Here is a 121,989-nt window from a genome sequence, read left to right as displayed (position 1 = left end):
TAAATTTGCATTCTTCATAAAAAATTTATTTTTTGACATTTTAATAATTAAATTAAAATGAGTTTTTGTTAAAAATTAAATTTTTTTCTAGAAAATATTTTTTGATATTTAAAAAAAAATTCATTAAAAATTACTATTTAAATAATTTTATAAATTAAATAACTTAATTATGAGTTAAATAAGTTGATTGAATATAGTAATTATTTAATTATTTAAAAATTAGCAAAACTAAAAATTATTCTCAATAAAATTTATTTATTTAGTTTATTTATGTCATAAAAATGATAATACTAAATATTAAGGAGTAGATAATTTACTTTTTTTTTCAGTTTATAATCATAAATAAAATATTATAGTTTTAAATTAATTTTTTATATTAAATATTAAAAATTAAAATTTTATTCTTCATAACAAATTTAATTTAAATTTTTTTTAAAAAAAAATTCATTAAAAATTACAGTTTAAATAATTTTATAAGTTAAATGAATTTTTTTTCCTTATACATTTTCATTTAATATTACATACAATAAGATAGAAACAAATTGATAATTTCACTGAATATACAACCATATCATCTTATTAATCTAAATAAAACAGCAGTCATTACTATATATTAATACATAATTTTCACAAATATAATATAACTTAGTAATTACCATCCTTTGTAATTAACAAACCTTACTGTACATTAATTATCCATAAAAAAAAAATCAACTAAACACAGCATAAGAGGGTTATGGAAAGTTTGAAGTATTTATGTTGGGGAAGCTAGGATTTTGTTGAATTGTGATGTAAGATGAGGTTGTCGATTCATTGCGTACAAACAACGCCATTTGATAAACAAATATCTGCACGTGCATAGAAATCAAATCATCTTTGCACATAAGAAAAATGATGCTATCATTTTATTGGCATAAATTTTTTTACAAATTTTCATCATTAATTTAGAAAAACAATCATACTTCTTAAAGTTAAAAAATAAAATAAAATATTTTCTTTAATTTTCTTATGCAAAATCCAATATCAACCAACATGATCAGGAACTCACACAATTTTATTTAAAACATTAAAAGAATTTGATGATATAAAAACTCTTCTTACTTAACCATTTATAAAAAATAATAGAAACTAAGATCATTAGCTAACAGAGGATGGTCATAAAAAATGATAACAAAAAATAATGTGAACCGTATCAAACAAATTTTAGTAGAAGTGGTGGGTCTGAACCAATTAAGTTTTGTTCCTGCAAGATATATTACAAATAATATAGTCCTTGCTCATGAAATTATTTATACTATGAAGAGGAAGACTGGAATGAAGGGAATGATGGTTGTTAAAATTAACTTAGAAAAAACATATGATAAATTGAATTTGGAACTTTTTAAAGGAGACTCTAATCCTTGCTAGAATTTCAAATGAGATGGTCGGTCTTGGTAATCATAATTTGCATTTCTTTAGTGTCTATGCCGGTATAGTAGAACGAGGTGCTCTCTCATGAGTTCAAGCCAACAAGGAGGATGAGACAATGTGATTCTCTATTCCCTTACATCTTTGTTCTATGTATAGAATAACTTTCTCATAAAATTGCTGCAGCTGTTGAAAAAGGAGATTGAAAACCTATAAAACTAAGTAGACATGGGCCAAACATTTCTCATTTGCTTTTCACGGATGATATCTTGTTGTTTGCAGAAGCTTTCGCTCGTTAAGTCTTGATAATGGGATGAGTGCTTGCTGAATTTTCAATAGCTTTGGACAGAGGGTGAATCTTGAAAACAAAAGTTTATTTTTCTAAAAATATCTCCAAGACAATCAGCAGACAATTGAGTCAAGATCTTGGTGTGCATATGAGTTATGATCTTGGAATTTACCTTGGGATGCCACTATTACATAAAGGAGTTATTATGGAGACTTATTGCAAGATTTTAGCGCATGTACAACATAAGTTTGACAGCTGGACTACCAAACACTTGGTTTTGGGAGGGAGAATAACTCTAGCTAAGCATGTTATCGCCTTTATACCTATGTATGTCATGTAAAACGACCCCCCCTTCCTTCCAATTTGTTGGGCAAGATTGAAAAAAAAAATGTAGGAATTTTTTTTGGGGAGGGGACAACACAAAGAAAAGTATCAGTTTAATTAAGTAAAAATCTCTTTACCAGCCTTTTGATAGAGGACGAATAGACCTTTGTAATATAAGAGGAGTTAATGATATGTTTCATATGAAGTTAAATTGAGAGCTCATTTTTAATCTAAAGAGCTTCTGGGTTCTAGTTCTAATGAGCAAATATGAAGTGACCGAGACAATTCCTCATATGATTAAAGGTAGGAATGGTTCTCGTTCATGGAAGGCAATGGTAAAGATTTGGATTAATATGCTACAAGGTATCCAATGGACAATCAACAAAGGCGTTTATATCAGGTTTTGGCTTGATAAATGGGTAGATGGATTAGATGAGTTGATTAAATACTCATATTAAGAAGTTTTAGATAGCCATTAGAATAGAAATAATGAATCTTTTGTTCTTCAAAATGGTAGCTGGAATTGGGAAGAATTCAATGTTCTTCTCCCATACTATGTGCTGTGTAAGATAACTGCAATGGTTTCATTGACAATTAATGGTGGCGATGATGATTTTTGTTAAGCATTTATGCCTACATGGAGATTTTAATATTAGTTTGACTTATGAGGCCTTACATGTTCAGAATTAGAGCGATTGGAGCCTAGACTGGAGACAAGTATGGAAGTGAAAGGGTCCTTCTCGCATATGCATGTTTCTACGACTGGTTATGAGTGATCGTTTGATGACCAATCATGAAAGATTAAGATGACACTTAACTTCCAGTGATGCTTGCATTGTTTGAGGTATGTATTCAGAAACTATCTTACATGTTCTTAGAGATTGTATTGTTGCTAGACATGTGTCATGTAACGATCCCGAAAATTTAAAAAGGAAATGTATATAAAAATTTTGAGTGCGGAAGCAAAATAAAAAGTTCTGATTAATATCCCTTACACAATAACCGAAACATACTAACAATATGAAAGAATAAGTTAACTAAAGAAAATACTAGAAATGAAATAGTATAAGGAAAACTATAAAATATTTAGGCATCTACTCGCTGTCTTCCTGCGAAATGGGCTCGGGAACCAAGTCCTCCTGATCTGAAATAGTTAAGTAAGGAATGAGCTACACTAGCCCAGTAAAGACGTCACACTATATCACTGTCACAGAAGTAAAGGTTGGTAGAAAAACAAAAACGACCAATGAAGTACAATTTTTAACAAATTCATTAATCAATAATAAAACCCTTTACTGTCCACTTATCTCAGTGAGATTTATGAAAACGACCCATAGAAATAACAACATCAAAGATATCATGAATTCATACATATTCTGTAACATAGGACATGTCATACTTTTTTATTTCAATCATCAAACAACAATTACCCCCTTTTTATCAGCCTACCAGTATCCATGGGGATCCATAGGGGTCCCCGCTATACGTGAACCATTAACTTTAACAACTTGATTCCAGGGCCGTCCCCATACCCCGTCTAGTATGGGCACCAAAATAATAAACCTCAATATCTCGTCCGGTATGAGAGTGAAGCGGGCCGTCCCCATACCCCATCCGGTATGAGACAACATTCCCGGTAGGGTTCCTTATGAACCCAGTCCGTCCACCATTTCCCAGGATATCTAGTGAGGCTGTCAATTTATCCATTTATCAATTCACATACTGTAACATCCAAAATAATTTTTTCTATTTTATTTTCTTTTTTTATTTAATTTAATTTAAATTATTTTTTGTGAATATAAAAATATTAATAATGATAAAATTGGGTAAAAATATTATTTGAATTTAATTGAAATTGATTTTGGAAAAAAAAGGGTGAAAATTTGGATTCTGAGGGTATTTTTGAAAAGAAATTGGAAACCGGAGGTCAAAACGCAATTTAGAAAAATTGTGCCCCGTTAGCGCCACGTCAGCAGCCACGTCAGCGGCCCAGTCAGCAGCTCTGGCCAACCAGGACCTGCCGCATGGCAAGGCCACGCCGACCCGGGAACGGGCCACGTGGGCAATCTGCGTGCGCGCGATCGGACGGCCCAGATGCGTCCCCGCGCGCACGGACGACCCAGATCAAGCGTGCGCACGGACGGCCCAGATGCACGCACACGGATGGCCCAGATGCACGCGCACGGACGACCCAGATTTAATCCAAATTAAATCGCGATCGAACGGCCCAGATTTAATCCAAATTAAATTGCGATCGAACGGCCCATATTAAATCAAGATGGACGGCTGTGATTAAAAGGCAAAGGGTATAAATAAACCCCCCACACCTGACCACAAAAACCCTAGCCGCCAGCCCTCGCCAGAGAAGACGAACCAGACGCCGGAGGAGCCGGCCGCCGCCACCCGCCGCCGCATCGGGGAGTTTTCTGATCGCCGATCGAGGTAAATTTCATAGCCCCGGCTCGTTTTTCAATGTTGAGTTCCCCTGTGGCCAAATCGGAGCCAAACTCCCGGCCAAACGGCCGGAAAACACGGCCGAAACCCAGCGGCGCCGCCGCGCCCCTCCTCGGTTTTTGCCTCCGATGAGGCCCTTCCCGGCCTCTGTTTGATACAATTTTTATATCACCGTGATCACCATTCTTTTTTCTACAGGTTGATCGGAGCCAAATCACCAAAACACGAACCACGCCGGAGAGCCGCCGCACCCGAGAGCACCGTCACCTGTAAGCTTCAGTTTTTCGTAATTTTTTGGCCCCCCGAGGGCATTAGGGTTGTTTTATCACAGGGACCGATGTAAGTGTGGCCGAATTCGACCGAAAATGACCAACCCGAGGCGAATCGCCGCCGCTTGCGGCGGCACCGTCGCCGGAGTACGACGGAGCCGCCGTGCCGGAATTGCGATATTGGCCGAAGGGGGCCCTAGGTCTGATTCTGAGATTTTTAGGACACGTGCAGGTACCGGTAGCGTGTTTCAGTTTTTCAGAAAGAAAATTCAGGAAATTTAGGGATAACCCGCAGGCGCTCGGAAAAGCCTATTTCGAGTCCCAAAAATAAGTAAGGATTCCTCACCCTATTTTCTATCACGGTATTAAAGTGCAATAAATGATAAAATGGTATTTCATGAATCAATAACTGTGTGAAATTGTTTAAGGTTGCTAATGGAGCCCGAGTCTAGTGTATTTGTCGGTCAGTTGTTGTTTGTTCTATTTTACAGTTTTAAATGCAATATGATGTCTGATGTTTTTATTTCATAGTTTCGTGTGCATGTATCACTGTTTCATTGATTATGGACTGAATGACTGAGAACCCGATGTTGTGTGTTGTCTTGTTGGCGTGAACTACCGGTTTGCATGTTTGTGTGTGACTTGATGATGGTGACTAAAGAAAAAGGAATAAAAATTTATGTCAATTGGCAAACGGATAATGTGGACAGCCTGACTAGGTATCCTGGGAGATGGTGGACGGACCGGGTCCGTAGGGAACCCTACCGGGAACGTGGTCTCTCATACCGAACGGGGTATGAAGACCTTATGTGTTTTGACACCCATACCGGACGGGGTATGGGGACGGCCCGTTTCACCCTCATACCGGACGGGGTATTGAGGTTCATGGTTTTGGCGCCCATACCGGATGGGGTATGGGGACGGCCCTGGAATCAGGTTATAAATGTTAAGGGTTTACGGGTAGCGAGACCCCTATGGATCCCCATGGATACTAGTAGGCTGGTAAAGAGGAATTATACTGTTTAATGATTTAAATGCAAACGCGTGATAAATGTTGTATTATAAAGTCTATGTGATAACGTAATGATGATAATGTGTTGCTTGTGTATTGTTTTATGGATCTCACCCAGGTAAATGGAAAGTAAACGTTTTTATGAACAAATGGGTTTATTACAAATTATGCTCCATTGGTCGTTTTTGTTTTCTACCCACCCTTACTCCTGTGGCAGTGAGGTAGAGTGATGTCTTTACTGGGCTAGTGTAGCTCACTCCTTACTTAACCATTTCAGATCAGGAAGACGTGGTTCCCGAGCCTGTTCCGCAGGAAGACGGCGAAGGGGACGCTTAAAGATCCCATAGTTATAATTGTAGTTCTTACTTTCGAGCATTTATTTTAATTAGTTTATTCCCTCATTTGTTGAACACGTTTTGGTATTGCGTAAGGGATGTTAATTGCAATGTTTAATACGCTTCCGCAAATTCAGATTATTTATCTATATATATGCCTTTCCAATATTAAATTTTTCCGGGGTTGTTACACATACCTTTTCTATTTTTCCTTAGCTTTCTGTTTCTCACATAATCATGAATGCTTAAACAAGTAATGAGCATCCAGCAAGACAAGCATATCATCGGGTTCACAAAATCAAGCCGTAGTGAAGTAAACAGTTATTCATGCATTTAAAATCGTAGAATAAATAAATCAGATACCATACTGCATTTAGACTATAAAATAAATCAAACAGGAACTGATAGAGAAATATGTTTGGTTCGGGCTCTATTAGCAACCGTAATAATTATGTATATTTATTTAATTCATACGAATATAGTTTTATCATTTATTAGACTTTAACCCCGTGATAGGAAATAGGGTGAGGGGTCCTTACTTGATTCGATGCCGAAAACAGGATTTTCACTGCGCCTACGGGCAGTCCCTAGGTTCCCTGAATTTTTTTTCGGGAACTGAAACGCGCTTACGGTACCTACACATGTCCCAAATAACTCAAAAATCAGACCCAAGGCCTATTTGGCCAATTTCAGAATTCCGGCATGGCGGCTCCGCCGTGCTCCGACGGTGCCGCTTGCGGTGGCGATCTGCCTCGGGTTGGTCATTTTCGGCCAAACTTGCATTGGTTCCTGTGAGAAAACATCCCTAGGGCCCTCAGTGGGTCGAAAAAATACCGAAAGCCGAAACTTACCGGCGGCGGGGCTCTCCTATGCGGCGGCTCCCCCGGCTCAAGTCACGATTTGGTGTTTTGCTCCAGTCAACCTGTAGAGGAAGGAATGATGGTCATAATGGTGGAAAAATTACATCGAATGGAAATCAGAAAGGGCCTCATCGGAGGCAAAAATCGAGAAAATCAGCGGCGGCACCACTGGGCATTGACGGCATTTTTCAGCTAATTGGCCGGTGTTTTGGTTTCGATTTGGCCATATGTGGGTTTAGAATCGAATTCAGAGCCAAAGAGATTTTTTTTACCTCATTTGGCGGCCGAAAAGTGCTCTGGTGCGGCGGCGGGTGGCGGCGGTCGGTTCTCGGGTGGCTGGGCTGTCTTCTTCGGTGAGGGCTCTGGCGGCTAGGGTTAGGGTTTGGGTGTGGGTGAGATTATTTATAACCTTCTACTTTTAATCTGAGCTGTCCATCGCGATTTAATCTGAACCGTTCGATCGCGATTAAATAAAAAATAAATCTGGAACGTTCATCGCGATGCAATCTGAGCCGTCCGTGCGCGATTCAATCTGGACCATTCATACGCGTGCAATCTAGGCCGTCCGTACGTGCTTTTAATTTGGGCTGTCCGTGCGCGCGGGAACGGATCTCAACCATTCGATCGCGCGCACGCGGATCGCCCACGTGGCTCTATTCCGCGTGGCCTCCCGCGTCAGTGTCTCTGCCACGCGGCGTGTCCTGGTTGGCCGGGGCTGCTGATGTGGCACAAGTTTTTTAAATTACATTTTGACCCCCGATTTTTGATTTTCTTTTTAAAAAACACCAACAGAACCTAAATTTTTACCCATTTTTCTCAAAATTATTTTCAATTAAATTCCAAAAATAATTTTATCCCTTATTATTATTATTATTATTTTTATTTCTATTTAATTAAATTAAACTAAATTAAAACCATATATTATTACATAATAAATCATTATATTCATCTAAAAATTACAAAATAAAAATAAAAAAAATAAAATAATATTAATAAAAATAATAATAATTTGGGGTGTTACATGTCATATCATATGCTCCATTCTATTATTATGTTGATTTCTTTCTTAGTAATCTTAAACCCTAGTTAAGTAATAACATACTCTCTAAGCAAGTTATCGAATCAAATTAGGAATGGAGAGATGTTTTTGCCGTCACTTGTCGACATATGTGGTATGCAAGAAATGCTTATATTTCATATAGAATAACCTAGATGTTATGAGGATTTGTTCAGATATCATGGCCCATGTTATGTCAATTATTTTTGCTATATAGAAAAAAATTACTGCTATAAATCTTATTAACAGAAAAGAAATTGTTCACATTGGTTGGATTCCTCCTCCTAAAGGGTGGTCCAAATTAAACACAGATGGAGCTTGTAAGGGACTTGATAATCGTGCCTTTGCTGGGAGTGTGATTAAAGATGCTAGAGGTAACTGGATCAAGGGTTTGACTATAAATATGAGAAGATGTACTACCACTAAAATAGAGCTTAGAGGTATTTTCGAAGGTCTTGCCCTTGCATGGAGCCTGGGCATCATAAATTTAATAGTTGAGGTAAACTGTAACGACCCCGAAAATTCATAAGGAAATACATATAATAATCTGAGTGCGGAAACGAAATAAAAGATTAAGGTTAACATCCCTTACACAATAATTTAAAAGTACTAAATAATATCACGGAATAAGTTCTCTAAAAGAAATACGAGAAAGTGAGAAAAATAAAAAAAACTATAAAGCATCTAGCATCTACTCGCTGTCTTCTTGTGGATCGGGCTCGGGAACCAGGTCCTCCTGATATGAAATGGTTAAATAAGGAATGAGCTACACTACCCCAGTAGGGACATCACACTATATCATCGTCACAGAAACAAAGGTTGGTAGAAAACCAAAAACATCCAATGGAGTACAAATTTTAAACCAATACATTTATTTAAAATAAAAGCACTTACCCTTTTTCTTACCCTTGGAGAACCTGTGAAAACAACCTATAAAGATAATAACATCATACAGATCACAATTTTATGCATATTCAGTAACATAAAACATATCATAAATCCGTATTCATTAACAATAATTGATTATCACCGTTTTTTTGTTTTCACTAGGCTACTGATATCCATAGGGATCCATAAGGGTGTCTCTGCTACACGTGAACCTTTCTTCTTAATAGTCTTAATTCCAGGACCGTCCCCATACCCCGTCCGGTATGAGCACCAAGACATTAAACCTCAATACCCCGTCCGGTATGAGGGTGAAGCAGGTCGTCCCCATACCCTGTCCGGTATGAGCGCCAAATGATCAAGTCTCCATACCTCGTCCGGTATGAGATGACGTTCACGGTAGGGTTCCCTATGAACCCGGTCCGTCCACCATCTCATAGGATATCTAGTGAGACTATCATCTTATCCATTTATCATATCACATCCCATTCCTGTTTGTCCTTAGTCTTCGTCCCAAATCAAACATAAATACATAAACAAGTAACATGCATCCAAAAATGCAATCATCTCTTAGATTCCCAAAACCAAACAGTAGTCAAGTAAGACAGTAATACATGCATTTAAATCATACAATATATAAACTAGATATCATCATGCTTTTAGACTGTACAATAAATCAACAGTAATCGACAAAAAATAATATCCGATTTGGGCTCCATTAGCAATCCGTAATTAATCAAGTACATCCATTCAATTTGTACAAAGGACCGTATTATTATTTATTTGAACTTTAATTCCATGATAGGAAATAGAGTGAGGGGTCCTTACTTGATTTGACGCTGAAAACAAGATTGTTACTGCGCCTACGTGCGGTCCCTAGGTTCCTTGAATTTTTTTTCGAAAACTAAAACGCGCTTACGGTACCTACACATGTCCCAAATAACCAAAAAATAAAACCCAGGGCCTACTCGGCCAATTTCAGAATTCCGGCACGGTAGCTCTGCCATGTTCCTGCAACGGTGATCCGCCTCAGGTTGGCTGTTTTCGGCTGAATTCAGCCAAACTTGCATCGGTTCCTGTGAGAAAACACACTTAGGGCTCTCGGTGGGCCGAAAAAATGTAGAAAATCGAAACTCACAGGTGGTGGGGCTCTTCGGTGCGGCGGCTCCTCCAGCTCACTTTGCAGTTGGGTGTTTTGCTCTGGTCAACTTGTAGAGGAGGAAATGGTGATCATAACGGTGAAAAAATCACATCAAACGGGAATCGAGAAGGGCCTCATCGAAGGCGAAAATCGAAACACCCCGTGGCGGCGCTGCTGAGCTTCGGCGACATTTTCTGGCTAATTGGCCGGTGCTTTCACTTTGATTTAGCCATAGGTGGGTTTGGAATCAAATTTTGAGCAAAGAGTGGAATTTTTACCTCGTTTAGCAGTCAAAAATTGCTCCGGTGCGGCGGCGGATAGCGACGGTCGGCTCCCCGACGGCTGGGCTGTCTTCTCCGGCGAGGGGCTCTGGCGGCTAGGGTTAGGGTTGGGGTGCGGATGGGGTTATTTATATCCACCCATTTTTGATCTGAGCCGTCCATCCCTTTCAATCAAGGCTGTCCGTGCGCGATTCAATCTGGATCGTCCGTGCGCGATGCAATCTGGGCCATCCGTGCGCATTTTTGATCTGGGCCGTCCGTGCGAGCGGAAACGGATCTCAGTCGTTCGATCGCGCGCACGCGGATCGCCCACGTGGCTCCCTCCCGCGTGGCCTTCCGCATCAGCGTCTCTGCCACTTGGCGCGTCCTGATTGGTCTAGGCTGCTAACCGGGCAGGTGACGTGGTACAACTTTTCTAAATTGTGTTTTGACCCCCCAGTTTCTGATTTTTCTTTCAAAAATACCCAAAGAACCCAAATTTTTATCCATTTTCTCCAAAATTATTTTTAATTAAATCCCTAAATAATTTTTATCTATTATTATTATTTTCATCAAAATAAAATAAAATAAATTAAATTCAATTAATACATATTTATATTTATATAAAATTAATAAATATAAAATAAAATAAAATAAAAATAATAAAAATAGTTGGGTGTTACATAAACAATTTATACATCATTCAAATGATTAAGGGTGATAGTGGTAGAAACAAAAGTTGTTCTCTCCTTATCAAGAAAATCAAACAGCTCTTGTCTCTTAATTGGCAAGTGCACCTTAACTATGTTTATCGAGAAACGAGCTATGTAGTAGATAATCTTGCAGTTTATGGTCAACATATTGAATTCAGAGTTCATATTTTGGATGATCTGACTTATAATCTAGCTTTTTATTCAACATGACATGGTGAAGATAACATATTCTCGGATGATCTGCAGAATGGATTACACTTTTGTAATCTTTTTTTACATTCAAAATATATTTGAACCTCATCAACTATAAATATAAATGAATTTTCTAGAATTATAAAAGAATGATAAAAGTGACTCTTACTGCTTAAAAGAAGAAAGCCCAATACTAATTAATTTGCCAATACTATAAGACCATTTCTAGGATATGACTTATAATTAGTTAAACTCAAGATTTTCAAGCTCAAAAGTGACAACTAAATATGAGAATTACTGTTATTTTTAGGATTTAATATGACATATTAATAGATGAACTAATATAGTTAAGGTGATTTATACGACTATGTACTTCTTTTTTTAAAAAAAAAATTGATTGCATACGTATTAAAAAGAGGATCATTAAAATAAGTAAGGTGATTGAATATATATACTTATTAATTATTTAAAAATCAGCAAACCTGAAAATTATTCTCAATAAAATTTATTCATTTAATTTATTTATATCATAAAAATAATAATAATAACTATTATATAATAGATAATTTGTTAGATTTGTTTTTCAACTTATACTCATAGATAAAAAATTTTAGTTTTAAATTAAGTTGTTATATTAAATATAAAAAATTTAAATAGTTTTATAAGTTAAATGATATAATTGCAAGTTAAATGAGTTTTTGTTAGATTTTTTACAAGTTAAATGACTTAAATACAAGTTAAATAAATTTTTGTTAAAAGTTAAATTTGTATTCTTCATAACAAATTTATTTTTTGATATTTTAATAATTAAGCTAAATGAGTTTTTGTTAAAAATTAAATTTTTATTCTTCATAGAAAATATTTTTTGATATTTTAAGAAAAAAATTCATTAAAAATTACTGTTTAAATAATTATATAACCTAAATGACTTAATTACGAGGTAAATGAGTTAATCGAATGTACGTAATTATTTAATTATTTAAAAATTAGCAAAACTGAAAGTTGTTCTCAATAAAATTTATTTATTTAGTTTATTTATATCATAAAAATGATAATACTAAATATATATTGTTATTTTTTAGTTATAATTATTAATAAAAAATTATAGTTTTAAATTAATTTTTTATATTAAATAATAAAAATGAAAATTTTATTCTTCATAGCAAATTTAATTTATAATTTTTTAAGAAAAAAATCATTAAAATTACAATTTAAAGAATTTTACAAGTTAAATGATTTAATTACAAGTTAAATGAGTTTTTTTTCTTATACATTTTTATTTAATATTACATATAATAAGATAAAAACAAATTAATAATTTGACTGAATATACAACCATACCATATTATTAATTCAAATTGAATAGTTGTCATTGTCATATATTAATACACATTTTTTTTTTTCAAATATGATATAACTTGGTAATTACCATTCTCTGCAATTACCAAACCTTACCGTATATTAATTACCCATAAAAAAAATTAACCAAACACAGCATAAGAGGGTTGTGGAAGGTTTGAAGGATTTATGTTGGGGAAGATAGGGTTTTGTTGAATTGTGACATAAGACGAGGTTATCAATTCATTGCGTACAAACAACACCATTTGATAAATAAATATCCACACGTGCGTAGAAATCAAATCACCTTTGCACATAAGAAAAATGGTGCTATCATTTTTTTGGCATAATTTTTTCTTTACTAATTTTTACCATTAAATTAGAAAAATAATTATACTTCTCAAAGTTAAAAAATAAAATATTTTATTTTTTTTAATTTTCTGATGTAACGGCCCCGGAATTTTAAAATGAAATATATGTATTAAAAAGGTCAAATGCGGAAGCGTAATAAAAATTTTGATTAACATCCCTTACACTAAAACCAAAAACATGCTCAAAGTATAAAAGAACAAACTAACTAAAAGAGAAACTCGAAAATAAAAGCTATAAATATAACTACGGAGTCTTCAGGCGTCCCCTTCGCCGTCTTCCTACGGAACGGGCTCGGAACCACGTCTTCCTGATCTAAAATGGTTAAGTAAGGAGTGAGCTACACTAACTCAGTAAAGACATCACTCTACCTCACTGCCACAAGAGTAATGGTGGGTAGAAAACAAAAACGACCAATGGAGCATAATTTGTAATAAACTCATTTGTTCATAAAAACGTTTACTTTCCATTTACCTGGTGAGATCCATAAAACAATACACAAGCAACACATTATCATCATCACGTTATCACATAGACTTTATAATACAACATTTATCACGCATTTGCATTTCAATCTTTAAACAACATAATTCCTCTTTACCAGCCTACTAGTATCCATGGGGATCCATAGGGGTCCCGCTACCCGTGAACCATTAACATTTATAACCTGATTCCAGGGCCATCCCCATACCCCGTCCGGTATGGGCGCTAAAACCATGAACCTCAATACCCCGTCCGGTATGAGGGTGAAACGGGCCGTCCCCATACCCCGTCCGGTATGGGTGCCAAAACACATAAGGTCTCCATACCCCGTCCGGTATGAGAGACCACGTTCCCGGTAGGGTTCCCTACGGACTCGGTCCGTCCACCATCTCCCAGGATACCTAGTCAGGCTGTCTACATTATTCGTTTGCCAATTCACATAACTTTTTATCCCTTTTTCTTTAGTCACCATCATCAAGTCACACACAAACATGCAAACTGGTAGTTCACGCCAACAAGACAACACACAACATCGGGTTCTCAGTCATTCAGTCCATAATCAATGAAATTGTGATACATGCACACGAAACTATGAAATAAAAACATCATACATCATACTGCATTTAAAACTGTAAAATAGAACAAACAATAACTGACCGACAAATACACTAGACTCGAGCTCCATTAGCAACCTTAAACAATTTCACACAGCTATTGATTCATGAAATACCATTTTATCATTTATTGCACTTTAATACCGTGATAGGAAATAGGGTGAGGAATCCTTACTTGTTTCGGGGTCTGAATACGGCTCTACAGTGTGCCTACAGGCTATCCCTAATTTTTCTTGAATTTTTTTCGGGGAACTGAAACACACTACTGGTACCTGCACGTGTCCCAAAAATCCCAAATTAGACCCAGAGCTCCTTTCGGCCAATATCGCAATTCCAGCACGGCGGCGATTCACCTCGGGTTGGCCGTTTTCGACCGTTTCCAGCCGAATTCGGCCACACTTGCATCGGTCCCTGCGATAAAACAGCCCTCGGGGGGCCAAAAAATTATGAAAAACCGAAGCTTACCGGCGGCGGTGCTCTCGGGTACGGCGACTCTCCGACGAGGTTCGTGTTTTGGTGATTTGGCTCCGATCAACCTGTATAGAAAAGAATGGTGATCACAGTGATATAAAAATTGTATCAAACGGAGGCCGGGAAGGGCCTCATCGGAGGCCAAAACCGAGGAGGGGCGTGACGGCGTCGCTGAGTTTCGGCCGTATTTTCCGGCTGTTTGGCCGGGAGTTTGGCTCCGATTTGGCAACAGGGGAACTCAGCATTGAAAAACGAGTCGGGGTATGAAATTTACCTCGATCGGTGATTGAAAAACTCCCCGGTGCGGCGGCGGCCGGCTCCTCCGGCGTTTGGTTCGTCTTCTCCAACGAGGGCAGGTGGCTAGGGTTTTTGTGGTCAGGTGTGAGGGTTTTATTTATACCTTTTTGCCTTTTAATCACAGCCGTCCATCTTGATTGAATCTGGACCATTTGTACTTGATTGCATCTGGGCCGTCCGTGCGCACGCTTGATATGGACCATCCGTGCGCGCGGGGACGCATTTGGGTCGTCCGATCGCGCGCACGCGGATCGCCCACGTGGTCCGTTCCCGGGTCGATGTGGTCTTGCCACGCGGTAGGTCCTGGTTGGCCAGGGCTGCTGACTAGGCCGCTGACGTGGCTGCTGACGTGGCGCTGACGGGGCACAATTTTTCTAAATTGCGTTTTGACCCCCGATTTTCGATTTTCTTTTCAAAAATACCCCCATAATCTAAATTTTCACCCTTTTTTTTCCAAAATCAATTTCAATTAAATCCAAATAATATTATTACCCAATTTTATCATTATTATTATTTTATTTTTATTAAATTAAATTAAATTAAATTAAATTAAATTAATCAATTAAAATTCAAAAATTATAAAATAAACTGAATAAAATAAATTAAAAAATCAAAATAATAATAATAAAAATTATAAAATTAGTTGGTGTTACATCTGATGCGAACCTAGTATCAACCAATATGATCAGGAACACACAATTTCATTCAAAACATTAAAAGAATTTAATGATATAAAAACTCTTCTTACTTAACCATCTATCAATAATGATAGAAACTAAGATCATTAGGTAACGGAGGATGGTCATAAAAATGATAACCAAAACTACTGTGAATCGTATCAAATAAATTTTAATAGAAGCGGTGGATTCGAATCAATTAAGTTTTGTTCTTGCAAGACATATTATAAATAATATAATCGTCGCTCAAAAAATTATTCATACTATAAAGAGGAAGACTGGAGTGCAGGGAATGATGGTTGTTAAAATTGACTTAGAAAAAACATATGATAAACTCAATTTAGGGCTTTGTAAAGAGACTCTAATCCTTGCTGGAATTTCAAATGAGATGGTTGGTCTTGGTAATCATGGATTGCATTTCTTCAGTGTCTCTACAGGTTTGTTGGAACGAAGAGCTCTCTCATGAGTTCAAACTGACTAGGGAGTGTGAGGCAATGTGACCCTTTATGCCCTTACATCTTTGTTCTATGTATAGAACAACTTTCTCATAAAATTGTTGCAGCTGTTGAAAAAGGATATTGGAAACCTATAAAACTTAGTAGATATGGGCTAAACATTTTTCATTTGCTTTTCGCGGATGACATCTTGTTGTTTGCAAAAGCTTCGCTAGTTAAGTCTTGATGATGAGATGAGTGTTTGCTGAATTTTTAATAGCTTTGGGCAATGGGTGAATCTGCTGAAAACAAAAATTCATTTTTCTAAAAATATCCCCCAGACAATCATTAGACAACTGAGTCAAGATCTTGGTGTGCATATGAGTTATGATCTTGGAATTTACCTTGGGATCCCATTATTACATAAACGAGTCATTAGAGAGACTTATTGCAAGATTTTAGAGAATGTACAACATAAGTTTGATAGCTGGACTACCAAACACTTGGTTTTGGCAAGGAGATCTACTCTAGCTAAGCATGTTATTGCCTTCATGCCCATGTATGCCATGCAAACAACCCCCCTTCCTTCCGGTTTATTGTTCAAGATTTAACAAAAATGTAGGAATTTCATCTGGGGAGGGGACAACACAAAGAAAAGTATCAGTTTAATTAAGTGAAAATCTCTTTGCCAGCCTTTTGATAGAGGGTGAATAGACCTTTGTAATATGAGAAGAGTTAATGATATGTTTCATATGAAGCTGAATTGGGAGCTCATTTCTAATCTAAAAAACTTTTGGGTTCAAGTTCTAAGGACCAAATAAGGAGTGACTGAAACCATCCCTCATATGATTAATAGTAGGAATGGTTCTCGTTTGTGGAAGGCAATGGTCAAGACTTGGACTAATATGCTGCAAGGTATCCAATGGACAGTCAATTAGGGCCTTTATGTCAGGTTTTGGCTTGATAAATGGGTAGATGGATTAGATGAGTTTATTAAATACTCATATCAAGAAGTTCTAGAGAGCTATTTGTATAAAAAGGTTGCATCTTTTGTTCTTCATAATGATAGCTGGAATTGGGAAGAATTCATTGTTCTTCTCCCATACTATGTGCTGTGTAAGATAGCTGCAATGGTTTCATCGGCAATTAATGGTGGAGATGATGATTTTTATTGGGTGTTTATGCCTACATGGAGAATTTAATATTAGTTCAACTTATGAGGCCTTACATATTGAGAATTAGAGCGATAGGAGCCTTGACTGGAGACAAGTATGGAAGTGAAAGGGTCCTTCTAGCATATGCACGTTTCTACAGCTAGCTATGAGTGATTGTTTGATGACCAATCATGAAAGAATAAGAAGACACTTAACTTCCAGTGATGCTTGCATTGTTTGACGTATGTATTCAAAAACTGTCTTATATGTTCTTAGAAATTGTATTGTTGCTAGACAAGTATGGTATCATATGCTCCCTTCAATTACTGTGTTGATTTCTTTCTTAGCGATCTTAGACCCTGGTTAAGTAATAACATGCTCTCTGAGTAAGTTGTCGAATCAAATTATAGTTGTTATTAGGATTTAATCTGGCATATTAATTAATAGATGAACTAACAACCACCATGTATACCACTTTACGTCCAAGTTCCCCAAGGCACCTGTCTCAAACTATCACTTTCTTTTATTGAACTCAATTTCTAACTATATTGAATGCATTTCTGATGAGCTTAATTGGTCATCATCTCACCGGTGGAATCTTTTTAGAGTCCATCATTGAAGCATAGATAATAATGGTTCCATTATTTCCTCTGCATTTCAATATACTTTTTACATGTGTTTCAAGTTACACCAATAAACAATACAAAATAAAAAACTTTAAAATTTTGATTAGTTCTAAAAATATTGTGTTATGAATAGAAAAACTCTAGGACTCATGAGTTTAATAAAAATATTGCCACCTCTCATTCATGCTAATTTTTTTCCAAGTATATTTGTGTTCCAACACCAACTTTTGATGATTTAGATCATAATTTCCTCAATTTTATCCTAAATATATAGAGTACAGAGATATCTTTTACTGTCTTTTCCTATCTTCATTAGATTTCTCATCAATATATTGCACGTACTGAAAAAGTTTGAAAACTAATCTTAAAATAATGTTGCCACCCCACCAGAATTTTTGTATCTTTATATATATATATATATATGTATATGTAGGCTATCAAAAGCATCTTTCCCCAATAAGCTTCACAAGCTATCTAAATGCTGGAAGTCAACATTAACATTTTTTTAAGTAAAAATCAATTTATAATACGACAAAACATAATCTTCAAACAACAAAGACATGAAAGTACAGCTACAATCAATATAGACCTTTCAACTAAGTAATAATTGAAACAAAATCAAAGTTTTTTAAGCTTATATCTTTAAAAATAAATCTTTACCTTCCAAAATAATTTTAAAAAATCTATTTAAAATGACAAAAATTAAACTACAAAAATTCCATATAATTTACAGCAACATATCCTAAATTCTTATCTTTCATAAAATTTTGGTTATCCTGATACAATTTAAACTAATAAAATTCAACATGAATTTACAATTTAATATTTTTATTTTTTTTAAATTGTTCCTAACATAACCAATTAGATCCCAGACAAGAAGAAGAAACGAGAAAACGCTCCAGAACCATTCATTGCCACAAATCAATTGATCCAATCCCAGCTTACCCACGAACATTCTGTGGCCAATGAGTTCTAAAAAATCACCCAAAGGGCAAAGGATGATGGGGTTTTTTTAAAATAGGAAAAGGAGAAAAGGAGTGCATGTACAGTCATGTAACTTATGGTGAATACACCACGATGGGGGAAAATGTAACAAAAAATATGGATTATGACGGCTAGTTAATAATTGCAAAGTCATATATAGAGGGAAACCACATCTCATACACACTGTCCCAGAAACAGTGGCCTCCGCTTGGCAAACCAACATTTAAAAAGAGAAAAAAAAAAAAAAAAAAAAAAAACCTCTCAATAAAACTAATATCTGCCTCACTTCAGACTTCAAGGCCCTTAAAACGAAAGAAGAATCTATTTGGGGCCAATGTCCTTCAGGGCACAGATCTGCTCCTCTCCCATTGATGACATGACAGTCACAACCAGATCTTTCCCCTCAGCGAATCCATCCTTGATCTGCATAGGAAATTACATTATATTTTGAAGTCCACCAAAAAAAAAAAAAAAGAAACCAACATATAGAAGTCCACCAAAACTCAACAACAGACCATCATCTGGTATTTGAAGTATGCAAACAAACCCCCCCACCCTCAACTGTAACAATAACAGACACTAAACATAATTTATCAGACCTTTTCATAGCTCGATACCCTACTGGCAAGGGAAATGAAGTCAACTAACCTGTGTGAGCAGATTTTCATCGGTTGGAAGCCTCAGGTCATCCTTAGTGTTTCCATTCTCAGTCAGCAGGCTCACCTAAAACTCAGCAGATCATTATATCTTTTTAGAGAGAGAGCAGAAATATATATTTGGCTTGCCTGAGCCAAGAAAGGGGTAACAGATTCATACAAATCCATCCTCAGAGATATCAATCAGCTGGTAGTCAGTACGAGTCACATGAGGAACCTGTAATATAATGAGAAACATAGATCATCTTACCACAACTGAAGTAACTCATTCAGAGAACTTGGTAAAAATATCTGCTGTAAGAAACTGCAAGTACATATATTAAGAAAAATTATAATAACTTACATCACAGTTGTGGGAAGAGGGAACAATATCTTCAAATTTCTTAGCAGTGAAGATGTCAATCCCAACAAAATGACATTTAGCATGACCATGCTTTCCAGTCTTAGAAGTTGAAACCTCAACAACCTGTAGGAAAGAAGGGATTGTTCAGAATCAGCATAGAGAAGCAACTCTCTCCACAGTTAATCAGAAGAGCCAAGTAAAATGAAGGAAACCCAGAAAGAGGCTCACTTTTGAAGAAGCCAGAATGACCTCTTTGTATGTTAACAGACCAACAGTGGACAACAAAAAAGCCTAACTTCTCACAACAAAGAACGCAAAACATGAAATGAAAATTAACAGGATCCTCAGATTAAAACTATAAAACAACTTTCCCCAATATAATTGCTTTGCCTTCAGCATCCAAGGGCCTACACTATAGTTCCGTATTTGTGACAAGTCAAATACTTGCGCTTCTATTTTTTGATGTATCTCTTCATACATATTTGATCAGACCAATTCATAGCATGCTACATCTACAAGCTTTCCAGAAATTTTTTTATCCAATTATGCTAATGTTACTACGCAAATCTAGATTTTGTTTTATGCAGACCAAGCAGGTCCTCATACATCATCGAAACTATTAACCCATGATAAAACCACTAATTTAGCACAGTAACATAAAATACCATGTCTTGGGTGTTTTTGGAGATTAAAAACAGAACAACTCTCTCAGCATCTAAAAGTTGAATTCCATAAAGCCCTCAAATTAAACAAACAGAAATCAACAAGTAAATATAGCCGATCGTTACGGGGAAATGTATTCCAGAAATGTTAAACAGGATATCAGCGACACAAAAAGAAACAGCTGGTTATAACTGCAACCGATAAATACCATCAGAACTTATGAAATCTCACAACAAAGCAGCCCAAAACCCACATCACATAAAAGGAACAATAAACACGAAATCATAAGCAATTCAGATCAAAAGAGAAACAACAAAACCAAAAAAACAAACAAAATCAGAATCCAGAAACAGCAGCGAATGACCAAAATAAATCAAATTAAACGCCAGATACAACGACGGACAGACACAGATCCGGAAAAACCCTAATAAAAAAGATCCAAGGAGTACTAAAGCACAGGAATCGGAGCACACCTTGCACGGACGATTTTTGATGACAATGTAACCGTTCTTGCGGATGGTACCTGCTTGCTGCGGATACGTTTTCGAAGCTCCAGCGTCGGCCTTCGACTCAAAGTGGTGCTCTTCGTCCGACATGGCCGTAGAGAGAGAGAGAGAGAGAGAGAGAGAGAGAGCTTCGAAAAGAAATGCAGAGGGAGAGAATTAAAGGAGAGAGAGAGAGAGAAGAGAGAGAGAGAGAGAGAGAGAGAGAGGATGAAACAATTTAAAGTATTTATTTTAGGGAAGCTAGGGTTTTGTTAAGCTGTCATGTAAGACCTTTTTTCCACCGTTGGATGAGGAATGTAGACGATGCCGATTCATTTCTGTCCCCAAAAATATCTTCGTAATTGCGTACGAAAGACGCCGATTATAAATAGATATTCGCACGTGCTGGGACGTGCATAGTTTTTGTTCTTCATCTTCATCTATTTACCTGCACATCAAATATTAAGGGATAATTTGAGTTTTAAAGTTTTGTATCTCACATAAAACACATATTTACTTTAATTTTTTTTTTTATTGAAATAAATTATATATATATATATTTTTTTATTTTATATTACTACTTATTATTGACGGGTATCATAATTTCATTAATTTGATACTCACGTGAATATATATTTATTTTTATCGTAAATTATTTTTAATTTTTCAAAACCTCAAAATTTTTTCAATCAAATCCTAAAATTTACAACTTTAATATTCTCTTTACAACTTTCATATTCTCTAAAAAAAAATCCTATCATCTCAAGTACAATTAGCTACTCATAAACAAACATAAAATATAAATGTACATTATATGCAGCTTGTCGTCGTGTTTTTTTGTTGTTCTCGTTGGTCAAATGTAAAAGAAAAAAAAGTTTAATGTATTAAACATAGTAACAAAAATAATGATTTATAAATAGTTTAATCTAAGTTATCAATTTTTATTATATGAAAGTTACATAATTCCTATTTATCAATAAAATATAAAAGATTAAATATTATTTTGTGAGATAAATTAAAAGATAAATAAAATTAAAATTAATTAGTTGATATCTTCGCTCAAAGTTTGACTAAGAGTATATAGACTTAAAATTTAAAGGTAAAAACTTGACTTTCAGAACAAATATGCTGAGGAGTATTTGAGCTTAACATTACTTACAGATTTTTCTCTTAATGTTATTTAATATTTTTAATGGATATTTAGGTGCATACTCTTTTTTCGTGTGTCTTATGTTTTCTACATATGTTAGAGGTTGGGGGATGTATTTCATTTTTAGTTTGTCTTCTTCTTCACGGATCAAAGACAGAGGGGAAGGAGGGGATACCTTCTTCATGAACCAGTGTCAGTGGCTCGTGGAAGACAATAGAGCCTGCCGTCAATGCTACCCGGAAGAAGATGTTGATGAAACGCTCGCCTGCATCTTTTTCAGTGAAAAAGAAGAAGATTAAGTTAATTGTTTAACTTGTAACGACCCCGAAAACTTAAAATGAAATATGTGTATTAAAAAGGTCAAATGCGGAAGCGTAATAAAAATTTCGATTAACATCCCTTACACTAAAACCAAAAACGTGCTCAAAGTATAAAAAAACAAAATAACTAAAAGAGAAACTCGAAAGTAAAAGCTATAAATATAACTACGGAGTCTTTAGACGTCCCCTTCGCCGTCTTCCTGCAGAACGGGCTCGGGAACAATGTCTTCATGATCTGAAATGATTAAATAAGGAATGAGCTACACCAGCCCTGTAAAGACATCACACTATCTCACCGTCACGGAGTTAAAGGTGGGTAGAAAACACAAAAAGACCAATGAAGCATAATTTACAACAAATTCTTTTATCAATAATAAAATCCTTTACTATCCACTTACCTCGGTGAAATTCATAAAACAATATACGAAAGCAATAACATTATCATCATCATGAAATCATATGAGCTGTATAACATAATACATATCACGCATTTTCACAATTCAATCATTTCACAACATATTTTTCCTCGTTTACCAGCCTACTAGTATCCATGGGGATCCATAGGGGTCCCGCTACCCGTGAACCCTTAACACTTGTAAGCAGATTCCAGGACCGTCCCCATACCCCGTCCGGTATGGGCGCCCAAACACATAAGGTCTCCATACCCCGTCCGGTATGAGAGACCAAAATCCCAGTAGGGTTCCCTACGGACCTGGTCCGTCCACCATCTCCCAGGATATCCAGTCAGGCTGTCCACATCATTCGTTTGCCAATTCACATAACTTTTTATCTCTTTTTCTTTAGCCACCATCACCAAATCACACACAAACATGCAAACTGGTAGTTCACGCCAACAAGACAATACACAACATCGGGTTCTCAGACATTCAGTCCATAATCAATGAAACAGTAATACATGCACACGAAACTATGAAATAAAAACATCAGACATCATACTGCATTTGAATCTGTAAAATAGAACAAACAACAACTGACCGACAAATGCACTAGACTCGAGCTCCATTAGCAACCTTAAACAATTTCACACAGCTATTGATTCATGAAATCCCGTTTTATCATTTATTGCACTTTAATACCGTGATAGGAAATAGGGTGAGGAATCCTTACTTGTTTCGGGGTCCGAATACGGCTCTACAGTACGCCTGTAGGCTGTTCCTAATTTTTCCTGAATTTTTTCTGGGGAACTGAAACGCACTACTGGTACCTGCACGTGTCCCAAAAAATTCCAAATTAGACACAGGACCCCTTTCGGCCAATATCACCTCGGGTTGGCCGTTTTCGACCGAATTCGGCCACACTTGCATCGGTCCCTGCGATAAAACAACCCTAGGGCCCTCGGGGGGCCAAAAAATTACGAAAAACCGAAGCTTACCGACGGCGGTGCTCTCGGGTGCGGCGGCTCTCCGGCGAGGTTCGTGTTTTAGTGCTTTGGCTCTAATCAACCTGTAGAGAAAAGAATAGTGATCACGGTGATATAAAAATTGTATCAAATGGAGGCCGGGAAGGGACTCATCGGAGGCAAAAATCGAGGAGGGGCGCGGTGGCGCCGCTGGGTTTCGGTCGTATTTTCCGGCCGTTTGTCCGGGATTTTGGCTCTGATTTGGCCACAGGGGAACTCAGCGTGGAAAAACGAGTTGGGGGTATGAAATTTACCTCGATCGGCGGTCGGAAAACTCCCCGGTGCGGCGGCGGCCGGCTCCTCCGGCGTCTGGTTCGTCTTCTCCGGCGAGGGTAGGCGGCTAGGGTTTTTGTGGTCAGGTGTGGGGGTTTTATTTATACCCTTTTGCCTTTTGATCACAGTCGTCCATTTTGATTAAATCTGGCCGTCCGTTCTTGATTGAATCTGGACCGTCCGTGAGCGTGCATCTGGGTCGTCCGTGCGATTGCATCTGGGCCGTCCGTGCACACGCTTGATCTGGGCCGTCCGTGCGCGCGTGAACGCATCTGGGCCGTCCGATCGCGCACACGCGGATCGCCCACGTGGCCCGTTCCCGGGTCGACGTGGTCTTACCACGTGGCAGGTCCTGGTTGGCCAGGGCTGGTGACTGGGCCGCTGACGTGGCCGCTGACGTGGCGCTAACGGGGCACAATTTTTTTAAATTGCGTTTTGACCCCCGATTTTCGATTTTCTTTTCAAAAATACCCCAAGAATCCTAATTTTCACTCCTTTTTCCCAAAATCAATTTCAATTAAATCCAAATAATATTTTTACCCCATTTTATCATTATTATTATTTTTATTTTTATTAAGAAAATTTTAAATTAAATTAAATAAATCAATTAAAATAATAAAATTATAAATAAACTAAATAAAATTAATAATAATAATAAAAATAAAATCAAGAAATTATTGGGTGTTACAACTCTCCCCCCTTAAAGAAATTTGGTCCCCCAAATTTGCCTCTTACTCTTGGTCGAATAAATGGGGATACTGGGCTCTAAATTCTGATTCCAGTTCCCAAGTAGCCTCCCTGGGCGTGTGGTTCTGCCACAGGACCTTTACAAATGATATTTCCCGGTTGCGGAGTATTCTGTTCTCTCGGTCCGTGATACCGACTGGTACTTCTTCATAAGACAAGTCCTCTTGGAGTGGAAGCGGTTCATGAGCCAAGACATGAGAAAGGTCCGGGTTGTACTTACGTAGCATAGATATGTGAAACACGTTGTGAACTCGGGAGAGCTCGGGAGGCAGTACTAGTTTGTAAGCAGGGGTACCAATCTTGTCTAAGATTTCAAAGGGTCCAATATATCGGGGGTTTAATTTTCCCCTCCTGCCGAACCTACTAATTCCCTTGAAATGAGTGACCTTAAGAAACACTCGGTCACCTTTTTCAAACGCTAGATCCCTCCTCCGGGTGTCTGCATAACTCTTTTGTCTACTCTAGGCCATCTGAATGTTCTTTCTGATTTTAGCTATCTTCGAAGTGGTCTCTTCTATCAACTCCGGACTGAACAATCTTCTGTCGTCCACTTCCTCTCAACAAATCAGTGATCTGCACGCGCGTCCATATAACGCCTCATACGGAGCCATGCCAATGCTCTCTTGATAGCTGTTGTTGTAGGAAAACTCTATCAGGGGTAAATGGTCGTCCCAATGGCCCCCAGAGTCAAGGGCACAAGCTCGGAGCATATCTTCCAGTGTACGAATTGTTCTTTCTGATTGTCCATCAGTCTGAGGATGGAAAGCAGTGCTGAGGGACAGCTTTGTTCCCATGGCTTGCTGGAAACTATTCCAAAACCGAGAAGTGAATCTGGGGTCCCTGTCGGATACCACTGTCACTGGGACTCCATGCAATCTGACTATCTCCCGGATATACATTCTTGCCAACTTGTCCAAAGAATCAGTCATTCTGATGGCCAGGAAGTGGAAAAACTTAGTGAGTCGGTCAACAATTACCCATATAGTATCATGTCCTGATCGTGCCTTGGGTAGTCCCAATACGAAGTCCATGGTGATATGTTCCCACTTCCACTCTGGAATCGGTAAAGGCTGAAGTAACCCACCTGGGCGTTGATGTTCTGTTTTGACCTGCTAACATACCAAGCACTTAGATACAAAGTCAGCTATATCTCTCTTCATCCCATTCCACCAGAACCGAGGTCGCATAGTTTGGTACATTTTTATACTTCCTGGATGCATGACAAACCTTGAACTATGGGACTCCATCATGATGTCTCTTTTTAACTCACTGTCGTCTAGGACAACACTCTGTCCTTGAAACGAATCAATCCGTCGGCAGAGATCTGAAATTCTGAACTCACTCCCTGTTCTGCATCCTTCTTGCGGGTTACTAGGGCGGGGTCGACTGACTGGACTTCCTTTATTCTTTGGATTAACTCGGGTTGGACTGCTAGGTGGCCCAAACATGTGGCCCTCTTCAGATCTCGCAGTCGAACCTGCTGCGTGGCCCCAATTGACCTACATTCTAAAACCATCAAATGGGCTAGGCTGCCTGCACTTTTCCTGCTGAGGGCATCGGCTACCACGTTGCCCTTACCTGGATGGTATAGGATATCACAATCATAGTCCTTGAGGAGTTCCATCCACCTTCTCTGACGCATGTTGAGATCCTTCTGAGTGAAGATGTGCTTCAAACTCTTATGATCGGTATAGATCTGAAAGGTCTCTCCATACAAATAATGGCGCCAGGTTTTCAAGGCGTGTATGATTGCGGCAAGCTCCAAGTCATGGGTAGGATAGTTCTTCTCATGATTCTTTAGCTGTCTGGACCCATATGCTATAACCTTTCTATGCTGCATCAGGACACAACCCAAGCCCAGATATGAGGCATCACTATAAACTGTATACCCTCCTGATCCACTCGGTAGAGCCAGCACGGGTGCAGTAGTCAGTCGCTTCTTCAATTCTGAAAAACTCCTTTCGCAGTCCTCATTCCATTCAAACTTTGCATTCTTATTTGTGAGTCGGGTTAGAGGAGCTGCTAGGCTAGAGAACCCTTCGACGAACCGACGGTAATAACCTGCCATCCCCAGAAAGCTGCGAATTTCCTTAACTGTTGTCAGCCTTTCCCAACCAAGTACCGCTTCAACCTTTTCGGGGTTCACTGATACCCCTTCCTTCGATATAACATGTCCCAGGAAGGCGGTTTGCTCGAGTTAGAATCCACACTTGCTCAACTTTGCATACAACTTCTTTTCCCTGAGGACCTGTAGGACTTGGGCAAGATGATGAGCATGTTCTTCTCTACTTTTTGAGTAGACTAAGATATCATCGATGAACACGATGACAAATTGATTCAAGAACTCTCTGAAGATCCTGTTCATTAGATCCATAAAGATGGCCGGGGCGTTGGTTAGCCCAAATGGCATGACCAGGAACTCATAGTGTCCGTACCTGGTTTGGAATGTCGTCTTGGGGATGTCTTCTGTTCTTACCTTTACCTGATGGTAACCTGATCGTAGATCTATTTTAGAAAAGACCCGTGCACCCTGCAACTGATCGAAAAGGTCATCAATCCGGGGAAGATGATATTTGTTCTTAATTGTTACCTTGTTTATCCCTCTGTAATCAATGCATAGTCTCAACATTCCATCTCCCTTCCTTGCAAAAATAACCCCGGCACCCCAAGGGAAAACGTTGTGTCTAATGAAACCACTGTCTTGTAACTCAGTGATCTGTTTCTTTAGTTCTTCCATCTCAATGCGGCTCATTCGGTAAGGAGCAACCGAGATGGGCTGGGTACCTGGCTATAAATCTATTGTGAACTCGACCTCTCTGTCCACTGGTAGACCGGGCAGTTCATCCAAAAATACATCTGAAAAGTCTCGGACTACTGGAATCTCTTGTATACAAACTTCTTTCTTGGGCTTACCTAGTTAGAGAAAATACAAGATTAAGGCACTGGGAATTAAGAAAACTTGCCATCAAGAAAAAATCAGTACTGAATGATTTTATTAACTTGTAAATGGCTCCTCGTTGGGAGGATTAAATACAACTTTTTTGTTAAAGCAGTCTATGGTGGCGTGATACGCCGCTAGCCAATCCATTCCTAGGATTACATCAAAATCCTCTGTGTCTAACCCTATCAGGTCTACCCTCAGTTTCCTATCTGCTATCTCCACGGCATATGCCCTGTAGATAACCTCTCCTAGCAATGTCTCCCCTCCAGCGGTAGATACAAGCAACAATGAATCAAGTCTATCAGGTGATACACAAATTTTGGAAGCAAGAACATGTGAAACAAAAGAATATGATGCACCAGTGTCAAACAAAATATGAGCAATGTGACCAGAGATAGTATACATATCATGTACCACGTCCGGGTCTGCGTCGGCATCCTTCTGGGTAAGGTTGTAAACTCTGCCCTGGATTGGAGACCTTCTTTAATTCTGGTTCCTCGGGCATTCCCTTGCATAGTGCCGGGCACTGCCGCATATGCGACAGGGGTTTTGCTGAGGCGGTAGCAGGGTCGGTCCCCGTGATCCCTGCCGCAGTGCTGGCAGATCTTCCCATGTGCTGCCCCCGTAGCCTAAGGAGGGGCCTGGATGGCGGGTCTGGGCCTCTTACTAGGTTGGACAGGCGCGGTAGGTGCTGGCCTGCGGAGCGGGGCTAAGGGTCGGGAACTCCCCGCTAGCTGAGGGTGGGTGTCGAAGCTCCTTTCTATGATTTGCGCCTTTGCTAGGACTGTTGAATATGTCTCGAGCTCCATTACCAGTAAGTGTTGTCTGATCTCCGGGCGGAGACCCCACTGGAATTTCCTGGCCTTTCGGCCCTCATCCATCAATGTCTCCAGGGCATATCGGCCTAGCTCCAGGAACTTACAGGCATACTCCGACACTGTCATGTTTCCCTGGACCAATTGAGCAAACTTCATTTCCTTCAGGTGTTGAATGTGTTTAGGGAGATACTCCGCGTGGAAGGCCGCTAAGAACTGCTCCCAAGTAGTTGATGTGGGCAGGGTGGTCCGCTTGAGCTCCCACCAGCGTACTGCTTCCCCTGCCAGCATGTAGGAGGCAATGACAGCCCTCTGCTCAGGAACTACTCCCAAGGTCTCGAAAGCTCTCTCGGTCTTTGCTAGCCAGTATTGGGCCTCTTCAAAAGAGGACCCCCCTGCAAAAGTAGAAGGGTTCAGTCTTCTGTATCTCTCTATGAAACCGGGGTCGATCAAGGAAGGAGCAGAATCCTGGGGTAGAGGGATTGGGGCCGGCTGAGGGTGAACTGGGGGGCCCTGTGGTGGCACTTGCTGATGTGGTGGGGGTACTGGAATGTGTTGTGGCGGTGCCTGGTGGTACCGTGGTTGTGGTACCGGGTCGTACCGCGGCTGTGGTGCCGGGTGGTACTGTGGAGGAGCAGGCTCTTGCCGGGGTGGCTCGGGATCAGCCTGCTGTAGCGGGGCCTTAACTTGCGATAGCGGAGGAGGTCCGGGTAACTCCCTTCTCTCTTCTCGCCTTTGCTGGGCAACTAGGAGAGCTTCCACCATCTCAAATAGTCTGTCTAAATCCTCCCGAAGTGAATTATCTTGGGCAGCTCGGTTTAGTGGGGGCCTTTCTCTCCTCATTTCCGTGAACCTGCATTCACAAGAAATGGTTGAGTAACGATCTATCGGTGAGTATTTCTCTAAGGCACTATTGTGTAAGGGATGGGTCCGAGGAAATGCGGCTCTGATACCAACTGTAACGATCCCGAAAACTTAAAATGAAACATGTATATTAAAAAGGTCAAATACGGAAGCGTAATAAAAATTTCGATTAACATCCCTTACACTAAAACCAAAAACGTGCTCAAAATATAAAAGAACAAACTAACTAAAAGAGAAACTCGAAAGTAAAAGCTATAAATATAACTACGGAGTCTTTAGGCGTCCCCTTCACCGTCTTCCTGCGGAACGGGCTCGGGAACAATGTCTTCCTGATCTGAAATGATTAAATAAGGAATGAGCTACACCAGCCCTGTAAAGACATCACACTATCTCACCGTCACGGAGTTAAAGGTGGATAGAAAACACAAAAAGACCAATGGAGCATAATTTACAACAAATTCTTTTATCAATAATAAAATCCTTTACTATCCACTTACCTCGGTGAAATTCATAAAACAATATACGAAAGCAATAACATTATCATCATCATGAAATCATATGAGCTGTATAACATAATACTTATCACGCCTTTTCGCAATTCAATTATTTCACAATATATTTTTCCTCGTTTACCAGCCTACTAGTATCTATGGGGATCCATAGGGGTCCCGCTACCCGTGAACCCTTAACACTTGTAATCAGATTCCAGGACCGTCCCCATACCTCGTCCGGTATGGGCGCAAAAACTATAAACCTCAATACCCCGTCCGGTATGAGGGTGAAACGGGCCGTCCCCATACCCCGTCCGGTATGGGCGCCCAAACACATAAGGTCTCCATACACCGTCCGGTATGAGAGACCAAAATCCCAGTAGGGTTCCCTACGGACCCGGTCCGTCCACCATCTCTCAGGATATCTAGTCAGGCTGTCCACATCATTCGTTTGCCAATTCACATAACTTTTTATCTCTTTTTCTTTAGCCACCATCACCAAATCACACACAAACATGCAAACCGGTAGTTCACACCAACAAAACAACACACAACATCGGGTTCTCAGACATTCAGTCCATAATCAATGAAACAGTGATACATGCACACGAAACTATGAAATAAAAACATCAGACATCATACTGCATTTGAATCTGTAAAATAGAACAAACAACAACTAACCGACAAATGCACTAGACTCGAGCTCCATTAGCAACCTTAAACAATTTCACACAGCTATTGATTCATGAAATCCCGTTTTATCATTTATTGCACTTTAATACCGTGATAGGAAATAGGGTGAGGAATCCTTACTTGTTTCGGGGTCCGAATACGGTTCTAAAGTGCACCTGTAGGCTGTCCCTAATTTTCCTTGAATTTTTTTTGGGGAACTGAAACGCACTACTGGTACCTGCACGTGTCCCAAAAAATTCCAAATTAGACCTAGGACCCCTTTCGGCCACACTTGCATCGGTCCCTGCGATAAAACAACCCTAGGGCCCTCGGGGGGCCAAAAAATTACGAAAAATCGAAGCTTACCAGCAGCGGTGCTCTCGGGTGCGGCGGCTCTCGGCGAGGTTCGTGTTTTGGTGCTTTGGCTCCGATCAACCTGTAGAGAAAAGAATGGTGATCACGGTGATATAAAAATTGTATCAAATGGAGGCCGGGAAGGGCCTCATCGGAGGCAAAAACCGAGGAGGGGCGCGGCGGCATCGCTGGGTTTCGGCCGTGTTTTCCGGCCGTTTGTTCGGGATTTTGGCTCCGATTTGGCCACAGGGGAACTCAGCGTGGAAAAACGAGCTGGGGGTATGAAATTTACCTTGATCGGCGGTCGAAAAACTCCCCGGTGCGGTGGCGGGTGGCGGCGGCCGGCTCCTCCGGCGTCTGGTTCGTCTTCTCCGGCGAGGGCAGGCGGCTAGGGTTTTTGTGGTCAGGTGTGGGGATTTTATTTATACCCTTTTTCATTTTGATCACAGCCGTCCATTTTGATTAAATGTAGGCCGTCCGTGCGATTGCATCTGGGCTGTTCGTGCGCACGCTTGATCTGGACCGTCCGTGCGTGCGGGAACGCATCTGGGCCGTCCGATCGCGGGCACGCGGATCGCACACGTGACCCGTTCCCGGGTCGACTTGGTCTTGCAACGCAGCAGGTCCTGGTTGGCCAGGGCTGCTGACTGGACCGCTGACGTGGCGCTGACGGAGCATAATTTTTCTAACTTGTGTTTTGACCCCCGATTTCCGATTTTCTTTTCAAAAATACCATCAGAATCCTAATTTTCATCCCTTTTTTCCAAAATCAATTTTAATTAAATCCAAATAATATTTTTACTCCATTTTATCATTATTATTATTTTTATTTTTATTAAAAAAATTTAAATTAAATTAAATAAATCAATTAAAATAATAAAATTATAAATAAACTAAATAAAATTAATAATAATAATAAAAATAAAATCAAGAAATTATTGGGTGTTACATAACTAAATCTATTAAATAAAAAAAGAAAAGGGAGAGAAAGAGAGATGCTGTTGGCCCTTTTTATATATTAGGCAGTAAATGTGTGTGTGTTTTTTTTTTGGGGCATCGATTAAGCACTACTGTTGTCTTCATATATGATTGATTGAATGAATTTGTATTGATGTTTCTTTAATTTAAGGTAGTATCTTAGCCAGTATCTTGCACATACATTAGGTGACATGCACATGAACATAAATGCTTCTCTCTCTTCCCTCTCACTTCTGTCATTTGGTTTTTTTTCTTCTTTTCCTATATACAATATATTATGTTGTAACATATATGTCGTGTGTATATAACATACCATATATATTTTATATAATATGTTTGCTGTTTTTAGTTGAAGATTTGCACTGGTGGAAGAAAGAGTGTAATATTTATATTATATATAATTTTGTTTAAATAAGACATTTTTTTTTAAAAAAAAAAAAGAGGTTCCAATCTAGTCCCCATTTGGACTAAGACCAAATCAGGATCAAACGAAGAATGGTCCAGTATTCAGTTTAACTTTTTTTTTTTTCAGTTCAATCTAATTCAAGATTAATAAATATTTTTATTAAAAATGTTTGTTATGAGTTTAATTATGTACTTTATGTTTTTTTAAAAAAAATTGTGATATTATGCAATTATTAAAATATATAAATTTCTACTCAAATTTTTTAAAAAATTTATCATTTATAAAAGATTTTATACTCTCAATAGCAAATTGACTCTGATCGGTAAGTTATCTGCTCTACTAATAAGAATACAACAGTATGCTACATTTGATAACTGGCAGAAAAACTTATCAGGTATGGTAGTACATTGAGCACTGAATCTATTGTTGTTCGCAAACAATGTTTAGCGTCAATCTTTGGGTTGGCCAATTTGACGCAAAATTGAGCACAACAGGAGGGCGAAAAGATGCTTATGAGCTGAAGCTGAAAAACAACATGCATTTAAGTGGTATCCCTTCAAAGTAGAAGGATCAATGAACCTAAAACTAATACAGGCACAGTTCTACAGTTATAAGCTTAATACAATATCTTCATCTCCACGAAGATAATTCTCTTGTTCTCTATAAAACATGCTGTCAACAAACTTTTCATGTGTCAGGCAAATTAGTGGTACAAGCTGAGGGTACTTTTGTGAGCCCAAAGGCCAGAGCCAGGATGACAAGATTCAGAAAGCTAGCTTTGTCCATTTCGTTAATTAAATAGCGAAATGCACATTAAGCCTCAATTAATATGTTGGTTACCCACCAATGCAGGGTCTCTACTTCCTGTTTTGAATCAAAGAAATGGTACATCAAGCACATGTTGCTATTTAGTAGTTCTAAAACATAATCACCCAAAAACTGAGTCAAACATGTTCTTTTATGAAATAAACATAGACTGCAGATCCTGGTGTCAGATACGATTGAATATTTTGTTATGGTTTCATAGTAAGGTAACCTGCAAACTCTTCAGGATGAGGAACAATGATACTAAAAAGTAAAAACGTAAGTTCTGGATCCTTACCTTTTCATTGCCAAGCACATTCTTATGTCCTACTTGAGCTTCCACCAGAAATTGAACCATCCACCTTATGCATGAATAGTTGAGGAGGCTCTTCTCTGTAACAAGTACGATTAAAATTTTTCAATAACCATCAGTTGGAGCAGAACCACTATGTTTTTGTGCTTGCTATATTTAAGTCCTGAATGTTTCACTTTCGATTCAAATCCCAATACATCCTTAGTTCTAATTTTCATATTATTATTAATCAACATACCTATAACATTTTTTTTGTTCATCCCACCTTGAATTCTTTAGTGTATGATGGAGTTGAAAGAAAGATTTTGGTGTATATGCAATAGAAATGCAAGTAGAAATCTTTAAAAAAGTAGGAAAGTCAAAACATAAGCTAACAAGTAATGGACAAAGGAAATGGTAGGATCCCAATAAGTGTTGCTAGTATCACATTGTTGGCAAAAAGGGCATATTCAGTTAAACAATATTAAAATGAGAACATGATACATGCAGACGGCAAAACTAGGTAAAAGAAAAAGGTAAGTAAGCATTGCCACAACATGTTCTCATCACATCAAATATGCTCAGACTTCTCTATTCTCCTTTCTCACATACTTCCTCTCCAATCCCACATGAACTCTATAATCCTTTTAAGTGTCATATTCATTTTTTTAACTTGACATAATTTCATAAATAAAGACAGAACCCAACAATCATAGTTTAAAGCAAGAAAAGAGACAACTACCTAAAAGTAGTAGAAAGATATCTTCCAGTTAAATACTTCGTCCAAATGGTAACAAAATTTGTGTGCAGCAAATTTCAAGCTGAGAAGAACAATGAAGCTGAAAGGAAGCAGAAAATGATAGAAACTAACATTTCATTAGCGCCCTGGTAAGTGCGGCTTGATGCAACAGCCAAAAGTTGTCCCCCATGGTTGTAAGATATGGATGCAACACTATTTGGGAATTTAGGCAACTGAAACCAGTAGAAATTAAAAGAGTATTATAGAACAGACAAAAAAAAAAGAAAACTAAGAGAAGTACGAGAGAAAATGACATTTTTACTCATTTGATAATCTTTTGAAATCTCCCTTACACCAGTAGAAATTAAATATAAGAGCGATATGTTTAGTTCAAGGATCATTCACTCACCAGTTTAGAAGATTTAGGAGACCATATAGATATTGTCTCATACTTTCTTGTAAATCATTCCTTTGTATATGCATGCTCTTGCTGTCTATAGTAAATTATACTTTCATGCTGAAGTTTTATATTTTTTAATAATCCTTAGAAATCAAAAGGAAAAAATGAGTATATATCTCAGGGTCCCAGATATATAGTGTTTTTCAACTTATGAGAAGGAATTTGGCATGAAAATTGTTCGAGGTTCTAATAGTAAACATTTTTAAGTCAGAGAAATAAGACAAGAAAAATAGTAAAACAAACATGTCATAGAAACACAGCTGCTTCCGGTCAAAACAGGGTTATATCTGCATAGCAGAATATAAAAGTGAAAACTAAGAGAGGTGTACGATAATATATTGACAACTTTCTTTCGAACATTTTCCAAGCAAATTGAGAACTATTTATATTGTATAGTAGACAATAGAGTACATCTTCTGGTCTTAGCCTGATAACTAGCTCAAAAGCATATTATCCCAAAATTGATAATTGCTTCAATTGATTAAGGATCATGCTAGCAAATGTGGCTGTTTTGAAGAACAAAGAAATCAATTCAGAAAAATATAAGGATCTGGTTCAACTGATAAACCTACTTCCACCAAAGAGTGTTTGGATTGCATTTTCCCAATGCTTTAAGCTTATATAACACTGAAGGACTTCAAACTCATAATGCCTTAACTTAGAAAATTATTTCAATACTTGACTTATTTTTCTTGACTTTTGCACCATATTAAGTTGTCAAGTGTATAGTAAATTAAAAGCTTATCAGTAAAAATTGATAAAATGATGAAGGAAAGATTAACTTATTGGTCTTTCTTTTAGTTAAAAAGACAATAGAACGTGATTGTCAAAATTATTGGAGCATATTTGGTCTAAAACCATGAAACTCACTTTTTAATTTAAAATTTTTAGCCTTATGATTTTTTATCATTTTTTATTGCATCCCCAAGTATTTTTGAGCTTTATTAAAATAAGCTTAAAACTAGTTTGACCATAGTCGTGATTAACACTTTGTATTGGGTTTGGGCTCTTCGAAGAGCAGCTCAATTCATTCATCAACTACTTTTACTTTTCCTTTCAACATAGAATGATCTTTCTCCCTTCATGGATGATCACAGTTCTTGTCCTCTTCATACATGCACAAGAATCCAAAAGTTGTTGAAATAGGCTGAAATCACCATGGCCTCCCAGCCCGATACAAATTTGTTACGGTCCCATAACCAAGGATCAAGTTATGGGTTGAGATATGTGAAACTTAGGGTTTAGGACTCACTAGAGAGAATCCACCATTCTCTAGAGTTAAAGGTACTCTACGACTTATTGTAATTAATTACTCTCTTATTGATTTTAGTCATGTGAAATGTTTACATATTTATAGGTAAACCATGACAAAAACTTTCCTTTCGAACATATGCTAATAAATTTTTAGTCTACTCATAATGATAATTATGATACATACTAAATTCCCAATTTTAAAGAACCACATTCCTAATTTTAAGGATTTATAGTTGATTGTCTTTCCTATAAGATAAAATAATTCCTACTTTACTGTATTCCAAACTCCTAATCTGGATAACCTCTTTTTCTCCTAATTAAATCCATTAATTGAGAACAATTAAGAGGATCACCCCAGATTTCCTTTCTCTTGGGACGCCCACTGACTGCCACTTTCATCTTCTAACAATTCTTTTTCTAGTTCTTCTTTTTCTTATTATTGAGGCATACCAGAATTTCACTTAAATAATAAACCCTTGGATTTTTCTTCACACTTATATCTCTTACTATTGCAAGAGAGGCATAGTTATAAGGCAAGACTTAAGAGCTATGAGCAGACATAAATAAGTAAAAGTTCTGATGTAATATTATAGCTTGTTAATCTATTTGATGACATAGATTCAAAGGTATTAATCAGTTCAATCTTACAAAAGCAGGATAAATGATACCTCAAATAGTCGTCTTTTACTTTGAGCATCCCAACCAATAACATATCCCTCGTTATCACCAGTGACAAAAGCACCGTTGATGCTAAATTGGAAACAAAAGGCCAATTTGAGTTTCCATAGCTAATAAGACCAAGTTGTTAAAATGATACACATACACTGGATTGAATCTGATGTCATTCACTGATACCAGATGAAATCTTCCATCCCTTGACTTTGGATGACATCGGAAAATGTATCTGTAAAGATGATATAATGATATAAGGCCACCTTCACATGTTTGTCTAGGTTCAAAAGCAAACATGAGAAGCAATTGAAGTATTCAACAAATTAAGCATGTCTTTTTTTTCCCCCTCTACCATTTCATTTTGACTTGAGGCAAGAAAATTGATCAAGAGAATCAAAAGTTTAAATATATAAACTCTAGGTCTAATGCTAACCAATAATTATCAGGTGTACAAAGCACATCAACCATAGGAATTATTGAAGCCAGGCCCAGTTTAACTGCATTACTGCATTAAAATATGACAAAATGTAGCTTCAGATCACATACGGAGGTTGAAAAAGTCATCATATAAACATACTGCAATCAATAAAAGAACTAACAGTATTCATTTAAAATTCAGTACGGATAAGTCTATAAACTGCATATAAAACTTAAAGTAGTCTCAGTAAGGCATTAAAAGCAAAAAAAAAAAGAAAAAACAGAACCAACTGCACTTGCTAAATTCTGGCTATATCTGCTAAATTACCTTAGTAACTCATGCATCACAAACATGATACTTAATTCACCACGTCTTTATATGAGTAGCTGCAGTAAAGTTCTTTCAGAATGGAAATATAACTTGCAAACACAAAGGAAAATAAGTACCACAAGAAATAATAAACGAAAGCAAACTGTGGCATAGATTTCAAACCTTCGGCAAGAAAACATTTGCTAGGGTATTATAATCACAAACTAACCCTGTCTTATTTAAACTGGATCTAGAGGAGGTTTCCAGTGCTACCCGTCCATCTACTGATCCTGCTGCATATTCTGCATAGAAAATAAAGCACCATAAAAAATTCCAGAAATTCATGCTATTCTGAATTTAAAATTTCTTGGTGATCAAGAAAATTAAGGCTTTGTTGTTATAGGAATTCATTTTCAATTTTTATTTCCAACATCCATTGATGTTTTTACCTTAAGCATGAGTGATAATTGAAAAACATTGTTTAGTACAATATAGTGAAATTATGGAATGAGTTGAAAAAAATGTTCTATTTCGTTTATACTGGAGCACGAGACGAATATATCTCACAGTACATGTATAGACATACTTAAATTTAGGAAATACAAACTAGAAGATACTTTCATGTAGAAACCAGAGCCTAATTTTCTTGACACTTCCTCGTTTAGCAGACATTGTGCCTGAAATCTATATATTACATTGCACATAGTGGTTATGGTGTTCTCTAACTACAGTTTCCTTCTGATGAGACGGGGCAGTATTATGGTGAATGCATGTTATCTCTGTAAAAAGGCTGAGGAGGCTTATAAGCATGTACTTCTCTAGTGTCTGGTAATGTACAAGCTTTGAACTATGATTTATGGATTTTTAGGAATCAATTGGGTGACAGCTAACTCAGTAAGTGATGAAATCCAGGCGTAGAATGGTATCAATGGACAGAAGAAACAAGTGGACCTCATTCCACTCTCCATCTTTTGGTCGGCCTGGAAGGAGATGAGTGAAAGAGCTTTTGAAGGACTAGATATTATTAATAATTTTAACTTGATTAGGAATAGGTGATTTCAGATTTTTGGAATTTTTTTATTGGATCATCCTCTTTACTCTATGAAAGATGTAGGGGACCTTTTGATATTTTGTTGGATATGTAAATACTTTATATAGGGGTTGACATCCCTTTGGTGTTAGTTATTAATGATACTTCTCACACATTGTATTTAAAAAAAAAAACAGTTTTCTTGCCTTCAAGTGGGACATGCTCGAGCCATACCATCTGCATGGTGTACATGTAAATATGAAATTGCATCGAGTACCTTTAGTATAAGGACTTGAGCTGACACATCTTATTTGAACTTCCACTTGTGATTCATTGGATTGAACTGGTTGGTCTAAGTTGCGCAAGTCAAATAAATACACTAATGCCCCAAGTGAAACAACCAAGTCAAACCCTGATAGAGCCATGGAGCTCACATCTGAATGCAAGTTTCTTGCGCATATAAGAGTTTGGGGCTGCCGTACGTCCCAGAACATTATCCTCTTGTCCAAACTGGTAGAAACTACTTGATCTATAGCAATAAAACAGAAATAAAAAGGAAATATTACAAGCTAAGAGAGGAAAAAGTTGTTGTCCAACAAAAAGATAAAAACACAAGCAAAGAGGATGTATCAAAATAAAAATAACATTCCAATCACTTAATAACGTGGATGGAGAAAACCCCGAAAGAATTTGAGGGCCTTAGAGCAAAGATAAGTAAAAAACACCACCCATTCCAAAAGAGCAATATACACTTGAGATTATTGCTTCAAAATCCCCCCATTTTGTTAAAGGACTTAAAACGTGATAAAGATAGCCTTTTCTACAGCACCACTCCACCCAAAACAACTCAGGTGGAGATAAATGTCTCTAGGTCAGGAGGACAAACCTAGGAACCACTAAATGATGAAAATAATTTAGTTCAAACCTTTCAAGCTGCCCCACAGTGAAGAAACAAATGGCTATTGTACTCCAAACTCAAGAAGCAAATAAAATATGTCCATGCTAATAGTTCTACAATGTCTAGGATCCTAACGCAAATTGTTAGTGTTAACCCTATTTAAGATTGCAGTCCAAATAAAGACTCTTATCTCAGGAGGAGCTTTTGCTTTCCAGGAAGAGCAAGAAAAAACCAGAAGTGCCGCCAATAGAGCTACACATGAGAAACTCAAGAAACGATTTGTCTAGTGTAGATCTCTATCAAGACCTGATTAGAGTTTGTAGGAAATAATGAGTGAGTTGTTGGGATTACTAAAAGTTATATAAGAATTAGTTTGATTCAGCTATAAATAGTTGAGTTGAGAATTGATTTATATCCAGAAAATATGAATGAAATTTTAAGTTTCTCTCCACAGTTTCTTTTCTCTTCGTCTTCCTTACTCTTCCTTCTCCCTAAAATCTAATTCTGCTCTCATGTTCTTTCCTCTTTTTTTTCTGTTTCTCCAACGATCCTTCTTCTCCCTTTATTTCTTCACAAATCAGGACAGGTTCTTGACACATTGGTACCAGAGCAGCTTGATTCCAAGAAAATGCAAGCCACCGTGATAATGATGACTAGGAACAAAGGAAAAGCTACAGTAGTCGATCAGCAATGCATTCAACAGATCAATAAGTTTGTAAAAGAGCTCGAGCAGAGGCCATCAGAGTTTAAGTTGGAAATGTACGAACCGCAAAGGCAAACAAGCCAAAAATTTGATTAGATTGTGGAGCTTCTGTGCAGTAATACGTGATTATCTGATGTAACCGCACCAAGAGAAGCTTCACAGAAAAACAGAGAGTGTGAGTCCAAGGAAGTGATGGCAGCGCTCCAATCATGGAGGCAGAAAATTTCCTTTTTGTCAGCATCTGCTTCATCAAACAGAAATCTTCAGTTGGCTTGTTCTGGTAATACTTCTTCAAACTTTATTTCCACAGTAGGTTCTCATTCATCTTCCACAACAAGAGAAAGTGTTGTGAAATTAAATTGGAGAATAGTGTATACCATACTTTTGAGGAAAGTCTAATACCAATGGCCTACTTTTGGAATATGCAGATTACATAACCCTTGACAAGGTTAGGATGTTAATAGAGGATGACTTGCAATTAGAGAGATATTTATTGAATTTGCATAAGAGATTCATGAAAGAATGTGTTATAGAATACATTGTTGATGAATATGATTCCATATATGAAGAAAACTCCAAATCTGATTTCAGGGTGGTAGTGTAGATTGTTGTAGACTACGGGAATTTGAGAAATTAGATGGAACTGAAGTAGAAAAAGGGTTTCATCATGTTAAACTGGTTGGCCATAAAGGTGACTGGATAGATGGACCACCAGTTGTCTGTTAAAATTCCACAAATGAAAAGGTTGGGATCATTTTAAGATGAAACTTGATGAACAAAAAGAGAGTCATCTCAAATGGTTGGGAGAGCTTCGACTTCAGCAAGAAGCTGCCATGCAGGAGAGTCAATGTTGGATTGACCAGAATTTTTTTATAAATAAAAAATATGAAAAGTATTAATTCACAAAGGTACCAAGAGGATACCACCTATATACAAAATTTACAATGTAATTAATATTTGTATAATATTCCCAAAATCTTCCACCTTGTAAATATCATGCCTCAATATCAAGAACCTAAAAAGATTAAAGAGTTCAAGATGGAACTACAGTCATGGAGCAGCAGAACTTTTCTTCCATCTGAGAAAAATGCAACCAAAATTTTTGTGAGAAGTCCACAAAGAGTTGATAAGTTTGAGAACTACGTAGAAATGAACTTTGTTGGTTCCTCTGAAGGTGCATTTTCTTTTTTTATAATAATGTAAACTTTAGCAATTGATGTTTGGATGCATGTTAAATATTGTTATGATAAGCGAAGGATGCTCGACTTTGGTCTAAGTGAATCATCTATGAGACGCAAATGGGAAGGTTCCCAGCTGTTAAACATAGAGGGGAAGAAGTTAAGACTTTTATTCGGAAATAGATATTTGATTGTTGATGAAAGTTGTGGGAGGGGAATTTGATATAACTAGCTTAAACTTTTGTAATAGCTATTTGGAACGGCAAATTTACACAAAATAGTAAAATGATATTAGTCTATGTGTGGTTGTATGTTAAACTTTACCCCTATAAGCATCAGAGCTTCTTACCACAAAAGCCTGTGCTAGCCAAGAGAAACATCCACATGAGCAAGAATTGAGGAAACAGAAACAGCAAAACATCTACTTGGCACCAACTCAGGTGAGAATTAAAGGAGGTAATAGGCAGAACTTTATTTTTCATTTGAACTACTCAATTTCCATTTTCTGTTTTTCAGTTCATTACTGATTTTATGTTTTCAGTTTAAACATCCTTGAGGACAAGGATGCTTTTACAGGGAGGGTAATGTCAAGACATAATTAATACTCAGAGTTTGTTGGAAATAATTAGTTGAGTCGTTGGGTTATCACTGAAAATTAAGAATTAGTTTTAGTTTGTTTGTTTCAGTTATAAAAAGTGGAGTTGAGAATTGATTTGTACCCAGAAATTATAAGTGAAATTTCAAACTTCTCACTACAGTAATTCCTCTCTTCTCTTTGTCTTCCTTACTCTTTCTTCTTCCTAAATTCTAATTCTGCTATCATCTTTTATATTCCTTTCTGTTTCTGCTGCAATTCTTCTTCTTCCTTTATTTCTTCATAAATCAGGACAGGCTTCTTGACAATCTCAAAACAAAAGTCCACACTTTACGATACCTTAACATACCCAAAAACTAGTTCTCACAATGCACAACAATAGGAGCTGAAAAAGCGTAATAGGTCACCAACTACTAAGAGGATATGCATAGCATATTGCCACATTTGTATGTTTTCTGATAAACGGTTAAAACTTCAAAGCTTGTAAACAGCTGAAACTATCACTTTATTAAATAGCTTGTTTTTATTTATACAAATATGGTTTAAAATGAAAGCCTCATAAAGGCATCCAAACCCATTCACCCAAATTATGTCAAAATCACGTAATACTGGATTAGAGAGTATTTAGGATGCTGAAAAAATGAGCTTAGAGCATCTAGGTACTAATTTAGAAAATAAATGATAAAGATGGTTACTGTTAAAAAATTTATTGTTAAAAAATAACTATGTTTTATACATCTATTAAAAAAACAAACATACAAAGGGGAAATAAGTAAATAATCATGTTAAGAAATAAGCATTGTAAGCAACACACAAAAAGTTCAAAAAAAAAAGGTGCTTTTTTAAAGCTACTTATAAGCAACTATGAAGCAGTTTACTCATTATGTATTGAGTACCATATTTTTTTAAGCTACTTACAAGCCTTATATAGAGTCCCAAACACCATTTTAAACACCAAGCATCCACACACTATAATAGCAAGCAGAAAGTGTGGAGAATTAAGAATGCTTTTCAAAAGCATTGCACAGGATTTCAATCATTTTATATGAGAAAACATTTAGTAGGTAACAAAAATGTGGGTCAACTGAAAACTTTTTGCTTTTCAATAAAACCTATAGTTATATAGAAAATCCTCCTATGTTTAGAATTTAATACATATCCAGAAAACTCTCTGGAAGAAACAATATTCGTAAGCTTTCCAACTTCTAAAATGGACGCAATAAAACATATTTTTAAAACAAAGTTATCGACTTATATCACTGGATTTGAAAGCCAAAATGCAGAAAGCTGTATGTGAAGCTGAAGACCTTACTCCGAAAGTCAACTCATACTGAATAATAAAGCAAGGTGGCACCTCACCCAAAAAGAAAAAACTAAGGTGGCATCAACAACTTACGTGTTTCCCCAGAATATCCAATGCATGTCGCTAAATCATCATGATTTCCAATAGTATAACGCACTCCTTCATGCAAATCATACCTAGAAAAGATTTGTCCAAAAGGAATCAACGCATGTTCCTTATCAAAACATATAAATTTATACAAATTTTGCAAACCCAACATATTAAAACTCGATGATGTGTTGAATCATAAATAAGAAAAGGTTACATGGCCTATCATGTCCAATTCAAACCGGAAACATGATAAAATATGCAAAGGATATTGAACGCAACATCCAGAATATGGATATTATAAGCAGACACATCTTAGCGTTCAATTCTTGAGCAAAGCAGATAAAAAAACAAATCCAAGTGGACATTTGAATTTTCAAGATTGAAAAACAACAAACCTTGTAATTAAACCATCTGAGCCAGCGCTAAAAGCAGTGAAATCGTTCTCGAAGCAGCAATCGAGAAGCGCAGCCTCGTTGGGTGATTCAAATCTTAGCAGAGAGCTATCGACGTCGTACAATCGAATGCACTACGAGAAATTGACAAGTAAATTTTTTTATAACTAAATTCAGGCTTACAGGCCTACAGTAAACTGCAAAAGAAAAAAAAATACCAGTAAGAGAAATCAAGAAGAAAATGAACACCCACGGAGTCCCAAGAAGAAATTAGGAGATTATTAGATTGGGGAGCGAATTGGACCCTGGAAATCGCGTCTCCGATGGGATTTTCCAAGTTTACACAAGAACCATTCATTATTGCCGAACTCAGTAGATTGACAGAGGTAGTAGAAGTTAAGTCATGAAGACGAGCCCTAACTTGGCTGCAGAGGAAACTAGTGAAGGGAGCCGAGTGGAGAGTCTAGAGATTCAACACCTGAAAAAGTTCCCGCTCAAGTGGAGCTCTTTAGATCAAAATTTAAAAAGCTTCTTTATTAAAAAAAAAAAAAAAAAAGCTAAAATAAAATTTGATCACTATATTATTTATTTTTATTCAAATTAATTCATACATATATTTCATTCCAAATTAGTCCGTGTACTTGTAAAAAAAATTTATTTAATCATTTTTTATTACTATTTAACAATATCGATATTAATATATGATATATTTTATTTTATTTTATTATAAATTAAATATTAAATCTAACATTAAAAATTATATATTAATAAATATAAAACGGTTTACAGATTAAAATATATTTCATTAAAATCTCTAAAACACATTGATAGCTTTTCTTTTTCTTCTTTGTCTTCTTACTCTCACTTTTTTTTTTTTGAGTCAATATAATATAAAAAGACGATAATAAAATAAATTAGATATAGATAAGATTGATTGATAAGCAATTAAATTGTAATAAGATCTGTAAATTATTTTAAAATAAGGATTCATTTAATATCGTAGGCTCAATTTGTGACTTATATTAAATAAAAAAACTCATTTAAAAAAGCAAACACTAACTTTTGAAAATTTATTGATTAGCTCAAAACCTTTTTATATTTTTTTTAAATATTAAGAATCTCTACCTCTTTTGTTCTTAACTTTCATACACTTAATATTATCATCTCAAATAACACATGTGATATATCCAACTGATTTATAAATTTTAGTACCATAAAATACATTATATTGTTCTGTATTCATAATAATATTATAAAAATTCTCTGTACATAAAATAAATAAGATAAAAATGATCTCCCTTATCGTAATATCCTATCTAATAAGAAATTTTTCGGTCGGATTATTATTAACTAAAATTAAATTTGAAACAATTCGAGCATGTTTTCATAAATAAATAAAAAATAAAAAGAAAACTGTGAAATCCCATTTTTGCCATGATACTACTAAGAAACAATCACGTTACTTGGTTAATGTTATAATTAATTATAATTATGTAATTTATTCTGCAAATTAGATCATTAATCTTTTTTATAAGGCCAATGTTAACAAGTTCTCCCAGTACTCATTAACATTTAATACAATTAGTAAAGGCAGTCGTAGAAAGGACTTTTTGGACTAAGCAAGTAAGAATAAGAATGGGATAAAGGGCCTTTGTGCGTTAAAAAGAAAACTAAATTCGGGAAGACAACCATAAAATCACCATAATTTATAATACTGAAACACAGGAACACCGGTGTCAATTGCATTGAGCAACGCTTGGAAGAAACAAAAGTAGCAGGGAGAGATTGGCCTACACTGAACAAGTACTAAATCAATATTCAGTACTTGGAAAATAAAAGCACATAAAGAACAACCACCTTCACTCTGTTGAGGAGAATAAAAGCACAAGGGTCTATGGAGTGTCAATGAAAAATAATAAGACACAGAGCCAAGAGCTCACTCATCCTACAGGAAATTTTATATTTACAAACAAATTATTGGCTGTCTTACTTCCTAATGCTTCTAGTAGCCAAACAGCAACTTTTGATGCCGGTCCAACTGCAACTTTATCTTTTCAGTACATAAAACAACATTTAGTTATCTGGAATGAAGAAATCAAATGTCACATCAACTGAACCAGATGATTCCCCAGTATCCTTGTATTCAATATTTGTTATTGCTCCAACCTCATCCAAGTCTTGATATTCTGGCTTTACTCGACGTACTGGCACTGTGACGGAGTAAATGGTCCCGAGATCTGAGTCAGCAGAGACATTCAGCTGAACTTTATCCTGTGATTCTATCTCCACGAAATCTGACAAAGCACGGATGATGTTGTTCACTATCTTCCTTTTTGCCTCGTCACTAACTGCACACCGATCAGAGAAGAGGATCATCTTTAGTCGCTGCTTGGCAATTCTTGCATTAGAGCTCCTTCTCGTAGTAGGAGAGGGGAATACAATCTTCCAAGCCAAATTTAAACGGTCCAAGAAGCTCATATTAATGGTGTTTAGGAGAAAGTTTTCAATCTCTTGACTGACAGTATTTGGAGGAAGGTCGTAATCTCCTGTGATCCCAGAAAGTCGTTTAGACTGACAAAGCATGAATCGATTATTAGCCGTTATGCTGGGCCACTTGGTGCAGATTTCAGAGGCATTATTTGTGAAAGCTGTGAAATCTACCTGTAAGAAGAACACCGTCAAAACTTACTTTGAAAATGCATTTATGTTTATGAAATTCCAGTTATACTTGTCAATGCAGCATCAATATAGGATAATTTTTCTTGAAATAGCACCAGCATGACCACCAGCCCAGGTCACTAGACTAAAGCTACCTATCATTTCTTCATGCTGAGAACCGCCAACTTATAAAATTAGAAGAATCATCATGGTAACAGTTGCGATCCTGCCTGAATGAAAGAAAGTTCCTACTAGCCCGGCAGTAACCTATTTGCAGCAATGCTTCCTTACTTCCAGGATATTATAAGACCAATAGTTCTCAAAAGAAAAGATGCAGTCCAAGAACAACCAACTATGGATGATGCACCAGAATAAGAATTGCCCATAATGTTATCTTAAAATTGTATAAACTAAAGGAGAGTATGTATATAACAAACGGTTGATATTGTTAATTGTAAAATTAAAGGAACCTCTACATATAGCTAAAAGTTGATACATTTGATATATATACACATTGATGCAGAATGGTTTACCACCAGATTTATTAAAGAAATAAAAAATTATAATTATATTAAATATAAAATAACTATATTATTTAAAAGTCTATTATTATATTATTTAAGAATCTTATTATAGTTTTAATAATTTAAAATTTTATTCTTATTAAAATTAAGAATTTATTTTTATAAGTATTATTTTTTATTTGTATTAAAATTAATATTTTTAATTCTACTAAATTATAATTTTTTAATACAATTATAGCTACAAAGAATTCTTTAGAAATTATTATAAATAATTTTGTAATTTTATTCATTAATTATTCAAATATTCACTAATATTTTTTAGAATTTCTCATAAATGATTGTGTGATTCAATTAACCCTTAGGTGTTATATCTAATAACTTTAGGTGTGATACCTAGGCCCTTCCCCAATTTCTTAGTAGATAAATTAACTCTAATTTTTCTTACATTAATTTGGTATCAGGGCTAATAGAATCATTTTTTTAAATAACCAGAGCTAATAGCATCATATACCCAAATTCTCAAAACCTACACCCAAACAGTCCCCAAACCCATCTGAAAAAAGAAAAAAAACCCTAAAACAGCCACCAACACCGTTCACCAGCAAAGTGCCACCAACACCAGCTCCAGAAGATCCTGACCAGCCGAACCCCTAAGCCCCACTGCAAAACTCCACCAGAAATCTCCATAGTCACCGGCGCAAGCTCCCACAACCGCTGCCTCTCGTGAATATGGACTTTTGCATTGTCGTTCTACACCGTCTCCAATATGAGATTAGTACCTTTAGTTGAGCTGCCTACCAGACGGCCACCGTTGTCCGGTAACTGGAAGCTAGCATATGAAGCCCAAGCATGGCCAGCTGCGAATAAACCTTGTGCAATCTATTATGTTTTGGCTTCTCCAATGAGTCTCTTGTTCAATTAGACTTTTTTAAAGAGAAATTAAGCTTCAATAATGGTGACTAACGCTAAATTAAATGTTAAATTTGAGATATATGAGGCAATCACTAATACCAGATTCAAAAATTGCAATAAACTATCAAAGCAAGCTTAGAAGAAGGGAGACACTTAACGCACAGCAGAAGTACGTCTACCAGTTCAAAATGTACAAGTTGAACAAGATGCTAATAGAAGATACATTAAAGATAATGTCAGAGATATCACCAAGAAAGTAAAGGTCGAAGCTCCTAATTTTGATGGAAGAAGAGACCCCGATTTCTTTCTTGATTGACTTAATTCAATAGAAGAGTACTTCAACTAGTATGACACATTAGATGCACGAAGAATTCAATTTGTCAAGATGAAGTAGGTTGGACTTGCAAAAATATAGTAGTACACTCTTAGTGGAAACAAAAAAAAAGGACAACCAACAATTGCAACATGGGATGAGATGAAAACTATTTTTCATGAAAAATATCTATCTCCCAACTACTTTGAGAAACTTCATAACCAAACTTACATTTTAGTCCATGGCAACATGTCCGTAACTGAGTACATACAGAAGTTCAAAGAATTAAAAATCTAAAGCCAACAAGTCGAAGTAGATAGTCAAACAGAATCCCAAGTCAAGGCAGGAATGAGAGTTGACATTAAAAGAGAGCTAATTCGACGACCTTCTGCCACTATAGCACAAATTGACCAAGCGACCACCCTTGATGTGGAAGAATATTTTAATCAAAGTGGAATTCGCTCCTAATGATACATTTAAATCAAAGGTGACCTGAAAAATGGATCAAGATCAAATTTTAAAACTCCTAAAGGTAAGGAAGTTGTGTGCTTTAGATGTGGACAAAGTGGGCACATGGATTACGAATACCCCCAATGAAGAATAATTTGCATATTGGACTAAAAGAAAAGGAAGAGCAAGAAAGAAATGATAGTTATGTATCCTACGAGGATGACGATTAAGTTCCTAGTGAACAGGTAAGTACCTCTCTTTTGTTAAGTTGCACATTGTCAAACTCCAAAATGAGCAAGAAGAATCACTATATTTACTTATTGCTCAAGATTTTTTCCTAAGAGTCAACTCTATATATGGGCAAGAAGAAACACTATGTATTCCTATTGTGCCATGAAAGTTCCATGCAACAAGAGATTTGACATACCAAGTGGTCAACATGTTGATTTCATGAATCCCACAAAGATTTAACACTCCTAAACAATTGTACTCTGAAGAGTATGATGCGTCAGTATGCATGGTTTTTTTTTTGTAATTTTGTTTCAGGTTGTTAGGTAGTTTTCTGTGCTGGCATTTTTTCTATTATTCCTTTTGCCAACTGTGTTTTTCTGTTTTCTCCGTACACTGCTGCATATATTTGTAAACTTCTTCAGCACTCATTTTAGAGAGAAAAAATATGAGAATGTTTGTTCCTCTCAATTGGTTTATTTTTTTTATATTTTGAAACTGCTCATGGTATCAGAGCAGATAAGATCCAAAACAGAAATAGATTTCTTGCTGTAAACCAATAGATCTGTGAGAGACAGAAATATGGAAGAAACAACCAGGATCGTTCAGAGTTCCGCTGGAGATCCATGGGGTGCGTGATCTTCCACTGCTGATAACAACGATGATCCACTGTTTCTTCAATTTGCTGATCATCTAGGTATGGTTCTTGTTTCTACACCTTTGAATGGAAACAATTATCTTGCATGGAGTCCTTCAATGAAAATAGCACTCTGTGCTAAGGTCAAACTGGGTTTGATTGATGGGAGATGTCAGAAACCAATGTTGGGATCTGACATGATAGATGGACTAGAGCTGATTGCATGGTACGTTCTTGAATTTTAACCTCCATCTCTAAAGATATTGTAGATGCATTTTTTTATACTGCTTCAGCCAAGGAACTTTGGGAGGAATTGGGGGAAAGATTTGGGGAGTGTAATGATCCTCTTTTGTACCAATTACAACGTCAGATTAGCTCTATATCTCAGGGAAATCAAACTGTAGTTCAGTATTTTACAAAAGTTAAGATATTGTGGGATGAACTTCAATGTTTACAGCCATTACCTGAGTGTAGTTGTGGTGCTGCAAAACTGATGACAGATTATAACTGTTCTAGTAAACTGATACAATTTTTTATGGGATTGAGTGAAGAGTATGATCATACCAGGAATCAGATTCTTGTTATGGAACCTCTACCAACTGTAAATAAGGCTTATTTGATGATTTTAAGGGTAGAGAAACAGAGGGAGGTCCATATAGCTTACACAGACAGCAGTGACAATGTAGCAACGTTAGCAAATAATCAAGGTAACAAGAAACTCTTTACTGATTCACGCAATGCTAATAAGGGAAAACACGAGCATAAAAAAATTGACAAGTCTACTTTACGATGTGCACACTGCAATTTCACTGGCCATACTAAGGAAACATGTTTCAAGCTTCATGGGACACTGGACTAGTACAAAGATCTTGTGAAGGATAGAGGGAAATCGGGTATTAAACAAATTGCTACTTGTGCAGAGGCAACATTGGATACAGAAAAGGGCAGAGATGGTTCATTTTCTATGGAGCTGAACAATAAAATTCAAGAAATAATTCAGAATGAGATGAGCAGATTGTTGAAAGGGAAGAACACTACTGATGGAGCAATGGTATATCTGGCACACTTCCATGACTTTGAAGGTATAAGTATTCACAATTTTGCTTTTAATACACTTAGTTTATTAGAGCATGGAAGTTGAATTGTAGATACGGGAGCTTCAAGTCACATGTGTTGTGATCTGAAACTCACTGAACAACCAGAACCCACAAAAGCCATAACACCAGTACATTTACCAGATGGATCAATCAAAACTGTTCAGCATACAGGCAAATGTGCAATTCTCAGATAACATTGTTTTAACTGAAGTGTTGCATATCCAGCATTCCATTATAATCTATTATCAGTAAACAAACTTTCAGAAACATCCCTGATTAAATTTGTTTTTTGTCCCAAATATTGTATACTGCAGGACCTACAGAATGAAGAAATCTTGGCAGTTGGAAAGGTGATTGGAAGACTTTACATCTTGGATTCCAGTAGTCTAAACCCAGAATTGATATCTTATCACAAAAAATTATTACCCTAAAATAGTATTCTAAGTTCCTTTCAAGTTTCATGTAATAACAATACTGAATCAGTTTCTAATGAAAACTCTTTACAAGCTGCCTCACTTTTGCACAAGAGAATTAGGCATATTTCACCCACAATCATGTCATACTTGAATTTCATTAATCAAAAAGATTGTTCATTACTCCCTCCTTGTGATGTTTGTCCATTAGCCAAGCAACACAGATTACCTTTTCCAATTAGTAAAACCAAGTCCACAAGACTTTTTCAACTACTTCACCTTGATGTTTGGAGACCCTACCACCAAAAATCTTTAACAGAAGGACAATATTTCCTTACTATTGTTGATGACTTCAGTAGAAGTGTTTGGACTTTCTTATTAGCACATAAGTCTCAAGTCACCCATACATCAACAAATTTCTTTAAATTCATTGAGATCCAATTTGATTCTGTATCCAAAGTGTGAGATCTGATAATGGGACAGAATTCACTAACCAAGAGTGCCATAACCTTTCTTCTTCAAAAGGCATTTTACACCAGAAAACTTCTCCTTATATTTCCCAACAAAATGGGGTTGTAGAAAGGAAACATAAACATCTTCTTCAAATTGCAAGAGCCTTAATCTTTCAGTCTCATTTGCCTAAAAATTTTTTGGGGGAGTCAGTTTTATTTGCTACCTACATTATTAACAGATTGCCTACTGCTTCACTGAATTGGAGAACCCCATTTGAACTTCTTTTTGGCTATCCTCCTTCATATACTTCATTATGGTGCTTTGGTTGCTTGTGCTATGCGACAACCATCATCCCACACAAGGATAAATTGGATCATAGGGCTATAAAGTGTGTGTTTCTTGGTTTTAATGTAGGACAGAAAGCATATAAATTATATGACATTCAGTCTAAGAAAATCATTGTTTCCAGGAATGTTACTTTTCATGAAAATATTTTTCCATATTATTCTATCCATGAGTCTACACCATTACCTCTTGTCTCTAGCGCAGATGATTTCCTAGAACCAGATATTTATCCATCTTCTACACATGATATTCCAACCACATCTTCACCCAGTCAACATGAAAGTGTATCTCCAGTTACCACTGATTCTTATCATGCCCCTTTAATTCAATCACTTCGAAGAAGCACTAGGACCAGACTTATGCCAACTTGGTTGTCTAACTTCGTTTCGTCTGCTATTCAATCACCATCTGCTGCCATAGATGACAATTCATTTTTTGTAGTTTCTGCAGGTCACCCTTATCCCATCAACACTTACCCTTACGCCATTAATGCATGTTTCAGTTATCAGAACATAAAACTTCTAGCAAACATATCTAAATGTTCAGAACCATGCTCTTATGAACAAGTCTGTGTAAATTCAAAATGGGTGGATGCTATGCAAAGTGAATTGGATGCTCTTGAAAAGAACAACACTTGGGTTCTAACTACTTTACCTGCTGGTAAAAAGACTATCTGTTGTAAGTGGATTTACAAAATTAAGTACCTAGCAGATGGCACAATTGATAGGTTCAAGGCTAGAGTTGTTGCAAAGGGATACAACCAAGTAGTAGGGGTTGATTATTTTGATTCTTTTTCTCCAGTAGCCAAGGCTGTAGCAGTCAGAATTTTCTTCGCATTAGTAAGTGCAAAAGGCTGGCCTATTTATCAATTAGATGTTAAAAATACGTTTCTTCATGGTCAATTGCATGAAGAAGTGTATATGATTCCTTCAGATGGTTACACTAAACCGAAAAATGGTCAAGTTTGCATGCTAATTAAATCCTTGTACGGATTGAAGCAAGCTTCTCGGGAATGAAACCATGAATTCTCCTCACAGTTGCAACAATTTGGATTCTTCCAATCTGAAAATGATCATTGTTTATTTGTTAAGAACACTGAGCACTCCTTTACTGCTTTAACTGTATATGTTGATGATGTTTTGGTTACAGGCAATAGTGAGCAGGAGATCGATGTTGTCAAGGCATTTCTTGATACTAAATTCACAATTAAGGACCTTGGCCTTGCCAAATACTTTCTGGGTCTAGAAATAGCTCGTTCAGAGGCTGGTACCTACTTGAATCAAAATATATTATGGACATTCTTGCAGATGTTGGTCTACTTGGTGCAAGACCAGCACGTACTCCCTTGCCCAAAGGTCAATCCTTAGTTGCAGATACAGAGAATCTATTTTCAGATCCAGAACAATACAGAAGATTAATTGGACGACTTCTATACTTGAACTTCACAAGACCTGATCTCACTTATGCTGTTCAACAACTCAGCCAGTATGTTAATGCCCCATCTCAGTCTCATTGGAAAGCAGCACTGCATGCCTTGAAGTATTTAAAGAATTCACCTTCCAAAAGTCTTTTCCTACCAGTAGAAAATAACTTTCAATTGCAGGCTTTCTGTGATGCAGATTGGGCTGCATGTCATGATACAAGGAAGTCCTTGACTGGCTATTGTATTTTCCTTGGATCATCCTTAATATCTTGGAAAAGTAAGAAGCAGATCACCATCTCTCGCTCATCTGCAGAAGCTGAGTATCGCAGCATGACTGACAGTTTGTGAGCTCAAATGGATCACATACTTGCTTCATGATTTTGGCATAGCTGTCTCTTGTCCCATTCCATTTTTCTGTGATAATAAGGCAGCTCTTCGTATTGCTGCTAATCCCATTTTTCACGAACGCACAAAGCACTTGGAAATTGATTGTCATATGGTGGGCCATGAACTTAAGCAGGGCTTCATTCTCCCCCAGCATGTTTCCAATCAGCAGCAGCCAGCGGATATCTTCACCAAATCTCTTCCTTCTCCTCAGTTTCATTATCTCCTCTCCGAGTTGGGATTGGTAGACTTTCACCAACCTCCAACTTGAGGGGGGGATGTAGAATATGATGCATCAGTATGCATTTTTTTTTTCTGTAATTTTGTTTCAGGTTGTTAGGTAGTTTCCTGTGCTGGCATTTTTTCTGTTATTCCTTTTGCCAGCTGTTTTTTTTCGTTTTCTTCCTACACTGCTGCATATATTTGTAAACTTCTTCAGCACTCATTTTAGAGAGAACAAATATGAGAATGTTTGTTCCTCTCAATTGAGTTTCTTTATTTTGAAACTGCTCATACTCTCTATTATTTTAGGTATTGGGGAGAAGAACCAAACACAAAGGTTATTAAATTTTCTAGGAAAGCTTGAGTATCAAGATTTTACATCAGTTGCCACTTCAAAACTCGTGAACAAATTTTCTCCAATTAGGGAGAATGAAGCAGAGTGGGTTAACACTAGAGTTCTTAAATAAATTAGATATTGTAATTATATTAAATGTAAAACAACTATACCATTTAAAAGCCTATTATTATATTGTTTAGAAGTGTTACTAAAGTTTCAGTAACTTAGAATCTCATTCTTATTAGAGTTAGATCGTTATTCTTATTAGTATTATTTTTTATTATATTAGGATTAGTATTCTTAATTCTACTGCATTACTATTTCCTAATTTAATTTCAGTTCAGAAAAATTATTTAGAGATTATTATAAATACACTTGTAATTTCACTTATTAGTCATTCAAATATTTAATAATATTTTTGAGAATTTCTCATAAGTGATTGAGTGACTTAATTAACCCTTAGATGTTATGCCTGAGAACTCTAAGTGTAATATTTAGGTCTTTTTCTAATTTCTTAGTAGTCAAAGTAACCCTAATTTGTCCTATATTATATATACATATTTTGAGAAAGATGTAACTGAATAAATAAGTTGGAATTTTTCCAGTGAGGTTAAGATTTTAGAGTAATTGGTTGCCCAACTTAATTATTTCATGCATTATGAAAGTCAAATGTCAAACAGTTCAAACTCTGTCTGCTCAGTTCATACTTTAAAATATATAAACTCGGTACAAGACAAGCATGAGAGAGTGTATGAAGTACATAAATAACTACGTTTTTTTTTCTTATCAGCATAAACTTCTAAAATAGTTACAAGCATTTTAAATTATTTCATATATATATTATATATATAAATTTACTCATGTTAAAAGAGAATAAAAGGCAGGCAGTTTCAGAAGGGAGGACTTTCTTGCCGTTGAAGTTCTGTTAGGGCTTACATTAGACTTGCATAGACAAACTAGAAATTACTGCGAAGGCGAGGGGTAAGCAATTCAAGAACAACAACCTAGGTCAACCACCAAACTAAACAAGCCAAATGATAAGATGGATAATGGGGCCATATGATTATATTTCCAATCCTTAATCATACGGCAATTTAACAATAAAAACAACAAAAAAAGGGGCTAGTCTAAATTAGAGATCAAACCATTGACATACCTTAATGGTCTAAGGAAGTAACTGCTTTATAAACTTTGGTTATATAACCCATAGAATGCAAAGAGCAGGGAGGCTTATCACTGAGCCAAGAGGCCAGAGATCAAACTATTAGTATATGATACTTCCATAATCAAGTAGGAAGTGTCACACGGTCCTAACAAAGAATAAACATGAGGCAAAGACATAGTGATTTCAAAATTTGAGCCAATATAATTAAAATTATTCAATCTGAAAGAAGTCGAAAAAGCCACCAACTTTTGCTTGCCACCTAATTTAGTGCTTGAGTATTGGAAGAATTGGCCATCTATAGACTTAATCAAGCATCCATTGCAAGCAGGGATCTTGACCTTACGACATGTCCTTAATTTAATAATTCCGTTCAATTTATCTGGAGAAACAAGCAGTTAAGCTAAGCAATGATAGAACAACGCTTATTCAATCCCAGCACCAATTATGAGGAAGCAGTGTAACTCAGCAATTACTAAACAAAAAATTTGAAACGAGCTTGAAGTCTAAAAGTGTCAGGTTAGCAAATAGACCTATAACATCTATGAAAATTTACCAATAACAAGGCAGCCGTAAAGCAAACTATGAGCATATTGAATCTTACAGGCCCAAAATAGCAATCAAAGATCAGCAAATGAAATGTGAATGGCATAACTAACATACATATTTTTATATAGGAAAAAAAGGAAAATAAACCAATATTTACGTATTAGCATAAACAGCTAATATAAGGTGCTATAAGCTAAAAACCCAATCAAGACATGCTTAGTTTCTATAACAAAAATCTACGTATGGAAAAGCAACAGAAATCCCGAAATAGCAGGAATTTCAAACACCACCCTCATCCTGATTTCGGGAATTCCAAAGACACCCCCATCCTGATATCGGGAATCCCAAGCACCTACTTCATTTATCTCGCGTTTTCTTGGCAAAGCCAACAGAAAATAGGGCAATAAATCACAATTAGACAAAACCGAGGACTAAAACTGGAATCAATATAAAATATCGAGCACAAAAAAAAGGTGAAAGAAAGAACCTTCGATGAGGGCAAGGTGCTACGAGTGGGATGCTGGTGATAAGATGCCAATGTTGCAGAAATTCTCAGATCCCCCGATATCGCCATTTCCGGTCTCTTTTCTTTTTCGCTAACTCACTTGTTCAGTGGATTCTGCTGCCGATTGGCGCTGTTTCTTTCGGTCGTTGAGCAACACCAGTACGCTGAAGCTCTAAGTTTAGGACTCACCTTAAACCGGGTCGTTACTGGAATTATGTTCGGATTATAGCTGGTATAATTTTTTCATATATTTTCTTTTTGTTTGTTTGCCCTTCTAAATAGATAGTATACTTTTTTTTATCGGTTAACTCATAGTTTTTAAAATTATAATTTTATTTATTTTTTAAACCATTAATTCGATAATTTTAAAATATTTTATTATTTTCATTATTTATACAAATTATTATTTATTTTAAATAATTTTATCTAATATTTTTTACTATTTTTCTTCTTCTTCTTATTTAGGGTTTTTTTTTCTTCCACTCAGACACTAATTCAAGAAAAGCCTCACCCATTTTTTTCTTCTTATTTTATTGTATATGTATATATATATATATTTAATTATATATAAATATATTTAATTAAATTCATATATTTATATTTTTAATTATATATATTATATATCTGTATATTTAATATTATATATCTTTTTAATTTTTTCTCTTTATATTTTTCATTTATTATTATATATAATAAAAAATATATAAAATAAATAATTTATTCAAATATACAATTATATCATACTGTTTATATAAACCAAAACAATCGTCACTATCAGACATTAATAAACTATCATGTAAATATGATCAAATTTAAACATTAATAAATTTTACATGTACCATATCATACCCAATATAAATGAACCATTATGTAAATTATCCAATCAAGCTCTTAATCACTCCATTGGAGCTTTTTTTGGGTTTGATGGTGCTCACTGCTAAGGGAATTATTTTGTTTTTTACTGGACAAAGCACATCAAATTATGTATTTTTCTAATAAAAAATTAAGTAAATTTTTTTAACTAATAACTACTCTAATTAAATAAAATTAACAACCACTTAATGTATTTTTTATTCAAAGACGTAAATTTAATTCAATCACCTACCAATATTGTAATACCCGGGTCTGAAAAGCGACCCGGGATAAATTTTTCTTATGAAATTATTTAATTAAAATAATTGATTAATTTATTTAGGTTTTATTTTATTTAATTTTTGAAAAAAAATAAATTGGAAACGATATTGAAAATAATTTTAAAAAAAAATAGGTGAATATTTGAGTTTGGGTAATATTTTTGAAAGAAAAATTAGAAATAGGGAGTCAAAGTGCAAAAATAGAAAATTCGGCTACATGAGATGGCTCAGTTAGCAACCTCAACAAAGCGGAGCACGCCGCATGTCAAAACACACTAACGTCGGCGCTACGCGAGAGACTACACGGGCAATCTGCGTGCCTAACAATCCAACGGCTCAGGTTTAATCCTGCGCGTGTGAACGACTCAGATTCGTTCTCTTTTTAGGCGCAATCAGACGGACAATATCAATTATGATAAATGGTTCATATTCATTTCTTTCTTAAGAGCGATCGGACGAACGAGACCAATTGCGATGAATGGCTCATATCGACGTGAGATGGGTATAAATATCTCGCATTGTAGGGGAACCCAAACCCTAACCGTCAGCCCCTGTCGGATAAGAAGAACTAGGCGCTGGAGAAGAAGGTTGGCTGCCGACCGCTGCCGTACTAGAGCCACCGCCGACTGCCAAAAACGTAAATTCCGAGCATCCCTGTGGCCATATCGGAGCAAAAGGGACGGTGGGTGAACTGCAAAATCGCGGACAAAACCTGTCGGAGTTGCTACGGCTAAAACTAAAAAAATATCTTCAATGAGCCCCTTCTCGCTTCCCGTTTCACACGATTTTTTGATCATTGTGTTCACCGTTCTTTTCTGTGCGGGTTAACTAAAAAAGTTTTTCAAAATAGACTTACGTTAGGTTTACCATCAGGTAAAGATTATGCCAGATGACATTCCTAAGACAACCTTCAGAACAAGGTACAGACACTATGAATTCTTGGTCAAGTCATTTGAACTAACCAACGCACCAGCCATTTTTACGAACTTAATTAACAAAGTTTTCAGATAATTCCTAAATCAGTTTGTCATTGTGTTTATCGATGATATCCTCGTCTATTCAAAAAGCAGAGAGGAATACGCTTACCACCTAACTCAGATTTTGCAGGTTCTCAATGAGAAAAAATTGTATGTAAAATTGAGTAAGTGTGGGTTCTGGCTCTAACAGACTACCTTCCTATGGTATATTATATTAAGGGATGGAGTATCAGTGAATCTCAAAAAAATTGAGGCAGTGCTTGGTTGGAAGAAATTAACATCGGTTAAGGATATTTGTAACTTTATGAGAATTGCAGGTTATGACCGTAGGTTTGTAGAAGGATTTTCTAGTCTAACTGCTCTTTTGACCCATCTCACAAAGAAAAACGTCAAGTTTGAATAGGACGAGAACTGCGAAAAGAATTTTATAAAACTCAAGAAGCAGTTGACTACAGCACCCACATTGGCCTTGCCGACTAAGACATGTGGATATATAGTTTATAGTGATGTCATCTATCTAGGGTTGGCAGTTGAAGAGTCATGAAAAAAACTACCCCACCCACGACTTAGAACTTACCGTCATTATCCACGCTTTGAAGACTTGGTGTCACTACCTGTATGAGGAGATTTTTGAAATTTATACCGACCATAAGAGTTTGAAGCACATATTCACTCTGAATGATCTCAACATACATCAAAGGCATTTGATAGAGCTTCTCAAGAATTACGATTGTAACATTTTATATCACTCGAATAAAGGCAATGTGGTAACCGATGTGCTCAATAGAAAAAGTGCAGATATGTTAACTCACTTAATGGTTTTTGAATACAGAATAATAAGAGCCGCACAATAGATACGACTTTAGAACTTAAAAAGAGTTACATGTTTGACCCACCTGACTGTTCAATTTGAATTGATTCAGATAATAAAGGAAGTTCAATCCACCAATTCCACCCTAGCCACTCTCAGAAAGGATGCAGAACAGGGAGTAAATTTAAAATTTTGAGTCTCTGCCGATAGATTACTCAAATTTCAGGACAAAGTGTGTATTTCAGATAATAGTAAATTGAAAAGGGACATCATGACAAAGGCTTATAGCTCAAAATTCACCATGTATCCCGAAAGTGCTAAAATATATCAAAGTATGTAACCTCAATTTTGGTAAAGCGGGATAAAAAGAGAGATAGTCGACTTTATTTCCAAGTGTCTAGTATATCAACAGGTTAAAGTAAAACATCAATGGTCAGGTAGGCTACTTTAGCCATTACCGATCCTGGAGTGAAGTAGGAACATATCACAACGGATTTCTTGACATGGTTGCCTAAGGCACGCTCAAGATATGATGCTATTTGGGTAATTATCGACCGACTCACCAAGTTTTCTCACTTCTTAGCTATTAAGATGACCGACCCCTTAGACAAGTTAGTAAGAATATATATCTGAAAAATAGTCAGATTACATGAAGTTCGAATGACAGTGGTATCCGGCAGAGACTTCATGTTCATTTCTTGGTTTTGGTCTAATTTTCAGCAAGCCATGGTAACAAAACAGTCTCTTAGTACCGCATTTCACCCTCAAACTGATAGACAATCAGAAAAAATGATTCGCATACTGGAGGATATACTCCGAGCTTGTATTCTAGACTTCGGGGACTATTGAGATGATCATCTACCTTTGATAGAGTTCACCTACAATAACAGTTATGAAGAAAATACTGGCATGACTCCGTACGAGGTATTATATAGTCGTCCCTGCATGTCAACGATTTGTTGGGAATAGGTAGGTGATAGAAAATTATTCAGCCTAGATCTTAAAGAAGAGACTACAATGAAGATAGTTAAGATCAAGAAGAACATCGAAATAGTTCAGAACAGATAGAAGAGTTACGTAGACACTTGGATGAGGGATTTAAAATTTAAAAAAGGTGATCGAGTGTTTCTTAAGGTTACTCATTTCAAGGAGATCAGTAGCTTTGGCAATAGGGGAAAATTAAATTCTCAATTCATCAGGGCATCTGAGATCTTATACCAAATTGATATAATCGTCTTCAGACTGGTACTACCTCCAGAGCTATCTAGGGTTCATAATGTGTTCCATGTATCCATGCTACCAAAGTACAATTTGAACCCCTCACACATCATGTCCCATGAGCCCCTTTCACTTTCGGAGAATCTATCCTATGTGAAGGTGCCAGTAGGCATTGTAAACCAGAAGAGTAGAATACTTCGCAACTGAGAAATTCCCTTCGTCAATGTCCTATGGCAAAATCATAAGCAGGAAGAGGCTGCCTGGGAACTGGAATCAAGCTTCAAGACCCAGTATCCTCCAGTTGTTCGACTGAGTGAGAGAGCGACTAATTTGAGGTACTAAATTTTTTTAAGGGGAGGAGAATTATAATACTCGGACCTTAAAAGCGACTTGGGATAAATTTTTTTTTTATGAAATTATTTAATTAAAATAATTTATTTATTTATTTAGGTTTTATTTTATTAAATTTTTTAGAAAAAATAAATTGGGGACGATATTGAAATTTTTTTTGGGAAAACGAGGTGAAAATTTGAGTTTGGATGGTATTTTTAAAAGAAAAATTAGAAATAGGAGGTCAAAATACAAAAAAAAAAATTCGACCACGTGGGGATGGCTCAGTCAGCAGCCTTGACAAACCAGAGCATGTCGCGTGTCAAAACACGTTGATGTTGGTGCCACGTGGAGGGCCACGTGGACGATCTGTGTGCCCAGCGATCTGATGGCCTAGGTTTGATCTCACACGCGTGAACGACTTAGATTAGTTTCCTCCTTAGGTGCGATCAGACGGACGAGATCAATCGCAATGAACATCTCATATTTATTTTTTTCTTAGGCACGATCTAACAAACGAAATCAATCGCGATAAATGGTCCATATCGACGCAGGATGGGTATAAATATCTCATGTCACAGGGGAACTCAAACCCTAGCAGCTAACCTCCACCGGAGAAGAAGAACCAGGTACCGAAAAAGAAGGCTAATCGCTGACTGTCACGCACCGGCCACCGCAGACCGCCAAAAAGGTAAAATTTTTCTCTACTCGCTTGAAATTCAATTCCAAACACCTCTGTGGTTATATCGAAGTAAGAGAGACGGTGGGTGAGTCAAAAATCACGGGCAAAGCCCAACAGAGCCACCGCAACCAAAATAAAAAAAATCCCTCTGATGAGTCCATTTTCGTTTCCCATTTCATGCAATTTTTTAATCATTATGTTCACTGTCCTTTTCTACGCACGTTAGTCGAAGAACGAGCCCCAGCCGCAAAGGAGAACCAGCAAAGCCCCTGTACCCGAAGACCCTTCCACCAGTAAGTTAGATTTTTTGTGATTTTTCAGCCAACCAATGCCCCCTAACGTGTTTTCTTGCAATGATACATGTAAAACTGGTCAAAACCGGTCAGGTCGAGACAAACAACTACCATGGGGCGGAGGAGCTGGCATTGGAGCATGGAGGCGCCACCGTGCCGGAACTCCAAAATTGGCCAAAAAGAGTTTTGGACATTGATTTTAAATTTTTAAGGTATTTTTATGTACGTGACAAGTGTTTTAGATTTCGCAAAAAAAAATTCAATAAATTCAATACCTGTTAAGAGGCGTAGTAGACACCGCGACGTCTCAAAATACCGATCCGGGTAAAAATCTCTTACTATATTCTCCATTACGGTAAATTGAGACTTAAACGATGTATAATTTTATATTTTGTAAAAATTTAAAAAACTTTAAAAATAATTACATATCACTAATGGAGACAGAACGGTTAATTCACAATTGTCCTGATTTTCTATTTACTTTTCTATAATGTTGTACTTACTTGTTATCGTATTGTGTATGTTCTTAATTTATAATTTTGATGATCTTATCGGTTATCTGGTTTATTCGGTTATCTGGTTACTCGATCCCTTATTATGATAAAGTACATCGTCTGCATAAATGTAATCTAATTTATTTATAAATATAATATGAGATATTAGTATGATTTTGTTGGTTGTTTTATTTGACGAGAATCTTTATGTGAAGACTTACTGGGTACTCAAGAAAAGGGAGGACGGGCTCGGTACATAAAAAACTCTACCATGAACGTCACATCAGTCGAACAGGGTTGGAAAGTCTCATATCGGAAAAGTTTGGAAGATATAGTTCACTCTCATACTGGATAAGGTATCAAGGTGATATAATATTTAGTACTCATTACTAGATGGAGTATGTGAAAGGCCGGTCAATTGTTAAAATTAGATAGTGAGTTCAGGAGTAGGGGGACATCCCTATAAACCCCAAGAGGTGTCAGTAAGCAAGTAAAAAAAAAAAAGAAAATAGTCATTTTTTATTCTCTTATACATGAAAATGTCTAGTGGTATGAATATAGGTCTTTATAGGTTGTTTTCGAAAAACTCGTAACGGTATATATCAAACAAACGTCTTTATATTAAATGTATTTAATTAAAGTAAAAGGTACATTAGTTATTTTTATAATTTTACCAATTTTCAGTTTTCTTTATTTGTAATTAGTGTGATATTCTTACTATACTAGTGTAGCTTACCCTTTTATTAATTATTTCAGATCAAGAAGACCAAAAATGTAGATCTCGATCAGTAAGAGTTTTGTGAGTAGTTCACCATCCGAACTCCCTTCAAATACTAGTGAATGTTATCATAAGATACTTATTTATTCGTTTTTTCTTTAATTACCATTTGTCTTTTAAAATAAATATTCTCGTATCGCTATTGGGCATTCTAAATTATTGTGTAAGTAATATAAATTCTAACTCTATTATTCATTTTCACATTTAAATTATAAATTTATTTTATTTAAGGTTTTGGGGGTCTTTACAAATATATTAGTGAACAAATTTTTTAGTTCCATTGCCTACTTTATTTTAATTAGTCCATACTTTTTCTTCTAATTTAACATTATTTATTATTTTATATAATATAGGTAGTTTGATTTTTTAATTTTTTACACAATTTAATTAGTTGTTAGATAAAATTTGCACTTTCCTTTGCTTTAAATCAATAATGTTTAGAAATTTAAAATTAAATACACAAAAATTAGAGAAAAAAATTTATAGGCTTTCTTATTTGGATAACTAAAATTGAAAAGATAAATAAAAAAAAATAATTGTTCAAACAATTTTTTAAATTTTTTTATACAAAGGAAAAGAAATGGTTGTTAAAAGAAATAGTCAATGGTACTCCTTATTAACATCAAAAACACTAAACTATCAAAATATTCCTTGAACTATACAAAAATATTCAAATATTTTTCTTGAACTATTTCTTTTGTTTAAAATTCTTTATGTACTTTAAAAAATACAAAAAAGTTTTTTCTCTCTGTTAAGTTTCTTTAACAATACTCGATTACATTAATATAGTATATAACATTTATATCTTACGTCACATCTATTTTAAAATTGTAAATGTGGACGAACGTGGATGGCATGTTAAAGCTTTTTGAACCCTCCCCTCTCCTATGTATCCATCATCTTTTTCACGCAATAGTAAAGAGTCCTAATCATGGATTTGTACTCAGCACTAATTATATTGGAGTGCTCATGTCACATGTTATATTAGCATGGCCAACTTCTCTTTATTTCCTTGGACACCTCTTTTCCTTATCAACTTCTTCATTTTAGATAACTTGTTTAAATTTTCCACCAACACCACCCATCCTAATCCTATTCTTGTAAAAAAAATGGCTTCGTCCAAACTTCTATATCTTATAAACTCGAATTAAGTAACCATACCAAGCCATCTTTTTCTTAATAAAAGGGATATTTACCACCTAATCATAATTCATGAAGAACTCTTTCATATATGAAACTAACTCATGATTTTTTTTCACAAACATTGAGATAAGATCTTTCTTCTTCCCATTTCGATATCTACTATTTTGTTGCTTATATTTGTTACCAAATCCCAATTTTACTCTATCCTTGTTGAGCAAAACATAAGGCCCCTACCTTTGTAATACCTTTCCCTTTCCCTTTATGGTTATTATTAGATGTCGGTGTGAGAAATCATAACAAGCTTAATTTATCCTTTGATAATGAAATGTTTTTATTCAATATGGCATGTTAATGTGTTGTAAATTTGTGCCGAAAAATAAAATAAAAAAAATTTAGTGTAAGTGTGTAATACAATACTATAATATATTATAGATACTAAAATCATTTAAATAAAAATTTAACTAAATTGTGATAACTCATAAGCTTAATGTAACGGCTCCAGAAATTTAAATGAAATGTATGTATTAAAAATCTCAAATGCGGAAGCGTAATAAAAATTTTGATTAATATCCCTTACACAATAACCAAAACGTACTCAAAACATGAAGGAACAAACTAACTAAAAGAGATACTCGAAATAAGAACTATAAATATAATTATGAAGTCTTTATGCGTCCCCTTCGCCGTCTTCTTGCGGAACGGGCTCGGGAACAATATCTTCCTGATCTAAAATGGTTAAATAAGGAATGAGCTACACCAGCCCAGTAAAGACATCACACTATCTCACTGCCACGGAAGTAAAGGTGGAGCATAATTTATAACAAACTCGTTTATTAACATAAAAACCCTTACTGTCCACTTACCTCAGTGAGATCCATGAAAACAACATATGAAGGCAATAACATTATCATCATCATGAAATCATATAAACTTTATAACATAACACTTACCACGCCTTTGCATTTCAATCATTAAACAACATATTTTCCTCTTTTACCAACCTACTAGTATCCATGGGAATCCATAGGGGGTCCCCGCTACCCGTGAACCATTAACATTACAACCTGATTCTAGGGCCGTCCCCATACCCCGTCCGGTATGGGCGCCAAAACACATAAGGTCTCCATACCCCGTCCGGTATGAGAGACCACATTCCTGGCAGGGTTTCCTACGGATCCGGTCCACCCACCATCTCCCAGGATATCTAGTCAGAATGTCCAATTTTCCACTTATCAATTCACATAACCTTTTTACCTTTTTTCTTAATCTCAATCATCCAATCATATACAACATGTAAACCAGTAATTGACACCAAACAAGACAACACAGTATCGAATTCACCATAATACAAACCATAATAAAAGAAACCATGATTCATGCAGACGAGACCATAACATAATTACATCAAACATCATGCTGCATTTAATGCTGAAAATTAGATCAAACAATAACATACCAACACTGTATCAGACTCGGGCTACATTGGCAACCTCAATCAATTATACATCTATAAAGTCTCAAAATACCTTTTAATTATTTATTAAGCTTTAATCCCGTGATAAAAAATAGGGTGAGGAGTCCTTACTTGTTTCGGGGTCTGAAATCGACTCTACAGTGCGGCTACGGGCTGTCCCTAATTTTTTTAAATTTTTTTCAAAAAATTAAAATGCACTACCGGTACCTGCATGTGTCCCAAAAATCCCAAATCAGACCTAGGGCTCCTTTCGACCAATATCGAAATTTCGGCACAGCAGCTCCACCGTGCTCCAGCGACGGCGCCGCCGCCTGCGGCAACGATTCGCCTCGGGTTGGCCTTTTTCGGCCGAATTCGGCCAAACTTGCATCGGTCCCTGCGATAAAACAACCCTAAGGCCCTCAGGGGGCCAAAAAATCACGAAAAATCGAGACTTACAGGCGGTGCTCTCGGGTGCAATGGCTCCTCTGGTGTGAGTCGCATTTTGATGTTTAACTCCGATCAACTTGTAGAGAAAAAGAACAGTGATCACAGTGGTATAAAATTTGCATCGAACGGAGGCCGGGAAGGGCCTCATCGGAGGCAAAAATAGAGGGGAGTCGCGGCAGTGCCGCCGGACTTCGGCTGGGTTTTTCGACCGTTTGGCCGGTGGTTTGGCTCCGGTTTGGCCATAGGCGGACTCAGCATCGAAAAACGAGCCAATAGGAGAAAATTTACCTCGATTGGCGGTCGAAAACCTCTCCGGTGCGGCGGCGGGTGGCGGCGGCCGGCTCCTCTGGTGTCTGGTTCTTCTTCTCCGGCGAGGCACTGGCGGCTAGGGTTTTGTAGTCAAGTGTGGGTGGGGTTATTTATACCCTTTGCATTTTAATCTCAACCGTCTATCAAGATTAAATCTGAACCGTCCGATCGCGATTTAATTGGGATTAAATCTGAGCCGTCCATCGCGATGCAATCTGGGCCATCCGTGCCTGATTGAATCTGGGCCGTCCGTGCGTGCGTTTAATCTGGGCCGTCCGTGCGCGCGGGAACGGATTTGGGCAGTCCGTGCGCGCGGGAACGGATCTGGGCCGTCTGATCACGCACACGCGGATCGCCCACGTGGCCCGTCTTGTGTCAGTGTTTCCTTGCCACGCGGCATGTCCTGGTTGGCCGGGACTGTTGACCGAGCTGCTGACGTGGCTGCTGATGTGGCACAACTTTTCTAAATTGCGTTTTGACCCCCGGTTTTCGATTTTCTTTTCAAAAACACCCCCATAATCCAAATTTTCACCCATTTTTTCCAAAATCAATTTCAATTAAATCCAAATAATATTTTTACCCAATTTTATCATTATTATTATTTTTATTTTCATTAAATTAAATTAAATTAAATTAAATAAAAATCTAAAAAATTCAAATACAAAAAAAAAAAGAAAAAAAAAATAATAAGAATAAAATTAAAAATACTTGGGTGTTACACTTAATGTTAAATTGACCCAAATCAAAAGCAATTCTTTTTTATTACTCAAGTTTCTTCTTTTTTTAAGATTTTTTGTTTTTTATTTTTTTATTATTTTTACATATTTTTCAAAATTAAACATGAAAATAGTTTGTAGTATAATTATTTCTGTCTTTACTTGAATTTTTGTAAAAAAATGAAGAACCAATAATATTCTAATTTTGTTCTAATAAGAAAAAAAAGAGGAAATTTCATTAAGTTATATTATTCTCTTGGTTGTGAATTTTTAGTTTTCTTTTTCCCAATCAACTTTCCTTGTTCTTTCTTTTTGATTGTATAATTATGCACATTTCATTCATACTTCTCACTTACATATACAATATTACATTTTTTTATTCACAATCCACACTTGCAATGTGATGTATTAAAGAATGTAAAATGCTTTATTTTTCTTTCATAGTCAATATTTACAATAACATATTTTATAATGTAAAATAGTGTTCTTCCATCATATTAAACTATTACAATGTGATGTGTTGGAGGATGTAAAATATTATACATTTTCTTAACAATCAATCCTTACAATATAGTATTATAGGGAATATATAGTACTGTGTATTTTCTTTATCTTTAAATCCTTCGAAATGTAATACCAAAAAATGTGATTTAGTGGTTACAATCTCGTATTTATTTAAAAATTATGAATTTAAATTTTATTGAAAATATAAATTTGTGATGTATTGTAAATTAATAGTGAACGATTTATAATATTTAATATAACAGAATAAAAAATTTAAGTCAGTAATGTATTGGTGAAGATGTGATGACCAAGTTTAGATAATCATAATGGGTTAAAATATAATTTCACTTCTTTCTTTCTTAAAAAAAGATCCTTGTAATGCAATGTACCTCGACTATAAAGTACTACACTTTTCTAAACCCTTATAATGTAATAAGTTGAAGACTATGTAACAAGGTGTCTTTCCTTCATAATCAACTCCTTCAATTCAATATCCTATAAGATATATAAAACAAAAAGATATTGAGTGTAATTAAGTTCACACTCTCTATAATTATAACATATGTTTTATTGATTTAATTAATAATATGAAATTGGTATTCATTTCCATCATTGTATTCGACAATTATTAGTGTGAAATGCATATAATTAAATTAAGATAATTTTATTAGGGGAATATAGAACTAATTATTTAGTAGATACGATACTTCAAATATTTTTTCCTTATAAAATATAATGTAAGTTAGCATGTACACTTGTTAGACATAATAACAAAATGATGACTCAATGATAATGCACCATTGAGGTGTGCCAATCTTCTATATATATGATTATTTATTTCATTTTTTTATAGACTCTTTTATATATATGTTTATCTATTTTATTTTCTTTGTAGATATTTATGATTGATATATTGCTTAAGTAAGACGTCTTAACAGGGAGGAGTTGCCACTATTTATAAGAATGTTTTTTTGATAGAGGTTTACCTACACATAAAAATCGATGTTGCTTGTTACAATTTAAACTTTTAATTCATCTTTTAATTTCATGTAGCAAAGAAGAGGCGAATTTTTTTTAATTATAAATGATAGTGTCTTAATAAATTTATAAAGATTGCTATCGTTCTTGGTGACTTTAAGCTTATTTTTAATCTACTGTTGGTTACAACTTATTTATGAATTATAACAAATTTATTCTTTTATTAAATTTTGTTTTATATTCTTTGATGAGATATTATACTAAAAATAATGTTCTCTCCAACTGACGTTATATATCTTCTATTTTTTTTTATCTTTTTATAGAATTCTCTTAATAGCATTTCATACTCTTTTTAATGAATCATATACTATTGTTAATAGTATTATTTCTTCATTTTTTAGCGCTTTTAGGAGAGAGTGCATATCTAATTTCAATATATAATCTTTTCAATATATAGTATTTCATACTCTTTTTGATAAATCATATATATATATATATGTAGTTCTTACTTTTCTAGATATAGTGCTAAAATGATGATAATCTTTTTAAGCTCATTTAGATGGTAGTAACTTGGCAATGATGAATGTAGATGAATAAATTGTTGTATACTATATAAATGATGATTAAATTGTTGGTGAACTGTAAATGAAGTTTAATAGTAGCTGAATAAAGAAGGTAGAGATATACTTTTTTTTTTCTTATAAAAAAGATTATTATGGTAACCAAGTTAATATTCTAGAGGATTTGAATATTAAAAAACAAAGGAAAAAAAAAATCAATTATAACATTTGGTCGTGGAAAGTGACTTGCAATGCTAAATACGGTGGGAGATTGATTGGTAGAGTTTCTAACTGATTGTTGTCTTGTATAGCTTCTCTGTGCATGATCCTGCACTCTTACTTTCATTGCTAAAATTAACTATACCACGGAGTTCAACTCAATCCAAACAGGGACGTTTTTCTTCCCAAAAGCCTCAACCTTTGCAGGGGTCTTAAACAATAATAAATAACACCAAGTAAAGAAGGGGACATTTTGTGCAGGGAATTCATGGGCAACTGGAGGTTCATGAACCACGCCGGGAAAAAACAGATTTTTTTCTTCCATTGAACCAGCAATAGCACCGGTTAACACAGAAGAAGAAGAAGAAGAGAGCGCTGCAAGTATTCACCGACCCGTTTCCTTCTTCCTAACAAGGGAAAAGCATTGATAGTTTATTACAGTGAATGGGTGGATGGAGAGCCGGTGCTGCTCTTATCTTCAATCACATCGCCAGGACGTCTAAACCTGTTCTTACCCTTTACCCTTCTCTCAAACTTCTCAATCTCTATCCGCCTTCAACCCCATCTCTGCGTCTATTCACTCTAAGGTCGTTTTCTGCAATCGCGTCTCAGCTTTCGGTTTATAGCAATGAGTCCGATTCTGGGTCTCGTGATTTGTGTCATAACTATGGGTTTGGAGCCCAAGAAGATGAGGAAATGGGGAAAATTCCTGTCAAAGCCTACTTTCTCTGTACCAGGTTTGCCGATGGAAACGATACTCTTGGCAATTATTTAATGAACTTTGAATTTCTTATCTGTGTTGGTTGGTCGCCTTTGTTATTTTTGTGATTTGAATTAACCGTAGATGTTTTTCAGAATTCTTTTGTGGTATGAATACGCGGTTTGTACTGGGTTTCGGCTTGTTTCTTATTTGTTATTCAGCTAGAGTGGGTGCAAGCATTTTGACAAGTGAAAGACGTAGTTAAAGAGAAAAAAAAGGGTATAGAAGTACATAATTGATAGGGATGTAGAAATGTTAGCTCCCAACTCGATACTTTTGAATAATAGAAAGTGCGATTTATTTCTTAACATAATACAGACCAGCATGGCGGAGAAGGAGCATTTGACTGTTAGAATATTAGCTTTTGTGGTTGATAATCAAAACCGTTTTTTCTATTCAAGATATTGGCAGATTGGACTATACTTTACCCGATTGGTTTCTTGGATGGCTTTTGGATAAAATGCATCCTTAGTCATGGACTTTTATAGGAGAAAAAGGTTTGGGGTGGGCATCCTATCAATACAGTCATCTTGTGATTAAATTGCTCAGCTTTGAGCAATAGCACCAATGTTTCTTGGCTTATTTCCATGAAGGCTGATTCATAAAATGGTAGAGTAGTTCTTGGCTTATAGGCGTGACAACCGGAAGGGCAATGATCTTTTGTTTATTTGAATCTCTCTTTTTCATCTAAATATTGCATTAACCTTCAAAACTTACAATTATGTATCTTTTGTTCTTATATTTTGTAATTTCTCTGTCTCATTGAGCTTAAAAGTTAGAGGTACTACTATTACCCTCTTGAATCATTCCATTCCTTGGAATAAAATAGCTTAAGCTTCCAATTTCCCTGTAAGTAGCAAAGTTTATCTATCCAGGAATAAGATAAACTTAGAGTTAAATAGCTTATGCTTCCAACTTCCATGGAACTAAGACTATCTATCTAGGTTTAAGTTAGACTAGCAGCTGCATGGGCTCCTATCTTTCAACTTGTCTGCTGAGGAATCTCAAAATGATCTAAGTGCCAGCAACATCTAGCTCATGCTTGTAGCTTGAGTTCTGCCTTTTAGCGCTTGTGTCTTCATTCAATAGTTACTTTCTGACTTAATTGGCTTCCCTCTTGGATCTGTTTTGTGTTTGCGTTAATAGATGTTGTGATTACCAATTGCTTTTTCACCTAAAAAATAAATTCTTTCATTCTTTGAGGCTTCATTTTGTTGATACTGTTTCTTGGGTTTGAGGTTTTTTCGTAGTTTTTGTTCTCCTTACAAGCTCCTCTTTCCCTGTGTTTTTTTTTGGGGATCCCTTCTTTTCTGTATTGTTTTATTTTGTTCTTTATGATTCCGCTTCTCAGATTCATGGTTTTGGCAGTATCGATTTGAAGGGCATGCAAGCTGAAAATTTAAGCAACGTTGTCCCCCCTACTTCTCGCTCAACAAATTATATTGCCCTCAAATATTGCGATTTTCCTTCAGAAGTCACAGTAAGATGATTTAGAACAAATTTATTCCTTCAACTTGGTTAAAGTTCTTTACTAGGCTTGTAAATGACTTGATTTTTCAATCATTTTATCTCATGTTACATAATGAAATATTATTTGTTATGTATTTAGTGTCACTATAATTTGTCAGAAATGCATCCATTATCATATATTTGTGAGCATTGTCACAGGGTAACCATTTTTTACATTTAATTGAGAATGTATTACATCAATTTTGGAAAATACTGATGAGATTGAGATCTTGTAAGATAAGAGGGAAGTTGGACTTCACTTTTAAATCTATGCTGCAGGTGGCTGGCTATGTTGTATTGTGCACCATGCTGTTTGAATATTTCTTGCATTGAGGGTTTAATTTAAGTGTTACAGTTGGACTTATCTCTTTCATTTACCTTGATTTTCATAAGAAGTCTAGCCTAATCTCAGATTTGGCATTTCATGCGGTTGATTGGTAATTTTCTTGATGACATGCATATTTTACTTTAGGCACTTGGAGTCAAAGGGGATTGGAGTTGCTATCGTTACATGGTAGTTTTCCAGTATGGATCTGCAGTTCTGTTCAATGTTGAGGATCATGAAGTAGAAGCTTACCTGGAGATAGTTCGAAGATATGCTTCTGGTTTGCTTCCAGAGATGAGAAAAGATGGTAGGATTCCATAAGATCCTACACTTTCAAGCACTTCAAATTCTTTTTTCAGTTGGGTCAGCATGAAAATCAAATATTAATTTTATTTTCAGTATTCTCTTAACAATGATATCATGTCGACATAGTCCCTGGAAACAGTTGGGATAATGACCATTATTGTTGATGTTATTTCTTCACTGTTTGCTAGTTTCCTGAATGTTCTTTTCTTAAAGATTGGTATCAAAATTTGAGATGATCCATAAAACCATTGAAAAAAAAATTTTGAGGTAAAACTGAGGATGGAAAAAATTGCTTCCTTTCTTTGTTAGTTTACTGATAAATTTTTCCAGTGATATCTGGCGTGATTGGTATCTTCTACTTGGAAATGACACTGTCTTTATCTTTCCCTTTAAATTGTGCAACTGGGGATTGAATTTCTATTGCTTGCACAATATGAAGACATCTAAAAGTTGCATGAATGAGTGGGTAAGAATGGACACTGGTTGAGTTATGTCCCATATTGATATTCAAAAAGATGACAAGTTTTCAGTTGTTCTCTATAATATCTTTTGAGAAGACAATGTTGTACATCCATCAATTTGTGATCTAAGAAGCCATTCCCATCAGGAGCAGTATCAATGTGGCTTCACTGCTTTGTTTATCTCCACTTTATGAACAATCTGCCTAAGCTTGTAACTGTGCACCAATAATAGCTTTAACACTTTCATCAAATTCATGTAGCCATTTTTCGACATTGTATATTTTCCATAATGTTTAATGGAGTGAGATGTAGAAGGTTCTTCAGATTGCTTATTTGCTGCATATAAGCAGTTTTAAGCACTATTTTTCAAATTTTTGAGGTTGTTAATTGTTTTTTTAAAATAAGAAATTATCTGCATTGGCTAACTTAAAGGATCTCTTCTTTAAGCACATTTCTTTCAATAGTCCTAAATACCTTCATAGTATCTGTAATTTATGGTAGTTGGATTTTTCTGATTTGTTTCATTTACTCAGATACATCATAGCTTTCTGCCTCAGTTCTTAAATTCATATTCTTGATCTCAAAATCTCTAAAGCTTTTACAAACAAATGTTGGTAAATGAGTAACTAATTCCTGTTTGGATGTTGATGCTCGTATTAGATTATGTTGTGAAGGAGAAGCCTCTATTAGCTGGGGATATGCAGGGAGGCCCTGACTACCTCGTTCTCAAAAACTTAGATACTGACAGTATCCGGATTATTGGAAGTGTGCTTGGTCAAAGCATTGCTTTGGACTACTTTGTTTCACAGGTAAGATCATTGTACAATTTTCTCAATCTTCTTAGATGTAATATTATTGGTCAGTTAGTAGAAATGAAAGCATTGGGTTGCTTGCAAGCTCTGTAATGTTCATTCCAAAAATTGGAACTGGGCTTGGTAAAAGCATTGCTTTGGATTACTTAACTTCATAGTAAGATCATTGCCTAATTTTCTGAGTCTTCCCAGAATGTAATGTTATGGTCGTTAGTGGAGATGAAAGCATTGGTTTGCATGCAAGCTGTGTAACGTACATTTCAATATTTTCTGCTTGAACCTTGTTTGTGCAAGCATTCAGGTTGTTCATTGTCAGTTGTCATGCTGATGAATATTGTTACTATTGGAACGGTTGCAAGCCATGTACTGTAGATCCCAAGTATTTGTGCTTGAGTGGTGTTTGCATGAGCATTCAGGTTGTTCACTGCCAGTTGTTATGTTAGTGAAAGTTTTTGCTGTTGTTTGAAGCGGCAGCTATTATATCAATAGAAATGAATCTCAATTTATGACAATCCTCTTTTTTTCCTGTCAGGTTGATGGTATGGTTGAAGAGTTTGCAGGTATAAATCGAGCTATGGAGAAAACTGGAACTTTCACAATGGATGGGAAGAAGCTTCTTCAACTTGTTGGCAAGGCTAACTCAAATCTAGCTGATGTGATTCTGAAAGTTGGTCTTTTTGAGAGGCATGTCACTTCTCCTTGGGCCTGGTTCATATAATCCTTTGAGTCTGAGTCATCCCTTTAGTGAAGTCTGCCCTAGCTTGGCTTATTTGCCTTGCTAGATAAGTTCCCCTTAAGCTCGAGTTCAGTTAAGCTGCCTCTGGTTATGGAGTTTTCTTGACTTCAAAGTGACTTTAACCCTTCTCGTACTTTTGCAAGGATTGCCCGGATTAATAAGCTAAATTCAGCAGTGGCAAAAGCAGTTGATCAATTTAAATTTGATTCATGGATCACATCCATAAATTATCTCTCGCAACAGTATTTATAGCTATTCTTTTTAGTGCAGATCAGAAATTGCTTGGAGGGATGCAAAATATGCTCAAATATACGAGTACCTCAGGGAGGAGTATGAGGTTACACAACGCTTTGGGAATCTTGATTTCAAATTAAAATTTGTGGAGGTAAACATCTTTTGTCTCGTACTTATACTTGCACATATTTTGTTTCGCTCTTTTTAGATTTTCAAGGGTCCTGTTATTCAGTGATAGGGAAAAAGCGTATAAGGTGAAGCCTGTTACTTAGAAAAGATTGATATGCATGATGACACTAATGGAGCTGCAAATGCAATGAAATTGGGAAACTTCTATTCATACTAGCACCCTCAAGTTTTTGGCGTTAGAATTTTGGCATAACTTCTAAGTTCTATATTTAGCATTCCTCAAAATTTTTACTTCTAAGTGATTAAACATCATACACATCAGAGAATGAAGTATCATGGTCGAACAGCTGCAGCTCCAACTTATTTGATAGGAAAAACAGAAGTAGAATGGATGCGGAAGAATTTATAATGATAAAGAGCGTTTCAATCTTCTTATTTAGGGTGGTAAGCACAGTCAAAAATATTTAACACGGATGGCATGATGCTCTAATTGTAAAAGTGATGATTCAAGTTTGTTTCATCCTTTATCATATCTGAAAAAACCTGAAGCTCATTAGTCTAACTTGTTCTACCCCTTTCTTTGCAGCATAACATTCATTTCCTTCAAGAAGTTATGCAAAATAGACGATCAGATCTCTTGGAATGGTGCATCATTTTCCTGTTAAGTATCGAGAATATTATAGCTATATATGAGATTGTACGTGAATCAACTGGAGTTTCACTCTGATTCGAGCAAATGAGCATAAGTGGAACACCGAACGACAGCTATTCGCAAATTTAATTCATTCACAGAAAGTCATTGTTATAATTTATTTTCCAATAAGTTACCTGAAATATACGACACAAAAATTTGTTGATGTCCCCTTGATTATACTTCTTTAATTTGTAGAGTAATTGAAATCCTATGCATTTTGGTGGCTCAACAATATTTGATTGATGGAAATGTAAATATAGATTTGGGTTATGGGGTGGAGAGATGATTGATTCAAAATATCCACACTTTTAACCATGTAGAGTCTATGGCATGGAGAGTCCTTGGGCACAAACACACTTAACTATGTGGCGATCCAAAGATGGTTGTTTGAGGATCATCAGGTCTTTAACAGTATGAATATAGTTGCTTCTTATTCAGTGAGGACCCAATTATCACTTGCATCGCTTAACAGAAACCACCGAAATCAGGTTAGGATGCTATAATTCTATCCTTAGACCATCAAATTCAACAGGAGTTGTAATAGCCATATATTATGAATTCAATTATAGGCCTTTTTGCGTTTGTTATATCACAAAGTACATTAAGAATGCCCTTTCTCTCTCAAAAACTACCAATGGTTCTGGCCTTGTATCTCCAGCCGAAGATTGAACATGGTAAACTCAAAATTCTTCAACTCTGACTGCATTACGGGGCGTCTCATATGCATCCTTTGCCCTTGACTTCTTCACTCCAGCTGTAAACCATACCTTATCAGACTTGGAACTCTCAACAGCTACACTTGTGACCTTCACCCACACTAGAACCTTCGTCTTCATTCCCTCAATACCCGTGAACTTTCCCCGGAGCAGAATTCCTTTTATGCGGGTTGCATACCTGATAGTGGAGGAGTCCTTGAATGTAACTTCACATGGAGAGGGCAAATAAACTGTCAGCTTGCTCTTTGATTCATCAAACTCATAACAGATAATGTTTTGGGGAAAGAGGCCTGGTGGCAAGTTATATTCCTGAAGGAGCTCTGGCAAGTTTTTCAATGGTTTTCCTGTACAGAGGAGGAAACATAGATGGAAAGCATAAAATCATGAGGGATAATGTCTCTCTGCTTACTTTTCAAATTAAACTGGGGAAAAAAAGCTACAAAAACTAGTGGTGGCATGAATAACATTATAGAAATTTGCCTTTTGTCCTAAATTAAGTAGGAAACCTAGATTCACCTAAAGGAGAAAGAGCATCTTAGAAAACTGTGCTAAATCATGGAGGTTCTATGACCTAGCAATTGCCAGTAAGTATAGTATTAGTTGCAAAAGAGAGGCCCTAGCTACTTCTTAGTCACTGCCATGACCGTGCTTGAACTGGCATAATTGTGCAGTAATGTCCATTACAGATCTCTACCTTTTAGTCTGTTGAAAATCCATTTTGCCTTCTGTTCAACAGTATTTGAGAAAGTCTGAAACAAAAAGACACAGGTTAGTTATCTCGGGAGGATACTGGAATTAACTATACCCAGAAAAATCACACAAGAAAGTAAAAAAAAAATCTTCTTATTCTCCTGAAATTTAATGTTGTATATATATTCATATATATACAAGTCCTAGAGATAAGAAAAGAAAAGTTATAATTAATTGCAAATAATGTATTTTACTATAGTACCTTTTAGCCTAGTTTAGCCTTTTTTACACATAAAATAGATTCTTAATACATTCCCTCAAGCTGGAGAACACATGTTATACAATGGTCTAGAACGTTGGATTACTTAAACCTTTGGTCAACACGTCTTCAAGTTGTGACTTTATAAGCACACAGGGTGTATATTTCAGGCCATTGTCTAGCTTCTTTTTAATAAAATATCTATTAAATTCAATGTGTTTTGTCCTATCAAAACAAAATTGTGAGCAATGCTATTGTCGATTTATTGTCATAAAAAAAAAAGACGCATTGGGTCATCCCACTTGACTCTTAGATCTTCCAGGAGTCTTTTCAACCACAGTAATTCACATATTCTTTGTGCCACTGCTCAGAATTTTTAGTTTGCACTTGATGTTACAACTACATTTTCCTTTTCACTTCTCCAAGTTATCAAGTTATCTTCAAAGAAGGTACAGTAACCTGCAGTAGATCTTTTGTTTACCATTGATCCTACATAGTTTATATCAATATAAGCTTCAAAGACTAACCTACCATCCTTTTTAAACATTATGTCTTTCCCAGGTGTCCCCTTCAAGTAGCATAATACTCTATCAGCTGCCTGTAAGTGTACTTCTTTAAGGTTGTACATGAACTGTCTTATCACACTAACTATACAGGCACAGGTCTTGTGTGTGATAGGTAAATCAACCTCCTAACTCGTCTCTAGTATACCCTCTTATCTATTTTTGTATTCTCTTTTGCTGATCCCAACTTATGGCTGGAGTTAATAAGTGTACTAGCTGGTTGATATGCTACTTTACCTGTATCTTTTAATAGATCATTTAGGTATTTCTGTTGTAAGATAAAGATTCTTGATTTTGGATGGGCTACTTCGATTCCTAGAATGTACTTCAGCTTATTTCTTGTTCAAACTCCTTAGTTAAGCGACGTTTGAGCATAAGTTTTTTTTTTTTTTTTTTATCATTCTCTGTCACAATAATATTATCAAGATATACTAGATGAACTGTAACTCATCCTGAATCTAAGAGCTTGTATTCCATTAGTTCTCCATAAGTTGGTGCAAAATCCCATATGGGAATTTGTGCTAATAATTTCAGACGTAACCTTGGACAATGTAAGATTTTAGGCAATTAAGGGCAATTCAAAGTGACAAAAATAAAGATTACTAGACTACAAAGTTCCAAATACACGGCACTAGAGTGGTGGTGGAGGCACGTCAAAACTGAAGGTGGGCACCAAAGCTGAGCAAGGCAGGCTGCGTGCAGCTTTGGTGACTAGAAAAAGGCGCAACTGAAGTGCCGCTGGAGGAACCAAAAGGAGGACTGGAGGAGCCATTGGGGCTAGCGCAACAGAGTGCACCTGATCAGGTTGCTGCGGCTCGGCTCGTGATGGGTGATGCAGCTGGCTAGCTATTGTCGGCTAGAAGACAGGTGGTAATGGTGGCTGTTGTAGTGGTTGGCTTTTGAAGACTGGCCTCCTTTAGAGTTTATCTTATTTCAGCAATGAATGCCTAAAAGAGTTTTTAAAAGATTCTAGGTTTTTTTAAACTAGAGTTTTGATACCATGTCAGTAATAATTGCACTGTATTTTTCATTGAATAATATGTTTTTATATATACAAGTTCTAGGGATAAGAAAAGAAAAAGTACAATTAATTACAAAGCATGTATTTTACTCTAATACTGTTTAATTTAGTTTGATCCTGTTTACACATAAAATACATTCTTTAACAACACCAATTTAATAGATCAATGCTTTCTTGCCTTTCTTTTGGTCTTTAGAGAAGAGACAAAAAGACAAACTTGAATATTCTTCCTTACCCAAGAACTTCCCAGATATTGGAACACCAAAAACTGTTTAGCAAATTATGCATCTTCTATAACCTATTGAAGTCTTGTCTAGCTTATTTAGCAAGCACTAATTTGGTAATTCTAAAATCTGCAAAGTTTACTACATGCTTGATAAATAAGAAGATTTGTAGTTGAGACATATGAGATTTCAGAAATTACAAAAAGAAGAGGTTCAGAATGGCCTGGTTTAATATATTTGGCTGACATTCCATCTTGAATGCCTCAGGCCAACATCCAGATCAACAAAATATCGTGCATTTTTAAGTTGTTTTGTAATTGACATTAACCCTACGCAACACAATAAAAATCACATAAGTTTAACATTTAAAAGATTTAACATTATGCGTAATATAAATCCCCAAGGGCTAATTACCCATACGACTCAAATATATATACACAAATTATATTAATGAGATTTGTCTTGGGTTACAATATTATGATATGGGACTTGTTTATCCGAGGAAAAATAGGTTCATGATCTCTGCAAATAAGTGAAATTCGAATAGAAGAGATGATGGCGTACAAAAGGTTTCCAAACAACAGTTCTCTGCAATACCAACTACTTAAAGAACCTTTGCACTCCACAATTGAGGTGAGGTAGAATTGCTCATGGTGAGACTCATGTTATCACAAAAACAAAGCGATGTACCTCTTTGTTAATGGCTGAGTGTTCTAGGAGTCCTAGTCAGCTTACATATAAAGATAAGAACAATTAGGAAAAGACTGAAATATCCTACTTACCTACACAAAAATCTGGGCTCTAGTAGGAAATATTATCTTCTAAACTCTACATAGGTAGTGATTCGAATATCACTCTGCCCTGGAAGGAACGATCAAAAGGAAGGAAATTAAATTTCCAAATTTCCGCAACTCCGTCCCGGAGAACCAAATGACCCAATTCGGGATGTTCAATAAACTACGAACTTACCAAGAAATTACAGAAATCAAATGGCTTTAAGAAACAGAAAGACAAGCAGCCATATCCACTCGGACGGATACAGGCTGGGCAAGAGATGAAACCATTGTCCATTTCTAATTCGAACCCCAGTGTACATATTTTTAGCCATGGCCCATAAACCACAAGCCCCAACGGAGCAGAATTTTCCTATTCCTTATAATCTTCTTTTCTCAAAACAGATCTCCAACTTAATTATATTCCCTCGCAAATTCCATAAATCCCACCCCACCAGAAACTTTTAGATCACCGATAGAACATCAACAGAAAATTATGAAGGGAGTATCAACCAAGTGAAGCCACATTTCATAATTCATTTCCAAACACATCATTCGACAAACCAGATATAAGAAAGAGACAGGAACAAAAACGAAGCAAGGCAAAGTCTAAAAAGAGGAGAAAACAAGAAGGGAAACCAGAGTGCATACGGTAAGATCTTCAGTGATGTTAGAGAACTCCTCCTTGGCTTTCTTGGAGATCCACACACCACCGACCTTTAGACTAGGAACTTTTGTTAGTGCTTTCTCCATTCCTCTCTCTGTCACTAGAGCTCACTCGTTTTGTGCGAGTACAGTAGCCGAGAGACAGTAATGGTCAAATCTCTGTCAATCTGTATCTATACAGGAGAGAGAGAGAGAGAGAGAGAGAGAGAGGGAGAGAGAGACATGCAGGTAGCTGTACTGTGGAGGAAGAAAAGCGGCGCGTCACAGTTATCGAGAGAAACTATGAGGGCTTTTTCGTCTTTTCATATGAACGTCGGATGCTGATTTACTGTTGAATACGAGAATTTACTGCTCGTGTTTTTCCAATACTATTACAAGTAAAATTTACCAATTTTACCTGCAGTGAGCACCTCTAGATAAAAAAAAAAAACAATAAATAAATATTATCCATCTTTAGATAAAATCATATTTTAAATTATCATATTATTTTTTAACTAATAATAAAATACAATGTTTTAATTTTTTAATAAAATTACGTTAATTACCCCTACAAAAAAAAAAAAAACTGTTTTACGACCACAATTAAATAAGACTTATTTTTTTTGTTTTTTTTTTTGTCTTTTTATTTCTTACACCGTAATTTTTTTTAAGGAAAACTCATGGGTGATATTTTTAATAAATAAAAATATTAAATTAGTTTTTTTTTAAAATTTACTGTTATTATTATAATTAAAAAAATTATTAAAAAAATATGATAGTTTAACTTAATCATCCTAATTCTACTAATATTACAAGTTATTGATATACAAATATATTTTAACTTGTTAATTCTTATGCTAAAAATATTATCAAATTGAGGGTTGAATGATGCAAATGCACATGGGCAGTGGGGTTTAGGTCATTTATTTTCCAGCTCAAAAGTTGATAATGACCCCCCTTTTTTAATGCGATAATTCTATAATTTTACTTGGATAAATTCTTTAAATAACTTCAGCAAAAAGATCCACTAATCCGACTGTTATGTATATATATGCAGCTGAAGAATATGACTAGAAGGTCCTGACATTTTGTTTGTTTATACACAAATTATACTTATATATATGTATATACATATGAAGCCTAATTTTAATATCATACACATTGATAAATAATTTATTTTTATAATAAATTAACCTGTTTAACAAGAGTAGTACAGGTACCTGTATATATTATCTTAATGTATGCATGCTGTATAAGGTAATAGAGTGTATCTATTGGTAGCTTTCTTTTGCGTTTGAGACAGAATATTATTAATAAGGTCAGTACATAAATATTTGGAAAGGTTACTACAACCTTTAATTCTATTACTTATTAAATAAAGACTAATTTGTAATTTAAAAAATAATATAACTAGTTAATTATGCTTGAAGACCATGAATCTCCATATAATTTTCTCTGATCCATGCTCCCACTACACTCCAAAATGAGTGAAGATGACAAAACTATACATGTTCATATCAGTCAAGCCTTCTCAACAAGTATTCCACTTGAACTTCTTTAGTCAAAGGCATGATCCACTGCTCATATAGATTCCCTACTAAGCTGGGCTTGATTTTGTATACAGGATCTGCTGCGTCATCCCCTTCCTTGGTTCTTACCTCTTGTCCAAATGTTTTTGCTTTCATCTCTGTTCTCTCCTTAACTGCTGCTTCTACTTTTTCATATGTCAACAGTTCCATTAGTCTTTCCCTGTCCTGCAAAACCCACATTTCCCCACACCATCACATCTCAGTTCTTCAAGTTTATGTAACCCAAAGATACTTCTTATGGGGGGAAAGAGAATTATGAGAAGAAATGAGGTTGAGGAACTTTACTTGCGCCTTAATGGCTTCTTCGTATACTGAAGGGGATTCCCGAAATTTAGCCTCTGCAACAAATTTACCGTAATGAATTCTCTTTGATAGAGCCTGCAAAAGCATCTCAAGCAAGAAGCCAATCACGAGGTTTTCGAAATATAAGTCTTGAGCAGGAGGAGAAACAAGTAACAATTCTAAAATTTTGACTGTTCTGGCAACTAGAATTAACGCTGAAGTAGGATTACGACATCGCAACTAATTCCAAACTAACCACTTGATGAGTTTCGCACAAAGAGCTCGTAGTGCATAAAAATCTGTTAGCAGGCTACATTCAAACTCTCCAAGACATAACTGTTACTTGGAAACAAAAACTTATTTAGGAAATCCCTTAAAAGAAGCCATCATAATGACAAAATAGAAGCAATCCGTACCTCAGAGTCACATTGTGGAAACAAGTAGGGGGTGTTTATATGGTTTTACATAAACAAAAGTTAGTGGTTTGGTTCCCTCTTAACTATTAATAAAGTTTTAAAAATTTTAAAATCTATCAAGTTTGAAGCCGCATAGGATGACTACTTACACAAACCACCAATATAAAGTCACCACTAACTTTATTTGTCCTACTTCTCCATTATTTATGATTCTTTGATTCTAAGTTATTCCTCTTTTTTAAAATCTTCTTACTTCTAAAAAAGTAGAAGGAAAGATTATGCACATAATAACGAGATGAAACTGATCTTCGTATCAGTGTGCAAGTAGATAAGAGCATTTGAGAGTTCATACTAGGGAAAGCAGAGCTTATCATCTACCTGCAAACAAATTGTGTCGCATACAGCAGCTGATCCACAGTTACCATCATCTCCAGGTTTGACTAATCTCGGGAGAAGATCTCGAAAATAAATATTCCAGACTTTATTGTTTATATTAATAGAAGAAGCATAGTGATGCAAAACCTAATATCATGCCAGAGGGAACAAAAATAAGTTACAGGAGATGTATTAACTTTCATATAGAATAATAATGTTTTTGCAATATTGTTGAGATATTTCAGACATGACTACTCATCAGCCATCATATTCAACAAAATAGTCATTGATCTTGAGAGATTCCACATGGATTGCTTTCATTCTTACTAGCAATGCATACAAAGTAGCAAATTCAGAAGGTAACAACAGATAAAATTAAAGATCGACATGCACTCAATCAAGTATATAAACACCAGTTTAGGACTCAGCCTCATAAAAAAAAGGGACTCATGCTCATAAAGAAAAAAAAGAACTCAGGCTCATAAAGAAAAAAAAAGGATTCAGGCTCATAAAGTAGTAAATAAACTTGTTATTGATATATCAACTACAAAGCAAAAAATAGTTGCGTGCACCAAGTTGAACTTTCAACTTTTCCAACAATAAGTATAAAGTTGAGAATGTTGACTTATTAAATCCAACCTTCTTCTTTGAAGGACATAACCATAGGTGTCAAATGAAATTGATTTGTTCCCTTATCTTTCAACTTTAGATAGTTTATTTCTTAGCTGGTGCGAAGTATTTTCCGTGGCAATGCGAATTCATATGCATGAGTTCTTCCTTGATAGTTCAATTTGAAATTGATAAAAGCAAAAGACTGATTCTGATAGTCATTAAACAGGAAGCAAAGACTTGGAAATTAATTGTGTCTATGGACTGATCCAGCAAGCATCTATTTTTAGTTGTCTTAAAGAAAAGATGAAAGACATGAAAATCTTGCAACAAGAAAGTCGGGATACTTGTGTTCCTGCATAGGCATGTGTCCATGTGTGCATGAGAAATTTGTGCAAAGTGCTGTCAATTACCTGTGGGTACTGAAGAGGCGGAAGCATTGGTTCTGGTAAGTATGATGGATAGAAAGGATGTTCATCTGGACTTTTGTACCTGCCAACCTAATTTGCAAGGAGAAACCAATCAGAAACTTTTATATTATGCTTGTTGTGGTTTATTTCGCTATCTTTCTATTCCTTAGAAGTAGATAACCTGTGCATGGAGCTTTTCAGTTTCTCGGACCATGAACTCAACCAGTGAACCACTAAACCCGTCCATAGAGAATGCATCACAGTCATATGTGTCTGCATTATAACAGTACTTAGCTCTCTCCAAAAGGCTAAATATTATGCTATCCTCTTGTCGTTTTAAGGAGTGTCTTATGCTTTTCAGAGTCAAGATCTCACTCTCATCCACCCTTTGCTTCTTCATGAATCTGTGTAAAACAGAAACATCTTTAATAATTTCCATATTTAGCGGCATATGCACTTCTAAGGAAACAAGCAGTCCATCAATGTATTCTAGAGCAATACAGCATGCTGTTACATTTCTGTCAGTGATTGATAATGCGAACCCCAAGTTAACTGAAAAAAGGATTAGTTGAATTAAAATGGAATGAGTTCATCTTGGATCAAATTGCAAAATCTGTTTAAAATCCTAAATAGATTAAATCAGTCAACGTGCTAGTCTCCAGCTTATTGAGTTTTGCAATCCATAGAATAGTTGAAAGATTCTTTTCCTGTCACAACACAGTTGAAAGATTTCCTCATAGGAAAAAACACATCAAAGGGTAGTGACAGTTCCATTCCATTGAGAAGAAGCATAAGTCTCCAAAGCCTACCACGTGCAGATCAGTTAATCATTTCTTCCTGAGCGTAGGTAGAAACTTAGCGTAAGAATGTCCTAAAGTTATCACCATAACTTGAATTTCCATGTATCCTGGAATTAGGCCCGAACTTTAGATCTAGGGACTTCAATCAAAAGGCAAACATGTACACAAATATATATATATATATATATGAATGACCACACAGTTTCAAATCCACCTCTTTTCTCATCTATCTCTGTTGCTTTCTACTATATCCACTTGCATCATTTTCAGTTTCTTTGAACAATTTTTTAAAGAAAATCTAACCCAAGCAACTCTTCCTTGGGTATAACCCAAAAAATATCAATCTTCTGTTATTAAAAGATACATGACAAGCCGTTCTTTGCTCCTTCTCCAATCAACAGAAGTGTGCATTATTATTATATCAACATGGGCACATGGCAAATCAAACACGCAATTCAGCCCAAAAAAAAAACGGGAAGGCAATAAAGCAGTTGATCAAGGGTTGTAACAACTAAGCTTATAGTTTCGTTACCTGATGAGCGAAGAAGAAGACGAAACTTGAAGGGTTGAATGCCTAGTTGTGCGAAAACATGGTTGAAGAAATCTAAGAGTGTTTTTCGATGTGAAATACGAAGTGGGTATCGAAGATTTTGCGGTTTGAGGGCCTGAAACGACGGCAAAAGCAGGCTCCAGTAGCTTCGCTTCCATGGCCAGTTAATGTGACTGTGAAGAAGGACAACAGAAAAAACAAAGAAACCGGCCACTACAATCAATAAGCGGAGCAGACGGTGAGTAAATTGTCTGAAAACCGAGGGCGGAGGCTGCCTCTAAAACGACCACACTTATTGTCGTTTTAAACCTCTAACTGCCTCAAAAAGTCAAAAGCTCTTTCTCCCTTTGTCAGTCAAGTGGGTCAATATTTCGATTCGTAGAATATTGACAGCATTTTCCTTCCGTGAATGTTAAAAGGATTTTTATTAATCATTTAAATAAATTTTTAATGTATTTTCAAAAATTATAAACAAATATATTCTAAGGAAAATATACAAAAGCAGATAACAAAAATATAATTCTAATTTGTTTTATAATATTCTTTAAAATATTTGCTTAAGTTAATGACACTTAAAATTTTGGCAAAAGTCAAGCTTCCTTTTTGTGTGCTGTTTTATTGTGTATATATACATATATTCATTATATAATATGACTAATAATGAAAAAATATATATTATTTGTAACGTCCCATTTTTTTTTCATGTTAGACGTACTTAACAAGTAACCAATTCCATAACAAAACAGTCATGCACAAGGAAACACTAGCATAATTCATTATCCAATAATTAAGATAATCCTACCATTATGGACAAGACATCGCACACAATATAATCATACTCAATATCTATGCTACCATCAATTCTACATATTCCATTCAGTCAAAACAAAACGAAACTCTTCATCCTGTACTCTACACACTAGGTTCGGAATCCAATAACTTTGATCCAGACTCCGTCCCTACATCATCTGTAAAAAAGAAACACTAGCATAATCTATTTTCCAATGATCAAGATAATCCTACAATCATGGACAAGACATCGCACACAATACAACCATACTCAATATCTATACTACCATCAATTCTACATATTCCATTCAGTCAAAACAAAACGAAACTCTTCATCCTGTACTCTACACACTAGGTTCGGAATTCAACAATTTCGATCCAGACTCCGTCCCTACATCATCTGTAAAAAAGAAAGAGTGAGTTCATTTAACTCAGTACGGTAAAACTCAAAATACATGCGTGAGATGCAACAATATAAAACCTTATGCCCCTACCAATAGTTCACTACTGAACTCCAGTTTTCCCTCCTACACCTACAACTCTACCTACCCTAGGTGTCCGTTCCTTGACGGCACTCCAAGCGTGCCAGTGGTACCATTCACCGCTAAGATTGGCAACCATTAACACCTATCGACCCCTAGTGGGCCACGCACGCACACGAGTTTCAATCATTTTCGTCACCAACAGCGGCGACCATCATTCACCTATCGACCCCCTATCAGGCCACACACACACATTATATCCTTCTCTCCCGTCACCACCATCGGCGACCGTTAACCATCTCACGACCTATACCAGGCCACTCACACACACCCGATTTTCATTCACTTGCGTCACCAACATCGGCGTCCGTTAGCCATCTCTCGACCTATACCAGGCCACTCACACACACTCTGATCCTTCCCTCTCGTCACCGATACCGGCGACTACTAACCCTCTCTCGACCTATACCAGGCCACGCACGCACACCATTTTCATTCATTTGATTTTCGTCACCAATATCGGCGACCGTTAGCCATCTCTCGACCTATACCACTCACACACACTCTGATCATTCCCTCTCGTCATCGATATCGGCGACCACTAACCATCTCTCGACCTATACCAAGCCACGCACGCACACCATTTTCATTCACTTGCGTCACCAACCTCGGCAACCATCGTCTACCTATCGACCCCCATCTGCCACAAACACATACACCACTCCTTCTCGTCCACTGTTTCTCTCTCCGCCCGTTGCCTGCGACATGTCCTAATTGCCCCCACTCACCCCATCCTTCTTCCCCCAAGGCTCTAGCTACCCCACTCCATTCCCCCAAGCCTCTCACTCACCTGATGGATCCTTCCCTTCTCCAACATTCACTCCCTGCCTCGCCCTAACTCTCTCTCGGGCTACAACCTCCAGCCACACCATCATGCCACACCATCCTTCTCACCTCACTCACCCCGCCGATTCTTCCCTTCCCCAGCGTTCACCCACTGCCTCTCCTTATCTCTCTCTCTCTGTCTCTCTCTCGGGCTACAACCTCCCGCCACACTATCACGCCACACCATCCTTCTCACCTCACTCACCTCGCAGATTATTCCCTTCCCCAGCGTTTCCCCACTGCCTCTACCTATCTCTCTCTCAGACTACGTCCTCACACCACAACATCTCCCTATCTCCTTCCGCGTTGCTCACACAGTCTGCTCTCTCCCACACCGTTTTCCCGCCCGTACCGTCACCTTCTCTCTCTCTCCTCCCGCGATCCTCACGCAGTCACTTCTTTGTTCACGCACCTTTTTTCTCTCTCCTGACCTCCACTCACTCCGCACTCCTACCTCTCTCCCGACCTACGCCCGCACTGTCACCTTCTCTCTCTCTCCTCTCGCGATCCTCACTCGGTCTGCTTTCTTCCACCCGCCTCACTACACATCCTCACCCAACCTCTTCCGTATACCGCTACCTCCGTAAGCCGTGGCCACGCACGCCACACATCCAACCATTTCACAATCAAATCAACACACACATTTAGAGTTTGGTACCGTACCTCCCATTTTTATTTTTCCCTCTTTCGGCCGAATGTGCTATCACCGTCCGCGATCTCCTCTCCTCTCCGCTCCGCTTCCTTTATCCTTCCTTCTAGAACCTTCCTTCCTCTTCTCTCTCTCTCCCGCTCCCTTTCTTCCTCTGCTATCTTTTTTCCTCTTTTTTCCTCTTTTTTTCTTTTCTTTTCTTTTCTCTTCTTCCTCTCTTCCTTCCCCCGCCCCCTACTTAAATCACTTCAGTTTTTCCTCAAAACGGTGTCGTTTTCCCCCTTGCAAAACGATGTCATTTTTTCTTTTCCAAAACGATACCGTTTTCCCCCCTCTGCAAAACGATGTCGTTTTTCCCTTCCCTCTCTCTTTTTTTTTTCTTTCTCTTTTTCCAGTTATTACATATACTCCCCCCCTAAAATAAAAATTTGATCCCTCAAATTTGTTATCTTACCTTTAAACAATCTTGGATAATTTCGCTTCATCTCGTTCTCTCGTTCCCATGTTGCCTCCTTCGCCGCATGATTCCTCCATTGTACCTTCACCATAGGTATCACCCTGTTTCTCAACCTTCTCTCTTGTCGTTCAAGCACCCGAATTGGCTCTTCTTCATAAGACCAATCTTTTTCCAATTGTAATGATTCCCACCTTATAATATGATTTGGATTCGGGTGATATTTTCGTAGTAGGGATATGTGAAACACATTGTAAACCCCACTATACTGAGGAGGGAGCGCTACTCTGTACGCAACCACCCCCATCTTCTCTAAGATCTCAAACGGCCCTATGAAGCGGGGACTTAACTTCCCTTTCTTCCCAAATCTCAATAGACCCTTCATAGGGGATACCTTCAGGAACACATGATCCCTTACTTTAAAGCTCAAATCTCTCCTACGATTGTCGGCGTACCCCTTCTGCCTACTCTGAGCTGCTTGTAAATTATGCCGTATCACCATAACCTTAACCGTAGTTTCCTCTACCATTTCATGTCCTAACAACTGTCTCTCCCCCACTTCACTCCAACACACTGGTGACCTACAAGGTCGACCATACAAAGCTTCATAAGGAGTCATTCCGATGCTAGCGTGATAACTACTATTGTATGTAAATTTTATTAAGGGCAACATGTCCTTCCAATCTCCCCCCACATCAATAACATAGGCTCTCAATATATTTTCCAATATTTGTATCATTCTCTCTGTTTGCCCATCCGTCTGTGGGTGAAAAGCTGTACTAAAATTCAATTTGGTACCCAAAGCCTGTTGCAACTCTTTCCAAAATCTGGAGGTGAATCGGGGATCCCGATCGGAAACAATTGATACGGAAACGCCGTGTAATCTCACCACCTCCTTGACATACAGTCTGGCCAATTGCTCCATGGAATTCGTCACCTTCATTGCTAAGAAATGAGAAGATTTAGTTAGGCAATCAACCACTACCCAAATACTATCATGTTTCTTACGATTACCTGGCAATCCGGTCACAAAATCCATAGATACATGCTCCCACTTCCACTCGGGTATAGGCAATGGCTGTAACAAACCCTCAGGCCTCTGATGCTCTTCCTTAACTTACTGGCATATCAAGCACTTAGACACATACTCAGCCATATCCCTCTTCATGCCTCTCCACCAGAAACTTTTCTGTAGGTTTTTATACATCTTAGTACTCCCCGGGTGTATAGCAAACTTGGTATCATGTGCTTCACTGAGTACTTCTTCTCGTATTGCCTGATCCCTGGGCACGCATATTCTGGTTTGAAACCTAAGTATTCCATCATCTCTCACACCAAAATTTTCCACTGTCCCCTATTCTATCCCCTTTCGAATCCTCTATATCTCGGCGTCCACCAATTGTCCTTCTCTTATTTTCTGCACCAAGGTCGGTTGTGCCCTCAAACTAGCCACATACCTTCCGTTGTCCCCATCTTGAATACATAGGTGTTGCATGGCTTTCCGCAGACTCCACTCAGACACCATCAAATGGCCTAGTACCCCTGTACTCTTACGACTAAGAGCATCTGCCACCACATTTCCCCGTCCAGGGTGATACCGGATCCTACAGTCGAAATCTTTCAACAGATCCATCCATCTTCTCTGTCGCATATTCAATTCCCGCTGTGTGAACAAATACTGTAGACTTTTATGATCCGTATAAATTTCAAAGGTTTTCCCATATAAGTAGTGTCGCCACAACTTCAGTGCATAGACTACTGCAGCCAACTCTAAATCATGTGTTAGATAATTCCGTTCGTGTGTCCTTAGCTGTCGGGACCCATATGCTATAACCTTCCCCCGTTGCATTAATACACACCCTAACCCCACATGAGATGCGTCACTATACACTGCAAAATCACTTTCCCCCGATGGGATTGCCAATTTTGGGGTAGTCGTCAAGCTGCGTTTCAACTTTTGAAAACTGCTCTCACACTTCTCATCCCACTCAAACTTTACATTCTTTTTTGTTAACTTGGTAAGAGGTGCTGCAATACTCGAGAACCCTCACACAAACCGACGGTAGTACCCCACCAACCCCAAGAAACTTCTGATCTCTGTCACAGTCTTAGGTCTTTCCCACTTCACCACTGCTTCTATCTTTGCTGGGTCCACCGATATCCCATCTCTCGACACAATGTGGCCCAAAAATGCTATCTGATCCAACCAGAACTCACATTTACTAAACTTGGCATACAATTTGGCCTTCCGGAGCATCCCTAGCACCGTTGCTAGATGTTCTGCATGCTCCCCCGAATCCTTCAAATAGATCAATATGTCATCTATAAAGACAATGACACAGCGATCTAGTAGGGGTCGGAATACCCGATAAACACCGCAGGCGCATTCGTTAACCCAAAAGGCATCACTAGGAACTCATAATGCCCATACCTGGTACGGAACGTCGTCTTAGCAATGTCTTCGGCTCTTACCCATAGCTGATGATATCCCGACCGCATATCTATTTTTGAAAATACTTGTGCTCCTTGTAACTGATGAAATAAATCGTCGATCCTGGGCAATGGATAGTTATTCTTTATTGTCACTTGGTTCAGTTCTCTATAATCAATACACATTCTCATAGTCCCGTCCTTTTTCTTAACAAATAATACCGAGGCCCCCCACAGTGACATGCTAGGTCGAATAAATTTCTTATCCAATAACTCTTGTAACTGTGTACTTAACTCCATTAGTTCTGACTTCGCCATCCTATAGGGAACCTTGGAAATGGGTTGGGTGCCGGGCTGAAGTTCTATTGTGAACTCGACCTCTCTATTGGGTGGCAGCCCCGGCAGGTCGTCCGAAAATACGTCCGAAAAATCCCTGACCACTGGTATCTCCTAGAGTGCAAGTCTCCTGCCCTCATTCCCTTGTATTACTCCTGAAGTAGCGGCCGCCTCCGAAACAGTCATGGCAGACACCCGCCCTTGAAGCAATGGCCGACCATACTCTCTCGGCAGGGGGCAATCTCGTACGAAGTGTTGTGTGCTCCCACACCGATAATAGCTTCGACTGCCACTCATTCATGGCCGCCCTCCATGGTTTTTACCACACCGTGGGCACATCCCGCTGGTCGGGGCCATCTGATGACCCGGGACTACCTCCTGAACCACTCTCTGCCTCTTCTCTGTTTGACGAGAAGATGGCGGCGGTCGTCTATAACTGAAGGGTCCTTTATTATTGTCAGTCTGTTCTTTATACAGTGCCTCTATCAACTGTGCCTTCTCCAATACCATCTGATATGTAGGCAATGCAAACATAGCCACTTGGTGATACAATTCTGACCGTAACCCCTTCTCAAACCGTCGGGCCTTCTTAGTTTCATTCATCATGACTTCGGGTGCAAACCGACCTAAATCTATATATCTCTCAGCGCACTCCACCACAGACAACCTCCCTTGTCTAAGTTCAGTAAATTCCGCTTCCTTTCTTTGTCTCAGAAAATCTGGAAAATACTCTGCATTGAAAGCTTCTAGGAAGACTTCCCAGGTGATTGGTAGGACCAAGGCTCCTCTTTTCAATTTCCACCAGCGTTTGGCGGACCCTCTTAACATGAATGTAGCCAGCTGTACTCTCTGTTCTGTAGTCACAGTCATCACTTCGAATAATTTTTCTGTCTCCTTTATCCAATCCTCCGCCACCAGTGGGTCAGACCCCCCATTGAAGGCAGGAGGGTTCAGCCTTCGATATTTCTCAATATTGCTCGTATCCACCCCCCTTATGGGTACCCCTTGTTGTGGCATCGATGCTGCCTCTGCTCGCAACTCTCTATCTCTAATCACGGTAGCTAGACTCTCAACCACTCTGCACAGCCGATTAAAGTCCTCCTGCTGTACGCCGGACTGCTCTACATGGGTTGCCGATGGACTAGCAGCGTGTCTCGGCTGTACGGGTGGGGGCACAGTGTGACACGGGGGTGGCCCTTAAAATGCAGCGAGTGGTACATGGTGAAATCACAGGGCTCATCGTGGGGCCCCTGGGGTGGGCTCACGACGGGGTCGGACCCTACCCTATTTCGTCACCTCCCTCGACTCACCTGCATAATAGTAGCAGCCATCATTAGTACTCTTAATTTGCTCTGATACCAACTGTAATGCCCTTTTTTTTTCATGTTGGACGTACTTAACAAGCAACCAATTCCATAACAAAACGGTCATGCATAAGCAAACACTAGCATAATCCATTTTCCAATTATTAAGATAATCCTACAATCATGGACAAGACATCGCACACAATACAACCATACTCAATATCTATGCTACCATCAATTCTACATATTCCATTCAGTCAAAACAAAACGAAACTTTTCATCCTGTACTCTACACACTAGGTTCGGAATCCAACAACTTCGATCCAGACTCCGTCCCTACATCATCTGTAAAAAGGAAACACTAGCATAATCCATTTTTCAATGATCAAGATAATCCTACAATCATGGACAAGACATCGCACACAATACAACCATACTCAATATCTATGCTACCATCAATTCTACATATTACATTCAGTCAAAACAAAACGAAACTCTTCATCCTGTACTCTACACACTAGGTTCGGAATTCAACAACTTCGATCCAGACTCCGTCCCTACATCATCTGTAAAAAAGAAAGAGTGAGTTCATTTAACTCAGTACGGTAGAACTCAAAATACAAGCGTGAGATGCAACAATATAAAACGTTATGCCTCTACCAATAGTTCACTACTGAACTCCAATTTTCCCTCCTGCACCTACAACTCTACCTACCCTAGATGTCCGTTCCCTGACGACACTCCAGGCGTGCCAGTGGTACCATTCACCCCCAAGATTGGCAACCATAACACCTATCGACCCCTAGTGGGCCATGCATGCACACGAGTTTCAATCATTTTCGTCACCAACAGCGGCGACCATCATTCACCTATCGACCCCCTATCAGGCCACACACACACACTCTAATCCTTTTCTCCCGTCACCACCATCGGTAACCGTTAGCCATCTCACGACCTATACCAGGCCACTCACACACACCCGATTTTCATTCACTTGTGTCACCAACATAGGCGACCGTTAGCCATCTCTCGACCTATACCAAGCCACTCATACACACTCTGATCCTTCCCTCTCGTCACCGATACCGGCGACTACTAACCCTCTCTCGACCTATACCAGGCCACGCACGCACACCATTTTCATTCATTTGATTTTCGTCACCAACATCGGCGACCGTTAGCCATCTCTCGACCTATACCAAGCCACTCACACATACTCTGATCATTCCCTCTCGTCATCGATATCGGCGACAACTAAACATCTCTCGACCTATACCACGCCACGCACGCACACCATTTTTATTCACTTGCGTCACCAACCTCGGCAACCATCGTCTACCTATCGACCCCCATCGGCCACAAACACACACACCACTCCTTCTCGTCCACTGTCTCTCTCTCCGCCTGCTGCCTGCGACATGTCCTAATTGCCCCCACTCACCCTGTCCTTCTTCCCCCAAGGCTCTAGCTACCCCACTCCATTCCCCCAAGCCTCTCACTCACCTAGTGGATCCTTCCCTTCTCCAACATTCACTCCCTGCCTCTCCCTAACTCTCTCTCGGGCTACAACCTCCCGCCACACCATCATGCCACACCATCCTTCTCACCTCACTCACCCCGCGAATTTTTCCCTTCCTCAGCATTCACCCACTGCCTCTCACTATCTTTCTTTCTCTCTGTCTCTCTCTCGGGCTACAATCTCCCACCACACCATCACGCCACACCATCCTTCTCACCTCAATCACCTCGTAGATTATTCCCTTCCCCAGCGTTTCCCCACTGCCTCTACCTATCTCTCTCTCAAACTACGTCCTCACACCACAACATCTCCCTATCTCCTTCCGCGTTGCTCACACAGTCCGCTCTCTCCCACACCGTTTTTCCGCTCGTACCGTCACCTTATCTCTCTCTCCTCCCGTGATTGTAACACCCAAAATGATTTATTTTATTTTATTTTATTTTAATGTAATTTAATTTAAACTAATTCTTGTGAATATAAAAATATTAATAATGATAAAATTGGGTAAAAATATTATTTGGATTTAATTGAAATTGATTTAAAAAAAAAAGGTGAAAATTTAGATTCTGCGGGTATTTTTGAAAAGAAATTCAAAAATCGAGGGGTCAAAACGCAATTTAGAAAAATTGTGCCCCGTCAGCGCCACGTCAGCAGCCACGTCAGCGGCCCAGTCAGCAGCCCTGGCCAACCAGGACCTGCCGCGTGGCAAGGCCATGCCGACTTGGGAATGGGCCACGTGGGAGATCTGCGTGCGCGCAATCGGACGGCCCAGATGCGTCCCCGCGCACACGGATGACCCAAATGCACGCGCACGGACAGTCCAGATTCAATCAATTACGGACGGTCCAGATTTAATCGCGATGGACGGCCCAGATTTAATCCAAATTAAATCGCGATCGAATGGCCCAGATTAAATCAAGATAGACGGCTATGATTAAAAGGCAAAGGGTATAAATAAACCCCCCACACCTGACCACAAAAACCCTCGCCGCCAGCCCTCGCCGGAGAAGACGAACCAGACGCCGGAGGAGCCGGCTGCCGCCACCCGCCGCTGCACCGGGGAGTTTTTCGACCACCGATCGAGGTAAATTTCATACCCCCAGCTCGTTTTTCAATGCTGAGTTCCCCTGTGGCCAAATCGGAGCCAAACTCCCACCAAACGGCCAGAAAACACGGTCGAAACCCAGCGGCGCCGCCGCGCCCCTCCTCAGTTTTTGCCTCCGATGAGACCTTTCCTGGCCTCCATTTGATACAATTTTTATATCACCGTGATTACCATTTTTTTTTCTACAAGTTGATCGGAGCCAAATCACCAAAACAAGAACTCCGCCGGAGAGCCGCCGCACCCGAGAGCACCGCCGCCGGTAAGCTTCGATTTTTCGTAATTTTTTGGCCCCCCCGAGGGCCCTAGGGTTGTTTTATCGCAGGGACCGATGCAAGTGTGGCCGAATTCGATCTAAAACGGCCAACCCGAGGCAAATCGCCGCCGCCGTCGCCGGAGCACGGCGGAGCCACCGTGCCGGAATTGCAATATTGGCCGAAAGGGGCCCTGGGTCTAATTTAAGATTTTTTTGGGACACGTACAGGTACTAGTAGTGCGTTTCAGCTCCCCGGAAAAAATTCAGGAAAAATTAGGGACAGCCTGTATGCGCACTGTAGAGCCGTATTCAGACCCCGAAACAAGTAAGGACCCTTCACCCTATTTCCTATCACGGTATTAAAGTTCAATAAATGATAAAACGGTATTTCATGAATCAATAGATGTGTAAAATTGTTTAAGGTCGCTAATGGAGCCCGAGTCTGGTGTGTTTGTCGGTCAGCTGTTGTTTGTCCTATTTTACAGTTTTAAATGCGGTATGAGGTTTGATGTTTTCATTTCATAGTTTCGTGTGCATATTTCACTGTTTTATTGATTATGGATTGAATGACTGAGAACCCGATGTTATGTGTTGTCTTGTTTGGCATAAATTACTGGTTTGCCTGTTTGTGTGTAATTTGATGATGCTGACTGAGGAAAAAGAGAATAAAAGGTTACGTAAATTAATAATTGGATAATGTAGTCAGCCTGACTAGATATCCTGGGAGATGGTGGACGCACCGGGTCCGTAGGAACCCTACCGGGATTGTGGTTCCTCATACCGGACTTGGTATGGAGACCTTATGTGTTTTGGCGCCCATACCAGACGGGGTACGAGGACGGCCCTGGAATCTGATTACAAGTGTTAAGGGTTCACGGGTAGCGGGACCCCTATGGATCCCCATAGATACTAGTAGGCTGGTAAATGAAGAAAATATGTTGTGTAATGATTGAAATACAAATGCGTGGTAAGTATTATGTTATACAGTTCATATGATTTCATGATGATGATAATGTTATTGTTTTCGTATGTTGTTTTATGAACTTCACCGAGGTAAGTGGACAGTAAAGGATTTTATTATTGATAAAAGAATTTGTTGTAAACTATGCTCCATTGGTCTTTTTGTGTTTTCTACCCACCTTTACCTCCGTGACGGTGAGATAGTGTAATGTCTTTACTGGGTTGGTGTAGCTCATTCCTTATTTAACCATTTCAGATCAGGAAGACATTGTTCCCGAGCCCATTACGTAGGAAGATGGCGAAGGGGATGCCTGAAGACCCCGTAGTTATATTTATAGCTTTTATTTCTGAGTTTCTCTTTTAGTTAGTTTGTTCTTTTATACTTTGAGCACGTTTTTGGTTTTAGTGTAAGGGATGTTAATCAAAATTTTTATTACGCTTCCGCATTTGACTTTTTTAATACACATATTTCATTTTAAAATTTCGGGGCCGTTACAGTGATCCTCACGCGGTCACTTCCTTTGTTCGTACACCTCTTTTCTCTCTCCCGACCTCCACTCACTCCGCACTCCTACCTCTCTCCCGACCTACGCACGCACTGTCACCTTCTTTCTTTCTCCTCCCGCGATCCTCACTCGGTCCGCTTTCTTCCACCCGCCTCTCTACACATCCTCACCCAGCCTCTCCTGTATACCGCTACCTTCGTAAGCCGTGGCCACGCACGCCACACATCCAACCATTTCACAATTAAATCAACACATAAATTTAGAGTTTGGTACCGTACCTCCCATTTCCGTTTTTCTCTCTTTCGGCCGAATGTGCTATCACCGTCTGCGATCTCCTCTCCTCTCCTCTTCGCTCCGCTTCCTTTCTCCCTCCTTCTGGAACCTTCCTTTCTCTTCTCTCTCTCTCCCGCTCCCCTTCTTCCTCTGCTTCTTTTTTCCCTCTTTTTTTCTTTTCTTTTCTTTTCTTTTCTCTTCTTCCTCTCTTCCTTCCCCCGCCCCCTACTTAAATCACCCCAGTTTTTCCTTAAAACGGCGTCGTTTTCCCCCTTGCAAAATGATGTCGTTTTTCCTTTTCCAAAATGACGCCGTTTTCCCCCCTCTGAAAAACGACGTCGTTTTTCCCTTCCCTCTCTCTCTCTTTTTTTTTTCTTTCTCTTTTTCCAGTTATTACATTATTAGTTTTTTATTTATATTTCACCACATATGCAGAAAAAAAAACTTAATTTTATAATAAGGAATGACATCATATTAATCTTTAAATTATATTTAATTAAAAAAATGAAAAAAGTTCATTAAACATGACATGTTTACATATATATTTTTTAATATTTTTTTCTTATTTTAAAAAACTCACATTAAATTAACAATTTATAAAATTATAATATATGATTGTCACATTTTCTCTATATTGTGTTTTAGTATATAGATAAATAGATTACATAACATTATTAAAATTTTAAGAAACTGAATTATATAAAACTATCTTATTTATCCATGTTGTATACTAAAATCATTTTCATGTGTGGTATTAATAGAAATAAAAAAATAAAAATTGAGATTATCTTTCATCAATTTTGCCTATATTAATAGAAATAAGTACCTTTCAATAAACACAAAAATATATAAGAAATGAGAAATTATGTATATATATATATACATATATATCCACAAATAGGTCTATATTCTTTCATTTATAAACCTATTAAAGAAAAAGTATTGCATTTTATATATATATTGATCATGTACTCTAAAATTAATGACGTAACATACTAATAAAATATGGAATGTAACTTGCACATAATGAACTAGATAACGAATGAATAAACCTTGAAATGGCATTCTAAACCATATTTTTTAGCCTTCGAGCCAAAAAAAGAACTTCTTACTAACGAATATATAATAAATAAAGTTTCTTTAATTAAATTTGTCAAATACTTTTATTACAAAATTGACCAAAATATCTAGTTAACAGAACATCTATGGATGTTTATTCATGAATCTCTTAGCCTTCTTATATACTCTCTTTAAATATTTTTTGAATCTAACCAGATCTAATCTAATATTTTGCTCCTTCAAATATATATCCATCACAATATTCGACCAATTTTGTCCTATAAAACTAACAGGATCTTTCACCAACAAATCATCACTGCCATATTTATCCACCAAGCTACTCTCTTCAATATTAATTTTATATTTCATATACTGTAATCCCATTTCGACAGCTGAGTTCTCAAAGCAAACCTTAGCCACCCATTCAGTACCCAGCGGCACAACTTGCATAAAGATTGCACCTGGTTGAAGAAACAACGAATGGGTAAGTGCTGCACCATGCACCCCAACCATTATATGACTTGCATTAATTAATGCATATGCTTTGTATAACGGGGTGGTAACTGTTGGTGCCAATACAGTTACATAGAATCCTACACTTCGTGCTACATTTATAGCTTCCTTCTCATTTAGGATTACACGCCCAACATTACCTGCTCTACTAATAAATACAAGTCGAGGATGGGAATAATCGATTGAATTATCAAATGAGGGAGAGATTTGATTAGGATTGTATGCCTTCTCTAAAAAGGATCGAAAATGTACCAAGCCTTTTGAATTTGGCATTAATGTAGGATTAATGGTCATAAAACCATGTGATATGAGGCCAATATTAGCATTAGGAAAACAATGGGTGGAAGTATCATTATCAAGGTCTATGATAGGATGCAAACTGAAAGCACGTAATAATTCAGTATATCTTCTGATCCACCAATCGTTAGCTTTGGATATCACGAAAATAAAATCTTGATCAGGAAATATGGAATTGACAGTGATGAAAAGAGGAATAAAGCCATCATTGAAATCATGAAAAAAGTTCCCAGTGTAGCCACCTGCACTGAATACCAAAGCTGGTAAATCGTGTTGGGTTTGGCATTTTGGACCTGATGCAGTTGAGGTGATTTTTAGCTCGTTGATTCTTAACATGACAGTCTCATCCCATTTTCTTGGGTAAGGCTTAATTTTTTCCATAACATATGACTGAATTGAAGTGAGGTCTACCAAATAGAAAGTGGAGACAACAGGATCCAATATAAAACGATTATTGATGGAGCAAACATCATAATTTTTATGAAAACGATCGCAATTGATTTGCTTCTTCTTGTCAGGGGATCGAAAATGTATTTGAGGAGGAAATGGATCTTTCATGACTTCTCCCTCATGAGTATCTAGCTTTCTGAATTCCAAATGCTTCCCTGCTGTGATTATTTAAAAAGAAAAATTTATACACTTAATTCTTTTTTTGAAAGGTTTTAAATTTTCAAAAATCTAAAATTTTGAATACGAATTTTTCTAAACTTAAGTTGGAGATTAAATATGACTAATATTTAATCTTATTAGATCTTGATATCTAAAAAATAACATTAACTTGTTTAAATTTTTACTAAATTTTAGTGAGTATATATATGATATTTACAGTATATAATATATTTAAAAAAAAAAATATCAATACATACCTTGACTAATGACTGAATCTTTAAGAGAGCTCGATGTAAATAAGAAGACATTGAGATGTATCACAGTCAATACCACAACAAATATAATGAAGGCAATTACTGTAGATGGATTTCTCTTCTTCATTGTTAGGCAAAATCAAGAACAATGAACACTAAATCTTTTAATATTAAAAAAAATAGAAAATGAATTAATGATAGAGAAAATAAGGAAATATATATATATATATATAGTATATGTGCTTAAAAGGTAATTGTAGATTAATTTCTGTTTTGGTGGCATCATAAAATTACAAAAATAGCCACCTCCCTTAATGAAGTAATAATTAATTAAAAATTACTTTTTTTTATTCATGGAAATTCAATTAATGACCGCTGCAACATTGTTACATAAAAATAAATGATTATTTTGATAAGAGATGAAAGCCATATTTTTATATTAAAGTTGAAACGGTCGCGTTTAGCTAACTCCAGGAGGACCACGTTTGTTTCTGACGAATGGGTCCACCACTGATTTCTAAAGGATTTGGTGAGGCCGGTGGAAGCGGCCGTAGCAGATTTCTCTGACGGACAGAGTGGGAGTTAGATTGAGTGGGTCCCGCCAATAGCAGATGTTCTGTAACTGTCAAAACACAAAGGTCTAATCAAAGCTCGTACTTTTCAATCCTCTCCCTTCAATCTCACTTTGTACAAATTAAAAGATTATTGATTGTATTTAATTTGATCTAATTGTTTTTTTATTTAATTTTTAAAATTTAATTATGATTAACACTAAGTGAATAATTTAATTAACTTTGTTTATGTTTTTTATTTTGTAATTATAATTTTTATTTTCATTTTTAATAGATAAATTATAAAAATACTTAAAATTCAATTAAACATAGAACTTGGAATCACCTATATATTGTTTTTGGTTTAAGTTTTTGTAATTTATATATCATATTCACATTTATATTTATTAATATTTTAATAATTTCTTTTTTTAAGTCTTATAATATATAATTTTTTTTATGAGTTAGAAAATTATTTTATGTGGTTAAAATGTTATTCCCATTAACTAAATTACCCTTAATATTCATAAAGTGTTATTACTCTATTTATAACTTAAACATTATAAGTCTAAGTTATTTTTTCTAAGCTTATTTAAATATTTGTATACTTATTTAAAAAAGAATCTTCAATATGTTTTTGAGAATATTTGAAAAAAAAAAAGAATTTATAATTTATTAATATTTTTGAGAAATATGTTCATACCACGTGACGACAACCAGTATATTGTATGTGTGTGTATATATATATGTCATGTCGACAGCCAATCTATCGGATTACAATTATTTTATTTTATTTTTTTGATTTCTGTGCCTTCTTCTTCATACTCCTTCCAACCACAATTTTAAATTAAGATATCTTTGCCATTGTTAATTGGTTGGGTTTATTTTGAAGTAAAAATTCATACATTTAATAATTAAATAATAACATAATTAGTAATATCATAAAAACTGAATTATAAATCGTATAAAATATCCTAATAAAAATGTGTAACTAGAAAATTATAATTAATTACTTTGAATAATCACTAAAAAGGTTCAATTAGATGATACTATAATTATTGACAATGACAACAAAGAGTAATGTGCTTGACCCAAAATTCACCCCCCACAATTGGGCTTTTAATTGGATCCTGAATCTTTAGGTTAAGAAAATTTTAGTATAATATCATATTATTATATTTTGTTTATTATTAAGTTTATGAAAAACATGTGGTTAATTATTTCTTAGCATCTCCTTACTTGACAAGATTCTAAGTCAGCCAAAAAATATACAGTGACGTCTCTTAAATGAATTTTCTTATAAAAATAAAATAAATTCAAATATATTAAATAAATTAATTTAAATCTTAAATCTCGTTAAACTTTATTTCCAAAAAAAGTAATTTACTCATTACATTGATATATATATATATATACATTTTAATTTTATTTTAAGTATTGAATGTTTGAAACTTTAATTATTATACGTTTGCTCCATAAGTAATTTATACACATTCGGATCATAATTAATTTGTCGTACCAGATTAAATATGAATTTTTTTTTTTACACATTTAATCAAATATAGTAATCAATAATAAAACACTATATCATGCCTCTATTTTCCAAAAAAAAAAAACTTAGATAAAAATATAAAATATAAAGAGGATAATCAGTATAAATTAAAAAAAAAAAACAAGCCTTCTTCCTAAACAGTATAAAATATATTTGTACCATAATTTTTGAATAAATGTATAAAACTATATATAATTATTATAAAAAAGTTAACATAACTAAATAAGAATTTAATTATCAAAAATTTGGTTTTAAAAGAATAGTTTTATTATTTTAAGTGATTCATCTTAGGTCTAAAATGTTTGAATTCGTTTTATGAATAATTTATATAAATATTATAGTGATTTAAAAATTTGTAATAAGTTACGTTAGAACCAATCTCGGAAAACTTTTTTTGGCCTGGTAAATGCAAAAAAAAAAAAAATCAATGAAATACTTGAATTGGAAGTTTGCTTCAATAATGTTTTGATTCTAAATTGAAAGAATTTTCACAATTTTCATAAAAAAAATATAAATCTAAACAGTTTTATAAATTTAAGGAGTAAATTGTAACTAAAAAATTAAGTTTAAGTTCTAATATCGTGAATAGTTTAGAGAGTAAAATAATAATTTTATATACTTATATTATACAAAGATGAATTTTATTGAAAAATAATAAACTCAATTGTAATTGTATTTATTCTTTTTCATATTAGTTTACTAACCTTTTTAGAATAATGGACCCTCCAATTTATTTTTTAAGGTCATATCATAATTTAAATTTGGTGGTTGCTTAACTTTTTTACTAAAACCTAAATACTTTTACTAAAGCTTGAATGTTTGAATTAAATGGGAATGGTGTTTCATCCATGATTTTAACATGATGATCAAACATTAAGAATATATAAAAAATTAAAATATAAAAGTTACTATGTACATAGTTGTTAAAATAAATGAATTTTATTAATTAATCATCACAAATGATTATATAAATAAATTAAACAGCTGGTAGAAATGAGTGTGATTAATTTAGAAGGAAATGTTTAATAATGAAAGGGTGACGGTGGGCCCTTAGCATCTACTTTAGATATAAATATTGCACTAATACAAACTTTACAAAGCTTCACAAAATTTCCATGACAATGACAATGACAAATGCAAAAGTATTTAGGGACGGACCACATTAAACTCTATTTAATAATAATAAACAACTCACCTCACACATACAACATAAATAAGTGAACACCAAAAAACTATATATTAATTAATTAATTAAGTATTTAAATATTATAAGAAAATAAAAATGAGCGTACAAAAAAATTAATATAAATATGAGACAAAATGAAAAGTAGGCTATCGATTTATATTTTTAACTAAGATTATATTATTAAATAAGAGAAAGAAAATCACTATTAGTTAACAGAGATTCTTTTTCAAAATTATCTTTTATGCAATTCGTTATTTAATAATCTAATTTTTTGTTGATACTCCACAGTGCTACGAGAAATTTTTTGTGTTCGAAAAAATAAAAATTTTAAATTCAAATAATGTTTTTATATGTATAAACTCAGAGCACATTTGTAAGGTTTTTAACTATAATGAATTTATATCATTTTCAGATCTTACAGTTAATTATTTATATTTTTATTATTTTTTTAATCCACTAGAAATATATTTCTAAATTGAAAAGTGAGTTGACATATAATCTTTTTACTTGGTCTATAATTTTTTATTTCCTAGGCTATCTCTTTTTTTTTTTTTCTCTAAATTAGCTTATGCTTATATATGTATGTGTATTCTTTACAAAAACTTAACAAATGAGTGAAGCTAAGCTTATTTGATAGAGACCACTCCACCAATAAAGCCAAAATAAGAGGAAGACGAGAGAGTGAAAGAGCTCAAGAAATGTATTTAATAAAGAACCTCAATTTGTGTGTATCTATTATTTAAAAAATATTGTAATAATTATAAAATTTAGAGTAAATTATTATTTTTAATCCCTGAAAATTATATTTGGGTTACAAAAGATTCAAGTTCATATAGAATTCGTAGAATAATATACTCCAAGGTTTGTCAAAATTAATGGTAATTAGAATACATTATTCAAAACCTATACAAATTTTATAAAAATATTCTAATTAAATTAAAGTAAGAATATACATATAAATTTTATAAAAAGTTTTGAATATATTATGAAAATAACCTTAGTACGAAATGTTCTTTTACTCAAACACAACTTCAAATCTAAATTTGAACTAAACGATAAAATTAATCAAAATATTTTACAAGAATTAATCGTTTGATTGAGTTTATAATTATACTTGAAAAAAAAAAAGGCGTTTAACTGAAATTGTAAAATGGGGTTGTAGCTATAAATATCAAAGATAATATAATAATTAATAATTGGAAAGAGACTAATTTGAAAGAAAAAACCAAATCTAATAAAGGAATTGGGGGATTTTTCACCCTTCCCTTATACATCACTTCTTTTGTTTTATCCCCCTCCCTTGTTATCTCATCTTACCGTAGATTTTTGATTATATATATATTTTTAATAAATTAGTAATTAAAATTTACAAACAATAATAAATTTTAGTTTAGTATTAATAGTCAATCCCGAACCCTTTGTAAAAAATCCAGCTCGAGAGATTAACATAACCCCTATGATCTCATGGAGACTTTCTCACCTGTCTTTAAGAATCCCCACCTAACTCCTAACTCATATTGAAGCCTTCTAAAATTTTTTACTTTCATATTTTTATTCATTATAAAAAAAATACATCTACATATGATACCGATACTAGACAAGAATGTAGGTAAAAAGTCAAATTCAAAAAGTAAGTTTCCATCCACATTAAGTTTCCAAGTTCAACTGGAGGAGTATTTATCCACTGTTAAATCTAGAATGGGTACAAAATTATTGTTCGAAGACAGTTGCTCCAATATAGGAATAAGAACTATAATCCCCAAATCAACTTTGAAGACTTTTACCATCCACCTATACATCATTCCAAAGATCAATTCTAGACATATCCTTCATATATAATCTAAAATACTCGGTTCATTTTAAATCCAGATTCAAATCTTTTCAAGCAATTCATACTAATATATTTGCAGAGGTTGAATGTTTCCTTAAACATTCTTTATTATGAAAAACTAAAACTTATTTTCTTCATATCTATGGATTCCACGTATTACTCTTATCCATATAAGCATTTCTTTCGTTATCGAATATATATATATATATATATAAACTTATTTAATAAAGTTTTATTCATTTTATAAATAATCCTCCCTCCCTGTTCGATAAGTAATGTAACACCCCCAAAAAAAACATTAGTGTGTAATTTAAAATTAGTAAATATATATATTTTTTTAATTTTTAATTTTTAGTTTATTTTATTTTATTTAAATTAGGGTAAAATGAAGTAAAAATTGAAGGATGATGGAATTGAAAACAAATTTGGAAAAAATAGATAAAAATTTTGGTTCTGGGAGTCATTTTGAAAGAAAAATTGGAAACCAGGAGTTAAAGTGCAATTTGGAGAAGTTTTGCCACGTCAGACGCGCGGTCAGCAGGTCCGACAAATCAGGACGTACTGCATCAGCGTCCCACGCGGGCGATCTGCGTGCCCGCGATGGAACGGTCCAGATCTGTTCCCGCACGCACGGACGGCCCATATGCGTTCCCTCTCCAAACGTGATTGGATGATCCAGATTAGATCGCAATGGACGATCCAGATTGGATCGCGATGAACGGTCCAGATTTACTCTTTATTTAATCGTGATCGGACGGTACAGATCAAACACGATGGAGGGCACAGATCAAAAGCGAACGGATATAAATAACCCTCATTCGCACCAAACCCTAACCCTAGCCTCCAGACCCCCTCACCGGAGAAGACGACCCAGCTGCCGGGGAGGAGACCATCGCCACCCGCTGCCGCACCGGAACCCTTTCCGATCGCCAAAAAAGGTAAAAACTTTTCATTTTGCTCAAAATTTAATTTTAAACACACTCATGGCCAAACCGAAACAAAAAGACCGGCCGACTGGCCGGAAAACGCAGGCGAAGCCCAGCGGCACTGCCGTGGAGAATTTCACAAAACGCCTCTGATGAGACCCTTCCCGATTCCCGTTTCATATAATTTTTTCACTGTTGTGATCACTATTTTCTTCTCTACAGGTTGACCGGAGCAAAACACCCAACCGGAATGTGAGCCTAAGGATCTACCGTACTGGAGAGCCCTGCCGCAGGTGAGTTTCAGTTTTTTATATTTCTTTCGGCCAACCGAGGCCCCTAAGTGTGTTTCTCGCATGGATTGATACCAAATAGGCTGAATTCGGCCGAAAACAACCGAAAATAGCTAAACCGAGGCGAACCGTCACCGTGGACGGCAGTGCCGTCGCCGGAGCACAACGGAGTCGCTGTGCTGGAATTTTAAAATTGGTCGGGTGAGCTCTAATACTGATTTTGGATTTATTTGAAATATTTATAGATACTATTAGTGCATTTCGATTCCTTGAGAAAAATTCAGAGAACCTAGGGACCACCTGTAGATGCAGTAAACAGTTTAGCTTTTTGGGTGTCAAATCGAGTAAGGATCCCTCACCCTATTCCCTATCATAGAATTGAAGTCTAAATAAATAATAATATAGTATTTGAGCAAATTAAATAAATGTACATAATTAATTAATGGAACCCGAATCGAAAATTATTCTCTGTTGATTTCTGTTGATTTATTTTATGGTATAAAAGTATGATAGTATCTGGTTTATCAATTTTATAGTTTGAATGCATGAATCGTTGCCTTATGTGATTACTGTTTGATTGGAAAATTGAGATATGATTGTATTCCTTGATGCATGTTTATTTGCTTTTGTGATCATGGTTGATTTGAAAAATGGAGACTAAAGAAAAACAGAAAAGTGTGATTAAATAAATAGATGGAACCGCAGCCTTACTAGATATCCTGGGAGTTGGTGGATGGACTGGGTACATAGGGAACCTTACCGTAAACTTTGTCTCATACTGGATGGGGTATGAAGACTTGATAATTTGGCGTTCATACCGGACGGGGTATGGGAACGACCTGCTTCACCCTCATACCGGACGAGGCATTAAGGTTTAATAATTTGTTGCTCATACTGGACGGGGTATGAGGACGGCCCGTAATTGAGATTGTTAAAGGAAAGAGGTCACGTGTAGCGGGGATATCCCTATGAACCTCCATGGATACTAGTAGATTGGTGAAAAGGTGACAGTTATTGTTTGGTTATTTGACGATGTGTATAGATTTTTGACATGTGTTATGTTGCTGATTTTACATGAAATTATGATCCGTATGATATTATTGTTTGAATAGGTTATTTTGATAAATTCCACTATGCTAAGTAAACAGTAAATGATTTTATGATCGATAAATGAATTTGCTAAATTTAGTGCTCAATTAGTAATTTTTTATTTTTATACCAACCTTTATTTATGTATCGGTGATAGTGTGATATCTTTACTGGGATAGAGTAGCTCATTCATTATTTAACAATTTCAGATCAAGATGACCAGGTTTCAGAGCCCGATCCGTAAGAAGATTGCGAGTAGATGCTAGATATTTTTCATTTTCTGTTTATTTCCTTATTTCTTGTGTTTCTTTCAAAAGGGTGAATTCTGTAATGTTGTTTAGTACTTTTAAGTTATTGTGTAAGGAATGTAAACCTTAACCTTTTATTTCGCTTCCACATTTAAGTTGTTATCTATTTTCTTTGGATAGTTCTAGGGTCGTTACAAGTAAATTGTATCCCAAGATATTAAATGCACTCTCTTACAGTCATGCGTACCCTGCAAAAAATTCCTAACAATGCCCTTTATCTTCTTAGCCACATTAATGACATTTTCATTATTGATATAAAGAATAAATGAATTGATTCTATAACTACTTTCATTAGAGTAACTCTCACCATATTGACAAATATTTTACCTTTTACACCACTAATCCCATCTTCAACTTATCGAAAGCCAACTAATGTGTAAACTAGAAATTGGATATGCTCCCAAAGAGAAGCCCAAATATTTCAAGGCAATGATTCAACTTGACAACTAATTCTCTCTGCCACACTTTTAACCCATTCACTAGTTACACCAACTCCAAAATTTTTCTTTTCAAGAAATTAACCTTTACTTTACAAAACTAAAAAAATATTTCAAAATCATTTTAAGATTTACAGTATGATTTTCATTTAGGTAGCAAAAAAATGTATCACCTATAAGTTTAAGTGAATTTAACCGATTCGTAAATTATTGAAGCAAAATTCCCTCAAACATGATAAATATATTTAGGAAGAAGATAATATAGATAAAAGCTTAACTTTTTTTGTTACATTATGTTCAAAATACAAAAGAGACTTATATAGGAAACAAAATATATGCATATTATAAACTATACATAAATGTACTTACAAACACCTAAAAATTTATGTACCTATACGTGCCTTAAAGTTCATGTACCTATTTAATGTATACATGCGCCTTAACGTAAATGTGTATTAAGAAATGTTTTAATACATTAGTACTCCTAAAGACTTTTCTTATATATGTGCAATTTAGCTCTTAATTGATCAAACCTTTCTTTTCCCAATTACTTGGTTAATATGTCAACAAGTTGATAATTTGAACAACAGTGAATCAAACTAATATCGTCGTTTCATGTAACGGCCCCGGAATTCTAAAATGAAATATGTGTATTAAAAAGGTCAAATGCGGAAGCGAAATAAAAATTTTGATTAACATCCCTTACACTAAAACCAAAAACGTACTCAAAGTATAAAAGAACAAACTAACTAAAAGAGAAACTCGAAAATAAAAGCTATAAATATAACTACGGAGTCTTCAGGCGTCCCCTTCGTCGTCTTCCTGCGGAACGGGCTCGGGAACAATGTCTTCCTGATCTGAAATGATTAAATAAGGAATGAGCTACACCAGCCCAGTAAAGACATCACACTATCTCACCGTCACGGAGGTAAAGGTAGGTAGAAAACACAAAAAGACCAATGGAGCATAATTTACAATAAACTCATTTATTAACATAAAAACCTTTACTATCCACTTACCTCGTTGAAATTCATAAAACAATATACGAAAGTAGTAACATTATCATTATCATGAAATCATATGAACTGTATAACATAATACTTATCACACATTTGCAATTCAATCATTACACAACATATTTTTCCTCATTTACCAGCCTACTAGTATCCATGGGGATCCATAGGGGTCCTGCTACCCGTGAACCCTTAACACTTGTAATCAGATTCCAGGGCCGTCCCCATACCCCGTCCGATATGGGCGCCAAAACTATAAACCTCAATACCCCGTCCGGTATGAGGGTGAAACGGGCCGTCCCCATACCCTATCCGGTATGGGCGCCAAAACACATAAGATCTCCATACCCCGTCCGGTATGAAAGACCACAATCCCGGTAGGGTTTCCTACGGACCCGGTCCGTCCACCATCTCCCAGGATATCTAGTCAGGCTGACCACAGTATACAATTATCAATTTACATAACCTTTCATTCCCCTTTTCCTTAGTCAGCATCATCAATTCACACACAAACAAGCAAACCAATAATTTATGCCAAACAAGACAATATACAACATCGGGTTCTCAGTCATTCAACCTATAATCAATAAAACAGTGATATATGCACACGAAACTATGAAATGAAAACATTAGACCTCATACTGCATTTAAAGCCGTAAAATAGGCCAAACAACAGCTAACAGACAAACACACCAGACTCGGACTCCATTAGCGACCTTAAACAATTTCACACATATGTTGATTCATGAAATACCGTTTTATCATTTATTGGACATTAACACTGTGATAGAAAATATGGTGAGGGGTCCTTACTTGTTTCGGGATCAGAATACGGCTCTACAGTGCGCCTGCAGGTTGTCCCTAATTTCTCTGAATTTTTTCCGGGGAACTGAAACGTACTACTGGTACCTGCACGTGTCCCAAAAAATCTCAAATTAGACCCAGGACCCCTTTTGGCCAATATCACAATTCCGGCACGGCGGCTCCCCCATGCTCCGGCGATGGCGCCGCCACTTGCGGCGGCGATTCGCCTCGGGTTGGCCGTTTTTGGCCATTTTCGGCCGAATTCGGCCACACTTGCATTGGTCCCTGTGATAAAGCAACCCTAGGGCCCTCGGGGGGCAAAAAAATTATGAAAAATCGAAGCTTACCGGCGGCGGTGCTCTCGGGTGCGGCGGCTCTCCGGCGAGGTTCGTGTTTTGGTGATTTGGCTCTGATCAACCTGTAGAGAAAAGAATGGTGATCGCGGTGATATAAAAATTGTATCAAACGGAGGCCGGGAAGGGCCTCATCGGAGGCAAAAACCCAGGAGGGGCGCGGCGGCGCTGCTAAGTTTCGGCCATTTTTTCGGCCGTTTGGCCAGGATTTTGGCTCCGATTTGGCCACAAAGAAACTCAGCATTGAAAAACGAGCTGGGGGTATGAAATTTACCTCGATCGGCGGTCAGAAAACTCCCCGGTGCGGCGGCGGGTGGCGGCGGCCGGCTCCTCCGGCGTCTGGTTCGTCTTCTCCGGCGAGGGCAGGCGGCTAGGGTTTTTGTGGTCAAGTGTGGGGGTTCTATTTATACCCTTTTGCCTTTTGATCACAGCCGTCCATTTTGATTAAATCTGGGCCGTCCGTGCGCGTGCATCTGGGCCGTTCGATCGCGCGCACGCGGATCGCCCACGTGGCCCGTTCCCGGGTCGACGTGGTCTTGCCACGCGGCAGGTCCTGGTTGGCCAGGGCTGCTGACTGGGCCGCTGACGTGGCTGCTGACGTGGCACTGACGGGGTACAATTTTTCTAAATTGCGTTTTGACCCCCGATTTTTGATTTTTTTTTCAAAAATACCCCCAGAATCCAAATTTTCACCATTTTTTACCAAAATCAATTTCAATTAAATCCAAATAATATTTTTACCCAATTTTACAATTATTGTTATTTTTATTTTTATTAAATTAAATTAAAATAAACTAAATAAAATAAAATAAATAAAAATAAAATTAATAATAAGAATAAAAAAAAATATTAAAATTATTGGACGTTACATTTCACTTATCTGATAACATTATATTTTACTTGAATATGCTTGATTCAACCATAACTGATAAGATTCTTTGTTATACATAAAATTAGTTGATTATAACCTTAATTATTGTCAGATTGGCCTGAGGTTATAGTAAATCTTCTAAGACCTCCCTTAACCATAAAACTCTATTAACAGTAGAAGTAGTAGTTACATGTTCTATTTATGCTATTGATTGTGCACCTACCTCTTGCTTCTTAGATATCCATGAAAATACTCATAAACCGAAAGTTAAAACATATTAACTTGTGCTTTTAAAATCAATAGGGTATCCTACCCAATGACTATCTGAAAGACCTTCAAGAATCCCATTATTTGCTTGGACATAATTGTTACCATAATCAAAAGTTCTTTTAAAATATCTTATGACATTTTTTGATACAACAAGATGCTTCTGACCTAGATCTTGCATGAATCTCGATAAAACACTTGTCGCAAAGAATAAATCAAACCTTCTATACAACTTTGAATTAACACTTTCGCAGTTATCTTCTTTTGATAACTTTTAATTTGGAACTAATTGAGTAGTTACTTATTCGTAATTTTTATTTTAAACTTATTTAGTTAATTCCTTGACATATTTCCTTTGAGAAACAAAAATGTTAAATGATGATTGAGTAATTTCTATTCCCAGAAAACATGTCATGAGTCTCAAATATGATATTTCAAACATGACTTGCATTTTATGTTTGAAATTTGCAACAAATCTTTCGTAACTCCTTGCAATAAACAAATAATCTACAATAAGTGTAACGACCTCGGAAGTCCAAAAGAAGATATATAATAATTTAACTGCGGAAGTGAAATAAAAGGTTAAAGTTTACATCTCTTACACAATAACTTAAAAGTACTAAACAAACATTACAGAATGAATTCTTTGAAAGAAACACGAGAAATAAGAAAAATAATGAAAAATATAAAGTATTTAGCATCTACTCACAATTTTCTTGCGGATCGGGCTCTGGAACCAGGTACTTTTGATATAAAATGGTTAAATAAAGGATGAGCTATACTACCCCAGTAAGGATCTCACACTATATCACCGGCACAGAAGCATAGATTGGTAGAAAATCAAAACAAATAATGGAACATTAAATTTAGCAAATTCGTTTATTAATTATAAAATTATTTACCATTCACTTACTATTGCAGAATTTAAGAAAACAACTTATAGAGATAATGATACCATATAAATCATAACTTCATGAATAATCAGCAACACATAACATATCATAAATTCATATTTATTAACAATAAAACAAATCATAACTGTTTCTCATTTTACCAGCCTACTAGTATCCATGGGGGTTCATAGGGGTATTCCCCCTACACATGAATCCTTTCCCTTAATAATCTCAATTACAGAGCAGTCTCCATACCTTGTCTGGTATGAGCGGCAAAACATTAAACCTTAATACCCCGTCCGGTATGAGGGTGAAATGGGTCGTCTCTATACTCCGTCCGATATGAGCACCAAATTACCAAGTCTCCATACCCGGTCCAGTATGAGACAACGTTCACGGTAGGGTTCTCTATATACCCAGTCCGTCCACCATCTTCCAGGATATCTAGTAAGGCTGTCATTCTATCTGTTTATTTGATCACACCTCTTTCCTGTTTTTTCTTAATCTCCATCACTAAATCAAATATAATCACATAAACAAATAAACATGCATCGAGTAATGCAATTATGTCTCAAATCCCAAAATCAAACAGTGGTCAGGTAAGACAGTAATACATGCATTTAAACCATAAAATAGATAAACGAGATACCATTATACTTTTAGATTGTAAAATAAATCAACAGAAATTAATAGAGAACAATATCCGGTTCGGGCTCCATTAGCTGTAACGGCTCCGAAAATCCAAAAAGAAATATATAATAATTTAAGTACGGAAGCGAAATAAAAAGTTAAGGTTTACATCCCTTATACAATAACTTAAAAGTACTAAACAAACATCATGAAATGAATTCTCTAAAAGAAACACGATAAATGAGAAAAACAAAGGAAATTATAAAGTATTTAGCATCTACTCGCAATCTTCTTGCGGATTGGGGTCGGGAACAGGTCTTCTTGATCTGAAATAATTAAATAAGGAATGAGCTACACTAACCCAGTAAGGACATCACACTATATTACCGTCACAGAAGTAAAGGTTAATAGAAAACCAAAAACAACCAATAGAGCACTAAATTTAAAATGATACATTTATAAAAAAAATAAAACCATTTATAGTTCACTTACCATTGTGGAATTTATGAAAACAACCTATAAAGAAAATAACATTGTACAGATCATAACTTCATGCATAATCAGTAACATAGAACATATCATAAATTCATATTCATTAATAATAACTAAATCATAAACATTTCTTGTTTCTTCAGCCCACTAGTATCCATGAGGATCCATAGGGTTGTCCCCACTACACGTGAACCCTTTTCCTTAACAATCTTGTTACAGAGCCGTCCCTATACTCTGTCTGGTATGAGCGTCAAGACATTAAACCTCAATTACCCGTCCAGTATGAGGGTGAAGTGGACCGTCCCCATACCCTGTCTGGTATGAGTTCCAAATTTCCAAGTCTCCATAACCTGTCTAGTATGAGACAACGTTCATGGTAGGGTTCCTTATGAACCCGGTCCGTCCACTATCTCTTAGGATATCTAGTGAGACTGTCGTCTTATCTGTTTATTTGATCACACCATTTTCGTGTTTATTCTTAGTCTATGTTACCAAATCAAACATAATCACATAAAGAAATAAACACGCATCAGGTAAAGCAATCATGTCCCAAATCTCAAAATCGAACAGTGGTCAAGTAAGACAGTAATACATGCATTTAAACCTTAAAAAAGATAAACCAGAAACTATCATGCTTTTAGACTATAATATCAACCAACAGAAATCAACAGAGAACAATGTCCTGTTTGGGCTCCATTAGCAATTCGTAATTAATTATGCACATCTATTTATTTTGTAAAAAATAAAATATTATCATTTATTCAAACTTCAATTCCATGATAGGAAATAGGGTGAGGAGCCCTTACTTGGTTCGACACTGAAAGCTAAGTGGTTACTGTGCCTACAGGTGGTCCCTAGGTTCCCTAAATTTTTTCTTCGGGAATTGATACGTGCTTACAGTATCTACAAATGTTCTAAATAAACCCAAAAATCAATCCTAGGGCCTACTCAGCCAATTTCAGAAATCTGGCATGGCGGCTCTGCTGTGCTCTAGAGACGACACCGCCGCCCACGGCGGTGATCCTCATCGAGTTGGCTGTTTTCAGCCGTTTTCAGTCAAATTTGCATCGGTTCTTGTGAGAAAATACACTTAGGGCTCTCGGTGGGCCGAAAAAATGTAGAAAATTGAAACTCACCGGCGATGGGGCTCTCCGGTGCGGCGGCTCCTCCGGCTCACGTTGCGGTTAGGTGTTTTGCTCCGGTCAACCTGTAGAGAAGGAAACGCTGATTGCAATGGTGAAAAAATCACATCGAACAGGAATCGGGAAGGGCTTCATCAGAGGAATTTTTTGAAACACCCCGAGGCGGCACTATCGAGCTTCGACGGTATTTTTTGGCCGATTGGCTAGTTCTTTCACTCCGATTTGGTCATGAGTGGGTTTGAAATTGATTTCGTACAAGAGGGGAAATTTTTACCTCATTTGGTGGTCAAAAATTGCTTCAGTGCAGCGGCGTGTGGCAGCGATCGACTCCCCGGCGGCTGGGCTGTCTTCTCTGGCAAGGGGCTCTGGTGACTAGGGTTAGGGTTTGGGTGTGGATGGGGTTATTTATACTCATCCGCTTTTGATCTGGACCGTCCATCGCTTTTGATCTAGACTGTCCAATCGCGATTAAATAGGGAGTGAATTTGGATCGTTCATCGCGATTCAATCTTGGCCATTCGTGTATGATTCAATCTGAGTCGTTCATGCATGATGCAATATGGGTCGTCCGTGCACATTTTCAATCTGGGTCGTCCGTGTGCGCGGGAACGGATATCAGCCGTTCGATCGCGCACATGCGGACCGCCCACGTGGCTCCCCCCGCACGGCCTCCTGCATCAGTGCCTTTGCCACCTGACGCGTCCTAGTTTGTCGGAACTACTGACCGGGCATCTGACGTGGTGTAACTTTTCTAAATTACGTTTTGACCTCCGGTTTCTGATTTTTCTTTTAAAAATACCCTTAGAACCCAAATTTTAACCCCTTTTTCCCAAAATTATTTTCAAATTAATCCTTAACAAATTTTACCCTTTTTTTCATTAAATTAAAACAAAATAAATAAATAAATAAATATTTTAAAGAAAAACAAAAAATAAAATTAAAAAATATTATTGGGTGTTACATTAGCAATCCGTAATTAATTATGCATATCTATTTAATTTGTATAAAATACCGTATTATTATTTATTCAAACTTCAATTATATGATAGGACATAGGGTGAGGGGTCCTAACTTGATTTGACACTGAAAAGTTAAATGGTTTACTGCGCTTATGGGCGGTCATTGGGTTCCCTGAATTTTTTTTTGGAAACTGAAACGCACTTATAGTACCTACAAATATCCCAAATAAACCCAAAATCAGTCATAGGGCCTACTCGGCCAATTTCGAAAATCCGGCATGGCGGCAATCAGCCTCAGGTCGGCCGTTTTCGGTTGAATTTGGTTGATTTTACATTGATTTTCATTTTAATCCTTTATTAATTTACTCAAATTTTTATATTAAATTAAAATAAAACAAAATATAATAAAATAAATTTAATAATTAAAAAAATTATATTTGTTAATAAAAAATAAAAAAAAATTTAGGTGGGTGTTTCAACTCTCCCCCTTAAAAGAAATTTGATCCCTCAAATTTGTCTCCCACTCTCAATCGAACAACTGGGGATACTGGGCTCTAAAGTCTAATTCTAGCTCTCATGAACCCTCTCTCGGTGTGTGGTTCTGTCATATGACCTTTACAGAGGAAATTTTCTGGTTACAGAGTAATCTACTCTTTCGATCCACAATGCCGATCGGTACTTCTTCATAGGATAGATCATTCTAGAGTGGAAGAGGCTCGTGGGCCAAGACATGAGAGGGGTCCAGGTTGTACTTGCACAACATGAACACATGAAACACATTGTGGACTTTGGAAAGTTCTAGAGGCAGTGCTAGTCTATAGGTGGCAGTACCAATCCTATCTAAGACTTCAAATGGTCCAATAAATAGGGGGTTCAGTTTCTCCCTCCTGCCAAACCAATTGATTCCCTTGAAAGAAGTAACCTTAAGGAACACCCAGTTACCTTTCTCAAATTCTAAATCTCTCATCTGGCTGTTCGCATAACTCTTCTGTCTACTCTGAGCCGCCTGAATGTTCTTTCTGATCTTAACTATTTTAGATGTAGTCTTCTCTACCAGATTTGGGCCGAACAGTTTTCTATCACTCACTTCTTCTCAACAAATCGACGATCTGCATGGGCACCCATATAACGCCTCATACGGAGTTATGCCAATGCTCACTTGGTAGCTGTTGCTGTAAACGAACTCTATCAGGAGTAGATGGTCATCTCAACGGCCCCCGAAGTCAAGGACACAAGCTCGGAGCATATCCTCAAATGTATAGATTGTCTTTTCTGACTGTCCATCGGTTTGAGGGTGGAATGCAGTACTGAGGGACAACTTCGTTCCCATGGCTTGCTGAAAGCTATTCCAAAACCGAGAAGTGAACTTGGGGTCCATACAATCTGACTATTTTTCGGTATACATTCTTGCTAACTTATCCAAAGGATCGGTCATCCTGATGGCCAAAAAGTGGAAAGACTTGGTAAGTCGGTCAACAATTACCTAGATGACATCATGTCCTAAGCGTGCCTTAGGTAATCCTGTCATAAAGTTCATGGTGATATGTTCCAACTTCCATTCTGGGATCGGTAATGACTGAAGTAGCCTGCCTTGTCGTTGATGCTCTGCCTTAATCTGTTGACATACCAAACACTTAGAAACAAAGTCAGCTATATCTCTTTTCATTCCATTCCACCAAAATCGGGGTCGCATACTTTGGTACATTTTAGTGCTTCCGAGATGCATGACAAACTTTGAGCTATGAGCCTCTGTCATGATGTCTCTCTTTAATTCACTGTCACCTGGAACACACACCGTGTCCTGAAATCTGAGCAATCCATCGGCGAAGACTCGAAATTCTGAGCTAACTCCCTATTTTGCATCTTTCTTGAAGGCTAATAGGGTAGAATCAGCGGACTGAGCTTCCGTTATTCTCTAGATTAACTCAAATTGAACGGTCAGATGACCAAAACACATGACTCTCTTCAAGTCTTGAAGTCGTACCTGTTGTGTGGGCCCAATCTGCCTGCATTCTGAAACCATCAAATAGGTTAATATACCTGCACTTTTTCTGCTGAGTACATTGGCTACCACGTTGCCCTTACCCGGGTTATACAAGATGTCATAATCATAGTCTTTAAGAAGTTCTATCCACCTTTTTTGATGCATGTTGAGATCCTTTTGAGTGAATATGTGTTTCAAACTCTTGTTATCGGTATAGATCTAAAAAATCTCTACATATAAATAATGGCGCCAAATCTTCAATGCGTGTATGATTGAGACAAGCTCTAAGTTATGGGTGGGATAGTTTTTTTCATGACTCTTCAACTGTCTGAACTCATAGCCTATGACCTTCTTATGCTGCATTAAAACACAACGTAGGCCTAGATAGGAGGCATCACTATGAACTGTATATCCCCTCGATCCATTCGGTAAGGCCAGCACAGGTGCAATAATCAACTGTTTTTTTAGTTCTGAAAAACTTCTTTCACAGTCCTTATTCCACTCAAACTTGACATTCGTCCTTGTGAGTCGGGTCAGAGGAGCAGCTAAACAAAAAAATCCTTCCACAAACCTGTGATAATAGTCCACCATTCTCAGGAAGCTACGGATCTCCTTAACTGACATTAATTTCTCCAAGCGGAGCACTGTTTCAACCTTTTTAGGGTTCACTGATACTCCATCCTTAATATGATGTGTCCCAGCTAGGAAGGTGGTCTGCTCAAGTCAAAATCCACACTTACTCAACTTTGCATATAACTTTTTTCCTTTGAGAACCTGCAAAATCTAAGCTAGATGATGAGCATGTTCCTCTCTGCTTTTTGAATAAAGCAGGATGTCATCGATGAACACGATAAAAACTTGATCTAAAAATTGTCTGAAGACCCTGTTCATTATATCAATAAAGATGGCTGAGGCATTAGTTAGCCCAAATGGCATGACCAGAAACTCATAATATCCGTATCTAGTTCGAAATGCTGTCTTAGGGATGTCTTCTATCTTAATTTTTACTTGATGGTAACCTGAACGCAGGTCTATTTTGGAGAAGATCTGCGCACCCTATAACTGATCGAAGATGTCATCAATCTTGAGAAGGGGATATTTGTTCTTGATTGTGACTCTGTTCAACCCTCTGTAATCAATACATAACCTCAACGTCTCATCCCCCTTTCTGGCAAAAGTGACCCCGGCACCCCAAGAGGACACACTATGTCTGATAAAATCAATGTCCTGCAATTCAGTGATCTGTTTTCTCAGTTCTTCGATCTCAACTTTGCTCATGCGATAAGGAGCAACCGAAATAGACTAGGTGTTTAGCTGTAGGTCTATGGTGAATTCGACTTTCCTATCCACTGGCAATTTGGGTAGTTCATCCGAAAACACATCTGAAAAGTCTCGAACTACCGAAATCTCTTGAATACAATTTTCTTTGTTGGGTTTACCTAGTTAGAGAAAACAGTAGGGTTAAAGTACTCGATGAACTAAGAAAATTTGCCATCAAAGAATGAGTATTAAATGATTTTATTAATTTATAAATGGCTCCTCATTAGGAGGATTGAATACAGGCTTCTTGCTAAAACAATCTATGGTGGCGTGATACGCCGCTAACCAAGACATTCCTAAAATTATATCAAAATCTCCCGTGTCTAATTCTATTAGTTCCACACTCAATTTTTTATCTGCTATCTCTACGACACAAGCCCTATAGACAACTTCTCCCAGTAGTGTCATACTCCCAACAGTAGACACAAACAACATAAAATCAAGTTTATTAAGTAATACATTAAATTTTGATGCAAAAATAGGTGAAATAAATGAATGTGATCCACCAATGTCAATCAAAACATGAGTAAGATTGTTACAGATAGTGTATATATCATGTACCACGTCCGGGTTGGCTTCAGTATTCTGCTGGGTGAGATTGTAAACCCTACCCTGGATAAAAGGTCTGCCCTGATTCTGGTTCCTTATGCACTCTCTCGCATAATGTCAGGCACTACCACATATGCGACAGGTGTTATTGAGGTGGTAGCAGGGTCGGTCCCCATGATCCCTGCCATAATGCTGACAGATCTTACTACGTCCTGCCATTGGAGCCTGAGGGGGAGCCTGGATCACCGGCCTGGACCTCTTGTTCTGTTGAACAGGCGCAGTAGGTGCTGGTCTGCGGGGTGGAACTGAGGGTCTGAGGTTCCCTCCTGCCTGAGAGAGGGTGCAGAAGCTCCTTTCCACTAGCTGTGCCTTGGCCAGAACGACCGAATAAGTCCTGAGCTCTAACATAAATAAATGATGTCTGATCTCTGGGCGAGGGCCCCACTCGAACCTCTTAGTCTTTCTGCATTCATCCAACAACGTCTTAGGAGAGTATCGACCCAACTATAAGAACTTACGAGTATATTCTGACACAGTTATGTTCCCCTGTACCAACTGGACAAACTCCATCTCCTTCAGATGTCGGAGATGCTCTGGGAGGTACTCTGCATGAAAGGCTGCTAGAAAATGTTTCCAAGTAACTGGAACAAGCAAGGTGGTTTGTTTGAGTTCCCACCAGCGGTCTGCTTCTCCCACTAATATGTAGGTAGCAAGGGTGACCTTCTGCTCGGGAGTCACCCCTAGGGTCTTGAAGGCATTCTCTATCTCTGCCAACCAGTAATCGACATCTTCAAAAGAGGATTCCCCTGCAAAAGTAGATGGGTTTAGTCTCTTGTACCTCTCTATGTAGTCTGAGTCAATCGTGGGAGGAACTGGGTGGGTCCCGTGGAAGAGGGACTGGGTCAGGCTGAGGATAAACTGGGGGGCCCTATAGTGGTACTTACTGATACGGTGGGGGCACCAGATTGTAATGTGGCGGTGCCGGGTGGTATTGTGGCTAGGGCACCGGATCATACTGTAGTGGTACTAGGTGGTACTGTGGAGGAGCAGGGTAGTATCAGGGTGACTCGGGATCCTATCACTGCAGTGGTGGCTTAATCTGTGGCAGCAGGGGAGGGTCAGGTAGCTCCCTCCTCTCCTCTCAGCCTTGCTAAACAGCACTGAGTCTCTCCAGCATCTCAAATATCCGGTTAACATCTTCCCTAAGCAAACCATCCCGGGCTACTCAGTTTAGTGGCGGTCTTCCTCTCCTCATCTCTCTGTACCTGTATTTCACAATGACGGATTGAGTGATAATTCATTAGTTTAGTGTTTCCCTAAGTATCATTGTGTAAGGAATGGGTCCGAGAAACGCGGCTCTGACACCAACTGTAATGACCCCAGAAATCCAAAAGGAAATATATAATAATTTAAGTGCGAAAGCGAAATAAAATGTTAAATTTTATATCCCTTACATAATAACTTAAAAGTACTAAATAAACATTACAGAATGAATTCTCTGAAAGAAACATGAGAAATAAGAAAAGTAATAGAAAATAGAAAATATCTAGCATCTACTCGCAATCTTCTTGCGGATCGGGCTCTAGAACTAGGTCCTTTTGATCTGAAATGATCAAATAAAGAATGAGCTACACTAACCCAGTAAGGATATTACACTATATCACCGGTGTATAAGTAAATGTTGTTAGAAAATCAAAACAACTAATAGAGTACTAAATTTAGCAAATTCGTTTATCAATCATAAAATCATTTACCGTTCACTTACTATTGTGGAATTTATGAAAACAATCTATAGAGACAATAATACCATACAGATCATAACTTCATGAACAATCAGCAACATCAAACATATCATAAGTTCATATTCATTAACAATAAACCAAATTATAACTGTTTCTCATTTCACCAGCCTACTAGTATCCATGAGGATTCATAGGGGTGTCCCCGCTACACACTCCATCTGGGATGAACACCAAGACATTAAACCTCAATACCTCGTCCGATATGAGGGTAAAGTGGGTCGTCCTCATACCCCGTCTGGTATGAACGCCAAATTACCAAGTCTCCATACCCTATTCGGTATGAGACAACGTTCACAGTAGGGTTCTCTATGCACCCAGTCTGTCCACCATCTCCTAGGATATCCATCTCCTAGGATATCTAGTAAGGCTGTCATTCTATCTATTTATTTGATCACACCCCTTTTCTATTTTTCCTTAGTCTTCATTACCAAACCAAATATAATCACATAAACAAATAAACATGCATCTGGTAATACAATCATATCTCAAATTTTTAAATCAAACAGTGATCAGATAAGGTAGTAATACATGCATTTAAATCATAAAATAGATAAATTAGATACCATCATGCTTTTAGAGTGTAAAATAAATCAACAAAATTCAATAGAGAACAATGTCTGGTTCGGGCTCCATTAGTAATCTATAATTAATTATGCACATCTATTTAATTTGTAAAAAATACCGTATTATTATTTATTCAAACTTCAATTCTATGATAGGAAATAGGGTGAGGGGATCTTACTTGATTTGACATTGAAAAGTTAAATGGTTTACTGCGCCTATGGGCGGTCCCTGGGTTCTCTGAATTTTCCTCGGGGAACTGAAACGTGCTTATAGTACTTACAAATGTCCCAAATAAACCCAAAATCAGTCATAGGGCCTACTCGGGCAATTTTAAAAATCTGGCATGGCGGTAATCTGCCTTGGGTCAACCATTTTCAACCGAATTCAGTCGATTTTATATCGATTCCTGTGAGCACACATACTAAATTGCCTCGGTGGGCTGAAAAAATATGAAAAACTGAAGCTCACCGACAGCGAGGCTCTCTAGTGCAGCAGCTCCTGTGGCTCACGTTGTGGTTAGGTGTTTCACTTCGATCAACCTGTAGAGAAGAAAACGGTGATCACAACTGTGAAAAAATTACACGAAATGGG

General features: G+C 36.7%; 7 protein-coding genes across 10 annotated transcripts; 1 reads left to right on the top strand and 6 right to left on the bottom strand.

Moving 5' to 3' along the window:
* Positions 1–18,739: 18,739 nt before the first annotated feature.
* On the bottom strand, positions 18,740–21,017 carry LOC110810545 (eukaryotic translation initiation factor 5A-2-like). Its single transcript, XM_022036739.2, has 5 exons — positions 20,781–21,017; positions 19,645–19,767; positions 19,462–19,518; positions 19,294–19,368; positions 18,740–19,068 (listed from the first exon to the last, which is right to left on the bottom strand). The coding sequence occupies exons 1-5, from the start codon at positions 20,901–20,903 to the stop codon at positions 18,967–18,969; spliced, it is 480 nt and encodes a 159-aa protein (XP_021892431.1). The 5' UTR covers positions 20,904–21,017; the 3' UTR covers positions 18,740–18,966.
* Positions 21,018–32,747: 11,730 nt separating this feature from the next.
* Positions 32,748–43,867, bottom strand: LOC110824069 (Transducin/WD40 repeat-like superfamily protein). Of its 2 annotated transcripts, XM_088213218.1 has the most exons (10): positions 43,614–43,867; positions 43,364–43,494; positions 42,972–43,054; positions 38,479–38,730; positions 37,401–37,473; positions 36,596–36,676; positions 36,441–36,522; positions 34,191–34,291; positions 33,326–33,420; positions 32,748–33,087 (listed from the first exon to the last, which is right to left on the bottom strand). In XM_088213218.1, exons 1-9 carry the CDS (start codon positions 43,716–43,718, stop codon positions 33,348–33,350), a joined length of 981 nt encoding a protein of 326 aa, XP_088069344.1. In that variant the 5' UTR covers positions 43,719–43,867; the 3' UTR covers positions 32,748–33,087; positions 33,326–33,347. The 2 variants fall into 2 exon arrangements, with proteins under 2 accessions (XP_088069344.1, XP_088069345.1); XM_088213219.1 differs by lacking the exon at positions 38,479–38,730.
* A 1,208-nt stretch (positions 43,868–45,075) lies between these two features.
* Positions 45,076–56,180, bottom strand: MINE1 (homolog of bacterial MinE 1). Its single transcript, XM_022054654.2, has 2 exons — positions 55,955–56,180; positions 45,076–46,021 (listed from the first exon to the last, which is right to left on the bottom strand). The coding sequence occupies exons 1-2, from the start codon at positions 56,039–56,041 to the stop codon at positions 45,434–45,436; spliced, it is 675 nt and encodes a 224-aa protein (XP_021910346.1). The 5' UTR covers positions 56,042–56,180; the 3' UTR covers positions 45,076–45,433.
* A 12,879-nt stretch (positions 56,181–69,059) lies between these two features.
* Positions 69,060–75,267, top strand: RRG (sporulation protein (DUF155)). Of its 2 annotated transcripts, XM_088213215.1 has the most exons (8): positions 69,060–69,757; positions 71,149–71,260; positions 71,762–71,921; positions 73,042–73,190; positions 73,726–73,877; positions 74,200–74,314; positions 74,615–74,736; positions 74,879–74,913. In XM_088213215.1, the coding sequence occupies exons 1-7, from the start codon at positions 69,465–69,467 to the stop codon at positions 74,699–74,701; spliced, it is 1,068 nt and encodes a 355-aa protein (XP_088069341.1). In that variant the 5' UTR covers positions 69,060–69,464; the 3' UTR covers positions 74,702–74,736; positions 74,879–74,913. The 2 variants fall into 2 exon arrangements, with proteins under 2 accessions (XP_088069341.1, XP_088069340.1); XM_088213214.1 differs by lacking the exon at positions 74,615–74,736 and having other exon boundaries at positions 69,064–69,757; positions 74,879–75,267.
* A 243-nt stretch (positions 75,268–75,510) lies between these two features.
* Positions 75,511–80,147, bottom strand: LOC110811702 (DUF538 family protein (Protein of unknown function, DUF538)). Of its 2 annotated transcripts, XM_088213217.1 has the most exons (4): positions 79,242–79,828; positions 78,660–78,788; positions 76,397–76,451; positions 75,511–76,046 (listed from the first exon to the last, which is right to left on the bottom strand). In XM_088213217.1, exons 2-4 carry the CDS (start codon positions 78,705–78,707, stop codon positions 75,667–75,669), a joined length of 483 nt encoding a protein of 160 aa, XP_088069343.1. In that variant the 5' UTR covers positions 78,708–78,788; positions 79,242–79,828; the 3' UTR covers positions 75,511–75,666. The 2 variants fall into 2 exon arrangements, with proteins under 2 accessions (XP_088069343.1, XP_088069342.1); XM_088213216.1 differs by lacking the exons at positions 78,660–78,788; positions 79,242–79,828 and adding an exon at positions 79,884–80,147.
* A 1,037-nt stretch (positions 80,148–81,184) lies between these two features.
* Positions 81,185–85,186, bottom strand: CM3 (chorismate mutase 3). The gene is made up of 6 exons (XM_022038278.2): positions 84,891–85,186; positions 83,740–83,962; positions 83,562–83,648; positions 82,543–82,686; positions 81,752–81,844; positions 81,185–81,631 (listed from the first exon to the last, which is right to left on the bottom strand). The coding sequence occupies exons 1-6, from the start codon at positions 85,064–85,066 to the stop codon at positions 81,395–81,397; spliced, it is 960 nt and encodes a 319-aa protein (XP_021893970.1). The 5' UTR covers positions 85,067–85,186; the 3' UTR covers positions 81,185–81,394.
* A 12,870-nt stretch (positions 85,187–98,056) lies between these two features.
* On the bottom strand, positions 98,057–99,712 carry LOC110823974 (xylan glycosyltransferase MUCI21-like). Its single transcript, XM_088211921.1, has 2 exons — positions 99,589–99,712; positions 98,057–99,330 (listed from the first exon to the last, which is right to left on the bottom strand). Exons 1-2 carry the CDS (start codon positions 99,710–99,712, stop codon positions 98,057–98,059), a joined length of 1,398 nt encoding a protein of 465 aa, XP_088068047.1.
* Between the last annotated feature and the right edge of the window lie 22,277 nt (positions 99,713–121,989).

This window comes from Carica papaya, chromosome 2 (assembly GCF_054855325.1).
Source record: "Carica papaya isolate Zhongbai chromosome 2, ASM5485532v1, whole genome shotgun sequence".
NCBI classification, from domain to species: Eukaryota; Viridiplantae; Streptophyta; class Magnoliopsida; order Brassicales; family Caricaceae; genus Carica; species Carica papaya.
Note: the sequence above shows the minus strand (reverse complement) of the source record. Positions and strands in the feature narration are given on the sequence as shown.

Coding starts and splice junctions, on each gene's coding strand:
- LOC110810545 (XM_022036739.2), bottom strand. CDS start 20,903: ATGTCGGACGAAGAGCACCACTTTGAGTCGAAGGCCGACGCTGGAGCT. Junction 19,369..19,461: donor ATATCTCTGAGGATGGATTT/GTATGAATCTGT, acceptor GCTGAGTTTTAG/GTGAGCCTGCTGACTGAGAA. Junction 19,069..19,293: donor ATGAAAATCTGCTCACACAG/GTTAGTTGACTT, acceptor TTTCCTATGCAG/ATCAAGGATGGATTCGCTGA.
- LOC110824069 (XM_088213218.1), bottom strand. CDS start 43,718: ATGAATGGTTCTTGTGTAAACTTGGAAAATCCCATCGGAGACGCGATT. Junction 43,495..43,613: donor TAATTTCTTCTTGGGACTCC/GTGGGTGTTCAT, acceptor AATTTCTCGTAG/TGCATTCGATTGTACGACGT. Junction 33,421..34,190: donor TACCAGGGCGCTAATGAAAT/GTTAGTTTCTAT, acceptor TACTTGTTACAG/AGAAGAGCCTCCTCAACTAT.
- MINE1 (XM_022054654.2), bottom strand. CDS start 56,041: ATGGCGATATCGGGGGATCTGAGAATTTCTGCAACATTGGCATCTTAT. Junction 46,022..55,954: donor GCACCTTGCCCTCATCGAAG/GTTCTTTCTTTC, acceptor TTCTTCTTACAG/GTAGATTTCACAGCTTTCAC.
- RRG (XM_088213214.1), top strand. CDS start 69,465: ATGGGTGGATGGAGAGCCGGTGCTGCTCTTATCTTCAATCACATCGCC. Junction 73,191..73,725: donor TGGACTACTTTGTTTCACAG/GTAAGATCATTG, acceptor TTTTCCTGTCAG/GTTGATGGTATGGTTGAAGA. Junction 73,878..74,199: donor AAAGTTGGTCTTTTTGAGAG/GCATGTCACTTC, acceptor TTTTTAGTGCAG/ATCAGAAATTGCTTGGAGGG.
- LOC110811702 (XM_088213216.1), bottom strand. CDS start 79,985: ATGGAGAAAGCACTAACAAAAGTTCCTAGTCTAAAGGTCGGTGGTGTG. Junction 76,452..79,883: donor ACATCACTGAAGATCTTACC/GTATGCACTCTG, acceptor TTTTTGTTTCAG/ACTTTCTCAAATACTGTTGA. Junction 76,047..76,396: donor GATTTTCAACAGACTAAAAG/GTAGAGATCTGT, acceptor TCCTCTGTACAG/GAAAACCATTGAAAAACTTG.
- CM3 (XM_022038278.2), bottom strand. CDS start 85,066: ATGGAAGCGAAGCTACTGGAGCCTGCTTTTGCCGTCGTTTCAGGCCCT. Junction 81,845..82,542: donor GCGACACAATTTGTTTGCAG/GTAGATGATAAG, acceptor ATGCTTTTGCAG/GCTCTATCAAAGAGAATTCA. Junction 81,632..81,751: donor AAGAAGCCATTAAGGCGCAA/GTAAAGTTCCTC, acceptor TGGGTTTTGCAG/GACAGGGAAAGACTAATGGA.
- LOC110823974 (XM_088211921.1), bottom strand. CDS start 99,712: ATGAAGAAGAGAAATCCATCTACAGTAATTGCCTTCATTATATTTGTT. Junction 99,331..99,588: donor AGATTCAGTCATTAGTCAAG/GTATGTATTGAT, acceptor AAATAATCACAG/CAGGGAAGCATTTGGAATTC.